The sequence below is a fragment of the Dromiciops gliroides genome, chromosome 6 (genome assembly GCF_019393635.1).
Source record: "Dromiciops gliroides isolate mDroGli1 chromosome 6, mDroGli1.pri, whole genome shotgun sequence".
NCBI classification, from domain to species: domain Eukaryota; kingdom Metazoa; phylum Chordata; class Mammalia; order Microbiotheria; family Microbiotheriidae; genus Dromiciops; species Dromiciops gliroides.
The window spans coordinates 105,461,454-105,605,632 of NC_057866.1; the positions used below are offsets into that span (position 1 = coordinate 105,461,454).

The following is a 144,179-nucleotide window of genomic DNA, read 5'->3' on the forward strand; positions in this document are numbered from 1 at the left end:
GGGACTTCACTGGCTAATCTGTTTGTTTGTTGTTGTTTTTTTTTTTTTGTGAGGCAATTGAGGTTAAGTGACTTGCCCAAGGTCACACAGCTAGTAAGTGTTAAGTGTCTGAGGCCGGATTTGAACTCAGGTCCTCCTGACTCCAGGGCCGGTGCTCTATCCACTGTGCCATCTATCTGCCCCGCTAATCTGTTATTAAATAAGTCAGGGTGTCTGTGCTCCAGGTTCATACAAGGATACTGATACAGTAAGTGGCAGGGCCAAAATTAGAACTCAGGCCTTTTTATTCATCATGGAATGATCTTTCTTCTACCAGAGGTATCAGATGTGGCCCATAATACTACTGAGGGCCCAAACCAGATTAAAATGTAATTGAGGGGACAGCTAGGTAGTGCAGTGAGTGGATAAAGCACCAGCCCTGGATTCAGGAGGACCTGAGATCAAATCCAGCCTCAGACACTTGACACTTATGAGCTGTGTGACCCTGGGCAAGTCACTTAACCCTCACTGCCCCGCAAAAAAGAAAATGTAATTGAGAAATATTTAACAAAATTAGTAAAAATGTGATAAAACATAGTCAATATTAATACATAAATTTCTAAGTTAATATTTGGCCCTTGGGTATCCTTTTGTTTAGTTTAGTGGCCCTACTCATATTTAATACCACTGGTCTAGACCACACATGCTACTTTCTTCCATCTTTGCACTGTGTCTTGCAGTTCTGCAAACTGGGAAACCTCTAAATGGTTGCCTGAAAAGTAGGGATAAGAACAATAGGTAACGACTTGCTAAACAAAGAATCTGCCCAAACCTGTTCCTTGTTCACCTTGGCACCTAGGAATCCTAGGGCAAAGATGCCACAATCTCCTGGATTGTGGAGGGATAGATGGGAAGCATAGACACCTTTATGTCGTGCAGGAGAAGTAATAAGAGCTAGCATTTACATAGCACCCATTTTCGAGATGAGGAAAATGAGCCTGAAAGATTAAAATGACTCCCTGAGTCACATGGCTAGTAAGTGTCTAATGGGGGATTCAAACTCAGGTCTTCTTGATGGCAGCTCTAGTGTGCTCACCTACTTCAGGTCACAGCTGCTGAGTCCTGGCTGTGGGATTAAAGGATCTGGGTTCAAACACAGCCACTTAATTATTTATCCTTGGGCTTCGCTTTCCTTATCTGTAAAATCTATGCTTGTCTAGTCAGGATTCTCTAATCTAACCTCTTGTGCTTCCTAGCACTTAATCAGCTTTATAAACCAAACTCTCCCCCTGGATCCTGATAATACAAGGCTCAAGCAGCTGCCCTTTGTGCCAATTTGTTTCCTGGACTTGGGTGGCCTCCAAGAGCACTTTAAACTTTTATCTCATTGACCAGTACTTTAAAAATCTACTAGGGACAGTCAGATGACAGGGGACTCAATTGGGCCCTAGCCATTGTTTCTGTATTATCTTATCCTTAACCAGCCTTCTCCCTAGAACCTCCCCTCTTCTCCTACCTACCCAAGAATCTCCAGGGCCTTCCTGGTAGCCCAGAGAGGGGAATTCCCAGGGAAAGGCTGTCAGGGCAGAAGAACCCAATCAGGGCAGCTACCCACAAAGTAGAGGCTCCTGTGTCTGTGCTCCAGGGCTGGGCTTTTCCTTCTGTTTATGCTACTCCCTCTCCTAACTCTTGGTTTTTTTCCACAACTCATCATCCTACCCACCCCTCATCCAGGGCTGGCAGCTCCGTTTTTACAGCCTCACTTTGCAGCTGGCCACACCTCCTGGCCCTTAAAGCTGAACAAACTGGGGACTGTTCCTACACTGAGTGTATTCCACTAGGAAAGCTCAGGTGATATTCCAAGGTCCCTCCTCAGTACCAAACCCACACTGGTTGTAATGTTTCACATTTACACACACACACACACACACACACATACATACACACACACATGCACACACACACACATGCACACACACACACACATGCACACACGCACACAGCCTGTGGTCTTCAGGCATTCAAAGGGGCTGTCTCTGTGACAACTGCTGACCAAAGGCTCCCAGCAGGGGCCTTGCTTTCAGTACAAGCTTAGGCCTTTTATCACTGAGTGCAGGAATGGCCCTTGATTTGTTGGGGCTAGTGCTTGAAAGCCTCAGAGATAGAGAGAGGTGCTTCTTGACTCACTGCTTGATGTAACTCCCTGGGGTGGGGGTGGGGGGGGTGGGGGGAAGAGAGAGAGAGAGAGAGAGAGAGAGAGAGAGAGAGAGAGAGAGAGAGAGAGAGAGAGAGAAGAGTGTCTACCATGCTGATCTCTCTTCTGAAACTTTTTAGCTGTCTTAATACCCCCTTCCACTCCATTCTAAAGGCATCCCCTTTGGCTTCAGGCCAGAGCCAGAGGGAATAGTATGAAGGCTTATGAGCTTTCTCTGTTGGGGAGGGTGGGTCGTGAGGGAGGGGGGCCAGTGGGTCTCTCAGGGCTCTAGAGCCTCAGGAGCAGACTCATCTAGGGAGCCAGCAAAGTTTTCACAGAGAGATTTAGCTAAAGGGAGAAAATACAGCCATGACTCATTGTGGACTTCAGTTCCTCCTACTCTGTTCTCTCTCTGCTAAACACATCTATGCTGACTTTTTGGGGGGGCGGGGCAATGAAGGTTAAGTTACTTGCCCAAGGTCACACAGCTAGTGTCAAGTGTCTGAGGTCGTATTTGAACTCAAGTCCTCCTGAATCCAGGGCCGGGGCTTTATCCACTGCGCCACCTAGCTACCCGGAAATGATGCATTTGTACAAATGCAAAACCAAATGAGGGGCAGCTAGGTGGCACAGTGGATAAAGCACCAGCCCTGTATTCAGGAGGACCTGAGTTCAAATCTAGGCTTCAGACAGGTGACACTTACTAGCTGTGTGACCCTGGGCAAGTCACTTAACCCTCACTGCCCTGCCAAAAAAAAAAAAAAAAGTAAATCCTAGCTAGTTTCCCCCAACATTGGGGGCAGAAAAAAGGCAACCACACATTAGATTTTAGATAACCCTCATTGCCCCACAAAACCAAACCAAACCAAATGACTTTGTATGAATGTCTTTGCATATGTAGATATGTATTAACATTGAGATGATTAACAAAATTTCTTGTACACTGCATAGAAGACTGAAAGAATATTGAATCTGGGATAAGAGAATTTGGGTTTGAATTCCAGTTCTGCTTATCTGTGTGATTTTGGACAAAGCTCTTAAATTCTCTGTCTTTTTCTGTCTTTATCTGGAAAACAAGTGAGTTGGTGTAGATGATCTCAATGGCCCTTTCTAGCTCTATACCCTGTGATTCTTTGATTAGATCACTTTCTTGCAATATAATATCTTTGGAATTTTGAATTAATGTATTAATGTCTTTGAAAATTTGAATTCTGTACTCCCCCTCCCCCTCCCCCTTCCAGTCTTGCATACAGCATTTAGCAGCCTGGCCAAAATTTAGGAGTATTGCTGGTTTCCTAAGGGGGCCAAGTTTCCTGACATGAGAACCTAGGAGTATAAATAAAAATGTCTTTTATAACTAATACAATACTGACATTGCTAATGAGGTCTTGCTGTCACCTTGTGTCAGAAGAAAACCACTCACAGCTAGGGCCTGCTCAAGTGGGTTCTGTACTACATCTGCAACCACTTACTGGCTTAATGATGCAGAAACTTAAAAGAATTCCATGAAATGTTAACAAGGAGTCTTTTTTTCCTCTCTTGATGTTCTGGACATAAGGAATGTACTGCAGACTGCTGTGACCATCTGGTAAGACTCCTATAACTGCCTCAAACAACTAGAAAAGAAAACATGACCCACTTCCACTTCCAGTCTTTTGCCTAGTGTCTCAGTGACCCAGCCCCTCAATTTCATTTGCATTTTACCGGAAGAAAAAATGAAGAACAAACAGTAGCATCTCTGGCACTAATGAGAGAGAAGCTGCCTCAGAACACACATCATTCCTCTATACCAAACTCTTGCATATTAATTATTAGTAGTCAGTTTATTTATTGTTCTGGATCGGCAGGGAACTTACAGAGTCTTCTAGGGAATTTCAAGTATGGAAATTCCCTTCATTGTTGCAGAACCTTGAGTATGCAGATGATGTTTTCATCAATACTGCGGAAGGACCTTAGAAGAGAACATAGGATATAACAAACCAACAACTGCCCAAGAAGATGGTGTTGGAGAATAGTATTTGTCTTTTGGGAACTATAGGGTGAGATACAGGAGTGAGGAGACCAGGGAGTCAATTCAGTTCAACAGGTGTTCATTTAGTGTCTATTATGGGATATAAAAAGAAAAACCAGAAATTCTCCAATATCAAGGGGCTGACATTCTAGCAAGGGGATCCAATACATATGAAGATAAATAATTATACAACATGCATAAAATGAATAGAGTAATTTTTAGGGGGAGTAGGATAAATTATGAGGACATCAGGAAAAGTATCGTGGAGCAGATGGTGCCTGAGTTGAGCCTGAAAGGGAACAGTAAGTAGTCTAGTTATATCAAGAGCATTTATTCAAGGGAATAATGTAAAATCATTGTTGAAAGATAAGTAGGAGCCAGATTGTGAAGTATTTTAAAGACCAAACAAAGGAGATGTATTATATAATAGCAATAGGGAACCATTCAAGATTCTTGAATATGGGAGCTACCATGGTTTATAAATGTCAGTTTAGCAGTTGTGTAGCAGATAGATGGGAAAATGAAGAGATTAGATTCAGGGAGATCAATTAGAGTGCTTTTGTTGTAGTCCAGCTAAGAGGTGATAAGGGTTTGAATTAAGGTAGTGAAGGAGATGAATGTGAGAGATAGTGTGGAGGTAGGATCTATAAGACTTGACAAATAAACACTGACTTGATGATTAGATATGGGGTTAGAGAGCGAAAGCTTGTGGACGATTCCAAGGATGTGAAGCTGAGGGGCTGGAAAGATTGACAGATTGGTAGATTTTGGGGGAAATATAAGTTCAATTTTGGATATGTTGAATTTAAGGTACCTATAGAACATGCAGGTGGAGATGTTGGGTAGGCAGTTGACATTTCTCGACTAATTTTCAAGAGAGATTCGAATGAATTACATAGAATATTCTCTCAATCATTTCCTCTTTTTCTTTCCTCTTCAATTTCTCTTTATTCATTGACTCCTTTTCCACCTCCTACAAACATGTCTAGGTCTCCCCTATGCTTAATATACTTCATCTTACTCTCAAGATGTTTGGACTATTTTACCTGTTTCACCAAATTCCCTTCTGTTACTAATATCTTTTTTGTTGGTTTCTTTCCTTATGCTCAAGATTTTTAAATGAGTTTTATTCCTCCTGGGGAGTTTGGTAATTTCAATATTTTTCTTTCTTATCCCCCCCTGTTGTTTACTTTCTGACTACTTCATCTTTGATGGTGGTTTCCCTGGGGGTGGACCTGAAAACCATTTTAGTCTCCTCCCATATTGAGCAAGGGGTGGGAGGTAGAGTTGAGTTTGTTTTGGCTTGGGGAGGCTTATTGCTGGAGCATGGTAGGCAGTGAGGGAGGAGGTGCTAAGTGATTAACTTAGAGGTGAAGGGTTATCAGCCTTCTCTATTGTTAGTTCATTAAATTATTACCTTGTTAGCATTCTTACTGCCTTATGCCATGGAGACAATTAAAATTGTTATCATGTGTATAATTCCTATTTTAGAGAGATTTTTGAGGTTGTGATCAGGGAAAATGCCTAGTCCTCCATCTTGTTGGTCATTGATTCTTATCACGGATCAAGAATTGCCCTGTACTATCATCCATGTACTATCACACTAGCCCACCAGCCAGAACCTTTCCATCCCTATGAAAGACACCAAATCTTTGTCCCATTAGATGTCTTTAAGGGATTATTCCCATTCTTCCATAGAGACTAAGTATACTCTCACATCCTCCTTGTTACCAGAAACCAAGAATGCCATCCTTTAGTCCTCTAAGACCTCCTTTGGAGAGGAGTTGTCCAGTGGCCACTAGGTATTTGTTTTGCTGGGCCTCACTCTGGCCAGTACTTTGGGAGTTTAGGTGCCATACTGGAACAAAACATTCAGAGACATTCAGAGGTCTTTCAACAGTCAACAAAAGATTTACTTAGCTATCACAGCATAAGTATAGGCACTGATAGACTTTTTTTTTTTTTGTGAGGCAATTGGGGTTAAGTGACTTGCCCAGGGTCACACAGCCAGCAAGTGTCAAGTGTCTGAGGCCGGACCTGAACTCAGGCACTCCTGAATCCAGGGCCGGCACTCTATCCACTGTGCCACCCAGCTGCCCCACTGATAGACTCTTGAGTTGATTCAGCTGAGGGAAATTCCCTTGTCTGAGCTGCCTACTGTAATCTACTAACCAAGTACCAGAGAGCATTTCTGGAGCTTTGTGTTTGCTTTGTATTCAGGGGACCAAGAAGTGATATCAACAGCCTGAGCCAACTAATACCCTTTAAGGGAAAATTAAGCTAAGGTGCATGGGGCAGCTAGCACTGGCTCATGTACTACAGCTGATGTGGGATGAAATTAGGGTCAAATTGATAGTGAGTTGTCCCAAAAGAATTACAACACTCAGTGACTCAGTTTCCCAAGTTTTATTGTAATTCCCAAGTTTTATTGTAATACTGTGAGTGAACACAGGGAGAGAACCAGAAAAGTGGAAAGGTATCTCTCGAATAGGGAAAGAAAAGATAGTTATATTTATAGTATGGATAAATTGATTATCAGTCTCATTATAATAGTCTCCATCTTAGGGAGGTACAGGGGAGGGTTTATCCTAATTTGGAGTTCCTGGGGTCCTAAGTCAACCCCTGAGGTGGGCATCTTTTTCTGTGGAGCTGTGTTTTTGGGGTTTACATGTCATAAGGTAGATCTGGGGACAAATTTGGCCTTTTCTGTGCATGTCTCTTTTTGATTCCCATGCTTAGTTTCAAAATATCTTCATTTATCATTTATTTCCAGTTTGAATTTCTATGCCTTGTCAGTGTATCATTGTTATAATTAAGGTCTCTATGCCCTGCCTCTGTATGTTCTTGTCACATCACATCACAGCTAGTACATGTCTGAGGCCAGATTCAAACACAATAGGCATTTAATAAATGTTTATTGATGGATGGATGGATGTAGCATTCTTTTTCTTAGCAAAGCAGCTAGGTTGCAATTGGCAATTTGTTTATATCAAAGATTTCTGAAAAATCTGTGGCCTCCTCGAAGACAATCAAGTATTTTCTTTTCAAGTGCTCCCACCAGTGTCAGTGACTAAACAATCACATTGTAGTGTAGTGATAGTGGTGAAATTCCCAATGGCTGATCAAATGCAATATTTAAAAAACACAAACCAAAAAAAAAAAGCCTCCAAATAAAGTTCCTTTAGCAGAGAGTTTAAACAATCCTAAAATTCCAAGGACCTGCTTTGGTTTGCATTCTTTTATCAGGGGGCCTCAGCAATTGGTTGGCAGAGTCTATACATAATTACTGGGCTTAATTCCATTACCATTTCTAAAAACTCATTCAAACCTAAACCGGTATAGGATGTAAACTCAGTTATTTCAAGCTAAGATCTTAAAGAGAAAAAAAATTCCCTTTCTACAACTGGAGTGTTCAATTTACATTATAAGAAACTCCCTTAAAGCTGTGAGCTTTCCATAAATTTGCTCCAGAAAATTACATAAAGAACATTAGCAAAATAAAGAGATTAAGTTCCTGGAAGGGTCAGGCACTACCCTTTCTTGGCACTCTTTTTCTACTAAGGAGAAAAATCACTTTCAATCGCCTCAATTCTATTCTTCTTGGCTAATTGAAAATGTGACCTGGAAATACCTAGGCCTCCAAGTGCTCTGGTGCCCTGTTTCCTCAGCATAGTCCCTTCCTCTTTCTCTATTATCCTTAATCCTTAATTGTCAAGCTGGTACCATACCAATCTCTCTCCCCAGACCTGTTTCACATCTCCCTAACTGCCTAGTAGATATTTTGAGCTGGATTTCCTGTAAGTCATCTTAAACTCAACATATCTAATACTGAACTCATTATCTTTTCCCACAAACCATCCTCTCTTCCTAACAAGAGGAAAACGACCCTGCTCAATAATTCTCTGGAACTCAGTGGCGGCAATGTGATGAAGGCTCGTTTATTTCTTCCTCTCGAGAGAGGGCACCCCAGTATGCAGCTGGTGGGGTGCAAAGAATGGGGGCTCAAAGGTCCCGTTTTAACTCCTAGTCCCTAATTTGAATGGATGCTCCCCTTTTTCATCACTGGTCGATTACTCAAGGATTACAAGCTACGTGCAAAAACTAGCTAACAGGAACTCAGTATTCTTAACCCTAATTTCTATAATTATTCTTTGGGTTCTTAGCCAATGGGGGAGATGATACAGGCACATTTCTTCAGTCTTCCCTTATATGAACACAGCTCTGAAGAGGATCTCCTGGAGACCAGCTCAGGGCTACTTGAACCATGTGATCTTGTTTGCTGGAGGGGAAGGAGGAGGACTGAGACCTTTGTCCTTAAAGATGTCCAGAGGAGTGTAATTTGAATGGTGACTGTTAAATCCTTATTGACAGACCATTACCCATTTCCTCACACTAACTACCCTACTACTGTGGTGGGTACCTCTAGTACCCCAGGCTGTGCATCACCCTCAACTCCTCTCACTCCTCTCTTACCCTATTCAGTTTTCAAATCCTATTGTCCAAGTGTTACAATTCCCAACGGCAATTCAAATGACCTTTGTAAAAAACATCTCTAGAATGTACTCCCTTCTGAAACTGCCACCACCCTGGTGTAGGTCCTCATCACCTCACACCTGTGTTGAAAATTAAATATAGTTTTTATCTGCCTGTCTCCTATAAAAATAATACATAGATGAGAGAAATTAAGTTTATAATATCTCCCACAAAAATTAATAATAAACAGAGACATGTCTCCCACAGAACAAAACCAGATCAGACAGGAAAACATAATACTAATTTATTTTGTCCCAAGAAGAAATATAACATGATCATGCTGGAGACCCCCTCCTAAGAAGGGAGCTCAGAGACTCCCTCTTTTTTTTTTTCTTTTTTTTGGTGAGGCAGTTGGGGTTAAGTGACTTGCCCAGAGTCACACAGCTAGCAAGTGTTAAGTGTCTGAGGCCGGATTTGAACTCAGGTACTCCTGACTCTAGGGCCACCACTCTAGGGCCGGTGCTCTATCCACTGCGTCACCTAGCTGCCCCGAGACTCCCTCTTTCTGAGGATATAGAAGGTTTTTTGTCCACTGGTTACAGAGTGTTATCAGTTTCAATAGTATGATACAAATTCAACCCAGAAGCAAAAGTAGTTTTTAACAATTTCAGTTATAACAAGTATGGAGGAAATGCAGAAGCATCATGATAAGATTACAGGATTCCAAAAAAGGGTTTGGCGAGGATGAGGATGCCCAGATTTCCCCATAAGATAGGGATTTACTATTCTGAGGGAAAAGAAATCACCAGGTAGGGACTAATTTGCTAGCTACCTGGGTTCAGTTTGGAGTTCAGTTGAAGGACATTTTGCTCCTATTAACCTAGGGTTCCATAAAAAATACTTTTGGATAATAAGGCACCTCCATCAAATTCAGGTGATCCATACATTCATATTAACACTTGGGACTGCCTGCAGTAGTCTGCTGGTGGATTTCTCTGCCTCTGGTCTCTTCCCATTTTAGTGCATCTTCCATTCTATCAAACTGATCTTCCCAAGATTGATATTGTGAGAAACAAATTGTGAGAAACCCCATTTAAAAATTTTCTGAGACTCAGTGTTAGAGAAGTATCAATAGCATTTATTTATACATTCGAGTGCAAATGGGCCAGCTCCCTAAAGGAAATGGCTGTGAGCCATTTTCTCTCTTAACAGGCTGGCTCCACCCGCCAAGACACTGGCTCCAAACACTAGCCAATTGGAATGCAGTATAGTCAGAGGGCCAGCCCTCTAAACTCCTCCCTTCTTCCGTAGTTACAATCATCGGGCCAATTGGAATGCAGTATAGCCAAAGGGGCAGCCCTCTAAACTCCTCCCCCATGTGACTAGTCCTGGGTCTCTCTCATCATGTGATCCTGATTGCTGGGGAGGGGGGAGGAAAGGAGCCATTAGTTAGCACCCTTCTCCCAGCTGAAATTCACCTCCCAGACGTTCTCCAGACAACTTCAAGCAGCTTTTGAGGGGGGCCTATATTTTTCTCACAGAGGTCTTATTATATCACTCCCTACCCTACCCTTGTTCCACCTTTTCAATCAACTCCAGTGGCTTATTATCTCCACAATCAAATAGAAAATCTTCTGTTTGGTTTTTAAGGCCCTTCCCACCCTTCCAATCTTCTTACACTTTACCAGTTCCTTCTACAAGATAATCCATTTCCCCCACTCCTAAGTGCCTTTCCAGTGACTGTCCCCCAAACCTGGAATGCTCTCCATTGTGGTTTCAGCCTCTTCACTTCATTCTTTCCCCCCAAGATTCAGCTAAAATCCCACCTATTAAGAAGCCTTTCCCAGTCCTCTTTAATCTTAGTTCCTTACCTCTGAAATTCTCTCCAATTTATCCTGTATATATTTTGTTTGTATATATTGTTCATTCGTTTGAGTCATGTCTGACTCTTCCTGACCCCATTTGTTTTTTGGTGTCTTTGGCAAAGACAGTGGAATGGTTTGCCATTTTCTTCTCCAGCTCATTTTTACAGGGGCAATGGATTTGCCGAGGATCACAACAGCTAGCAGACGTTTGAGGCTGGATTTGAACTCGACTTCAGGCCTGGTGCTCTATCCACTGGGCCACCCAGCTGCTCCTTATCCATATTTGTTTGCATGTTGTCTTCCCCAATAGACAGCTGGGGGTTTTGCCTTTGTATCCCCAGTACTTGGCACATAGCAGTAGGTACTTAAAAATGCCCACACTAAGTCTCAGGGCCTGAAGCTCCTTGTGGCTGTTTTTACTTAGGAAACTGTCAGTGACCTGAGCTTTTAGTGTCACGAACCAATCAAATATCTGGAATGGTTTCAATACCTTTTTTTTTTTTTTTTGGCAGGGCAATGAGGGTTAAGTGACTTGCCCAGGGTCACACAGCTAGTAAGTGTCACCTGTCTGAACTCAGGTCCTCCTGAATCCAGGGCCAATGCTTTATCCACTGCGCCACCTAGCTGCCCCCGGTTTCAATACCTTTTCTTTTTCTTTTTTTTTTGCGGGGCAATGAGGGTTAAGTGACTTGCCCAGGGTCACACAGCTAATAAGTGTCAAGTGTCAGAAGCCAGATTTGAATTCAGGTACTCCTGAATCCAGTGCTGGTGCTTTATCCACTGTGCTACCTAGCTGCCCTCCTTCAATACCTTTTTTTTTTTTTTACATATAAGGTATTTTATTTTTTCCGTTATATGTAAAGATAGTTCTCAACTTTTGTTTATACAAGCTTTACAATTTCAGATTTTTCTCCCTCCCTCCCCTCCCTCCCCCCTCCCCTAGACAGCAGGTAATCTGGTATAGGTTATATGTATATATCTATATACATATACATATATATATCTATACACACACACATATATATATCCATAATAACATTAATCCTATTTTTGCATTAATCCTGTTATAAGAGAAAAAATCAGGGCAGTAATGCAAAACCTCAAAATAGAAAAAAAAACCAACAGCACCCAAAACAAAAGAAATAGTATGGTTCAACAATCAGCATCTATACTCCACAGTTTTTTTTTTTTTCTTGGATTTGGAGATCCTCTTCTATCATGAGTTCCCTGGAACTCTTCTGTACCATTGCATTGATGAGAAGAATATAGTCCATCACAGTAGGTCAATACTCAAAGTTGATTGTGTACAATGTTCTTCTGGTTCTGCTCATCTCACTCATCATCAGCTCACTTAAAACCCTCCAGGTTTCTCTGAACTCCTCCTGCTCATCATTTCTTACAGCACAATAGTATTCCATTGTATTCATATACCACAACTTGTCCAGCCATTCCCCAATTGATGGGCACCCCCTCAACTTCCAATTCCTTGCTACCACGTAAAGAGCAGCTATAAATATTTTTGTACATGTGGGTCCCTTTCCCCTTTCCATGATTTCTTTGGGAAAAAGGCCTAAAAGTGGAATTGCTGGGTCAAAGGGTATGCACAGCTTTATCGCCCTTTGGGCATAATTCCAAATTGCTCTCCAGAATGGTTGGATCAGTTCACAGCTCCACCAACAATGAATTAGTGTTCCAATTTTCTCACAGCTTCTCCAATATTTATTATCTTCTTTTTTTGTCATTTTAGCCAATCTGATAGGTGTCAGGTGGTACCTCAGAGTTGTTTTAATTTGCATCTCTCTAATCATTAGAGATTTAGAGCATTTTTTCATATGGGAATAGATAGCTTTGGTTTCTTCATCAGAAAACTGCCTGTTCATATCCTTTGACCATTTCTCAATTGGGGAATGACTTGGATTCTTTTTTTTTTTTTCATTTTTAAAAAAATTTTATTTATTTTTTTTTTAGTTCTCAATGGTTTATACATGCTTTACAATTTCAGATTTTTCTCCCTCCCACCCCTCCCTCCCCCTTCCCCTAGACAGCAGGTAATCTGATATAGGTTATATCTATATATCTCTATACATATACATATAGATATATATATATATACACACACACATATATATACACATAATAACATTAATCCTATTTCTGCATTAATCCTGTTACAAGAGAAAGAATCAGAGCAGTGATGCAAAACCTCAAAATAGAAAGAAAAAAAAAACCAACAGCACCCAAAACAAAAGAAATAATATGGTTCAATCAGCATCTATACTCCACAGTTCTTTCTTTCTTTTTTTTTCTTGGATTTGGAGATCCTCTTCTATCATGAGTTCCCTGGAACTCTTCTGTACCATTGCATTGGTGAGAAGAATATAGTCCATCACAGTAGGTCAACACTCAATGTTGATGATACTGTGTACAATGTTCTTCTGGTTCTGCTCATCTCACTCATCATCAGCTCACGTAAGACCCTCCAGGTTTCTCTGAACTCTTCCTGCTCATCATTTCTTACAGCACAATAGTATTCCATTGTATTCATATACCACAACTTGTCCAGCCATTCCCCCATTGATGGGCACCCCCTCAACGTCCAATTTCTTGCTACCACGTAAAGAGCAGCTATAAATATTTTTGTACATGTGGGTCCCTTTCCCCCTTCCATGATTTCTTTGGGCAAAAGACCTAAAAGTGGGATTGCTGGGTCAAAGGGTATGCACAGCTTTATCGCCCTTTGGGCATAATTCCAAATTGCTCTCCAGAATGGTTGGATCAGCTCACAGTTCCACCAACAATGCATTAGTGTTCCAATTTTCCCACAGCCTCTCCAACATTTATTATCTTCCTTTTTTGTCATTTTAGCCAATCTGATAGGTGTCAGGTGGTATCTCAGAGTTGTTTTAATTTGCATCTCTCTAATCATTAGAGATTTAGAGCATTTTTTCATATGGGAATAGATAGCTTTGGTTTCTTCATCAGAAAACTGCCTGTTCATATCCTTTGACCATTTCTCAATTGGGGAATGACTTGGATTCTTATAAATTTGATTTAGTTCCCTATATATTTTAGAGATGAGGCCTTTATCAGAAGTACTGGCCTCAAAAATTGTTTCCCAGCTTTCTGCCTCCCTTCTAATTTTGGATGCATTGCTTCTGTTTGTACAGAATTTTTTAAATTTAATATAATCAAAATCATCCATTTTGCATTTTATAATATACTCTATCTCTTGTTTGGTCAAAAACTGTTTTCCTATTCCTTTCTCTCCTAATTTACCTATGGTGTCACCTCTTATGTCTAAATCGTGTATCCATTTTGACCTTATTTTAGTATAAGGTATAAGTTGTTGGTCTATGCCTAATTTCTGCCATACTATTTTCCAGTTTTCCCAGCAGTTTTTGTCAAATACTGAGTTCCTATCCCAGAAGCTGGAGTCTTTGGGTTTATCAAACACTACATTACTAATGTCATTTACTACTGCATTTCCTGAGCCTAGCCTATTCCATTGATCTACCATTCTATTTTTTAGCCAGTACCAGATAGTTTTGATGACTGCCGCTTTATAGTAAAGCTCCAGGTTTGGTACCGCTAATCCACCTTCCTGTGAATTGTTTTTCATTATTTCCCTGGATATTCTTGATTTTTTGTTTTTCCAGATGAATTTTGTTATTATTTTTTCTAGCTGTATAAAATAATTTTTAGGTAGTCTGATTGGTATGGCACTGAATAAGTAAATTAATTTAGGCAGTATTGTCATTTTTACTATATTTGCTCTGCCTATCCATGAGCAATTGATATCTTTCCAATTATTTAGATCTGATTTGATTTGTGTGAAGAGTGTTTAGTAGTTGTGTTCCTAGAGTTCCTGGGTTTGTCTTGGCAAGTAGACTCCCAAGTATTTTATATTATCTACCTTTACTTTAAATGGAATTTCTCTTTCTATCTCTTGCTGCTGGACTTTGTTGGTCATGTATAGAAATGCTGATGATTTATGTGGATTTATTTTATATCCTGCTACTTTGCTAATCCTTCAATACCTTTTAAAGAAAACCTAGCCTAACTTGCTTTGGGAGAGAGTGGGCAGAGTTGGGATGTTACTCTCACCACAGACCTTACAGTTAGGTAACAATAATAGACATCATTTATACAGCACTTTCAATTATTAGAGTTGTTTTCCTGGTACTTTGACTTAACTCCACAAGGACCCTGGTGAAGTAGGTGCTATTATTACCTGAGAGAAATAATTCTTAATAACCAAATATTAATATGGGGTGAGGGGGAGATCCAGGGTCTTTGTCCTCATTTGGATAACTAGGTCAAAACAGCCTCTGAAGGACAGGACTGATGAGACTGGATTAACATTCCCCTAATTTTTTTTTCTTTATTTTATCTTATTTTTGAGGCAGTTGGGGTTAAGTGACTTGCTCAGGGTCACACAGCTAGTTAAGTATTAAGTGTCTGAGGCCGGATTTGAACTCAGGTCCTCCTGAATCCAGGGTCGGTGCTCTATCCACTGTGCCACCTAGCTGCCCCTAACATTCCCCTAATCTTGAGGGAGAGAGACCCCACTCAACTGGGAAAGCTTAGTTCTGATTAAAGAGTAAAGAGAATCTACTCTAGGAAAATTCTGGGGCCCAATGTTCTACTCCATACGTGGCTCCGGTGGAGGTAGATCCCTTAGTCTAGACAGCCTGAGGCAGGGTGACCCTAGTTGAGAGGAGTTCTTGTCCAAGAGTAACATAACCAAAGTCATGTCCTCCAATCTCTCATTATGATATTCTCATTAATTGTTAACCAACGAGAGTTAATTTCTGCCTGTTGAGGACACCCACTCTTCCAAGGGTATTTACACTTTCATCTGGCCTCTGAGGTTCCTCTTTGTTTTCTGGGAGTGCCGTTGACATAGTTTTATTAATTATTTGCTAGCCATCTCTATAGAATCCCCTTCATTTGGCCTATGTGCAGGGCACCCTTTATGATGCTGGTAAAGGCTTTTGGTTAGCATACATCTACCCCCTTATTATATATGCTCTGCTCGATACTAATAATTAGGAGATTGTTAAATAGAATTCTCTGTGGAAGCATTGATCAGGAACTCTAATATGATCAGAATATAAATACAGAAGATACCATTTTGGAGGGGAAACTTTAAGACTGTTTTGTTTTGCTGAACTGAGAGTCAAGTGGGTTTTCCATCCCTCTCTTCCAGTATATTGTAGAAATTTCCTATTTCCTTCTGTTTTCAATAAGGATGTTCTTGACTTGTGTGTAGAAAATTCTCAAGAATTTTATAGAGGAAGTGGGTGGGTAGCTGTTCACATATTCTAAGTTGCCCCTTTTTGGGTGGTATCATTTCTGATTTTCCCCCCAGTTGTTTAGTATGTTCTCTGAGATATCTTGAAAACCAATCCCTCAATATTTTCAAAATTGTGTTGCTTTTGGCACCAATTTTTCCCTGGCATATTTGGTCTGTGTATGGTATAAAATTAAAATTATTTATTAAAGAACAAAAAATAGGAAATAAATACCAGAAATTATATTGACACTGATTCTAATGATTTAAGTTTAACCAATGTAAATTTTCATAAGATCAAAAGAAACCAGGAAGATACAAGTAAACATTTGACTTATTTGCCAAATAGAGGTGGCTGCCAAATGCAAAACCAGGTTAGAGTGTAACTTGTCTACTAAATCTTCTGAATAAGGCTGATGGCTTAGGAACAGTATCACGAGTAAAGAGAGACACAATAAAGCTTAAAATCAGTTTAAAGAAAGCTTGGCAAGACATCCAACAGGTAGGCAGATAAACCTTTATTAAGCACTAATTATTAGCCAGGCAATATGCTAAGCTGGAGATACAAATAAAAACAAAAAGAATGGCAGTCCTCAAGAAGCTTACATTCTAATGGAAGATGACAATACATAAATGGGAGCTAAAGTGTATGTGTGTGCGTAGGGGATAGTACAAAGGCAGAGGCATAGAGGCAAAATCTGGCCTGGGTCCAACCCTAAAATGGAGGCCCCAGAGGGAACTCACCGGTGGGAAAAAGAAGGCTGGGATGTTTCAGGTTAGAAGTACACAGATGATAAAGGAAGTTCCAGCATGAGAAGGCAGCTGAGTGATGTTGATGAAGTGCAGAGCCAGAAGCAGAGTTATCCCAAGGGTATAAAAAAAGAAGTACTATGAACTGAAAAAAAAAATGGAAAAGATTTGCCCAAGTCATTTCCCTTTTGTCCATCAAGGACAGTGAAACCACAACACTTGGTTCCTAACATTAAAGTCCCTTTGTCACTAAGAGAAAAAAGATGGAAAAAGCAGCCAGGATGTAACAACTATATGTAGAGGGTGGTAGACTGGATTATCTTTGGGAAACTGCAGAACTCTTTTACTGACCCTATTCTTCCCATGAAAACAGAGGCTCATCTTTTCAAAAGGGCAGCTAGGCGGCACAGTGGATAGAGTGCTAGGTCTGGAATCAGGAAGACTCATCTTCCTGAGTTCAAATCTAGCGTCAGACACTTACTAGCTGTGACACTGGGCAAATCATTTAACCCTATCCTCCTCATTTTCCTCATCTGTAAAATCAACTGAGAAGAAAATGGCAAACCACTTCAGTATCTTTGCCAAGAAAACCAAAAATGGGGTGACAAAGAGTTGGACACAACTAAAAAACAACTCAACAATCTTTTTGGTAATAACAATAACAAAAATTTTAGGGGCAGCTAGATGGCACAGTGGATAGAGCACTGGCCCTGGAGTCAGGAGTACCTGGGTTCAAATCCGGCCTCAGATACTTAACACTTACTAGCTGTGTGACCCTGGGCAAGTCACTTAACCCCAACTGCCTCACTAAAAAAAAAAAAAAAAAATTTTTGGTAGCATTTTTTTAGAGCTTCCAGCAGCTCTTTCTCAGTACATCCCAGGGAAGCTGGTATTGTCACAGAGGTATGGTAGTGGCAGACAGTTACAATTTTGTTTTTATACTTCAAGTGATTGTCAAATTGGAGCCACAGCCAATGTCCTGGGGGAAAAGAACCCAGTATAAGTGATTGACCTGCTCTTGAGGCAATCAGTTTGTCTAGATGGGGAGCAAATCTTGGAATCTGGAGCAAATAGAATCACACCTCCAATAAATTCTAGGTAACAAGGCAAGACAATAATTATTTATTAGGTACTTACTATGTTATAGGCACTCTGCTGAGTGATGGGTGAAGGAAGATGGAAGTATGGAGTTGAAGCCTGCAAAGTTGGAAGAGACTGACATTTAGACAGCTTGGGCCGCTCTCCAAAATGGAGGCCTCAGTAGGAACTCAACAATGGGAGAAATGGATAGACACAGTGGAGTGATGTTTCAGGGTGAAAAAGGCCCAGATGCTAAGGGAAGTTCCAGGATGAGACGGCAATTGGGGTACTGTGTTGAAATCCAGAGGTCAAAAGCTGACTGGGAGGGGAACAATTCTACTTCAATTTCTAAGTGCAATGTGATAATGCTCCACAAGCTCTTGAAGGTTATTCTAGTGAGACCCAAGCTTCAGCCAGTCAAGTTGGACAAATTTAAAATATGACCTCTGTGATGGATTGTCTATTTCCTGAGGACCAGATTATGGAAGACCAGAGAGCAAGGTTTATTACCACATTGGCTGCTGGTAATACTGAGAGAAACCATCTATTTGCTTACAAAGATATTGAGCTTTGAAGAGATTATCCCGAGATGAAATTACAGGTCTCTGAAATATTAAGGGTATTAATATTAACTTTTAAAGCTCGTAAAAGTTTGCAAAGAATTTTCCTCACAATAGGCTCACTGGTAAGGCATGTAGTTTAAGAAACATTACTTCCATTTTAGAATTAAAGAAAATAATGTAGAGATTTTAAGTGATCTGTCTAAGGTCAAACAGTTAAGTGTTAAGACCTAAACTCAGGTTTCCTGATAAGTCCTATAGTTTTTTTTTTTTTTTAGGCAATTGGGGTTAAGTGACTTGCCCGGGGTCACACAGTGTTTAGTGTCTGAGGCTGGATTTGAACTCAGGTCCTCCTGACTCCAGGGCCGGTGCTCTATTCACTGCTCCACCTAGGTGCCCCTATAGTCTTTTACCTACTGTACCATGCTACCTATCAGATTTTTAAAATGTAATTATTGTTTTTATATCTTTTTTGTGAGAATAATTTTGATACCCCTACTTAATCTGATCAATATTCACTCAGTTCATTGTCATTTAATGAGTATCAGTGAGAATTAAGTAGAATAGGATTAAGTTTGATAAGTTTTGATAATTAATGTTGCTAGGATAAGAATTATGATTAATTGACTGCATTGATGACAATTTCCATGTATTGATGATTATAACTTATACTATGTAGGTTTAGTTTGTAATTTGTGTTAGGGATAGGGATAGAGACTTGCTGCACCACCCCTCTAATGTTGCCCCCATCCCTGCCCCTTTGTACCCTGGAAGCTGCTGTGCAACAGAAAACCACATCTTCTCCATCCTTTTGCACCTGATAGTTATAACAAAGTCCTAGAATCCTGTTGCCTAGTCAATGACTTGACATGGGAAAGCTTGATGATTAAAATCTGGTGACTGATGGATATATCCCTTGACCAAATAGAAGTTCTTTACTTTAGCCGAACATGGAGTTTCATTTTTGACCAACCATGTGGATTTCCCCCTTCCGGAACTGACCAAATGAGTAATTGTACTACCTCCATCTATTTTTGGCACCCCCTCAATTGCTATAAAAAAGCCCAGCTCCCAGGTAAAGGGGTCCATGACTGCAGAGATGAGTCTTGTATCCATCTAATTTCTTTTTTTTTTTTTTGGTACCAAATTTGTTTTATTCTTTACACTTCCTCATTCATCTTGATTCAGTCATTAGTGATGCTTCCTTCTGAAGGAGCATCCTTCTGTAAGTCTTGCCTTTCCTCCTGTAGGCTGACAAAGTACAGTGGAGCATCCGACACAGAGAACCACCGTTTGTGCATGGCTAAAGACAGTGGTGATTTTATAGCAGCCCGGGCACTTTACATCCATGAAATACGAGTTTGGACTCTGCACCAGACGCTTCTTCTTGTGTTTCCACTTCTCCTCCTTGGGAGAGGGGTGCAGGAGATCTTTTGCGAGAGGCATGTTGGCACGGGGAGATCTTCACTGCCGGAAAAGCTCCATCTAATTTCTAAGGGACCTCTGGTTTCCCTAATAAATTGAAAATGGCTGGAGTGCTTGAGTGTCCTTTTGTTGAATACTGGATTAGAATTTTGGGGTCATATTTCTGAATATATCAGTCAATAAACATTATTAAGCAACCTTCTTGTCTATTCAGTAAACCCTATTTTGTAACAAAGAAAAGAGGAAAAAAACAGTTCAGCAAAACCAATGCATCAGCCCTGACAATGCACTATTTTCTAAACCTATTATAGTCTTCCATCTCTGCAATTAAGGGAATAAGGCACATTTTCTTAATACTTTTTCGGGGTCCAACATTGGACACAGCTTTAAGAATAGAATTTTATCTTCTTAGACTTGTTAGGGAACCTTTCAGGTTATTTAACCCGTACCCAAGTGTGATTACATGCTACAATTTCATAGACTAGCAGTCATCTTGTAGTTCCTTGAAACGTTCAAATGATGGAGAATTTACTATCTAGGCAATCCATATCCATTACGTCTGGACCATTTTGTGAGGTCGTGCTTCCCTATAATTTAACTATGATTTAAGAATTCAAGTGTGATGGATTGTCATTGATGGTGAAAAATTGTTATAAATATCTACACATCTTTTCCATTGTGTGTTGTTTTTCTTTTAGGTTCATACTTAAATGCCTTTGGGATGGTTTTGCTTATTTAGGTCTCTCACCTTCTTCCAAAATTCTTTTGAGTTTCCATGTGGCAATTAAAAACAAAAAACATCCCTCATTCCCCCCCCCCAAATGAACAATATAAAAAATGGGCACACGTATATTTCCATACAACTTCCTACAGTGACCATGCCCCCAAATGCCTATTTTAGATTTTAATTTCATTACCTCTTTGGCAGCAGATGGGTGGCATGATTCATCTTCAGTTTTCCAAACTTGGTTTATTTGAGTTAATCGGAATACTAAAGTCTTTTCAGTTTCTTGTTTTTGTAATATAAAATTTTCTCCTAGTTTGTATTAGATTCCAGAAGTATGAATCATTTCTTATGGTGGTGATAATATTCCTTTATATGAATATACCACCATTTATTTAGCCACTTCACTGAGGGACTGGACTTAGTTTACACTTTTTGGCTACTTGAAAAGAGCTCTGATATTTTTGTATATTTGGGTGTTTCCTCTTTCTTTGAGTTCTATAGGGGGTGAGTGGGGGGGTACTAGCTCTACTAGGTCTAGTAGTGTTATAATTGGGCCAAAGGGTAGGCACAGTCTAGTAACTTTTGGGCAGTTACAAATTGCTTTCCAGAATGGCTGGACAATCCACAACTCAATCAATCTTCACCACAGTCCCTCCGACAAGTCATTTGTCAATTTAATGATAGGAGACTGAATCTCAAAGTTGCTTTGATGTAAATTTCTCTAATTACTGATCTTTTTTCTTATGGTTATTGACAATTTAAGATTTCTTCCTTTACAAAGTACCCATCCTTCAACCAATCTTCTCATGACATGAAGCAGGTAGATGGTTTAGTGACTAATGTCAGATTTGGGAGTCCCTAAGACTTGAGTTTCCATCTGGCTGGCCTCACTTAATTCTTAGCTTTGTGACCCTGGACAAATTAGTCAACCCCTGTGCCTCAGTTTCCTCAGTTCTAAAAATGAGGGGATACTATTTGATGGCCTCTAACATTCCTTCCAGCTTTAAATCAGGATCTTGGGTTTTTGAGCCCGCTCATTTCTGGACATTGATTCTATGAATGCTAATCAATATTTTTTCTTAATTCTGGTGCCTAAAAATACATCAAACATCTTGGATGTGGTCTGACCGAGGCAAAGAATTTGCATAAAAATAGCATTAAATTCAGGTGTCTCAGGTGAGTCATTAATAGCATTAATACAGAGGGAACCTGGGGGGCAGCTAGGTGGCGCAGGGGATAAAGCATCAGCCCTGGATTCAGGAGTACTTGAGTTCAAATCTGGCCTCAGCCACTTGACACTTACTAGCTGTGTGACCCTGGGCAAGTCACTTAACCCCCATTGCCCCACCAAAAAAAAAAAAAAAAAAGAATGGAGAGGGAACCTGGCAGCTATGTGTAGCCAAAGCCTGTACTGAGGCCTTCCTTAGTCTTGAATAATTGCCCCCCACTAGTGCTTAGCTACTGGAAATAATCATCATCCCCATAAGGTGAGATACTAGGCTGTTTTTATTTATTTACACCCATTGAACACTGGGCATCCTGCAGCAAAAGTGATCTCCCTCCTCATAGGTTCTCAATGTGCCTTATACTCCACATGGGCCATACTTATACTGCAGACACACCTGCCTTCTTCATGAACCGCAAAGCTGTGTGGTAATGAGGTTTTGTGCAGATAGGAAGGACTTCAGCTGTATTTTACCAGATCCACACCGAATTTCCCAATTTAAAACCCTATCAGGGTTTTCAGTCTACTGGCGCATGTCCTGCAAGAGCCCAGTGTTCCCTTTACTCCTTGAGGAGGAATAAGACTCTTTAGAGTTAATTGGTGCCAGTTACCCTATTATATTCTAAGCTCAAGCACAGGGACTAGTTTATCCTTCCTAAGAAGGATAGGACCTTGCCCTGTGATATGATTCCAGAAGACTGATGAATAATAATACCTATCTCTTGACAGAGAAATGATGGAGAAAAAATTAATCTTCTGAACACAGCCTTAGAACTGATCCCATTTGTTCATGTCTCTCCCTATTCAAATCCACGCTCTTACACTAAAGCTAAAAGTCTGACTGTATCATCCCAGTGGCTCCCTAACCCTTCTATCAAATATAAGCCCCTATTTGGAATTCTCTTTACAGCCTGGATTCTTTTTACCATTAGTTTCCTTATTCAGCTTCTTGTGCCTTCTGGGAGGTTGCTCTGAATATATGTATATATGTCCGCACTGGCTGTTGCTAGAATTAAATTCACTGAAGCAAGGAATGTCTTGCCTTTGTCTATTAGCAGAATGCCCAGTGCATAAGAAGCTCCCAATAAATGCTTGTTTGATTCAATGTTGCTAATGTGAAATATACTGTGGTATACTGAATTATATATGTAAAATTAACATTTTGAAAAAAATTCTTGAAGGTGATCTATATTAAAATGAACTCAAAAGATGACATCAAGGAAAAGCATGTAAAAGACCCTTCAAGTTGGTGAAGGCAAAGTCCATTATCTAGGTGTGGTTTAATTCTACCAGCCCTTCACCCATGTAGACAAAACAATCTATCTCCATTCTTTTTGTTCCCTTGGGTTTGTGCCAGATAAGATTTGATAAAAGTTTCTCAAGGAGAACTTGACTTTCTGGAGTTGGGAGAAGGACTGAGAAAGTGATCTCTGGGTCCCCCCAAGAAATCAATTATTAATAATTATTTTCTTACAGGGTCACACAAAAGGGGAGGAGTGTTTCAATAAAAGTCAAATTACTGGCCTTGAACAAGAATGAACTAGAAAATACACCCCGACCATGTCTGATTCACATCCGCCTTCTTGCTTTCTTAGTTCCAGTATCTTTACATTCTCTACTTGTGTCCCCACGGGCAGGAAGGTCTGCAAATAATGAGCACTTGGCCCACCTCTCACATCCAGAAGCACCTGGTGACTGCCTTAGGGCCAGGGTCTGTTTTTCATTTTGTCTTTTGAGAAATGTCACCTATAGCACAAAGTCACTTATAGGAAGGTTAAGTCTTAGAATAAAAAGCAACCTCAGTCAGCCTGAGAGTAGTATGAAGGCAATCCTGGGTTTATGAAAAAGAGTTCTGAATCATCATTTGATGTTCTTGTGCCTGGTAATCAACAAAGGACTCTATTCTCTGGCAATGTAACTGCCTTGTTCAAAACGGGTGTACCTGGTCTCTGCTGGTGAGTGTCAATGGTCATATTCCAGAGGACTACAATTGATGGAGAAGGCTAAAAAGGGTTAACAGACAACCTAAGATCTGAGCTCTAAAAAGGGTTAACAGATAACCTAAGACTTGAGTTATCAATAGTACCTAAAAGGGTTAACAGAGAGACTAAGGTTTGTGTTCTTATCAATAGTACAGAAACCAAGAGGGTTCCAGTCCTTATCAACCCTTACTATCAACAGAGACAGTAACCAGGGACCATTTAACCATTAATATTCCTAGATGACAGGGCACCTAGAAACCAGTTCTTAAGTAAAGAGATATAAAAAACACAGAGACTCTCTGGCTCTGACAAGTTTAAGCATGTCGTTAGGAACATGCGCAGAAATGACCAAATGTGTCTTTAGGTTCACCTTATGACATGTAAACCCCAAAAACACACCCCCAAGGTAAAAGGCACCTGCCTTGGAGGTTGTCTTAGGACCCCAGGAAGTCCAAATTAGGATAAGAACTCCCATGTACCTTCTTTAAGGAGACTAAGATAATGAGGAGATAACCTTTTTCTCACTATAAATATAACCATTTTCACCCCCAATTTGAGACACGTCCCTGGTGCTCTCCCTGTGGTCATCAGTCTTTCAATAAAACTTGGGAAACTGGGTCACTGAGTCTTGTAATTCTTTGGGATGCCTCACGATCAATCTGATCAATTAAATCAACCCCCTACTACATCACAATGAGGCTTCTGAGTTAGGTACTCTGAATCTGACTGTGAAATTCAGGGATACCATTTGTTGAGATTTATGTACTTCAAAGAAAACTTCAATCCCACCAAGGTCTTAATAATAATTGCCCAATAGGAGTTTTTATGACCTTTCTCTACTTATTTCCCCTGTTCAAGTACTGAATATAGTTTTCACTTGTGCCCTGAATATGACATTGCAATGTGACATATGCTTCAAATGAAAAACCACGAGCAGCCCAACCCATGTGCACGACCAGATATGAACCACCAGACATAATGAAAACAAAAACAAAAACACAGAACATGGCAGTTAAACAGTATGTATAAAACGGGTTTACTTTTTTGTATCATTTTTAATACAAGACAGCTAAGTCTTAGATAAACAGTGAGTTGATCCTATTAGGAACAAAATATGGCACAGACTCCAGATACAATATCATATCTAACTTTTTTTTTTGCATTCAAACGCTTTCCACTCTATGCAATGATTATCGATTCGCCAAAAATAGTTTAACAGTCAGGTAGAGACTGGAGAAAAACAGACTTGAGAAACACTTTTTATTTCTCTTAAAGAGGTGAAAATAAGTAAATGATTCTTATAGTTCTCTTCACTTGTAAGATCTTTAAATTCTTAAAAAAGCAGTTGCCTCAAAGCACATGCCATCTTAACAAAATCTCAGCAGTGCCTATTTGCACTCAAACAAAAACATGCAGCTCCATTGTCTCTTGAAAAAATTTTGCATAAAAAATTCAAGACTTTCTGTAAAACTGTTCCCCTTGTGTCATTCCAGGACCCCAAACCACAAATAAGCGCTCAGTGCAATTCTATTGCTTCTCATTTCCGTAGGAAACACAGAGCAGAAGATGCCTCTGACCACAACTGTCTCCTGATGGTTAGAGCGACAGCTTCTCTCTGCTTTATTTAAAATACTCCTTTTTCAACCTGTTTCAGTAAAGTACAAACAGAATCCAGTAAAACGTGAGGATCCAGTGGAGGAGGAAAAAAAAAAAACCAACCCAACAACATTTAATTTCTACCCTGTGCCATATACTTAAACAAAAAAAAGGTTAGACAAAAAAATTTTTTTTTCAGATTTTATCAATTCACCCTTTTTAAAGTTACTTTTTATTTCTGAAAGCAGCTCTTAATGCAAATCAAAAGCAGTTCCTGAGTAACTGCAGTAAACAGTGTCTTTTTTAAAATATATATATTTTTTGCAATTCAGCTTGTTTTGGTTCTGCCTTAATTTACCTCCCAGTTTTCAAGTTTAACCACAGCTCCTTTCACTCCAGAATGTGCAAGTTCAATAGTGTCAGCTCCCAAGTCCAGTGACTGCAGACGTCCCTGCAGCATCCTCTGGGTGATACGTGAGCTGCTCAGGGTGTGTTCCCACAACTGCTGCAGAGAGCATCCCAGGGACCAAAGCCTCCAACACCCAGGGCTCCTTCACGTCTTTTTTAGCAGGCGCCGGGACTGCCATGTGTGGAGTTTATTGTAGGCCGTCTGCAGCATCTCTTCTATGTGACTTACCAACTGAAAAACAGCCAAAGACTTTGACAACCCCAAGGAAGGCTGCAATGTTTCTGTTTACATACCATGACCCAAACTTATCATTACCCTTTACTAGTGAATGACAATAGCTAAATGCTCTAAGAATGAAGCCACATAGAAGCGCAAGGGGTCACCATGCATCAGAGGCAGCATAGCCAAGAAAGATGATGGGCTCGATGCAGCAGAGCGGGTGCCCTAGTGCCCAGGTGGGGGCGATTGTGGAATTACACAAGGTAATTGTGGATCAGGATCTTGGAGTTCAGAGCTATTTAGTATGAAGGGGTGCTGTGACTGCTCCTGTTCTGGGCTGACCCCTGGTGGGCATATCCCTGAATTACTTGACCCAAGCATGTAAGAAAGAATTTTTGAGAAAGTGTCTTAAGAAACTCACTGACTTTGACCTCAAGGCCTGGTTTATTTATTTTTCCTGAGAGTTGTCAGTCAGCCACAAACTCACTTGTTCGTGTGTGTGTGTGTGTGTGTGTGTGTGTGTGTGTATGTATATGTATGTATGTATGTATAAAAGAGGTGATAGTCTTCTAATGTGTTGGTGACTAGCTCCACACCACATAATTTCAAAGGGACAGGCCTGACAAGAGAAATCACTTAGATATTTGGCTTGGGATGCCTACTACTCAGTGACAGGATTTGTTTCAGTCAAATCTGGAAGCCACTGGGTTTCCACTTTTAAAACACTTTAAAGAAAACTTTACCATCTATACTCCTCTCATTCCATTATGTTTATATATAAAGGGTGGGCCAAAAGTCATGAATATCTAATAATGCCTTAAAAATAAAGGCATTAAATTAATTTTTGTTTTTTGTTTTTAATTTACATTACCATGGCATCATATATAGTATATATAAGAAATGAATTTATATTATATCTGAAAATAAAGTATCATATATGACAAAAAATTAAAAATAATTTCCAAAAAGTTATTAAAACATCATACCCCTTCGTGACTTTTGGCCCACCCTGTAGAATGATAAATAATCTTGGCTAATGAAAAGGAAACCAGGATGTCTACTCATTAGTACAGAATCAAATACAGTCTAAGTATTTTACTGCATATAGAAAATGATGCTTAAAATCAGCTGTTTTCTTACATTTGTGCTTAAATACTGTCTCCGAATTTTTTCTTGGAATGGGCACAGCTTAGTAGCTTGGAATCGTTCCAAATTACTCTTCATCCTTACTACCTGAAAAATATGAGTAAACAGACAATGAGAGGCAGTGCTGCACAGAGGCTACAGAATTGGCCTTTGAATCAGAAAAGACCTGGTTCAAGCCTTACCTCTGACACATCCTAGCTACATGACTATAACAACATGCTCCTCCCCACAACTGAAAGGACCCTTCTATTTTGCCTTTATGTGTACATGTTGTTTCCCCCCAAGAGAATGTAATCTCCTCGCAGGCAGGGATTGTTTCCATTTTGACTTGTTTTCCCACCGCAATGTCTGGCGCAGAGTAGGCACCTAATGGTGAAATGCTTCCTGAATAAATGAAGAGCTTTGTTTTACCAAAAAATATAACCCATATAGACAATATGATAACTGACTGACCACAGGCAAAAGGAGTTAGCTTTTCAGTGCTCAAGATGACTCCAAGAGTATGTGCTACAGAAGATGCAGTTACCACACTGGAATTTTCTATACTGATAAAATGTCTCAGTTGAAACTATCCCCTAGCCAAAAATGAAACCCCAAACCAAACCAAAAACACAAACCACTACAAAATATTCTACAGCACAGTCACATGCTGAATTTTCTTTAGCTGGAAAATCTTCTGGTTTGCCTTCAGAGATTTGACCCCACATACTGTTTTTCCACCTTGAAGGGTCAATTCAAATACAAATCCCACTCCAAGAAGCCTTCTTCAATCTCCAAATTGGTACTGACTCCCCCAACCCCAAATATTATTATTAATAATAGCTAACATTTATATAGCACTTTGTACCTAGTACTGTGCTAAGCACTTCATACTTATTATCTCATTTAATCCTCAGAACAGTGCAGGGAAATAGTTGGTTATCCTCATTTTACAGATAAAGAAACTGAGACAAACACAGGTCAAGAGATTTGTCCAAAGTAACACAGCTAGGAAGTGAGACTACATTTGGACTCAGGTCTTCCTGATTCCAAGTCCACACTATCTCTATTGTGCTACCTCTATTATAGTAATTTGCACCCTGTCTAATGCACTTTTTTATTTTATTTTATTTTAATTTATTTTTTTGTTTTTTGGTTTTTTTGCGGGGCAATGGGGGTTAAGTGACTTGCCCAGGGTCACACAGCTAGTAAGTGTCTGAGGCCAGATTTGAACTCAGGTACTCCTGAATCCAGGGCCGGTGCTTTATCCATTGCGCCACCTAGCCACCCCCTGTCTAATGCACTTTTGAGGTACTATCATATATCAGGATTTTTTTTCATTGTGTCTGAATCTATGTTGGAAGGGACACTAGATGCTAGCTTGTTCACTTTATATCTGAAATGGAATTTTATCTAAAAAACTTGTAATAAGTGGTCATTTGATTTTTGCTCATAAACCATTATCTTTGGTCAATGGGCCCCTGTTCTCAGGCACCATCTTCAATCTGCTATTCATTTTCCTCTGTCTGTGGCTGGGCCTTCCTGAGGGGGATTTCACTCTCAGTTCTGTAATTCCTGCTCTACTCCTATGCTCTCCAGATCATTTATACTATGGACCATTCTGTATCACCACATTCGCCCCTAATAGGGCCTTCAGTTTCTTGAAGGACTCCAGAGGTCCCAGCAATATGCCCTCCAGGTTCCTTCTGACATTAGCATTTATCCCTGCAAGATTCCCAGGAGTAGATAACACCTGCCCCGATTGACAAATCTCAAGATTACTTTCAGGCACAACTTGGACACAGGCTACCAACTCCTCCAAAAGAGGAGACTCTCATTACTGCTGAACTTTGCAACTCTCTTCCCTTTCTGTTTTGTCACAGTTTTCCATCTTACAATCTCCTAACACTGATTAAGCTTCCCCTGTGTGTTATTATACCTCTTTTCTTAGACTCCTCCTCCAAACACTTACCCCATTTTTTCAAGGAACATTTCATTTTCCTGCTAAGTTGAATTCCTCTAGTGCTTCTACCATCCTATCTGGGAAGAACGGCAGACCACCCTGCACTTTGTGCAAATCTTTGTCACTCATTAGTGACACAAACATACCTAAAGTGCATTCTGTGCAGGTCACCTTAAATATCTTGTTGCTCTTCCTAAACCCCAGGAGTGAGATCCCTAGTCTTTTCTTTCCCATTTGGTACCTCCTAGCTAACTCATCACACAGGCTGTTTTTGTCTTCAATCCCCTGTGCACACATCTGCTGAGAGCTGACTGACACTCCTAAAGCACAAGCCTGGGGGAGCTCTTCCACTTCAGAAGGTACCATTGGATCCTTGTGTCCTTAGGTCACAACAAACCTATTTTGCATTAAAGCTCTTCACAGTTTGGTTCTAGCTTGTGACTTTCCCAGGCTTCACTGCACATTATGCTCCTTTGAACATTAAGTTACAAACCAGACACTGTTTGTGGTACCTGACATTCTACCTCCTGATGCCTGGAGCAGGTCCCCTCCACCCCGACCTGGTAGAATGACTAGCTCTGTCCAAGATGCCACCTATCCTCCATTGGGCCTCCCAGTTCCTCCTCCAGAAACGAGTGCCTTCCTATTATTTCCACATTTCTTTAAGGATAGCTATCTAGCTCCTTGAAGGCAGAGATGGCATCAATTTTGTTTCTGTATCTCCAGTCCTATCAATCACAATGCCTTCTCCTAGTAGGCACTGAACAGAGGTGTACAGAATGCAGGAATCATCCCCCTTTCTGGCTGGCCTCTTCCCTTTGACTAGCAATGAGCACACATTCCTGCCTAGTTTGAATGCCCACTGAAGCTGGCAGCACTTGTTTTTTGAGCCAAGGTCTCACAAATTATGATGACCTGCAAGGCTTCATCTAACCAATGCTCTCTTCCTAACTGCTGGGTCCTTTCCTCTTCTTGTTGAAACCTTGTGTTTTCTCTCCTCTTCTACTACCCCCAACCCCAATCAAGCTCCACAAGAGAGATGGGCAAGAGTCATCTATGCTTTGTACCCCGCCAGCAACTGGGGCATACTAACAGAGACTCAGTAAATGCTTGTTAACTTGAACTGTAGCAGCTGAGTTTTATGGGGGAGCTGCTTCCTGGTGTCCATCCCTCCTCTTCCTCTGGAGATTCATTTTCTCTTCCCCATAGCAGACTGAAGGGAACCTATTTAGTGAATCCAGTTGCTGCGTCTTTAATATCAAGTTACCTTACTGTTTTAATTGACTGATGTTTGTAGTTGCTGGTATCCCTCTGGATTTATATAACTGAACTGATGGGATTTGGGGTCCCTGACCAAGATGCCTTAAACAGAAAAGGGGCTTTGAATTGGCAAACCTGAATTACAGTAAAACTTAAAAAAACTTGTCCCATTAAGAATATATTTCTGATCCAGAGTCACCACTTCCTGAGCCATGTCCCATCAGCAATCAAAGTTGACCAGAATTCCTCTGTCCTCACCTTTTCCTCTAGGAATGGTGTGTTAACTGGAAAACAGGACCAGAAATGCCTCAGCAGCTCCCCCACGGCCACATACAAGTGTTTGAGTTCTGACTGAATGTCATTTGGCACCATCTCTGCAAGAAAAAGGAAGTACTTTTGAAATCCAAGTCCCTAGTCTGCTCCATATGCAGAATGCCCAAAACTGACCACTCGGTACCCTAATACCATGTGGAATCATTCCCCTGAGATCTTAACAGATCTTCAAAGCTTAAAATTCTCTCTGGGAGACCAGATAGCAATTCTGCATATTTACTTATAAATGAGTATAATAAGTAAGTGAATAAATGTAAGATTTTATGTTAACCTGACTTGTTTTCTTTCATCTTAATAAGTTTAATAAGCTTAGGCCAGGTTGAAAAAAAAAATCAATGTGACTGGTTAGAATATTACAATAGTTTATGAATGAATAAAGCCTTATTAGCTTTTATGAAGTAAATGTTTTTCCCCCTACACTTTTTTTACCCAATGGAAACCAGGTGAAGCTGTGACACACATACGGTTTATGGCTTGCTGTGGTCCTCCCTGCATAAGTGCTCCTCCAGGGGATAGGGCTGTGATGGTACTACTTGCAGCACCACTTGAAAGAACCTGCAGAACAAAAACCAAACTTCTCCTTTAGAATTTTTAGTTATTTCAGATTTAGTGAAATGTAAAAATAAAAGTTAAAATTTCAATTCAGAAGAACAGGAAAAAACAGCCAAGATTTATTCATCCATCTCAAGACTTGATAGGAGTTTTACAACCTAATATTTGGAAAAGGCACCATGATTCTCTTTCCAATGTTTGAGGATGAGCATCAAGTCAATTCCTTACCCTAGGACCAGATGGAGAATGCCTAAAGTACCACAGTAGTCCCTAGAGGTTTAAAGAGACCCAGGAGAACACTGCTATTCATTCATTCGTTTGGTCATTCATTTTTTTTTTTGGTGGGGACAATGAGGGTTAAGTGATTTGCCCAGGGTCATACAGCTAGTAAGTATCAAGTGTCTGAGGCCAGATTTGAACTCCGGTCCTTCTGAATCCAGGGCTGGTGCTTTATCCACTGCACCACCTAGCTGCTCCCCAAAAGAACACTGCTATTTAAACAGGGTCTTTCTTATGGATTAAGTGAAATTACTTTGCCCAATTACTTCACATGTTGCTTCTGGTAGAGTAGGATGAGCAATAGTGAATGAGAGAGACTAGTTTGGCAAAAAAGCTGTAATAATCTGTTCTCTTGATGGCAGCTAACAAGGGGAACTGATTCAATTTTAAGCTCTGAAAATCTGTTAAATTCTTTTTGTTTTTTTTGGGGGGTCAGGGCAATGAGAGTTAAGTGACCTGCCCAAGGTCACACAGCTAGTAAGTATCAAGTGTCTGAGGCCAAATTTGAACTCAGGTCCTCCTGAATCCAGGGCCAATGTTTTATCCACTGCACCATCTAGCTGCCCCCAGATCTGTTAAATTCAATCATTTATTTATTTAAAATTTCAAAACATGGCAAATGAAGACAACTAGTTAAAAGAAAAATCTTGAAAATATATTCTCTGTGCCAATATCTGGTGTATAACAATCTCTGTGAAATTTCCAGTCTAGGGCAGCTAGGTGGCAAAGTGGATAAAGCACTGGCTCTGGATTCAGGAGGACCTGAGTTCAAATCCAGACTCAGACACATGACACTGCTTAGTTGTGTTACCCTGGGCAAGTCACTTAACCCTCATTGCCACCCCCCCTCAAAAAAAGAGAGAAATTTCCAGTCTAATTTCCCCACTAAGATAATATGTATGTATGCACACACAACAGAAGTAGCCACAATACTGCTTCTTTCTTAGTATCTCTGTTAACAATCAATTCTCATATCTGTTTTAAAAAAAAAAAAGGTCTGGAGTAGGTGACCTTTAATGTCCCTTCCAGTTTTCACATTCTAGGATTCGACTCCTACAACCAAGAAATACAAATAGGAAAGGATGAATTTAGAAGAAATTACTATTTTAAGCACCTTTAAAACCCATCTATCCCAAGATGGATGTTTTTTGTAAGTTAAGATAGGAAAATACAGAGTTACCATCTGAAGTTACCTGAGTTAGTTTGGGTGTATAAGTTTCCATCTCTTGCTTAATGCTTTGAAAAGAATTGATAATATCCTGACTTGTTGCATATTGGAGGGATTGTATTGGAGTTGGGCCATGATAATACCTGAAGATTGAAGATGGAGAAAAAAGTTAATATAGGTCAATCTGAATGTTTTGCTTTTCAAACATCTCAGAAGTCACCATATGGTTTTCCTGATGTTACAAAAATATGAAGCATTTCAGTAAAATTATTCCATTCTCCACATTATATTCAAGAAGGCAACAAATTTATAGTGAATTTATTAATTGGACCTTCAGATCACAAATTGTAAACTATGGGTCTTGAATTGTAACCATTTCAGTTAAGATGTGAAATCTTGCAAGGGAATCTTTGCTAAAAACATACTGCATTTGAATAACAGTAACTGTCCAAAATATGGAAGCTGTTCTAGAAAGAATTCAGGGTAGAATCATTCTGTATACAACTTGTTTATAGAACATTCACACTTACATGTATTTTAACTTGAAAATGAACTTACCTATCTGACTTCTTCAGACTTAGTGCAATTGTTTTTATGCTATTATTTTTCCCCAAGTCTTCATATTCAATGGATTCTTGTAACTTCAACTGGAATTATTTATAAACATGTAATGAGATTATTTGCTAATAGATCCCTAAGATAACTGAAGTAAATAAGAGAAACCAAACCTCATACAATCTTTCTTCACATTTATCTTTAAATATACCCAATAAGTACCACCTGAAACATAAGATTCATGATAATACATTATATAGCATTAAATGTATTTCTGAAAAGACTTAAACAAGAGGCATTCTGAAAGCATTTTTTTCCTTTTTTTGGGGGGGGGGCCCCAGGGCAATGAGGGTTAAGTGACTTGCCCAGGGTCACATAGCTAGTAAGTGTGTCAAGTGTCTGAGGTTGGATTTGAACTCAGGTCCTCCTGAATCCAGGGCTGGTGCTTTATCCACTGTGCCACCTAGCTGCCCAATAAGAAAGCATTTTTTTCTTATTTCATATTGTTCAGTGATCACATTCCTCTCCTGCGCAAGGAGGACTACAATGATTCCCTAACAATTTTAGGACCACGTGTGAATGGCCCAGTATGACATCAAGACTCCCCAACAAGAGTAACTCAATAAGGTACTGATCCATCCAGTGGCCCTACCAGTTTGCCTAAATTAATTTCTGCCTGGGTATTGTGAAAGAAATTAGAATTCTACCCATAGTTCCCAAAGACCATTGTTCTTCTGTCTTTATGTTTCCTCCAGGATCTGTGACCCTGTAGAATCTTGCTGGGTTTTAGTTTCTTCTTCAGTAGAATGAGGCTGTAGGACTAGTCCCTTTCAGCTCCAAATTCTATGAGTGTCAAGGAGGGAGGGAGAGTGTGCTGAATAAAAGGAGTAGTAAAGGAAGCCTGAACCTGCTGCCAAGTAACAGTGCCACCACTTACCCTTTTGACTGGTGGCTGAAAGAAGTCTGAATCCCGAGAGTTCCCATCTGTGCTGCTGTTTTCACTGTTATGTTCATTTTGTGCTTCACTTAAAGGAGAAAAGAAGATCTATTTTTAAAAGGCACAGGGTGAGAGACAACATGGGAATAGCCTCAAGATTCCAAGTGCTTGCTACTCTTCTGCAAGCATGGATACTTAACTGTTTCCTGAGCCCTGCTGCCAGGACCATAGCACTGTGATGGTTAAATCTCTTGATGATCGCGGCATTGCTATTCTCCTTTATGGATTTGGAAGAGCTGGAAGTCGATGGTACAGGGGAAACCCCATAGCCCTGTTAAGAACAACATGAAGTTATAATATATAATAGGGTTTTTCTCTAAATTCCCAGATAAGCCACTTTCTAATCAACTATTATAGTTAATCTTTGGGAGAACACACACTTTATTTGAAAGAACACTGTTGAATACCTGACCCTTAAAAACTTCCCAAATAAAATTGGAATACTAATGCATTGTTGGTGGAGCTGTGAACTGATCCAACCATTCTGGAGAGCAATCTGGAATTATGCCCAAAGGGCTATAAAGCTTTGCATACCCTTTGACCCAGCAATACCACTTTTGGGTCTTTTCCCTAAGGAGATCATAAAAAAGGGAAAAGGACCCACATGTACAAAAATATTTATAGCTGCTCTCTTTGTGGTGGCAAAGAATTGGAAATTGAGGGGTTGTCCATCAACTGGGGAATGGCTAAACAAGTTGTGTTATATGAATGTAATGGAATACTATTGTGCTATAAGAAACGATGAGCAGGCGGATTTCAGAAAAACCTGGAAAGACTTACATGAACTGATGCTGAGTGAAATGAGCAGAACCAGAAGAACATATACATAGTATCAACAACATTGTGTGATGATCAACTGTGATAGACTTGGCTCTTCTCAGTAGTGCAAGGATCCAAGACAATTCCAAAGAACTCATTATAGAAAAAAGAACTATGGATTCTGAATGCAGATTGAACCATACTGTTTCTACTTTTTTTATTTTCTGAGGTTTTCCCCTTTAGTTCTTTCACAACATGACCAATGCAGAAATATATTTAATGTGATTGTACACATATAACCTATATCAGATTGCTTGCTGTCTTAGGGAGGGAGAAAAATTTGGAACTAGAAATCTTGTAAAAACAAATGTTGAAAACTATCTCTACATGTAAATAGAAAATAATAAAATAATTTCATGATTTAAAAAAAGTCAACTTAGATTGCTTCAAAACTATGTATGTGGGAGTCTGTTTTTCCCTAATAAAAGCCTTCCACCATTTCCTCTTACCTCATCTAATGATTTATCCTCCAGTGTGGTCAAATCTAGTAGTGGGTTTTTCACTCCTAGTGATACCATTGTTTTTAAACCTAGAAAATCAAACAAAACTCAAAGGTGAGTCAATTCACATCATTTTAGAAACAAACAACCCCATATCTAAATCAGAATGTTGACAGTGATAACAAAGATCACTTACCCTTTTCGTCTATTTTGGCACATTCTGCAAAGAGATCTTTTGACCCTGTGTTAAGCCGATCCCTATGAAAATAATGGGATTGAAAAAATCGTGTCCAGAACTCTTTTTCTGTCATGTTATGTGGAACGTTTTCTGCATATTTCATTTTTACTGTGGAGAAACACAGAACAGATAAAGCTGCATAATGAAAAAGCTATAGAGAATCTAGATACTACCAAAAAGCAAAACAAATCAAAATAAATTTCTATTAGTAAGCTCTCAAAGGAGACTCAAAACAAGGTAATCAGCCTGAAGAATAACAGATTTATGCTGGATATGATGGTTCTTGAAATATATAAAGGGCCATGACATGGAAGAGTGACTAGACTTATTTGTTGTGGTTTCAAAGAGGAGAATTAGGACTAATGGATTACAGTTACAGGGAGGCAACTCATACCTCTGTGAGAGCGAGCTTACTAATAATAATTGTCCAAAAATGGAATGGGATGCTTTATGAGGTAAGTACCCCCATCAGTGGAGGTATTAAAGATTGTATGATCAATGATCTTAAGACACTGTACAAGGGAATTGTGCATAAGGTAATTTAATTAAACAAGCATATACTAAGTAGCAATCTATGCTGGGCTAAGCTGTACTAAGTACTGATGATATGAAAACAAAAATAAATTATTTTTACTCTTATGAAACTTGGGGGGGGGGAAGGAAGTGTGGAGAGGGTAGTTGTTAGTAACCTAGACGTAAATAAATACAAAGTAATCTGTAATCTTTTTGGGAGGGAGGGAGAATCACTAACTAGGAGAATCAGGAAGTGATCTTGAAGGGAGCTAGAAGATCCAGAAGGCTGAGGAACAGGAGAGCAATCCAGGTATGAGACATGGCCTATACATGGAAATAGGACAGGGAAAATCCTGTAGGGCACACAGTGAGAAGGTGAGTTTGACTACAGTAAAGACTATGTGAGAAATCAGTTTGAAAAGGCAAGATGTCAAGGGTATGCATGGCTGGATTTGTGCCACAGGAATATTAGTCTGAGAAGTGAGGAGAAAGGGAGGGATATCCATCAGGAGATCACTGCAATAACCCTGAAAGGTCAGGAGGTGGGTGAACTTGGGTGGCTGCAGAGCTTGTAGAGAGAAGGGAACATTCCTGAAAAATTTTGTAGAGGCAGAAATGACCAGATTTGGCAACTGATGACTGGTCATTGTTAAGAGTATAAAGAATGCTTCCTAGAGCCTGGGGCTGTGGTGACCTTGACAGAAACAAAGTTGAGGGATGAGTTTGGGGGAAGATGATAAGCTGTTTGTATATGATGAGTTTCAATGGGATACCCATGTAAGTTAAGTCTAGGAGGCAGATGAAACACAGGCGTGGCATGCAGGAGATCGAGACGAGGTATATAAATTCAGGTGTCATTTAATTAGAAAGGACAGTTGAACACATGGGACTTGAAGTCACCAAAAAAGAAAATTAATAGAGAAAGATGATTCAGGATAGATCCTGGTACAGTTCCACAGAGGTGGCCGGATGTGGATTATGATCCTATAAAGGAAACTGAGTACAACTAGTAAGGCAGGTAGTGGTATCTCAAAGTCCCTAAAATCTTATTTAACTCTGAGACTCTGAATGAAATGACAGAGAATCTAGCCACAAGTAGTAGATATTGAAACAGTACAAAATTAATGTGAATATATAATTCTAAATGTAACAAAATGCTTTGGATTTGGATTATGTGGTTTGCTTCGTGAATCTAAAAATAAAAATTACCCTTTTAATCTTTCAGAGAAATCTAATCTGGTCAAAGTAAGTAAACTCTGAAAAGGATGACAAGAAATATACAACCAAGTACAATTGTTGAACCACTGAAGTAAAAACAGCAAGAATCTGGTGCTGTCTTTCAAGGATGCATTTTGCATAAGTAAAACACATGCACATGCATGGTATGATGGGACAGTAATTTCTTACCTGCTGGGTAGGTCCTAAATATGGACTCAATGATATCGGAAGTTAAATTATATCTTAGGCCATTACAGCCATCTGTTTGGGGGCGGACATCAGCCTAAGAGAGAGAACACAAGCAGAAGCCAAATGGAATGATACTAGAAGGATAACACTTGAGGGCTAACCATAGACTGGGTGCAGGGAACAAACGTGTTAGGCTTTTTCAACCATTTGGGTTGCTGTCTATTTCCTCCCAGGCCTTTTTCTCTGTTACTAAGTCAAGGCCCAAAGGTCTGGTTCCATATGTCCAACAGCCAACTTCTGAAAAATTTTATTTCTAGAAAATTTTACAACATAGCAAAATGAGTAAGTACAAGGGGAGCAAAGGCTGACAACTTGCTGAGTATCCCGTCCTGGGAACCTCATATACTTTCAAAATGACAAACAATTACTGCTTAACTTTATGGTAGAGGGAACTCCCAGGTGAAGGATTTCTCTCTACCAATGAGGAAGACCAGTCACCTACAATCTAAAACAGTTGCCCTGGCATTGAGAGATAAGTGACTTTCTCAGGATCATAAATCCAGGATGTGTCAGAAGTGAGCCTTGAACCCAGTAAGGTCTTGATGAATACGAGTTTAATCTCTATCTACTATACTATACTCCTCAATTTTATAATGCATTTTAACTTAATTACAAAAATGCACTAGAAGGCAGAACTCTAAGGACAGGTAAAGCCATGAATTAAAACAAATGGGAAATAATGACTAGTTAGTAGGCCAGTATTGAATATAGGCTGCTTTGCTTAAAGCTTAGATAGCCTCAGAACTAGAATAATCAACAAGTTGGGTACCATCTAATTATTCAGTTAAACTCAACTCAATATAACATTTTATTCTTGTGAAAAAACACCAAAGCTCTGGTGGAAGATGTGGTATAAAACATTATAAACTTCTATCTACTATCAGGCATATAATGTCCAATTTTTTTCTTTGGAAGTCTGAGGATAAGCCAGGTTACGTACCAGAAATGCTGCAGAAATACCCACATCCTGCTTGTGATTGGATGCTGCAGGGCTATCCACATTATTCATGCTTAAACGATTGGCCCAGAATTCCTCAGCACTGATCACCTGACTCACAACCAGGTCTTTATAAAGCTGAAACAAAACAGGATCTTCTTGCAGCATTCTGGTGATAGAATGTATTAAATAAAAATTGAACTTCCTAGAATAATGTACCATTTAGCTTCAAGTTTCAAAAACAAGTAACATCAAAACACACAATCCTGAACTGACCTTTTCATTTCTTCTTTGATAATTAAAGTAGAAAGCATTTTAGAGGGGCATATTTGGGCCAGAGGCTAATAATGGAACAATACCTCCTTGGATAGTGGAAGGGGGAGAAATTTTCAGATACGATTTTTTCCAGTGACTGTCTTGCCCAGGAAAATTTTGGCCACTGATGAAACACTAAGTAGCCATGCATATTGACAGCCTGAAGAATTATAGTAATTTTTAATTAAATTCAAATCCTGAGGCATTCTCTCCCAAGCCCCACTCTCATTTCTGTGGTTTACATAGCAGGCAAAACACTCCCTGGAAGATTAGACACGCTGACATTTTCTCCTGATATCTAAAGTGGACACTCATCCTCTCCTTTTTTCCTTCAATGATTCCTCTTCAGTTCCTTAAATAGAGTCTGGTAGCCTCAGAGAAAAGACTATGATCATAGGAATCAGGAGATATGAACTCCAATTTCAGCCCTGCCAGTAACAGGCTGTGGAACTTTAGGCAAACAACTTTTCTTAGTGTCACTTTCATAATTTGTTTTTGCTGGGCAATGAGGGTCAAGTGACTCTCCCAGGGTCACAAAGCTAGTAAGTGTCAAGCATCTGAGGCCAAATTTGAACTCAGGACCCTCCTGAATTCAGGGCCAGTGCTTTATCCACTGTGCCACCTAGCTGCCCCACACTTTCATCATTTGTAAAATGGGAGTAATAATCCCTACTTCACAGTTATTGTTAGGATTAAATGGGAGGACACATGAAAGTAATTTGAAAAATTAGAAGCTTTTTTTTTTTTTAACTGGTAAAAGGCATTTGTACTACAGTACAAATCTGCAGTACAAGTGGGAATATCAAGGGCAAAGCTGGAGAGACTAAAAGGCAGCTGGGTGTTTGAAGACCATGCCCCTGCTTCTTCTCCCTGCCCTTCACCTGTTTTTCTCTTCTAGTTCTTTATTGGCTTTCCTCTTGAATTTGGGTAGCAACTGCTGAAGAAGGTCTTTCACAGCATCTCGTTCCTTTACAGCCGTGCTTTCATTGGAAAAATGGAAGTTGGTTGTGTCTCCTGCATGTAGGACCAGCTGAAGCTGGATTTTTGCTTTTCCTTCTGGACTGATTTTCTGGCCTAAAAACAAATAGGAGTCTCATTAGCATGTGCTCATTAAATGGCTATGCTGTAGGACCTCAGACAGTAGACTATGCCTTATTTCTTGCCAAGTTCAGTCACGTTGAAGGGTTCAGTCACCCTGCTCCCTATGTGACAAAGGAAGATGGTCTTCAGAAATACCAGAGAAAGCAAGCTCACAAGCTGAAAGAATTTGAGTAGCTACGGCTTCAACTTGTGGCAATATGCATGATCCCAAGCTTCTTCCTTTTAAAATTTTTTTGGGTGGGGCAATGAGGGTTAAGTGACTTGCCCAGGGTCACACAGCTAGTAAGTGTCAAGTGTCTGAGGCCGGATTTGAACTCAGGTCCTCCTGAATCCAGGACCTGTGCTTTATCCACTGTGCTACCTAGCTGCCGCCCTTCTTTTTCTTGAGAGACAAAACTGCTGTGTAATAGGCACTTAATAATAATAATAAATGCGCTCACTATGTGACTGATGCTCTGTAGCTGACATGCAGAAAAGCAGTCTAAGATAAGAGCGTGTCCTATAACATCAACAGTACAACCGATACCAAAAGTGTTGACTAGGCTAGGTCTTCTTGCTGCAGAAATGCTAATAAAAGAAGCTCCAAAACTTTTGTCAATTGTAACAATTTCCTAAGGAAATGGTGGCTAATTTCCCAGAACAGCTTATAAAAGCCCTTTTAATCCACAGCGTGGCCCAAGCATAGTGCTATCATGAGTTTTATAGAAGCCATTTATAAAACTGTTTCTCTGTGAAAATACATTCCATGCAGCTCCAGTAGAGACAAGGGGCAGGGCTCCTCAGAAATCCTAATAACCTAATAAGTCCGACATATTCAGGTACCACCCTGATTTCATTTAGGCTGGCGAGGGCCCTTCTTCCTCTCTCCAGCCTAGTTCTCCAGACTCCATGGGAGTGGGATGGGTAGCCAGGTGAAACAGCAATAACATGGCTGCCCCCACCACTTGGATGAGGTAGGCCTCTTTGGAAGCTGTCCAACCCTGGAAACTGTGCTTTACAATATACCATTACCTCTACTCTTCTTGTTTTTCTCCCTATCCCTGTATTCATCAATTATAAGTCATCTAGGAGCAAACTTCCACTTCACATTCTCTTATCTCTTGCCTTCTCAGTCCTATTCAACCTGTCTCTCTCCCCCTCAGTCACTGCCCATACCTTTTTCTGCACTCACTGTCATCTCCATTTCGCTGTGAACAAAATGGTCCTTTTGTGCTGGGCCTCTTTGGCCTTCACTGACTCCTCTCTCCTTGGAATCCATGGCATTCTCAGACACCCTATTTAACACTGCCAGGGGCTCCCCCCACCCCTGTCACTTTCACAGTTGGAGGAAGTCACTCCCATGCTGACTGGGTACACCACATACTCATTTTATCCAACCTCAATGGGGCTCTCAGTGTATCCAAGCCATCCTTCCTGATTGTCTCACCCATTCAGCACAGATGTGACTTCCTCAACCTTTCACCTAATGACCAGCTTCTTGCTGTATTGAGCTACGCTCCTTAAATATAGTCTACACTCACTTCTCAATCTTTGAGTGACTTCATCATACAAATGAAACTGTTCTCTGTGATGTTACCATGGATTTAATGGCTAGATCTGATGGTTATTTCTCAAGTCCTACTCCTCAATCTAGCTGTGGCATTTGATGATGTTGACTACTCATTCAATGGGTTGTCGTGATACCCCTTTGTCTTAATTTTTCTTTTACCTAATAACTCCCAAGTCTCCTCTGTTGGCTCTTTAACAATATCACACCCCCTAACTGTGGGTATCCCCCAACCTCTGTCCTAGGCCTTCCTCTTTTCTCCCTCTAGTCCTTATCAGCTTCCTCAGCTTCAGGGGGTTATCATATCTATGTAGATGGCTCAGAGATCAAGTCCAAGCCTTTCCCTAAGTTTTCGTGACATATTACCAACTCCCTACTGGACAGTTCAAACCTCTCTCTAGTGCTTGGCACACATGAAATCAACAAATATTTATTGAGTGTGTACCATGTGCTAGGCACTGTCCTAAACTTTAAACATTCACAAGTTGTGGGACAGTTTGGCTGTATTTGGAATTGTGTTCCTTGGATCTTGAACTGTAATAGGACTTTACCTACAGCAATTGTTTTACACTTTTGCAAGTGTTCCCTGTATCCTACACTTCCTATTTTGATGTATTAACTCATTAATACAGTATTCTGGTATACATGTCACAGCAATTTGAGGTGAGTATAGTTGCTACCAGACTGGCTCTAAGTTGCAATACTGTTAAGGGGTTACTTGTCTATCCAATCATAGGTCTCTCACAAGTTGAGACAAGTAGAGGGCTATTTTCTGCATAAAAGGTTCAAATTCCATTTAGAACCAAAGTGGAAGAATGATATGGTAAATGCTATCACAAGTTCCATATTTACCCTAATTTTTAAGTATTCAAAAATAAGTGTAAATATTTTTGCCACCCTCAAGTTTGCATGAATAAACTAAATAAAACATGAAAATATCTTATGCTCTACTTGCCCCCCTCCCCCCACAAAAACCTATGCAAAGCATCTAATGATTCCCTAAAGCTGGTGGCCAATTATCAAGACAGATCACATAAACAGACCAGAAAGATAGGGATAATGACCAAACCAGTGATTTACTTGGTATAGGGAAGACTTAGATGAGGAAAGGCCACCTACCAACTTGGCTTGGCATTTTTTTTTTTTTTTTTACAACTACGTAAAGAGGTTAAGTGACTTGCCTAGGGTCACAAAGCTAGTATATTAAGAGGTCTGAACTGAACCCACATCTTCTGGGCTCTTTCTACTACACTATGCTGCCTCTCAAATATATCATAGTTATTTGAAGTGTGCTTGCAAATATAACACAATAGCTCATATAATCTTTAAAACTTGTGTTACGGGTCACGTTTGGCAGTCTGGTTATGGCTCTCTTCTCAGGATGGTTTTAAACACATAAAATAAAGTACATAGAACTACAAAGAAGACAAATTTTATTGAAATACAGTTATCAAAATGTTAAAAAAACTAAATTTCTACATTAGATGAATGACTTACATTTAATGTCCGCATACATATGGCTGATTGTAAACCTGTCTTTGCCTTCAGGTGCCCAAGCTATCCTTTCTGCCATGAGGTACAGGGCCCCATCTTGCTTCTTCTGACGCACCTTCTTTACAATCAGTAAAACTTCTTCTGATGAAGTTGCCATGCTGGCTGGAAGGTGCTATTGGAGAAAAATGAAGGCAAAGTCACCCTCTTAAGTCTGATGTTAACATGGCACAAAAATCTTGCTCAAGTAGAAACAACATTTAAGACAGAAGAGTATTCTAGCATTCTAAGCCAAACTTGTAGATCTTTGGTTTCTGTAAACAGTTTTTAATTTTAAAAAAGCAAACATCTATTCACCTTGTACATATCAACCAACACGGCATACAGTATGACTCTTAGGCTGTAATATGAACAGCATGCTTTTTGTTGTTTTTGTGTGTGTGTTTCTTTTGGCGGGCCAATGACGGTTAAGTGACTTGCCCAGGGTCACACAGATAGTAAGTGTCAAGTGTCTGAGGCTGGATCTGAACTCAGGTCCTCCTGAATCCAGGGCCAGTGCTTTATCCACTATACCACCTAGCAGATTTTTAATCATAAAATTGAACACAGGTATCACTGACAGTTGTCATTAATTCACTCCATATAAAACCCATTCTGATCTTTAAGATTATACATTCATACAATTTAAAAAATAGTGCAGTCCACTGAGCTCTGCTTTTTTTCCCATCTGTATTATTTCTATAAATAGTTTCCTATTTCTGTATATTCTCTTCAGGCCATTATTTATTATGGTACCGGAGATCTACATAGCCACTCCTCAAACAATGGGCATTTAGGTGGTTTCCTAGTTTCCCCTTTTTGTTATTATGTATAATATTAATAAAGGCACTTTTGTGCAGTTTTAAGAAACAATTTTTATTTATTTCCTATTAATTCATGAGGCAATGGCTTGTTCATAAAGTTTGCTATAAGAGCTAGAAGAGGGGATACATTTAGTCAAACTCTCCATTTTACTGATTAGGAAAATGTATTCAGAAAAATAAAAAAAACAAAACAACTTGTCCAATGTTGGTTTGTTAGTGGCAAAGGTAAGACCGTAATTCAGGATTCCTAAATTCAGTCCCCAATTGTATTTCCCCCCTACTGTTTCAATCGCACACTGTTCATATAGAGTTCCATGCTGTCTTTCCAAGCAAAACTCTGATACAAGGCCTCAAACCTTCAACTTCAAGAACTGATTATCTACTTTAGGCTTCAGTTACTTTCTCTTCTTTTAATGATCAAATCTCCATACCTATCCTGTATTTGTTGACTGCATTTAAAGTTTCTTAACAAGCTCTGTATATTTCAAGTCGGCTTCTTTCTCAGTAAGAGACTGCCCAGTCAGTCTAGGTGCCAGGATCCCAGATCCAGCAGTCATGGTATTTACATACCTTGGGGGTGGTGGGGAGATAGCTGTCTTTTTATCTCTTAGCATCTAGTACAGTTTTCTGAACACAGCAGGACCTTCATATTTGGCAAACTAAATTCAATTGCACCAGTTTTCAAAAGCTAATATATCTAGTTGCTTTACTGAGTGATACTACTCTCCATCAATCATCAACTCTTCAAGGCTGGAGTGGCTTTTTTTGCAAGTGAAATTCTAGATAGCTTCTTTTTCTTTTCTTTTTTTTTTTTGCGGGGCAATTGGGGTTAAGTGACTTGCCCAGGGTCACACAGCTAGTGAGTGTTAAGTGTCTGAGGCCAGATTTGAACTCAGGTACTCCTGAATCCAGGGCTGGTGCTCTATCCACTGCGCCACCTAGCTGCCCCTCTATAGATAGCGTCTTGATGTTTCTTTAGAATGTTTCTGGAACTCTGGCTCAACAGTTATTTTTAATGTTTTTTCTCCCTTTCTTCTCTTCTCATGCTTGGCTCTTATTACTGAAACATACTAACTTCTCAGGGACAAGATCAGGAGTTTGTCACTGGAGCCCTTCCAGAACACTCTCTGGAGATATGCTTTCTTTTAGGGAGTATATGTATCCTGCCTTTCCCTATTCTCACCTGTGAACAAAGCCTTTCTTTAAATGCTCCCATGGACCAGAATTCCAGGAATATCCTAAGATTCATTGTAACTAGTATAACCTGTAACACGTGAGAAAGGGGTTCTTACCTGTTAACACAGAACCCTTTAGTTACATGAGACTGCCAATAGGCCAATGGTCATATATGCAGATTGAGTACTAAGTCACACTGCTCCCCCCTCCCCGAAGCAAATGAAAAATGAAACATTTAAACCACTATTCAACTCACAGTTGACTATTTGCTCTGTGCTGGATGGGCAACGGGGAAGAAGTAATGACCAGCTATAATGCTTATCTATTCTCATGGACTTCACAGTCTAGTAGAGAATAAAACATGTAAGCAACAACATGGGCTAAGCGAATGTTAAAGTACAGTAAAGGGAAATACAAAGTGCCTTATTTCAGAAAAGAGATTACTACTGTTTGGACCTTGAATCATTGGGAGGTGTGCTGGGACTTCAGAGAAAGGCACTGCAGGCTCATCTAAGAGGTATGGGGGAAGAATTCAGGGATTGTTATGCAGTCTAGTTTGCTGGGGTAACAGAATCACAGCTCAGATGAGGACAAGAAGATGGGACCAGACTTTTTTTGTCATAGAAACTTAAAAAAAAAAAAAATTTATGAGGTAGGCACAGGGTTAAAATCTATGCCAGTGGAGAGTAAATATCTCAATGGAATCACAGCTGTACAAACTTGGAAATATCGGGAGAAGCCACTGAAATCTTTGAAGTGATGACAGTTTAATTCTAGTACTACCATTAACTAGCTGTCACTCATCACTTCACTTCTAAGGCTTCAGAATCTGGGAAATAATGGGGTTGGATCAGATGACTTCTGTGGTCCATTACTATAATTCTAAAAGTTCAGTCGTCATCTTAAGATCACAACCGTTCGTCAGGAAGATTAATCCGAAAGCATTGTGAAGGGGTGGAAGTAGTACAGGCCAGAGACAGGAAGTCTAATTAGGGGGCTGTTGTGGTATTAGTCTATGAGAGAGACAACGAGGTCCTAAACTAGAATAGTAATGGGGAAAAAAATATGAGGGTAGACATGAGAAATCATTCAGAAAGAAATGAGAGAACTCAGTGGATATGGGAGTGAAGGAAGAATCAAAGAAGATTTGTACTTTGAACCTGGACAACTGGGAAGGTTGTGGCAGCCTTCTATTACAATGAGGAAATTATAAAAAGGAAAGATTCAATTTGAGACAAGAGAAGTTTGAAGTCTGACCCGGTTACCTAGGTGATTGGAAATATTAGTCTGGAACAGTTTGCAAACAATTACCAGGGCTTATAACGATTCTAGAATTTTAGCCCCTTACAGGCTAGTGATATTGATACCATCTAGATATTTAATAGCTGAGACTATAGGAATAGATGAGACCAGTAGGTGAGAGAATACATAGAAGACAGTAGATAACAACCTTGAGGTTAGGAAGGTAAAGAAAAGCTAGTGTACAAGTGGTCAGATCAAAACCAAAAGGTATTTATCATACATCTATATGCAAGTTACTGTCTTTCTCTGTACTGCTCAGAAATCAAGAAAAAGTTTCATTAAGGGTGGGTGATTGATACAGTTAAAAAGCAGTCACATCTAGGAGGGTGAAAAAAGGTCACTGGAATTGGTCATTAAAAGCACTGAGGGGGGCAGCTAGGTGTTGAAATGGATAAAGCACTGGCCCTGAATTTAGGAGGACTTGAGTTCAAATCCAGTCTCAGACACTTGACACTTTCTAACTGTGTGACCCCGGGCAAGTCACTTAACCCTCATTGCCCTGCAGCACCCCCGCCCAAAAAAAGAAAGGTGACCCTTTCAAAAATAAAAAAATGTTTAATTAAACAAAAAAATCAATTCTCCTATACACCCTTCCCTCCCCATTGAAAAGGAAAAACAAAATCCTTATAACAAGCATGCACAGTCAAGCAAAATAAACTTGAGCATGGGCTATGTACATTTATGTATGTATGTATATAAAAATAAGGCTACCTTTTTGAGAAGTTTGGCAGTTAAGACAAAAAAGAATATGATGGTAGCCTGTGTAGCAGATTTGAAATTTTGTGTGTGTGTGTGTGTGTGTGTGTGTGTTTTTTTAAGTGAGGCAATTGGGATTAAGTGACTTGCGCAGGGTCACACAGCTAGTAAGTGTTAAGTGTCTGAGGCCACATTTGAACTCAGGTCCTCCTGACTCCAGGGTCAGTGCTCTATCCACTGCGCCACCTAGCTGCCAAAAGTTAAAAAAAAAAAAAAAGAAGGGAGATCTGGGTATGTTTCTAGGCTGAAGAGAAAGAATGAGCAGAAGAAGGAATAACTGCTGAAGCACAAGGTTTTGGAAGAAGCAGGAAAAGAGGGGGATGACAATAAGTGGAAGGGTTAGATATGGAATGTGGGTGTGATACACAAAGATGCAGAGAAATTCTGAGGGTAAGAGGAGAAAAGGTGAAGTTCAAACATGAGCACCTTTCAGGCGGTGAAGTCATCTTCAGAAAGGAAAGGGTAAATGTATAAAGGTTGGAGATTAGAGAAGTAAAAGTTTGGCACCATGGATGTGATAAGGAATCTACTTGTGACTAAATAATAAGCAACAAGGTGTTGAATAGTGGATTGAGAGTCTGAGCCAGGAAGACCAGAATTCAAATCTTCCCCTGATCTGTACTGGCTGTGTGAATCTGGGCAAATTCTTTCAGCTCTCAGGGCTCTAAGCACCTCAGATACACAGCTAATTACTCCAGTTTGGCTAGAAATTAAGAGTGTTATGAGGGCAGCTAGGTGGCGCAGTGGATAGAGCACCGGCCCTGAAGTCAGGAGTACCTGAGTTCAAATCCGGCCTCAAACATTTGACACTTACTTAGCTGTGTGACCCTGGGCAAGTCACTTAACCCCAATTGCCTCACTAAAACAAAACAAAACAAAAAAACACAACCAAAAAAAAAAGAGTGTTATGAAAGGGAGGAATTTGAGATAAGCCTGGATAGGCAGGTTAAAGCAGACTGTGGAAGACCTGGTAAGGTAAGAAATTTTCAATTTTATCCTAGAGATAGCCATCAGAAGCATGAGAAACATGGATAAATGTGCTTTGGAGAGAAACTGGAAACAGGGAAAATGATTAGGAAGCAGTAATCCATGTTTCTGGTAATGAGGTTTTGAAACATGGTTATGAATCTGGGTGTCCAGGAATACAGCAGCACCATTAAGTACTGAGGTGGCACAGTGGCCAGAGTACTGGTCCTGGAGCCAGAAGACCTAAATTCAAGTTCAATGTCAGACACAGACTGTGTGACTGTCACTAATCTTGTTTGCTCTAGTCTCCTCAACTGTAAAGTGGGGATCATAACAGTAGCTACCTCACAGGGTTGTTGTGAAGATCAAACGAGATAAATGTGTACAGTGCTTTAGCATATTGTCCGGCATGTAAATAGACTTTTAATAATTAATTTTTTTGGATATGTTGAATTACAGGTAAAGGAAGGATGTATCTAGGCAGAAGTAGCCCAGGAGTGAGATTAACACTGATATATAGCGTTGGGAGTCATTCATTTGAAGAGATGTATGGATGTAGTACAAGTCAGCTATGTGGGGCAGCCTCCATTGAAGGAAGGAGAACAGGAAGGCCAGATTAGCAAGTAGCTAGAGGTCCAGTTGGACTGTGGAATAGGACACACATACAGGTATCTAAAGAAATAAAAGGTGATTAGCAATGCCCTTCAATAGCAGGTTAAGAAGTTTATATTCTCTTATAGGTAATGGTGAGATACAGGAGGGTTTTGAATGTAGAAGAAACACAGGAAGACCCAAAGGAGTTAACAAAACCAGTGAGGCTCTCCCAAAGGAACTGCAGGCATTCCCTGGATTGTTTCTGGGCAGGGTTGCTTAGGTAGCAGTTAGCTCTATGTTCAAGACCCAACCAGGGTTTAAGGCAGATTTCCAAAAGCAGAAATTTACCTACATTAATCCATTATTTATGATCCTATTAAGTTTAAGTTATTATTAATTTGTTATATTAATCTATCTATAAATCATAAGTAATATAAATCATATATTAATTTATTGTTATATTAAAAGCTTACTTTATATACATTAATAGGTTACCATAACATAAGTAAATATTTTTAGAAAACCAGAGTTTTTAGAACATGTATCTAGATCACACAAAGACATTGGAGATGGTATGTACGGCTATTGTAATAATCTAGCTAAAAGGTGATATGGCCCAGAACCAGGGTGGTGGCAGTGTGTGAAAGGGAAAAGTACTACAGATGCCAGACTACAGAGTTAGACAAAATCTTGTGTGTGTGTGTGTGTGTGTGTGTGTGTGTGTGTGTGTGTGTGTGTGGTGTTAGGGCAATCTATTTAAGCTGGGCAGTAAATGAGCCTTACACTCATCAGAATTGGCTCAAGGAGGGAATAACATACACACTCAATTGGGTGGAGTAATCTATCTAACCCAGCAGGAAAATAGGAGGGTTAGGGGATAAAGAGAGAGGGGCAAAAGGGAGGGCCAAATTGGGGGAGGGGACAGTCAGAAGCAAATCCCTTTTGAAGAGGGTTAAGGTGAAAGAATATAGATAATAGAGTAAATATCATGGGGAAGGAAATAGGGTAGAGGGAAATAGTTAACTATAGTAATCATGAAAGAGAAAAGATGGAAAAACTGTACAAAAAATATTTATAGCCACTCTTTGTGGTGGCTAAGAATTGGAAATCAAGGGAATGTCCATCAATTGAGGAATGACTGAAGAAGCTGTGGTATATGATTGTAGTGGAATGGTATTTTGCCATAGGAAATGGCAAGCAGGATGATCCCAGAAAAACCTGGAAAGACTCATATGAACTGATGTATAGTGGAGTGGGCAGAACTGGGAGGACATTGTGCATAGTGACAGCGGTATTGTTCTATGAGCAATTGTGAATGACAACTACTCTCAGCAATACAATGATCAAAGACAATCCTAAGAGACTAATGATGAAGCATACTGTCCACTCCCATAGAAAGAAGTGATAAAAAGAGCACTTACTTGTGGATTGTACATATGTAACCTACATGAGATTGGTTGCTGTCTTGTGGAGGGGGGAGGAAGAAAAATTTGGAACTCTGAATCTTATGAAAATGAATGTTGAAAACTACCCTTGGGGCAGCTAGGTGACGCAGTGGATAGGGCACCGGCCCTGGATTCAGGAGGACCTGAGTTCAAATCCGGCCTCAAACATTTGACCATTCCACTACAATCATATACCACAGCTTCTTCAGTCATTCCTCAATTGATGGACATTCCCTTGATTTCCAATTCTTAGCCACCACAAAGAGTGGCTATAAATATTTTATGTACAGTTTTTCCATCTTTTCTCTTTCATGATTACTATAGTTAACTATTTCCCTCTACCCTATTTCCTTCCCCATGATATTTACTCTATTATCTATATTCTTTCACCTTAACACTTACTTAGCTGTGTGACCCTGGGCAAGTCACTTAACCCCAAATGCCTCACACAAAAAAATAATTAAAAAAAGAAAAAGAAAAATAAAACTACCCTTACATGTAACAGGAAAAAATAAAATGTTTGTTGCATTGAAAAAAAAAAGTTTACTGAATGAGATTGCATTAACTCTCCTCACCTTGATCAGACCCCACCCAACCTTGTAAGGAATTTAATCTAAAGTGGGGAGGCCCCTTGTGTTCTATTCAAGCTTGGTAGAGATAGATCCTGTTGTTTAGATAGGGAAGGCTGAGGGTGGTCTGAGTAGAGATAATTTCTCTGTCCAGGGGTCACTCACCCCCCCCCCTTAAAAGGGTATATATTTTTTGAATTGATAAACTGAAGCCATGGGTGGTCTCTCTATTGAGATACTCAACACCTCATTTTAATACACCCCACCTCCAATTTTATTAACCAATTAGATTTGATTGCTGTTTGTTGAACCACCTATAGTTTTGAAGGGTATATGAACTGAATCTGCCGCCATGACTCTTTGGTCTGAGAGAGCCAGTCAAATGACCATCCTTTTATTAATAACCTGCTGGTCTTTTTTTTTTGTTTTGTTTTTTTGGTGAGGCAATTGGGGTTAAGTGACTTGCCCAGGATCACACAGCTAGTTAAGTATTAAATGTCTGAGGCCGGATTTGAACTTAGGTCCTCCTGACTCCAGGACCGGTGCTCTATCCACTGCACCATCTAGCTGCCCCCCAGCTGGTCTTATTAATAAAATGATTAAAAAACTACAGGGACAGAATCAAGAGGATTTTGCAACTAACTAGAAATGGGGGTGAGGAACAGAGAAGAATCAAAGATATCCAAGTACTGCCCTTGGGTGACTGAAAGGATGGTAGTACTATAAAGAGAAATAGGAAGTTTAGAGCAAGATTAAGGGAAAATATTAATTTAATTTTTTTAAAAGATTTTTTTAAAGTGAGGCAATTGGGGTTAAGTGACTTGCCCAGGGTCACACAGCTAATAAGTGTTAAGTGTCTGAGGCCGAATTTGAACCCAGGTACTCCTGACTCCAGGGCTGGTGCTCTATCCATTGCACCACCTAGCTGCCCCCAATTTAATTTTAAACATGTTGAATTTGAGGTGCTGATGTAATGGAATCCAGGAGGCAAGTGGAATGGGCTAACAGAAATGGTGAATGGTTATCACCAAGGAAGAAAGTTCAGAGAAAAAGAAGGGATAGTCTTAAGAGACACCCACTTAGGGGAGGCAAACAGAAGATAAACCATTTTAGGAGATGAGGAACAATCCAAGAGTCTAGAGTAGAATTGGGCAACAAATAAAGAGGTTGCTAGTAGTGCTGAATGTAGTAATAGGAGTGAAGAGGAAGAGATTATAGATTAATGTGAAAGTGAAAATGACTGATGAACTATAAGGTCCTGTAGGACAGAAGGGGAAAGAATTGAGGGCACAAATGAAAGGGTTAAATATGAAAAGGAAGGCTACTTTATCTTTTGAAATCAGAGAAAAGTAGAGGATTAGTGAAGATACTGGGTCAATTCCCTAAAGAGAAAAGGTCCAAATATCTAGTGACTTGATCCTGGGATGAGGAAATGAATGTACCATTAACTGTTGTATAAGGAATGTTGCTTAGCCACAATTGATCCGTGGCATGTTGGCTTCCTAGGTGGTACAGTGGATGGAGTACAGGCCCTGAAGTTGAGAGGACCCAAGTTCAAATCTGACCTCAGATACTTACTAAATGTGTGATCCTGGGTAAGTCACTTAACCCCAGTTGCCTTAAATATCTGGGGCCATCTCTAGTTGACCTGATGTATATCTTGTCACTGGACCTAGATAGCTTTTGAGGAAAGAGTGAGGTTGGTGACCTTGTAAGGCCCTCCCTCACTTAAATCCAAATCACTGAAAACCATGACATAACCTCGATGTCATGGTTCTCTAAAAACGAAGGACAAACAACAACGGAGTGAATGGGTCCACCTGTAAATGGAGGTACAGGATGAGAGAGCAAATAAGTTTGGAATGTGCAGAGTAAAGACAGGAAGAGAAAGGCCACAGAAGGGACTGATTTGCCCTGTCCAAAGATATGTAGAGTATAGATTCAGGATGAATCTTTCCCCCCCATAAATGGCCAAATCAGTAACAGCCAAATATGATTCGGAGGACCAGTCAGAATAAGTAGTAAGTGAATACCTTCATGTGGTGCCAAAGTATATAGACCTCCAAGGAAGGGTGATAAGTAAAAATGCCTGAATTTCAAGAGTGGTAACTTTGGGGCAAAGATAGAGAAGAATCCTTTCCCAATGGGAGATGTGGGTGGGACAGAGTGGATTTCACAAAAACTTAACCACTAGGTTGAGGGTAAGAAAATATACAAAGCCTCAACAATGAGGCAATAGAAATTCCTGCTTAGTTGAGGTACTTTTACTGTACACAACAGAGTAATAAGGAGAACTGGGGAAGCAGATTCCCAGAAAGATGCACAAAACTTCTTTGGCCAGATGATTTCACAGCTATGGAACTAAAACTGAATATAAAAGGTTCAAAGATGACCTAAGGAAAATGACAAATATGCTTTGATTGGTAGAGGACTAGGTTTAAACTCTAAATTGTGGGCAATTAATCTTACGATTATACTCTATTATATACTTCTCTCCTAGACTGTATACTGCTGATAATATACCACACTGTATATTTCCCTGCTATGTATCCAAGAAAATAACCCTTTAAACATCGAGTTGATGTACTATTATCAAGGAGAGGAGGAATCATTGAGATGAAGAAAACATTCTCTTTGCAAGGCATCTAGTTTGAGAACTCCTAGTAAGAAGCAGCAGTCACAGCAATATGAAACCTGAAAGGGCAGAGATAAGCCTTGCTAATGGAAAGCACAGCTGGATTGTGAGGTGTATACCTCAGTACCGTAGCAGAACAAAAAAGGTAGTGATGAAGCTAGAATCAAATCTTGCTTTGGGATTATCTAGTTTCCAGATTATTTAGGGCTACAATTCTACTCTTTAGTTCTTGTAGCCCATTAGCATTTTCATACTTTGATAGAGTAAGAAAAGTATTGTGAACTTCACACATTAACCATTTCCAATGTAGAGAATTACTCCTGGTTAATAGACTTAGGAACAACATGTGGGAAATAACCAAATGTAAAATCATCAAAGCCAATAGTCATATAAAGACCACTCATCTTAGAATCATGATTTCTGGCTTTTTGAATGGTAGACATTATGTTATAATTGTCAAAAGTTAACAGAGGGGGGCGGCTAGGTGGCGCAGTGGATAAAGCACCAGCCCTGGAGTCAGGAGTACCTGAGTTCAAATCCGGCCTCAGACACTTGACACGTACTAGCTGTGTGACCCTGGGCAAGTCACTTAACCCCAATTGCCTCACTAAAAAAAAAAAAAAGTTAACAGAGCTAAAAGACCCATCCCAGATCATTTCTTGACAGGGTTACTTGGGTAACACTTAACTGTATGCTCAAGATCCCAAGCCTTCAGAGTTTAAGGTAGACTTCCAAAAACGCCACTGAAAATTCCATATATGTTGATATAAGCAAAACTTATGCTCTGAAACATGACTTTACATAACATAACAAAAAAGGTTTATTATAGGACTCGGCCTCTCCCACCATAACTACCAATATCTGATCTACAAATAAGCATTAAGAACACCTGTTTTAGGATTAATGCAGAAATAGGATTAATGTTATTATGTGTATATATATGTGTGTGTATATATCTATCTATATGTATATGTATAGAGATATATAGATATAACCTGTATCAGATTGCCTGCTGTCTGGGGGAGGGAGGGAGAAAAATCTGAAATTGTAAAGCATGTATAAACAAAAGTTGAAAACTATCTTTACATGTAACGGAAAAAATAAAATATCTCATTAAAAAAAAAAAAAGAACACCTGTTTTATAAAATGAGGTATGTCTCTATCCATTGAAGATTTAGTATGGGAAGGATACTAAACTGTCAATATAAAATCCTTGGATATTGTATCTGCAGATTTCTTTTGTTCATATCACTTTTAGTAACAGAAAAGGGAAAACTAGCTACATTTTTTCTTAAGGAAAGCTGATTATTGGCACAGAGGACTATTATTTCTTCCAGTACAAAAGCTTAGTATCTAGAGTTTGACTTGCTGGTAGAAAAAATATTGGGATCACTATGAAAAAAAATCAGTAAACCAACTAGACATTCTTTAATGAGACATGAAAGAGAATAAAATATTAGGTATGAATGTAGTAACCAAAACCACCTGCTGCAACTACATAGAAAAGCAAAACAGTTATGCTAACTAACAAAGATGGTAACTGCAGGACCAGGCAGCCTTATTCAACCATTTTCATTCTGCAGCAGAGGAGGTGGGGGAGGGGGTGAGTCTGGCAAAGGGGAAGAAAGGGACACAAACACTAACACAGAGTCTAAAGAGGTGGCTGGTGCAGAAGCTAGACAGTTTGCAGTACCACCTTAAAAGAGAATAATAAATGGTGAAAATAGCCACTTAGGACGCCTAGGCAGAAAGGGCTAGAAAGTCAAAGCCCAACTCATACTTGGAGCGGGTCTTATTTGGTAAGGACAGGCGTATTTTATTGTAAAGGGGAAAGTTTGTAGATTAGGTCCCGTGGAACTACTGGGAGAAAAAGGTTTGCCAAACAACATTACGAGACTTTATAATGGGAAAGCAACTTGACCCAGGGGTTGGCATTGGGTTTGAGAAGCAGACATAAAGCTCTGACCTGGATGAGGACATCTGTGCAGTTCTTTAACAGCCAATATATATGGAATGACTTTTTATTTATACTGTTATGTTCCCCAAAACATACTTTTAACTCGTTCTAAAACGTGTTTCCAATTCAACACTTTGCTGAGCTCACATGCTTTCCTTAGATGGATCATTCTGGCTGGATTTCTGCAGTTTCTTATGCAGGATTCAGCGAGGAAAAGTTGCCACCATGCCCTCCATTTTGCAGATGGAAAGACAGGGAGAAAGCGCCAGACTCACTGACTACTCGGTTACAGACACTCTCCCTCCATTCCCTCCCCCTGCCCCCGGGCTAATCTGGCTTGGGCTGCCCTGAGAACGTTACACAAAGATCTCTCGCTTCTGTGGCCTCCCCTTCCAGTCTGACAACCAGCTTGGGACAAAACCCAAGACCGGGAGCGTCGCTGAGTGTTAACCGGTGCATTCGCATGTTTGAAGGGCCTAAGATGAACACAGGCAGCAGCAAAAGGACTCCTTTCCTTGGAGCACGGGGGACCCTTTTCGGTGTCACGGACCCAGTTTGGTGAAACCTTTGGACTCCTCAGAATGTTTTTAAACGGACAAAAGATTATAAAGCAAGCCGGTTATATCCAAAGTCACCTGTATGTATGAAATGTGTTTTTAAACCAAGTTTCCGGACCCCGAGGAAAGAACCCCTGACTTCGAGGGCGGCGGGGCCCGAGGGCCTCTCACCTGGGGCCCTCAGGGGCAACCCCGGCACTTCTCTGCTTCGAGCTCCTTACTCAAGTCCCGGGAGCAGCGGTGGCTCCTTCCCCAGGGGCGGGCAAGCTGAGCCGCGGCCCCCGGGCTCGGGGCCCGGAGCAGCGCCGGCTCGGGGCGCTCCCTGCCTGGGGCCGCGTGTCTGGGAGCCCCCGGGATAGGCGCCCCGTTCCGGCGGCTAGGTTCGGCAGCTCGGGCGTCCTCTGCCCCTCCCTGGCTCCCCGCAGACGTACCGTGCAGGAGCCCCGGCCCGGGCCCGGAGGGAGGGTCTGTGGGGCGAGTTTCTTTCCGCTTTTCTCTTCACTGGCGCTGCCTGGCTGAGCCCAGGCTCCCGCTGCCGCCGCCGCCGCCGCCGCTGCTGGGGGCTCTCGCCTCCTCCATTGCTGGCTGGGAGGACACGGGAGGCACGTGACCGGAAGCAACGGGGCGGAGCCTGGAGGCCACGTGACAGGAGACCACGGCCGCCATGACACTTTCGATTCCCCCGCCCTCCCACCTTCACTCTCTCCTTCACTGGCACCTCTCTCCGACTGTAGACAGTAGTGAGACTCACGGCTGCCTGTGTTGCTCCAGACGACCCCACTCCACCACGCCCCTCAGTCTAAGCTCGCGTCAGGCCCGTCCCGGGTCCCCGGCGGCTTCAGGCCGTGGGGGAGCGTTAGCGTGGCCTTGGCCTGAGGGGGAGGGACGGGGCGGGAGGGACCTTTTCCGTCAGGTGACGGGGAAGCCCCGGTGACGTCTATGGCTATGCGCCAGACGTTCCCAAATGACGTCAGCGGGGTGGCAGTTGGAGCCCAGAGTCCCCCAGCTGGCCGGCTGTTAGGTTCCTAACGCGCGGTGAGTGTTCCAAAGACCCCACGACTGTGCACGGCCCGGCCTCGGGGAGGGAGGGAGGGGTGCGCGACCCGGGAGGCTCGAGGCCGAGACGTTTGCTCTCCCCTCATTCTTCTCTTTCCCTCCCTCCCCTCCCTTTCCTCTCATTTCCCCTTTTCCTATTCCTCGCTCTCCTTCTAACCTGACAAAGCTTGAAGCCTGGGGAGAGTGGGCTGCTTAATGCGCCCTTGTGCCAAGGTGCTCCTCATTCTAGGAAGGAAGTCCCTGCTTCTGGCTCGGTCTCCCCCCCCCCCCCCCCCCCCCCCCGCTCCCCCAGTCCTGAAAATGGGATTTAGGCTAAGCCACAGTTTGGGAACTTAACAGTTGGTAGTATCACAAGAGAATTTTAGTATTGGCGTTCTCCATTTCCTTAGGACAGCAAGTCACATAGCTTGCTAGTGTTTGCAGAATTTAACTGACTTTAGCTGTAGTGATTAACCGGATAGTGATAACTTTTGGTTCAGCTGTATTGCCTCTATTTAATTGAGGTGAGCATGTCAAGTAGACTAGGTATAGCCCATTGTTAACGGTTAGTCTGTAAATTTCAGCTTTATCCTTAGTGTCTATTTTGACTAGTTGATAATCTCACCCGATGCAGAGCTTCTCCTTCTGATATTTGTACTTTGATGTGTAAATCTTTACTTTCCCCTTCTGCTCTATGTAAAATTCCATTGTGTTCATCCTGCCCATGTAACCAAGACCTATAATGTTTCAGAAACCGCTGCTGCAGGTATGCCATTAGTCTGTTATTAAATACAGTCAGTTATTACAGTGTCCTACTCTTGATAATTACGATTGGCAACAGTACCATCAACAAATCCATGAACAATTTTTATGTCACTAAGGCTTTGGGAAAGCCATCTACTACAACGTCCACCAGAGAGAAGAATCACGTCTACTGCATCTTGTAATTGGGATCATGCTGCCTTTGTTTGAAGCCCATTTAGTAAGAGGACAGAACCAATTGCATTCTGGGGCAGTTCACTCTACATTTGAATAGCCTGGATTATTGGGATGTTTTGCCTTAAATTAAGGCAACTTTTAACCTTGTTCCCATTTCTGCCCTCTGTGACCAAGTAGTACAAATCTAACCCATTTCGTACCATATTTGTCACAAATTCTTTCCTATAGCCTCCCTTTCTCTCGGCCTCTATCAAGTCCTAGCTAAAATCCCATCTTCAAGAAACCTTTCCCATTCCTCCTTAATATTACTCTTTTCCCTCTGAGATTATCACATATCTTTACATCTTGTTTGAATAGAGTTCTTAACATGGTTTTTCTCCTTAGTCTGTGAATTCTTTGAGGAGGACTGTGTTTTGCCTTTCTGTCACTTAGTGCTTGCCATGTAGTAGGAACCTAACAAATGCTTGTTGACTTGACCTGATAGAACTTCAGATATATGAAGATAATTATCCTTTGGTTCAACATCCTCAGCGTGGCATGAATTCAGGACCCCTTCAGCACTCTAGTTACCCTCTACTTCTGGTAGTGTGATCATACAGCTAGCTTTGATAAAGCACTTTAAGGTTTGGAAAATATTTTAGGGTTTGCAGAGCTCTTTACAAACATCTCATTTTATTCTTGCAACAACCCTAAGAGGTAAGTGCCGTTATACCCATTTTTACATATGAGTACACTGAAGCTGACAGAAATTAAGTGGCTTGTTTAGGGTCACAGAAGTAGTAAATGAGTTAGTATGTGGATTCAAGTTCAGTTTTCTATCCACTGAGGCAGCTAGATCAATGGTCAGTACTTTAAGGGTGTAGGGGCCAAATTTAATATATGAAGAGTTAATTGGGTGGCTCCCCTAAATATCAGGGTTCCAGAGATAATGAGGGACCTCTAGGTTTAAAGCTCCCTCCCCTCTGAAACTGCCTTTTTAGATATTTCTCCCAGGCCAATAAGAAAGGAGCCTTACAGCCTCTACTGCACAGATGAACCAGGTTTTATTAAGGAGAATAAGTAAACAGCAAAGGTGAAATTAATAAAATCAAAGACAAGGAAATAGGGAAGAAGAAATACGGATAATCCTCCTACCTCTAACCTAAGTCTATACAATCCCCAACTTGCTTCCAGTTAAGCGAATTCAAAAGAAAGCAGGGCTTTTGTGTTAACTCACCACCTGGGACTTCTGCTCTAGCTGCTCAAAATCACCAGAAGGGAAGAAGAGAGAGCTCTGGAAGAGACTCAGACTCCCCTCAGAAAACGTCTAATTTTCCTCCCACAAAAGGGGAGGTCCCGGGGGCAGCTAGGTGGCACAGTGGATAAAGCACGGGCCCTGGATTCAGGAGGACCAGAGTTCAAATCTGGCCTCAGACACTTGATACTTACTAGTGGTGTGACCCTGGGCAAGTCACTTAACCCTCATTGCCCTGCAAAAAAAAAAAGGGAGGTCCTTCAAAAACTGCCTATGCTGCTGTCTAGGGGAGGGGGGAGGGAGGGGAGGGAGGGAGAAAAATCTGAAATTGTTGTAAAGCATGTATAAACAAAAGTTGAGAAGTATCTTTACATGTAATGGAAAAAATAAAATACCTCATACATTAAAAACTGCCTATGGAGAGAGGTTTCTCCTTCCGACCTCAATAGCATACTTCAGGGCGGGCCAGGTGTGGCCCCTCCCAAATGAGTCAGTGAAATTCTAATAATTTTACCACAAGGGGACACCCTAAATTTCCTTAAGTGTTGTTAAGGAATACAAAAGGAGCTAAAGTCTCCCATGTTCTTCTGTTGAGAAGTTTGGCCTTTTAAAAATGCCCTTTTAATTTTTATTTCTTCTAAAAAGGAAGAGACCTGTTTATTCTTATAAATGCTTCATTAAAGTTGGTAGCACTTTTGCTATTGAAGCTTTGTGGTGGTTTGTAGTAGTTTTTTTTTGGGGGGAGGGGGCAACTTTCTTAAAACTCTGGCTAACCTGTTTTTTTTGAACACTTTAAACACATTTGAGAACTGCAAATGTTTTATGACCTTCCTTAGAAAATACTAATTTTTTTTTGGGAAAATTTTTTTTTAATACTAATGTTTTAAGCCACATATTGTGATGACTAAATATTGTCACGTTTAAAGTTTAATGTGTGGTCACCTTTTTTCCCTGTCCTCAGTGTAGGGAAAACTAGCTAGGGTTTACTTATAAATTAGAAGCTGTAGCACCAAGATTGGCATTGCATTTATTAGAGAGTAGAGAACACGTGGAATTCAGGAAGTTAAGAAACCTATCTACCCTGGAGGAGAGATAAGAGTTCTGCCTTTTCTGCTTCTTCTCACAAGTCTTCTGCCACCACCATGAGGTTCCAGCAACAAAGAGGAAGATCCTGTGCCTGTCAGAGCAGAAGCTCCCTGGGGCCCAGAAAAGCAGTCCCCACACACTGCTCCAAGCTAATTGGCTGGTTGCATTCAAGTCCATTGATCGACATGACTTGAAGGCAGTCTTAAGTTAGTTAACTTCCTTTAATTAGTTAGGAGTTCATGTGTGTGGAGGGGGATGGGGGTGGTTCTGAGTCTACAGCTTCCCTCTTGAGGGAGGGGCAGGTGTGGCTTCAATTAAGTTAACTTTAAGTAGGTTAATCAGTGAAGTCAATCACTCTCAATTAATTCAATCAATCCAAATCAATCTCCTCCAGGTGGGCCTTTGGGCATTGGCAAATCCCATTATTTTCTCACAATATCATTCGTTAGAACTTTACAGAATGGGGAAGCAAATTTAAGTATCCATAAGGTTCCATCTTCATTGTTTGCATTTAACATCACTTATGTCCAAGCCAGCAGGCCTTTTGTCTCCACTCACTGCCTGGGGTAGAGTTGATAGTAGATTGGCCACTTGGATTTCACTCCATATCAAGAGAATTATCAATATTCTTTCTAAACTTGATCTACTTCCTTGTTAAAATCCATTTGTGCTGCCTTAGTCTATAAGTCTTATATACAAGAATTCATTGGATTCATGATTTCATGAATTCATGAACAAGTATTTGTTAAATGCCAGTGACAGGCACTGTGCTAGGTGTTAAGAATGCAAAGCCCCCCCCCCCCCCCCAACGCAAAAAAAAGGAAAGGAAAGAAAAGAAAAAAGACCAAAAAAACCCCCAAAACAAACCCAAAACAAAACTCCAGTCCCTGTTCTGAAGAGTCTTACATTTTTAAAAATTAAATTTAATTTTTTAAATGGACAAACATTTACTTTCTTTCTTCCACTTCCCTCTCCCACTGGGGAAAAAAAAAGGAGAACCTTGTTAAAAATATATGTAGTCAAGCAAAACAAATCTATGTCTATGTCTAAAAATTTGTCTCATTTAGCATAACTCTTCATCTCCTCTCTATCAAGAAACAAATTCCTTATTATAAAAGAACCTTACATATTATTGGTCAAACATTTCAACTTCCTATTTGATTCTGGTCTATATCTTTTGTAAACCTTTTATAGATGATTTACCTAATGTGCTTGGCACCTTGAAATGCCATATTTTCAAACTTAATATGTACAAAATGCAATTTGTTATATTTCTCTGAATCCATCCCTTCATCATACTTTCCTGTTTCTTTTTTTTTTTTGGTGGGGCAGTGAGGGTTAAGTGACTCTCCCAGGTTCACACAGCTAGTAAATGTCAAGTGTCTGAACTGTGGGATTAAAATTGGATATTAGATCATAAATCTCCCCTACGTAACCTTTCCCTTAATTTATCTCCCAGACTAGTAAATGGAAGAAGCTTCTGGTTTTCTAGTTAGAGCTTTTATTGTATGGTAGTCACAAGGTGATGTTGATTAGAAGGATAGGAAAGTAGAAATACAATACAAATCGTCTTAAGTCTAGGCTTAGTCTATATTCTGTATAAAACTCACCAAAACCCAAGGCCACCTTTGGGGAGAGAGACTGAGTCAAGCGCGTGCTGTTAACCGAGAGCCGGACTGAGTCAAACTTCAGTCAGCGTCTGTCTGTGCAGCGCAGCCAGGAGACCAGCGGAGCAGGAAAAAAGGCCCCACTTCCGTTCTCTCCTTGCCTTTTAAGCTTGCACCCCAGAAGTCGAGTGCTCAGCAGGCAATCTGGTGTGCATCCCAGGTGGACTGGTGTGCGTAGCTCATGCTGTTGGTCTCCTCCCCAAAAGGGTGGTCCTAAAAAAAAACTGGCGTCTCTCCATTATCTAACCAACTGTTAAAACTTTTTACCACATTCCCCCCTTTTGTTCCTCAAGAAACAAAATATTTCCTTGACGGAACAGTAAAAATAATATAATAACTATTGCTAACTAATAATATGTGAACAACAATATAGAAAAGGAACAGAGGAAAGTTTTGTCCAGAGGGGCGATTTTTTTTTTGTCCTCATGAACCGACGCTTTGACATTAGTCTTGCAAAGGGAGAGCCTCTGCAGAGAGTACATGTTACATTCAGGTCCTCCTGAATCCAGGGCCAGTGCTTTATCCACTGTGCCACCTAGCTGCCTCCTTCCTGTTTCTTTTGATAGCCAATCATCCCCCCTTTCATCCAAGTTCAAACCTTATAATTTTCTGTGGCTTCTTCCTCCTTTTTTTTTTTTCTCTTTCTTATTTTTAATATCCAATCAGTTGCCAAATCTTGGTGAACCTACCTTTAGAGGATCTCCTTCATTCATCTCCTATGTACTTATAGCCTCTTTCACAGATCAGGCCCTAATCACCTTTTCCCTGGACTAAAGGTTTCAAGAAAACACAGCAGGAAATAATTCTAGATTAAAATGCAAGTGGGAAATATTTAACAAAATAAAAATGCAAAAGAACATAGATAATATTAATATGTAGTTTTGTAAGTCAGTATGCAACCACAGGGATCCTTATATAGGTTTAGAGGCCCCATGCCCTGGACTATTGGAATAGCATCTCATTGATTTTGAAGTTAACAGCTCTCATCATAGCACACACATTCTCCTTCTGAGTTTTCATTTAGATTAAGGTGCTCCCTATATTGCCCCTAGGATAACATACCAAATTTTCAGCCTAGCATTTAAGGTCCTCTTGCTCTGAACTGCCTCCTAATATTTTATATCATGATCTTTCCAGCATTCTGCATCTCATTCAACTTATGTTCTGCAGTTTGCCATTGCCAGCATAGAAGTAGAACAAGGCCACATGGGTTTCAGGGTTATTTTTTTTTTCTTGGTTTCATTGGCTAAATATTATGTTGTTGTTCAGTTGTGTCCTACTCTTTGTGACCCCATGGACCATAGCATGCCAGGCCCTTCTGTCCTCCACTATCTCTCAAAGTCAGTCCAAGTTCACGTTCATTGTTTACATGACACTATCTATCCAGCTCATTCTATGCTGTGCCCTTCTCCTTTTTTTGTTTTTTTGGTGAGGCAATTGGGGTTAAGTGACTTGCCCAGGGTCACACAGCTAGCAAGTGTCTGAGGTCAAACTTGAACTCAGGTCCTTCTGAATCCAGTGCTGGTGCTTTATCCACTGCACCACCTAACTGCCCCTGTACTTCTTTTTCAATCTTTGATTTAGTACTTCGTTTTCCCCCAATTACATATAAAAACAATTTTTAACATTGGTTTTTAAAACTTTTGAGTTCCAAATTATGTCCCTTCCTGTAATTTGATTTAGTTTATACATGTGCATCCTTTTTCAATCTTAAACCAGTTAGTAGTTTCATGTTCAGTTCTGTTGCTTCTTGACTTGCATATAGATTTCTCAGGAGACATCTCTTTGAGAACTTGCCACAATTTATTGTGATCCACACAGACTTTAGTCAATGAAGCAGATGTAGATTTTTTTTCCCCTGGAACTCCCTTTCTCCATAATCCAGCCAATGTTGGCAATTTGGTTGCTAGTTTTTCTTCCTCTTCAAAAACCAGGCTGTTCTTCTGGTAATTCTCAGTTCACATATTGCTGAAGCCTAGCTTTCAGAATCTTAAGCAATAATCTTGTTGGTATGTGAAATGAGTGCAGTTGGTAATTTGAACGTTCCTTGGCATTGCCCTTCTTTAGGGTTTTTTTTTTTTTAAGTGAGGCAAGTGGGGTTAAGTGACTTGCCCAGGGTCACACAGCTAGTGAGTGTTAAGTGTCTGAGGCCAGATTTGAACTCAGGTACTCCTGACTCCAGGGCTGGTGCTCTATCCACTGCGCCACCTAGCTGCCCCCCTTCTTTAGGTTTTGATGTAAACTGCTCTTTTCCAATCCAGTGGCCACCATTGAGGGTTTAAAAAATTTTTTTTTAGTGAGGCAATTGGGGTTAAGTGACTTGCCCAGGGTCACACAGCTAGTAAGTGTTTAGTGTCTGAGACTGGATTTGTTTTTTTTTTTTTTTTTTTTTAGTGAGGCAATTGGGGTTAAGTGACTTGCCCAGGGTCACACAGCTAGTAAGTGTTAAGTGTCTGAGGCCGGATTTGAACTCAGGTACTCCTGACTCCAGGGCCAGTGCTCTATCCACTGCACCACCTAGCTGCCCCCACCATTGAGTTTTCCAAATTTCCTGGCATATTGAGTACTGCACTTTAACAGCATCATCTTTTAGGATTTTAAATAGTTCAGCTGGAATTCCATCACCTCCATTAACTGTATTGTTAACAATGCTTCCTAAAGCCCACTTATTCTCTAGGATGTCTGGCTCTAGATCACTAACCACACCATTGTTATTGGTGATGTTAAGATCTTGTATAATTCTTTTGTATATTCTTGCCACTTCTTAATTTCTTCTGCTTTTGTTAAGTCCCTACCATTTTTGTCTTTTTTCATTCCCATTTTTGCATGAAACATTCCCTTGACATCTCTAATTTTCTTCAGTAGATCTTGTTTTCTCCATTCTATTGTTTTCTTCTATTTCTTTGCATTACTCATTTAAAAAAACTTTCTCTCTCCTTTCTATTCTCTGGAATACTGAACTTAGTTGGGTATATTTTCCCTTTTCTCCTTTCTCTTTTGCTTTCCTTCTTTTTTTTTTTGGGGGGGGGGTGAGGCAGTTGGGGTTAAGTTACTTGCCCAGGGTCACACAGCTAGTTTGCTTTCCTTCTTAATATTATAATGATGAACACACAATTCATATTGACCAGCCTCCTGGTGATAAGTCTCTTTCGACTTAGCAAGACTCTTCTTTAGAAACAGAGATTGTTGTACTTAAAGGGGCTGTACTTAAAGCTTTTCCAGCAGTAGAACCTGCCATGGCTTGTGCTTTACTGGTACAATGCTCAAGATCCTTGGATCACCTCCATTCCTCAGTGAGACAAAAATATTGGAAAGCAATAATGAAGAAGTACAGATTTTGAGGACAAATCAGGGAGAAGAAATCTTAGACTCATTTGACTTCCTTGAAAATCAAGAGAGAATTGTTAGGTCTTTATTTTTCAGGAAGTTATTCAAGAACATTTTCCTGAAATACTGAAAACAGACAAATTTATGGTAAGTAGAATTCACAGGATGACAGTGCAGAAAAATGAAAAACTCAACCTTAACTTAGGTAATGTCAAGCTACAAGACTATAACAAAGCAATTATATATTCTCTAGGCATCAGGGAACACTAGTATTTCCAAGATTTTCCAAAAAAGCAGAAATGGCAGGAGAAGATAAAATGAGATGCAGGGAATTAGACATAGCACTTAATTCCCAAATCAGTAGTTAGAGGCAGTTAGAGGGTTGGAAGAAGTTAGACAGTTAGAGGTAGAAAGTGGTATCAGTGATAGAACAATGAAAACCAGAGAAACAATTTACAAGAGCAGAAAAAAGGGGTTTTGGGCTACAGCTAGATAAATAGTACAGATGGACTGGTCCCTCTTCCCTCATTCACTTCCTGTAAATTGTGTAACTGCTTGTGACTTTGCTACCTTCTGTGGTCCCAGGCTAACTTACCTAAGTTGGAGTGTTCTCTGTGCTAGTCTGAGCAACCTTGATAGAACTCAAAGGGTGGTAGACAATAAGAAGTATATGCGGATGATATGGGTAGAAAGCTAAGTAAGTTAAAAAATTAAAAAAATAACTTTAGTAAGACAGTGGAAGAAAGTGTGGAATAGTGAATAGAATGCTGAACTTAGATCAGGAAAACTTGAACTTCAGTCTAGCAATTAACAGTCAATGAAGGAATGATGAAGTATTATGCATTTATGCATTTGTACTAGGCTTTGCTAGGGATACAAATACTAAGCTAACTCCCTTCCCTAAAGGAGCTTACACAGCATACAATTAGGGAAGACAAGCACCTAAAGGAGAGTGAAATCTCCCCTTGATTTGAACAAGAAACACACCCCTCAGAACTCAGCATCAGGGAGCTATAGTTCAATATGCTAAGGAGAAAGGCCCATAGTGCAGGTAGCATTGTATGGAAATGACTTTGTGGGGGCCTAGTTCCAGGTGTTAGGCTAAAGCTCACCTATGGGAATTCAGCATGTTAAGACTAGAGACCTAGGATGCTTGTATATCCTATGTGCTAGGGTTACAAAACAAAGAACAAAAGTATTCTTGTATTCTAACGGGGGAGATGACAAGTGCATATATACATCTATATAGAATAAGTGTTGAAATAATACAGAGGCTTGTCTTGGTATATACGAAGTAGTTAAATACAAGGTAGTTTGGATGGGAAGGTACTGTTGAAAATAAAAATATAGTTTTTATCTTCCTGTCTCCTACAAACAGAATTAATAAACAGATCAGAGAAATTAATCTTATAATATCTCCTACAATTTGTTTCCATACCTGTCCTCCTACAAAAATAATAGATCAGAGAACATGGCTAAAAACCAGATCAGAGAACATAATGTCTCCTTCAAGGTAAACCAGATCGGAGACAGACAGAAAAAAACATAATACCATATAACATAATAGGGACTGTCTGGTTTCAGTTTGAAGTCTTCGAGCAAAGGGCATTTTGCTCCTATTAATCCAGGGTCTGATAAAATCCATTTGGATAATAAGGCAGCTTCATTAAATCTAGGTGAGCTATACATTCACATTAACAGTATCAGTGGTTGGGATCAGGAAAAGTTTCATGTAGAGAGCAATGCTCGAATCCCACCTTTGACAATATCTGTGTTACCATGGGTAAGTTATTTAACCTGCCTGAAATTCAGGTTCTTCACCTTTGCCAACCTCACAGGATTATTGTGAGGCTCAAATGAAATAATATATGTCAAGTGTTTGCAAACTTGAAAGTCCTTTATAAATATCAACTATTAAATCCTTTCAAATGATCAGTATTTCCATATTTCACTTAAAAACCAGGCAAATTGATAGTGAAATACAATTTACAGCGACCGAATATATCAAGTACTTGGACTTTAATCTACCAAAATATGTACTAAGCTGACATAATGATAACTATAAAACAATTTTAATAAAAATAAAGAAATAGACATTCAAACTATATGGGCAAATTGAGCTAATATAGTTTTTTTTCTCTATAGAATTTTATTTTCCAAACTATATGTAAAAACAAAATTTGACATCAAAACCTTGTCTTTGATAATACTTTGTGTTCCAACTTCCTTTTCTCCCTCCCTTCCCATCCCCCATTCCCAAGAACTCAAGCAATTCGATATAAGTTATGCATGAATAGTCATGGAAAACATCTCCACGTTGAGCTCATATAGTTTTAAAAAGGGCAATACAGCTCAACTTATGAATGTAATGCAATACCAATTAGGAAAACTGGGCTATTTCATAGAATCACATAAAATGATAACATTTATATAGGTGAATGAGAGGGCAAGAATATTTAGGGAACTTGGACTCTTAGCTATGAGAGAAATTATTTCTCATATTAAAAACCAATTATTGAGTTAGGACTAAGGTTTTTTTCCTCTTTTCTATTTCCTCATTCGGAAATCAGTCCCTGTTGGTTATTCTGTTAGCTTTTGAAGTACAGGGCTGATTATGAGAGGTAAAGAAATTTTAGTTTGGGCAAATTGATGGATAATGTCCCATTGTGTTTTACTCAGGTCTGGGAAAAGGTGGTTTCTAACCCCTTTGTCTAGATTACCCTAGACGGAGTGATATGGGTATAGGTAAGCATCTTAGACCAAGACTAAATGATCAGAGTCATGTCCCCTTAGACCCTCATTAGAATAAGCTCACCTCTCATTATAAAAGTTACTCATTATTTGTTTGTTTTTTTGGGGGGGTGAGGCAATTGGGGTTAAGTGACTTGCCCAGGGTCACACAGCTAGTAAGTGTTAAGTGTCTGAGGCTGGATTTGAACTCAGGTCCTCCTGAATCCAGGGCCAGTGCTCTATCCACTGCACCACCTAGCTGCCCCGTTACTCATCATTTGTTAACCAGTCAGAACTCTCAGGAATACCCACTCTTCCTGGGATATATAAGTATCTGGTTGGTTCCATGAAAGGGGTGTGGCATTTGAGAGTGTCACTGACCCCTTTTATTAATTATTTCTAGCATGATTAATAAAATGATTAATTACTCAGAAATTGTCTCTTGAACTTTTTATATATCATAGCTATAAGGGGCAGCTAGGTGGCGCAATGGATAGAGCACTGGCCCTGGATTCAGGAGGACCTGAGTTCAAATCCAGCCTCAGACACTTAACACTAGCTGTGTGACCCTGGGCCAGTCACTTAACCCCAATTGCCTCACCAAAAAAAAAATTGTCAATATATCATAGCTATAAAGTTTTTCTAAAAAGTAGTAATTGTCAAAATCATCTGGCACTTGATCAAAAATAGAAAAATGGATCAATGAAACAGATTAATCCTAAATTAGAAGCAAAGGCTTATACCTGGCCTGTGTTGTATAAATTCAGTATTACAAATGATCAGGGGAAGGAATCATTCAATAAAAATGGGGAGAAATATAAATATATGTATATACACATACAGTTATCCCCCTTTTACGTTGTGACTTTCTGCATTGTGGTTTCCATATATCATGGGTTAGCAAAAGAAATTAAATGGGATTTTTTTGGGTGTTTTGTGGAAGCTGCAGATGGCATGTAAAGACCAGCAAACAACACAGAGTCTGACCAAACACTTACCCAAATTTGACAATAAGGTACTGTCAGCACCTCATAAAAGATAAAGAAAAAATTCAGACTTCTTCTCTGGTATGAAGGGAGGGCCAAAACATTTTATGTAGATTTTTTCAGATCATGGGGGTACCCTGTGATGTGGAAGGGATAACTGTACATATATATGTATGTGTGTGTGTATGCACACATATACATATGTGTATGTGTGTTAGTATGGCAAAGAATAGAATTAAATCCATAACTCCACAACATATAGTACAATAAATTCTAAGTGGATCAGTGATTTAACTAGTATAGCATAATTGAAATTGAAAATAAAGATTATTTAAATAAATAAATAAAAATAAAATAAAATAAAGATTATTAAAGACAGATTGTAAAGGGGTTAAAAAGCCAAGTAGAGCAGTTTATAGACAGCAGGGACCACTGGAATTTATAGAGTCTTGAAGAGTGACATGATTAGATGTACACTTTAGGTAAATCAATCACTTGAGTGGAGGGTAGCTTGCAGAGGGGAAGAGACCTGTGACAGGAAGACAAAAAGTTATTGCAATAGTCCAGGCTAGAGATGATGAAGGCCAGAACTAGGATTCTAGTTCTAGTTCACCTTGCAGACTCTAGCAACATATTTCAGTTTCCTTTCCCCTCTGTCCGTGCTGGGCCTATTTCCTATTGATGAGTTTCTGGAACCTTCATTTTGAGGAAGGGCCCAGATCAGGTACCATACCCTCCCTACCCCTGTTTCATTGCCATTGCTGTCATGCTGGTGTAGACCCTTATTAGCCAGAACCTAAAGAAGCATAGAATTTTTATTAGATAGCGTTCTGGAGCGTCCACACTGTAAAATCACAGATATATTGATGACAACTCCTTTTGTCTCCTATTTATTTCCTTTCTACTGGCCAGATTCCTCCCCGTCCCTAACACCACCCACATATACTCATTTAAACAGGTCATAATATAACTTCTTGTCTTTTGTGCTCATATGTGTTTCCTCTAATTGAAATTCCCTTCTCTCCTTCTTATGGTTCAGACTTACATAAATTTTCTTCTGTAAAGTTAGGGCTAGATGCTATATGATTTCTAGTTTTAAACTTTGGTGTGATGTCAGAGCCTTTCTTTTGGGGCCAACTCAAGTTCTTCCTTCTCTACCTCTTCTGTTAACACAAGCAACTCCAACTTTTGATGATCACTTTTATCTTAATTCTTATACTCATGTATCACCTAGAATTTGCTTATGTATCTGTTAATCTCTGTGGTTCTGTCTCCCTAGTTAAGGAATTTAATAGATATGTGAAGTATATACCTAGAACATAAAGGACATAGTAAGTCATCAGAAATATTGATCACATAGCATATTCTTTTTCATTGCTGTTAGTTTAAGACATTAACCAATAAAAGTTTAAATACCCCTCAAGAGAACATGGATTTCAGTGGTATACTCTTTTTTTTTAGTGGGACAATGAGGGTTAAGTGACTTGCCCAGGGTCACACAGCTAGTAAGTGTTAAGTGTCTAAGGCTGTATTTGAACTCAGATCCTCCTGAATCCAAGGCCTGTGCTTTATTCACTGTGCCACCTAGCTGCCCCCAAGTGGGACACTCTTTTAATTTTTTTTTTTTTAAGTGAGGCAATTGGGGTTAAGTGACTTGCCCAGAGTCACACAGCTAGTAGGTGTTAAGTGTCTGAGGCCGGATTTGAACTCAGGTACTCCTGACTCCAGGGCTGGTGCTGTAGCCACTTTGCCACCTAGCTGCCCCGGTACACTCTTTTTTTTTTTTTTTTATGAGATATTTTATTTTTTCCGTTACATGTAAAGATAGTTCTCAACTTTTGTTTATACATGCTTTACAATTTCAGATTTTTCTCCCTCCCTCCCCTCCCTCCCCCCTCCCCTAGACAGCAGGTAATCTGATATAGGTTATATCTATATATCTCTATACATATACATATATATATATATATACACACACACACACACACACACACACATATATATATACACATAATAACATTAATCCTATTTCTGCATTAATACTGTTACAAGAGAAAGAATCACAGCAGTGATGCAAAACCTCAAAATAGAAAAAAAAAACAGCACCCAAAACAAAAGAAATAATATGGTTCAATCAGCATCTATATTCCACAGTTCTTTCTTTCTTTTTTTTCTTGGATTTGGAGATCCTCTTCTATCATGAGTTCCCTGGAACTCTTCTGTACCATTGCATTGGTGAGAAGAATATAGTCCATCACAGTAGGTCAACACTCAATGTTGATGATACTGTGTACAATGTTCTTCTGGTTCTGCTCATCTCACTCATCATCAGCTCACGTAAGACCCTCCAGGTTTCTCTGAACTCTTCCTGCTCATCATTTCTTACAGCACAATAGTATTCCATTGTATTCATATACCACAACTTGTCCAGCCATTCCCCAATTGATGGGCACCCCCTCAACTTCCAATTCCTTGTTACCACGTAAAGAGCAGCTATAAATATTTTTGTACATGTGGGTCCCTTTCCCCCTTCCATGATTTCTTTGGGCAAAAGACCTAAAAGTGGGATTGCTGGGTCAAAGGGTATGCACAGCTTTATCGCCCTTTGGGCATAATTCCAAATTGCTCTCCAGAATGGTTGGATCAGCTCACAGTTCCACCAACAATGCATTAGTGTTCCAATTTTCCCACAGCCTCTCCAACATTTATTATCTTCCTTTTTTGTCATTTTAGCCAATCTGATAGGTGTCAGGTGGTACCTCAGAGTTGTTTTAATTTGCATCTCTCTAATCATTAGAGATTTAGAGCATTTTTTCATATGGGAATAGATAGCTTTGGTTTCTTCATCAGAAAACTGCCTGTTCATATCCTTTGACCATTTCTCAATTGGGGAATGACTTGGATTCTTATAAATTTGATTTAGTTCCCTATATATTTTAGAGATGAGGCCTTTATCAGAAGCACTGGCCTCAAAAATTGTTTCCCAGCTTTCTGCCTCCCTTCCAATTTTGGATGCATTGCTTCTGTTTGTACAAAAATTTTTTAATTTAATATAATCAAAATCATCCACTTTGCATTTTATAATATACTCTATCTCATGTTTGGTCAAAAACTGTTCTCCTTTCCAAAGATCTGATAGGTACACTATTCCTTTCTCTCCTAATTTACCTATGGTATCACCTCTTATGTCTAAATCATGTATCCATTTTGACCTTATTTTAGTATAAGGTGTAAGATGTTGGTCTAAGCCTAATTTCTGCCATACTATCTTCCAGTTTTCCCAGAAGTTTTTGTCAAATACTGAGTTCCTATCCCAGAAGCTGGAGTCTTTGGGTTTATCAAACACTACATTACTAGTGTCATTTACTACTGCCTTTCCTGAGCCTAGCCTATTCCATTGATCTACCACTCTATTTTTTAGCCAGTACCAGATAGTTTTGATGACTGCCGCTTTATAGTAAAGCTCCAGGTTTGGTACCGCTAACCCACCTTCCTGTGAATTTTTTTTCATTATTTCCCTGGATATTCTTGATTTTTTGTTTTTCCAGATGAATTTTGTTATTATTTTTTCTAGCTGTATAAAATAATTTTTAGGTAGCCTGATTGGTATGGCACTGAATAAGTAAATTAATTTAGGCAGTATTGTCATTTTTACTATATTAGCTCTGCCTATCCATGAGCAATTGGTATCTTTCCAATTATTTAGATCTGATTTGATTTGTGTGAAGAGTGTTTGGTAGTTGTGTTCATAGAGTTCCTGGGTTTGTCTTGGCAAGTAGACTCCCAAGTATTTTATATTACCTACCGTTACTTTAAATGGAATTTCTCTTTCTATCTCTTGCTGCTGGACTTTGTTGGTCATGTATAGAAATGCTGATGATTTATGTGGATTTATTTTATATCCTGCTACTTTGCTAAAGTTGTTAATTGTTTCAAGTAATTTTTGACTTGATTCTCGAGGATTCCTTAAGTATACCATCATATCATCTGCAAAGAGTGATAGTTTTGTTTCCTCCTTGCCTATTCTAATTCCTTTAATTCCTTTCTCTTCTCTGATTGCTAAAGCTAACATTTCTAGGACAATATTAAATAATAGGGGTGATAATGGACATCCCTGTTTCACCCCTGATCTTATTGGGAAGGCCTCTAACTTATCTCCATTGCATATAATACTTGCTGATGGCTTTAGGTAGATACTGTTTATTATTCTAAGGAAAGCTCCCCCTATTCCTAAACTCTCTAGTGTTTTTATTAGGAATGGGTGCTGTACTTTGTCAAAAGCTTTCTCTGCATCTATTGAGATAATCATATGATTTTGGTTGGTTTTCTTATTGATGTGGTTGATTATGTTAATAGTTTTCCTAATGTTGAACCAGCCCTGCATTCCTGGTATAAATCCCACCTGGTCATAGTGTATTATCCTGGTGATCACTTGCTGTAATCTCCTTGCTAATATCTTATTTAGGATTTTAGCATCAATATTCATTAGGGAAATTGGTCTATAATTTTCTTTCTCTGTTTTTGCTTTGCCTGGTTTTGGTATCACCACCATATTTGTGTCATAAAACGAATTTGGTAGAACTCCTTCTTCACCTATTTTTCCAAATAGTTTGTATAATATTGGAATTAATTGTTCTTTAAATGTTTGGTAAAATTCACCCGTAAACCCATCTGGCCCTGGGGATTTTTTCTTAGGGAGTTCATTAATAGCTTGTTCAATTTCTTTTTCTAATATGGGTTTATTTAAGGATTTTATTTCCTCTTCAGTTAACCTGGGCAGTTTGTATTTTTGTAAATATTCATCCATTTCATTTAGATTGTCAAATTTATTGGCATACAGTTGGGCAAAATATTTCCTAATTATTGCTTTAATTTCCACTTCATTGGTGGTAACATCACCCTTTTCATTTTTGATACTGGTAATTTGGTTTTCTTCTTTCTTTTTTTTAATCAAATTAACCAATATTTTATCTATTTTATTGGTTTTTTCATAAAACCAGCTCTTAGTTTTATTGATTAATTCTATAGTTTTTTTGCTTTCAATCTTATTGATTTCTCCTTTAATTTTTAGGATCTCTAATTTAGTGTCTAATTGGGGATTTCTAATTTGTTCTTTTTCTAGCTTTTTAAGTTGCATGCCCAATTCATTAATCTCCTCTTTCTCTTTCTTATTCATGTAAGCATTTAGAGCTATAAATTTTCCCCTAAGCACTGCTTTGACTGCATCCCATAGATTTTGGTATGTTGTCTCATTATTGTCATTCTCTTGGATAAAGTTATTGATTGTTTCTATGATTTCTTGTTTGGCCCATTCATTCTTTAGAATGAAATTATTTAGTTTCCAATTGATTTTCATTCTACTTTTCCCTGGCTCTTTCTTACATGTAATTTTTATTGCATCATGATCTGAGAAGGATGCATTTACTATTTCTGCCTTTCTACATTTGACTATGATGTTTTTGTGCCCTAATACATGGTCAATTTTTGAAAATGTGCCATGTACTGCTGAGAAAAAGGTATATTCCTTTCTATCCCCATTCAGTTTTCTCCAGACATCTATCATGCCTAACTTTTCTAGTAATCTATTCACCTCTTTCACTTCTTTCTTATTTATTTTTTGGCTAGATTTATCTAATTCTGAGAGGGGGAGATTCAGATCCCCCACTAGTATAGTATTACTATCTAATTCCTCTTGTAACTCATTTAACTTCTCCTCTAAGAACTTGGATGCTATACCACTTGGCGCATACATATTCAATCTTGATATTACTTCATTATCTATAGTACCTTTAAGTAAGATGTAATTTCCTTCCTTATCTCTTTTAATGAGATCTATTTTTGCCTGCACTTTGTCTGAGATAAGGATTGCTACCCCTGCCTTTTTTACTTTCGCTGAGGCGTAATATATTCTGCTCCAGCCTTTTACTTTTACTCTGTGTGTATCTCTCTGCTTCAAATGTGTTTCTTGTAAACAGCATATTGTAGGGTTCTGGTTTTTAATCCACTCTGCAATTCGCTTCCGTTTTATAGCAGAGTTTATCCCATTCACATTCACAGTTATTATTACTGACTGTCTATTCCCCTCCATTCTATTTACCCCCTTTGTACTTTTCCCCCCTTCTTTCACCCTTTTCCTCCTCACCGACGTTTTACTTCTTACCCCTGCCTCCCCCGATCTGCCCTCCCTTTTTATCACCCCCCTCTCTTTTCTTTAACCTTTTCTCCCTTGCTTTTGTCCTCCCTTCTATCAGTCCCCCCCTTTCCCTTCCCCTTTTGTTTCCCTAAAGAATGAGTTAAGTTTCTTTATCCCAATGAACATATATGTTATTCCCTCTTTGAGTCAAATCTAATGAGAATAGGGTTGAAACCATGTTCCCCCCTCCTTTCTTTCCCTCTATTATAATAGGTTTTTTTCCACCTCTTCATATGATATAATTCATCCCATTCCACCTCCCCTTTCCTCTCCTCCCCATAGACTCCCTTTTTATCCCCTTAATTCTTTTGTATCATCACATCAAAGACAATTTATATTTATACCCTCTACATAAAGTCCTTCTCTCTGCCCAAATACATTTACAGTTCTTAAGAGTTATGAGTATTATCTTCCTGTGTAGGGATATAAACAGTTTAACCTAATAGGGTAACTTTTTTTTTTCCCCTCTGTTTACCTTTTTAAACTTCTCTTGAGTCTTGTATGTTGAGATCAAATTTTCTATTCAGTTCTGGTCTTTTCACCAGGAAAGATTGAAAGTCCCCAATGTCATTAAATGTCCATCTTTTCCCCTGAAAGAAAATGCACATTTTTGCTGGGTAATAGATTCTCGGCTGCAATCCAATCTCCTTTGCCTTCCGGAATATCATATTCCAAGCCTTGCGGTCCTTTAATGTTGAAGCTGCCAGGTCCTGAGCAATCCTGACTGTGGCTCCATGATATTTAAATTGCTTCTTTCTGGCTGCTTGGAGTATTTTCTCCTTCCCCTGATAATTCTGGAATTTGGCTACAATATTCCTTGGAGTTTTCCTTTTGGGGTCTCTTTCAGGAGGTGATCGATGGATTCTTTCAATGATGATTTTATCCTCTGATTCTATGATATCAGGGCAGTTCTCCTTAATAATTTCCTAGAATATGGTATCTAGATTCTTTTTCTGGTCATGGCTTTCAGGCAGTCCAATGATTCTCAAATTGTCTCTCCTCGATCTGTTTTCCAGATCAGTTGTCTTTCCAATGAGGTATTTCACATTTTCTTCTATTTTTTCATTTTTTTTATTCTGCTTGACTGATTCTTGGTGTCTCATGGATTCCTTATCTTCCAACTGTCCCACTTTAATTTTTAAGGCATTGTTTTCTTCAGTGAGATTATGCACCTTTTTTTCCATTTGGCTAAGTGAATTTTTTAAGGTACTGTTTTCTTCAGTGAGATTATGCACCTTTTTTTCCATTTGGCTAAGTGAATTTTTTAAGGTATTGTTTTCTTCAGTGAGATTATGCAGCTTTTTTTCCATTTGGCCAAATGAGTTTTTTAAGGCTTTGTTTTCTTCAGCTTCTTTTTCCAAGCTGCTGATTCTTTTTTCATAGTTTTTTTGTTTTGCTTTCATTTCTCTCCCCATTTTTTCTTCTACCTCTTGCAATTGATTTTTAAAATCCTTTTTGAGCTCTTCCAGGAAGGCTTTTTGTTCTTGCGACCAATTCACCTTCCCTTGTGAGGCTTCAGATGTAGACAATTTGAGGCTATTGTCCTCATCTGAGTTTGTGTTGGCTTCTTCCCTATTGATACAGAAGCTCTCAATGGAGAGGGCTCTTTTTTGCTTCTTACTCATTATTGCAGCTTATTTATTTATTCTTTAAGTTGAGGTCTGCTCTGGGGGCACCAGGGTCCCTGTTTTGGGCTTCTTGTGTATAGGTGCTGTGTCCCCGGTACACTCTTAAAGATGGAAAACCTTTCCAGTGCTTAAAAGCAGTGAAGCTAGGATAATCGTTGGAGCTGTGTCAGCACCCTTTCAATATCATACTGTATAGTACTGCCTCTGATGTGACCAGTTGATACATAAGTAGGGTGGGATTAGATTATAAATGACCTTGAAAATCCATTTGAGGAGTTTGGAATTTAGTTTTGGGTCACTGAGGAGGCATGAAGGTTTTGCATCAAGGGAACAGTATGACAGAAGTGGATGGTTTCATCCACCAAAGTCCTCCTTTGTTTCTTTATGAATAGAGGTGTCTCCGGGTTCTGGAAGTCTGTGCCAATGAAGGGAGTACATGATGTAGTAGGTTTTGTTAGTCTCAAAAGGCTTTTGAGTATAAGCTTGATGAAGGAATTTCTGTTGAAGAACTGACTTAGCTAGGAGACTTTTCATCGGGTAGGCTACAAGGTTGTAGAGTAGTTGTGATCTACATTGGTGGAGGATGTGCCCATACCAATTAAATTATATATCCTTGATCTATTCAAGTATGTTATTTCCTCAACTAAATTGTATACATTTTTTAAAATAGTTTTTTTTTCTTTTTTTCTTTTGTGTGTGAGGCAATTGGGGTTAAGTGACTTGCCCAGGGTCACACAGCTAGTAATTGTTAAGTGTCTGAGGCCAGAATTGTATACATTTTTAAAGATAGTGACTTTCTTTTTTTCCCTTTGTATTTACCTAACTCTTTATAGTAGATGCTCGATAAATATATTTCACATAATTTGGAGACAGCACCGGGGTTTGGTGGCACAGTGAATAGAGTGTCAGGCCTGGAGTCAGGAAGACTCATCTTCCTGAGCTCAAATCTGGTCTCAGGCATTAACAGTGTGACCCTGGACAAATCATTTAGCTTAATTTGCCTCAGTTTCCTCATCTGTAAAATGAGCTGGGGAAGGATATGGCAAACCATTCCAGTATCTTTGCCAAGAAAATCCCAAGTGGGGTCATGAAGAGCCAGAAATGACTGAAAAAACAACTTAACACTAGGGTTTAGGTTCTGGTTCTGCTATGGTATGTTCAGGTTCTGCTATCTTGTATAGGACCATGTGCAAATCATCTAACTTTTCTAGGCCTTAAATTCTTCCTTTCTTAATTGAGGCATTAGATTGAATGATTTCTGAGCAAATATGCCTCATATCTTATATCTTTTCAGGTAGAGCTCCAGAGTGAGGAATACTATATTATATACTCCCAGTTTACCTTACTAGCTGGATGACTTTGGTGCCAGGAATAGCAGAGTCCTCTAGCCATGTCTTGGCAGAGTTTGAGTCTTTGGATCCATTGCTATCTGCTCTCAGGTTGGATTCCAGCCGACTGAAGGTGAGTTTCTTTATCATTATTTTATATTTGAGTATTTTCAATGACCTGGGTGCACCGTGGAACAAATATATTATTTGTCTTTCAGTTGTTTATGTTTAAGCAATGATTCTCACCTGTCTTAGAAATGCTGCATATCCTTTTGAACACTGAGGATGTTTTTGTTGTTGTTGTTCTTTTTTTTTGGTGGGGCACTGAGGGTTAAGTGACTTGCTCAGGGTCACACAGCCAGTAAGTGACAAGTGTCTGGGGCCGGATTTGAACTCGGGTCCTCCTGAATCCAGGGCTGGTGCTTTATCCACTGAGCCACCTAGCTGCCCCCTGATGTTTTTGTTCTTAAGAGTTCTCATTTGATGTTGTAACAATTGGAATGACACCACCTGGAGACTTACTGTAGGAAAGCTCTGCTATGAGGAGAAGGCGCCTGAGGGCAAGACATGTGGCTTTTCTTTGGTGTCAGGAAGTGACTTTGGCTTGTGGGAGGTAGAGGGGATGAGGCTGGCTCTCTCGCCCTTTTCGTGAGGACTCTGGTGGAGAGTGGAGCTAAAAATGCGCTCTCCCTTTGATATATAGATAGATGAATCTAGGCCTTTCTCTCTCTCTTCACCAAATTCTTATTCTCCTTAATAAATGCTTAAAAGTCTAAACTATTGCTAAAGCTTATAATTTATTGGCGACCACTCATTTTAGACAGACTAGCTAGAATTTTAGCCCCTTACAATATAGATAGCTTTTCCTTTCAGAGGTTCAATTCAACAAGCATTTAGTAAAAATCTATTTATAAGACCTTCTGTAAGGTTCTGGGAATCCAAAGACAGAATGAAAAAAAGCTGTTACCCTCATAGAGCTTATGTTTTACCAAGGTTGCTGTAGGGGAAGGTGTTACAACATTTACATAGACAAATAAGTGGAAGATATTTTAAAGGTGGGTGGAATTTTAACAACTAGAGTAATCAGGAAAGGCTTCATGGAAGAGGTGGCAGCTCCGTTGGGCTTTGAAGGTAAGTTGAGGATATTAAGAGACAAAGGGGAAGATGGAATATATGCTAAGCATGGGAGACAACCTGTGTGAATGAAGGGAGAAAGGGAATGCTGGTTTTAGGGAATAGCGAGTAGGCCAATTTGATGGTAATGGAAAGTATACAAAATGAGATAACTCTGGACATGTAGACTGTAGCTAGACTGAAAAGTTTTAAGGATCAGGTTGAGAAATTTCCATTTTGTCTTACAGGCAATAGGGGAAGGACTGAGAATTTCTGAATAGGTGAATGACATGGTCACGTGTGTTTTAGGCAGGTTATTTTGGCAGTTGTGGAGGAGGGACTGGGGAATAGAGAGGTTGGGAACATAGAGTATACTTGTAAGGGTTTTGTGGTAACCCAGCTGAGGGCTGACAAGAACTTCAAATAGCGCGGTGGCTGTGAGTGGAGAGAAGGGGATGGAGATGTTGTGTTGGGAGTATTGGTAAGTGAGGGAGAATGAAGAGCTGAGAATGTCTCTAAGGTTGTGAATTTGGTGCTGGCAGGTTGGTGAGGCCCTTCACAGTGAGGGTAATGGATTCTAATTTGGACATATTAGGTGCTGTGATTTTGAATTTGAATGCATCATGGTTATTTCAGTTTAAATTTCCATTGCCAATGGGGTAAAATGAAACTCCTTAACCCAACATTTAAGGCCTGCCTTTTTACCTTTATTCCACTGTACTGCCAGCCTTCTGGGCACTTTGATCCACCTAGACTGGATTGCTTGCTGTTTTCCCAGTTCAGCCACTTTTTCTCATCCCGAATTTTCAGGGACCTCCTCATAGGCTTGGCATGTACTCCTACCTTGTCTGTTCCTATTACAATTCTGCCCTTCTTGAGCCTAGAGGCTCAGTTGTAGTGTCATTTCCCCTCTTTCCCCTCACACTTCACTATATCTGTGTACATGACTCACCTCATGTGTACGTGATCCACCTGGTCCCGTGGATGCTGGCTCTCATCTTGAGGAGAGGAAGGTGCTTAAACATTTCTTTGAGCCAAATTTAATAACTCACTGTACTGTTTCAGAAAACAGGAAACATGATTGATTATAAAATAGGACAAAATAGAATTTATTATAGATACTAATAAAATGTTACTTAAGTGGTCTTCTTTCAGAATAAGAAATTAGAAGGGTAATAGATAGCAAAAACAATTGTATTGACCACATTTCTGATAGTGTAGTTTGTTTTGGTGACTGTAGTTATACTAATTTTGATTCCAGGAGACCATAAGATTCCTGAGGTCGGGGACTGTCTCACTTTAGTATTTGAATCCTATAGCACCTACCACAGCATATAATAGGTGGCTCAAATGCTATATTTTACAGGAGTTCTCCCCCCCCCCCCCAGCTATGAATACTTTTTCCTCTATGGCTGCCTTTCATCTACTCAGTGTGTATCTTGTGTATAACTAGCTCGTGACATGTTGTCTACATATTTAGAATGTGATCGCTTTGAAATCAAGGACTATTTTTAGTTTTTTTGTACCCTCAGCCCTTGGCACAGTGTCTGGCACGTAATTAAGAGTTTGTTTAAGAAATTCTTATTGGTTGATTGATTGATTTTATTTTTTCAGTGCACAAGTATAGCTGTGTCTCGAAAATGGCTGGCCCTGGGCAGCTCAGGAGGAGGACTTCACCTCATTCAAAAAGAAGGCTGGGAACAGAGACTTTTTCTTTCCCACAGGGTAAGATGAGAGAAATTCTGCCACACCCCCGACTCAGGAAAGCACCCGAGAGAATTCAGTTTTGTCTGTGAATTACTCAGCTTGGAAGCACTAGGAACCACTTAATCAATGTGTCAGTTCTATAGTGCTTTCCTGTCTGGATAAGGAATTATATCCCACTGACTGTGGTTATAACTGAGCTTTGAGAAGATATTTTAGTCTTGGTTTCTTAGTATGCTAAATCAAACCAACAGTATTTATTGAGTATTTAGGGGTACAAGGAATGAATCTAGGTGCTATGGAGATATAATAAGGTCTGAGGTACATGTCTTGCAGGAACTTAACATACAGTATGTGGTTTTAAATCACTAGACAAAGTGACTGGTTTTGAGAGAGAGGGAGGGAGGGAAGGAGGGGGAAAGAGAGAGAGAGAGAGAGAGAGAGAGAGAGAGAGAGAGAGAGAGAGAGAATTTAGAATATTTCACACTTTTGAGGAGGGATAGGGCGAAAGAAGATAGAAAATAGAGTAAATATCAAGGGGAAGGGAATAGGGTAGAGGGAAATATAGTTAGCAATAGTAACTGAAAAAAATTTGAAGCAAGTTTGTCTGATAGGCCTCAGTTCTCAAACATATAGAGAACTCAGTCAAATTTGTTAAAATGGGAGCCATTCCCCAATTGATAGATGCTCAAAAGACATGAGGTTTTCAGATGAAATAATCAAGGCCACCTATAGCCATATGAAAAAAAAATGCTCTACCTCACTATTTTTTTGTGTGTGTACTTTTTTTTGTGTGTGTGTGTGAGGCAATTGGGGTTAAGTGACTTGCCCAGAGTCACACAGCTAGTAAATGTTAAGTGTCTGAGGCCAGATTTGAACTCAGGTCCCCCTGAATCTAGGGCCGGTGCTCTATCCACTGTGCCACCTAGCTGCCCTCTACCTCACTATTGATTGGAAGGATGCACGTCAAAATAATTCTGGGTACTGCTTCATACCTACTGGATTGGATAGTGGTACAGCAGAGGAAAATGACAAATGTTGTTGGGGATGTGGGGAAAATGAGACATTAATACACTCTTGGTAAACTGATTCAAACATTCTGCAGAACAATTTGGAGCTGCGGCTTAAGGGCTATAAAACCATGCATACTCTTTGACCTAGTAATACTACTACTAGGTTAATATCCTAAAAGAGATAAAAAAAAATGTTGAATTTGAAATTTGGGTGATGCCCATCAATTGGGGAATACTGAACAAATTCTGGGATGAAATTGTGATGGAACACTTATTGTGCTGTAAGAAATGATAAGCAGGATGCTATCAGAAAAACCTGGAAAGACATACATAGCTGGTGCACTGTGAAATGTTCTGTATACTTAAAATAACAGCAATATTGTAAGATAATCTGCTGCAAATGACTTAGTTATTTTCAGCAATGCAATGATCCAAGACAGCTCTGAAGGATTTATGAAAAATGCAGTCCATCTACAGAGAAAGAACTGATGGTATCTGAATACAGATTGAAGCATAATTTTTTTGTTAGTTCTTTAGTTAGTTTTTTTAAAGTTTTTTTTTGTCTGTTTAATGAGGAGATGTTTATAACTTATATTTAATTGCTTGATTTCTTAAGGGGGGTGGGGAGGGAGGGAGGAAAAGAACATGGAGCACAAAGTTTTAAAAATTGCTGTTAAAATTTATTTTTACATGTAATTTGGGAAAATAAAATTCTAAATAAAAAATAAAAAAAAGAATATCTCACTTCTGACATTTATTTGTCTATGATAATGATGCTCTTTAGTTTATTATCTGTGTCATCACTTCTTATTTTTATTTATTCATCTCCCATTCCCTAACTATGGGCTTTGGGTGCTTTTAATTTAGTTTTTTTCCCCCACCATAGTTCCGTGCAGATATTCTCTGTAGTATCAGACCATTTTTTTGTCTTAGCAAGGAAGTCAGAAATTCAGTGGTGATAGAAACTGAGCTGTACATGTGCTTAGTAGGCATGTTATTTACTTTTGAGAGTTAAATGTGAATCATGTTTGGAGGGGAAAGAGTGAGAGAACTCATTCTTTAGCCCAAACTCTTTTAATCTTTTGATAAATTAGACATTTTAGACTTCAATTTGGCTAGTGTGTTTCATATAATAACAACAAGTATTCATGTAACACTTTAAGGTTTGCAAAGTGCTTTATATAGATTATCCCATTTGAATCACATTAAAAATAATTTCTACCATTGGGGAAAAATGTACAGTAAATGGAAGAGAAATATGATCTTATCCCTAAATTGAGAGCTAACAGCAATATTCTTTAATCTTATATATAAACTCTACATTTCATAAAGACATTTCTTGTTTTGTTTTTGGTTTTTTTGGTTTTAGGAAGGTGCTGTTTCTCAGGTTGCCTGTTGTTTACATGATGATGACTATGTTGCTGTAGCCACCAGGTAAGATTTTTTTTTAATAGTACTTTATTTTTTCCAATTATATATAAAAATAACTTTAGCATTCTTTTTTTTTTTTTTGGTGAGGCAATTGGGGTTAAGTGACTTACCCAGGGTCACACTTAGCATTCTTTTTTTTTAAAATAAGATTTTGACTTCCAGGGGGCAGCTAGATGGTGCAGTGGATAAAACACCAGCTCTGGATTCAGGAGGACCTGAGTTCAAATCCGACCTCAGACACTTGACACTTACTAACTAGCTGTGTGACCCTGGGCAAGTCACTTAACCCTCATTGCCCCGCAAAAGTAAAATAAAATAATTTAAAAAAAAAGATTTTGACTTCCAAATATTTCTCCCTCTTGTCCTCTCTTCCTAAAATGGTAAGCAATTTGATATAGGTTATATATATATGCAATCATGTAAAATGTATTTCCATATTAGTCACAGTTATGGAAGAAGAAACAGGCCAAAGGGAAAAAAACATGAAAAAAATAAAGTAAATGAAAATAGTATGCTTTGATTTGCATTCATAGTCCATCAGTTCTTTATCTGGATGTTGGATAGCATTTTCTATCATGAGTCCTTTGTAATTATCTTGGATCTTTATGTTTGTGTATTGTGGGGGCTAGCCTGTTTTTGTCTAAGTTATTGGGGAACTAGGCTGGGGTTTTCTAAAATATTGCTACTTAGAAATTAATGGCTATTGCACCAGTTTTGACAGTAAGCATTTATTATTAATTAAGATCACATATTACTAAAGTATTGACTATGTGTCTGACTGACTTTCCCACTAGTTACAGGCCTAAGTAGTTACATATCTAGCATGGAGTAAGAGTTCCAGGAGAGGAGAGGGCGGGTAACTAGTTCAGGCTGGCCCCTCGCACAAGAAAGTAAGCTTCCTGCCTCCCAGTCCCTTCTTCCTTCAATAGAGGCAGCTCTTACACATTGCTCAAAGCTAATTGACTAGACTTATTCAATTCCATTGGTGGTGGTCCATATTAAAATTCGCTGTACTGTGCTGACTTTAGGACCTAGGGCAAAGATGAACACCCTGAGGGCAAAGGTGCTTTCAAATAGGTGTGGCTTCTATTGGAGTTAGTCTGATCTCTGTGGTACCTTTGGGCTGTCTCTGAAAGAGACCAGCTAAAGTTCCTTCAAGTGGGGGTAAAGAGAAAGCTGACTAAGACTGGGTCCCTGGGTCCCCCAAGAAATCCATTATTAATAATTATTTTCTCACATATTGCTGAGAATGAAGTCGTTTATAGTTGGTCATTATACAATGTTGCTGTTACTACGTACAATATTTTCCTGGTTCTCCTTATTTCACTTTGCATCAGTCTTTCCAGGTTTTTCTGAAATCTGCCTGCTTATCATTTCTTATTGTGCAATAGTATTCCATGACATTCATATACCACAACTTGTTCAGTCATTCCAAAACTGATGGGAATCCCTTCAGTTTCCAGTATTTTGCCACCACAAAAAGAGCTGTTATAAATATTTTTGCACATGTAGGTCTTTTTTCCTTTTTTTAATAAGAAGATGTTTTAAAAGTTTTATATTTTTCCAAATACATAAAACAGCCTTTAAAAAAAAATCAAGAGATATAACTGTCAGTTTTTGGACTTGAAAGGGTGAAGTCAGATCTGATCTCTACTTTAGGACTTCTTCAATGGAGGATCTCGCCCTATCCTTTTAAAATATGAGTTTGTTGATGAGCTCCCACATTAGTCACATCAGTCTTTTAAATAATTTCCCTCACTTAATCCTTTCTTCTTCTTTTCTTTTTTTTTTTTTTTTTAAGTAAGGCAATTGGGGTTAAGTGACTTGCCCAGGGTCACACAGCTAATAAGTGTTAAGTGTCTGAGGCCAGATTTGAACTCAGGTACTCCTGAATCCAGGGCCGGTGCTCTATCCACTGCGCCATCTAGCTGCCCCCTTCTTTTTAAATAATAAACATTTTTATTTAAAGTTTTGAGTTTCAAATTCTATTCTTCCTTCCCTCCCTCATCTTTCCCCTCCTTGAGGTGGTAAGCAATCAGGTATATGTTATACATGTGCAATTATGTAAAACATTACCGTATTATAGAAGAAAACTTGAATAAAAGAAAAAATGAAAGTGAAAAATAGCATGCTGCAGTCTGTTCAATCAATATCAGTTCTTTTTTTGGAGGTGGATAGTATGCTTTATCATTACTCCTTTGGGATTGTCTTAGATCATTTTATTGCTAAGAATAGTTAAGTCATTCACAGTTCTTCATCAAACAATATTGCTGTCACTGTGTACAGCATTCTCATGGTTCTTCTCACTTCAGTATACATCAGTTCATGTAAGTCTTTCTGGGCCTTTCTGAAGTCATCCTGTTTGTCATTTCTTATAGCACAATAATTTTCAATCACAATTATATATCACAGTTTGTTTAGTCATTCTCTAATTGATTGGCATTCCTTTGATTTCCAATTCTTAGCCACCACAAAAAGAGCTAGTATAAATATTTTTGTACAAATAGGTCTTTTTCTATTTTTGGGGATGTCTTGGGATATAAACCTAGCAGTGGTATAATCCCTTTCTTATTTATCAAAATCAGTTGTTTTTGTGTCATTGACATTTCACTTTGGCAGCCTCCCATCCTTGTTGGTTTATCTCCTTTTCATAAGTTCATGCCATGGGATCTTGTTGATTTAATATCTGAAATTTGCTTTCCCAAAGTTTAGGACATAAAGTTTGATTTTCCCCATCTTGTCTATCCATAACATGGTGGGTGGGGTTGTGGGCATGCTTTTTTAATTTTCAGAAACTCTTATTTTTAGATAAGTTGATATTCATTGTCATTCTGTATGGCTAATATATAAATTTTGTCTTTTTGGTTCTTTATTCTCATAGTCAAGGTTTTGTAGTAGTTTGGGAATTAAATCAGGAGCGTCGCGGGAAACCAGAGCGAATTTATGTATCTTCAGAACACAAAGGCCGGAAAGTTACATCTCTGTGTTGGGACACAGCTATTCTTAGAGTTTTTGTAGGAGATCATTTGGGAAGAGTTTCTGCCATCAAACTAAACACATCCAAACAAGGAAAGGTGAGAAACAGTTCTTTTCTTTTTCCATAGAGCAAAGGAATTTGGAATGCCTTTATAGCTCTCTGAAATAATGGAAGAACATGATAGCCACCGTACAACTTGATGAAGTGGTAAGAGCCAAGTTTAACTTTTTGTATAGAAAATATGTAGGAGATAATACATAGTTTTAAAATTTTTCTATATAAAGTTAATTATTTGGTGTGAAACTTTTGATTAGGAACTGAAATCTTCACAGGTTATGTGACTTTAAAAAAGCCACATTTTGGTTTGTTTTATTTTCTTTATTTTGATATCTAAAATTTTGAAATTGGGGATAAAAAGGCAACAATATTTTAATTATAATATTTCATCATTTTGTGATGAAATAAATTTTTATTTTCTATACTTCTAACCTTCCCTTCCCTTCCCCCCAACTATTTAGGTAACTGCTACCTTTGTGATGTTTCCAGTTCAGACAATAACAACAGTTGACTCTCGAATAGTACAGTTAGATTATTTGGATGGGAGATTGCTTGTATCGTCACTCACTCGATCCTTTTTGTGTGATACTGAGAGGTAAATTTGGTTGTGTCATATGTTGTAATTTTTGTTAGTTAAATAGTGGCTTAAATGAATCAACAAATACTTGCCCTTATTTTTATTTTCCAGTCTTTATATTTTTCATGAGGAAAAGGTAGATGTTTGTTTTTCAGATAAATTTTTCTCATGTATGCTTTTGATACAATGGCAGTTTTAGAGTTCTCCACACTCACTAACAAAGTAGGCTAAATGCAGTATGTTCTCATTTATCTACACTAATGAAAGGTAACATGGAACTATGGAATCCTATATGTGGAAGAGACCTTAGAGGTTAACTAGTAACTCCTTCTATAAAATCCAGGTAAATGGTCCTGTAGCCTTGATCTCTTCCAGAAGATCTGGAATGATGTGAAACTCATTTCCTAAGGCAGCCCATTCTCCTTTGGAACTACTTGGACAGAATAGAAAGCTTAGATATAAAGGCGAAAAACCTTACCCTAGTAGTGGACATGCTGAAAAACAGGATTGAGCAAATAGAACTAAAAACCATGAAACAGAAAATAATAGAACAAAGTGAAAAAATATTATATGGGATCTACCATCAAAAACAATTGACTTCAAAAGCATGATGAAGTGAGATAATTTAAGAATAATTGGATTCCCTCCAAACCATGACCAAACAAAAATCTTGGATTTCATATTTCAAGAAGACATAAAAGAAAACTTCCCAGAACTAGTAAAACCTAAGGGCAAAATGAAAATAGGGGGCAGCTAGGTGGCACAGTGGATAAAGCGCCGGCCCTGGATTCAGGAGGACCTGAGTTCAAATCCGGCCTCAGACACTTAACACTTACTAGCTGTGTGACCCTTCGCAAGTCACTTAATTCCAATTGCCTCACCAAAAAAAAAAAAAAAGAAAATAGAATCCATAAGTCAACCGAAAGAGATCCCAAATCTGATTTTTTTTTTGGGTGGGGCAATGAGGGTTAAGTGACTTGCCCAGGGTCACACAGCTAGTGTCAAGTGTCTGAGGCCGAATTTGAACTCAGGTCCTCCTGAATCCAAAGCCTGTGCTTTATCCACTGCGCCACCTAGCTGCCCCCAAGAGATCCCAAATCTAATACATTTGGAAATGGGAGAGCTAAATCCCAGCACTTCTAGTTCAAAAGAAAACATATATATATATATATATATATATATTTTTTTTTTCCTTGGGGGGGGGTTGCAATGAGGGTTAAGTGACTTGCCCAGGGTCACACAGCTAGTAAGTATCAAGTGTCTGAGACCGGATTTGAACTCAAGTCCTCCTGAATCCAGGGCCGGTGTTTTATCCACTGCGCTACCTAGCTGCCCCCTAGAAAACATATTTAAAGCAGCCAGAGAGAAAGGGAGAGAGTACCAAGGAACCATAGTCATGATTATAAATTATGTAGTAATTATTAAAAGTAAAGGAAAACTTGGAATGTGGTATAGTAAAATACAAAAGAAAAAGACTTTCAAACAATTGCAACTTATCCTACAAAATTTGCTACAATCAATCTTAACAGAGTAAAAATGGAATGTAGAGTATGTAAAAGGGAATAATTGAAACAAGTGTGGAGGAGTGGGTTAAAGCTTTGTTGTGGAGAGCCTTAAAAACTGGACTGAGAAGTTCTTTATATTATGTACTTTAGGCAATAAGGAACCACTGCTTTTTTTGAGCAGGAGAATAAATGGTCAGACATGTCCCCTGGGGCAATTATTTTGGCTGCTTTATGGAAGATGCAATAGAGAGGGGAAGGACTGGAAACAGGAAGACCATTTAAGAGGATTTTACAAGGGTGTAGGCTATATAGAGACAGGATTGATAAGAAATGCTGTAGATGTAGAATCAATAGAATTTGACAACTAACCAATTAGTTTATAAGAGGGGCAGAAAAGAGAAAGAAAAGTCAAAGTGGACTCAGATACAGTGAAATTTACTTTGTATTCTTCTCTGTGTACATACTGTATGTTCCTAGGAGAACAGTACACATATAGACGATAATTATGGGAAATATTGACAACACAATATTTAAAATTATTATTCTAATTTTTAATTAGCAATAGGTTTTAGTTTTCTCCCCACCATTTACCCCCGATAACCTTTTACTGAATCATTCAGTTTATTTCAGTAAGCATTTATTAAGCATCTATTAAGCACTGGGGATACAGAGACAAAAAAGAAAGGTACTTAAAAAATAACTCAAATAAATACAAAATATGTGGAGACATTTTTAAGGGACCATTGAGGGAGATCAGAAAAGTCTCATCTAGGAGTTTGCACTTGAGAGAGAGAGAGAGAGAGAGAGAATATCTTCCACATATGGGTTACAGCTGGTGATGAGTGAGGTGCAGGAGTATGCGGGATGTTGTCTATGAGGAACAGCATTAGGCTGCTACAAAGAGGGAAGTACCTAAGGGGAAGTAATGTGAAATTACCTTAGAAAGAATTGGCAATCAAATAAAATTATTTGAGTTTTCCTGTTCTTGCCATTGTCCGCGTTTGAAATCCTAATAAATAGGAGAGAAGAGGGCTCTGAGTGGGAGAAAGAGAAGTTTAAACTCTTCTCACTAGGCTTTATCTCATAAAACTCAACCCACAGCAGTCATTTAATACAGGAAGTCTAATTAGAGAACTCATGTATCTATATGTATCTCTGTATAGCTCTATCTCATATAATAAAACATACAATAGTATTCATGTTTGATTGATGAGAACCATGGGAACTATACAAGTTATGATTTTTTAAATGTCACAGAAATTTAGTGTCAGTCATTACTAGCTTTTTCTAGTGCTTGTTTCTCTAAACTATGTTCTGCCTTTATGAAGCAACTAGTAAACATTTATAAGATGACCTGAAAATAACCTAAACATAAAAGAATGTTAGAAATGCTAAGCTTTGTCAGGCTGTTGGTGTAAGTACAGTTTTGTGGTAACAGTTTATTCAAGTATTAGGGAAATGAAAAAAGGAAGATAGTACTGTGGGCTGGGGCTGTCAAGCCTCATATTGAATTGCTGCTTATTACTTTTGATCTTGTTATAAACATATATAACTCCACCTCCCTCCCTTTTTTTTTTGTTTTTTGTTTTTTTTGGGTTATTAGGGAAAAGTTTTGGAAAATTGGTACTAAGGAAAGAGATGGAGAATATGGAGCTTGTTTTTTCCCAGGAAGAAGCTCTGGGACTCAGCAGCCCTTGATATATTGTGCCCGTCCTGGCTCTAGAATGTGGGAGGTGAGCTTTGAAGGGGAAGTTCTGAGTACTCACCAGTTCAAGAAGCTTCTCTCCTCATCACCTCTTCCTGTGATTAATTTAAGGTAGGCATTGTAGGGCTGTTCTATGATCATTTTATGCCCTTCATGGGAATGGCTTTGCTTGATATTTCTTCAAAGCAAAATATATTTCCCATTTAGTCATTCAAGGATCATTTATTGAGTACCCTCTCTGGATGAGAGACTGTGCACCTATAATGCAGTTGTTGTCACTGAAAGGCTGTTTGATAGTAATCATAAAAGACTTTAATGATATTCTAATTAGAGTGCGTTGAATAAGAACATACTTGATTTTAAATTGTTTTTTTTGGTCCAGAAATTGTTTTCTTTAAACAGTGAAGTAAAAACATGATAGATGTTCTAAGTCATTAAAAAGGATGTTATTTACTTCCTAGATCAGAACCTGAATTTAATAGTACAGTTGGTTCATCCCAGTCTATGAGCTTTCCCAAACTCTTATATCTAAGGTAAGCCTCTGTTATTACTTTTCTCTTTAAAAAAGAAAATGCTAAACCTTTGTTCACATTTCATTGATTATCTTTTTTTTTTTTTTTTTGGTGGAGCAGTGAGGATTAAGTGACTTGTCCAGGGTCACACAGCTAGTAAGTGTTAAGTGTTAAAGGCGAGAATTGAACTCAGGTCCTCCTGAATCCAGGGCCAGTGCTTTATCCAAGATTGTCTTTTTTTTTTTTTTTTTTTTGAGAGGCAATGGGGATTAAGTGACTTGCCCAGGGTCACACAGCTCGTAAGTGTTAAGTGTCTGAGGCCAGCTTTGAACTCCTGAATCCAGGGCCAATGCTTTATCCACTGCGCCACTTAGCTGCCCCAAGATTGTCTTTTAAAGTTATTTTAATGCCTCATTTTTTTAGAGTAGCCAGCGACAGAAAGGAAATGATTTATCCTTTAAATTGGGACCATTATGTTAAAAGACTTTGTATGTCAGTGGAGCCAAGTGGCCCTAGAACTATGTTCTACTTTTGCAGTGCCCCATTTCAGCTTTCAAAATAACTCTAGATACACATTTTTTTCCATCCCTTAATTAAAAGAATCTCTCATAAAAAGTCATATTGTAGGCTTATTCTTTATTTTCTTTTTTATCCCCTTTTCTCTTTTTCACAATTACTATTGTTAACTATTTCCCTCCATCCTATTCCCTTCCCCATGATATTTACTCTATTATCTACTTTTACCCTCTCCCTTTTCAAAAGGAATTTGCTTCTGACTATCCCCTTCCCCTCCTATTTTCCTGCTGGGTTAGATAGATTACTCCACCCAATTGAGTTTGTATATTACTCCCTCCTTGAGTCAGTTCTGATGAGATTAAGGCCTTCAAGCCAATTCTGATGAGTGTTAGATTTACTTACTTCCTAGTTTAAATAAATTACTCCACCCAATTGTGTGTGTGTGAATCCTTCCTTGAGCCAACTCTGATGAGATTAAGGTCTTTGAGGCTGTTCTGATGAGTATAAAGTTCATTTACTGCCCTGCTCCTCTCCCATCTCTTCCCCCACTCTATAAACCGTTTCCTGTTACTTTCATGTGGGATTTCACCCCATGCTACCTCTTGCCTTCCCCCTCTCCCAGTGCATTCCTCTCACCCCTCAGTTTTACTCTAAAGATGTCATCATGGGGTAACTAGGTGACACAGTGGACAAAGCATCCACCCTGGACCCAGGAGGACCTCAGCCCCAATCTGGCCTCAGACACAAGACACCTACCCACTTCACCACCCCAACTTTTTATGGTTCTCTAGAGTCTTGTATTTGAAAGTCAAATTTTCCATTCAGTTCAGGTCTTTTCATCACAAATACTTAAATGTCCTCTTTTTCTTTGAAGTCCCATTTTTTTCCTCTGAAAGATTATACCCAGTTTTGCTGGATATGTGATTCTTGGTTGTAATCCCAATTCCTTTGCCCTCTGGAATATCATATTCCATGCCCTCTGATCTTTTAATGTAGAAGCTGCTAGATCTTGTGCTATCCTGACTGGAGCTCCACAGTACTTGAATTCTTTCTTTTTGCAGCTTGCAATATTTTCTCCTTGACCTGGAAGCTCTGGAATTTGGCTATAATATTCCTGAGAGTTTTCCTTTTGGGATTTCTTTCAGGAGGTGGTGGGTAGATTCTTTCAATTTCTATTTGACCTTCTGCTTCTAGAATATCAGGGCAATTTTCCCCGACAATTTCTTAGAAGATGATGTCTAAGCTCTTTCCTTGATCATGGTTTTCAGGTAGACCAATAATTTTCAAATTATTCCTCCTGGATCTATTTTCCAGGTCAGCAGTTTTTCCCAGAAGATATTTCACATTGCCCTCTATTTTTTTATTAATTTGGATTTGCCCCAAGAAGAGTTGGCTTGGACCTTCCCTCCTTTTTTTTTTTGTTTTGTTTATTTTGTGGGGCAATGAGGGTTATGTGACTTGCCCAGGGTAACACAGCTAGTAAGTGTCAGGTGTCTGAGGTTGTATTTGAACTCAGGTCCTCCTGAACTTTATCCACTGTGCCACCTAGCTGACCCTTTGATCATTGTATTTGAACAATTTTGTTGCCTCTTCATGTTAACTTCATCTGTGTTGTTGTCATTGTGTATATTGTTCTTTTTGTCCTGCTTTCTGATATATCCAATCTATCAACCTCTGAAAAAATCTGTTCCTCTACCCTGCTGTGACCAGCAGTTTCTAACTGTCCCCAGAAAGATCCCTGAATACCTCAGCAATTTTTAACTGCCCCTGTTCCTGGACAGAGATAGTTCCAAGGACATATTTCTGTGACCTTTTTGTGGCCTCACCACCTTCAATTCTCCCTGCCTGCATTTGGGCTATTCTGTGTATCCAGATTATATGCCCTCCCACTGCCTGAGCATCCTTGTCTGAATAAGGCAGTGTGTGGTCCCAAATTGCAAATCTGAGGGTTTTTTTTTTCATATTGACAAGTCGAATAAGCATTTTTAAGTACTCATTATGAGAAAGGCACTCTTCTAGGTCATAGGAATACAAGGGGAAAATGAAAAAACAAACAAACCACACACCCCTCTTCTAAGGAGTTTATGGCTTATGTCCTACTGTCTGGGGGAGATTCAGCACATAAACAGTATATATGTGATAATTTGGGGAGGAATGGGAAAACACAGACAATTTAGGTGGATTAGGATTTCTCTTAGGAGATGAGCCCCCTTAGTGAGTCTGGAAGGAACCTTTGGAGTCTGGGAGGCAAAGGGGGAAAGAGTACATTTCAGGGGTGAGGATCAGCTGAAGTGGTGGTTAGAATCCTGAGAAACAGCAAGTATGCCAGTTTGGCTAGAAAAGAGTGCTGTTTTCATTTATGTTGTGATCATTGTTAATAATCAACAAGCACTTATTAATGGCCAGGCATTGTCCAAAGTGCTGAATTTTGTGGGGTTTTTTGGTTTTGCTTTCTTCATTCTTCAAACTTTATACGAGTCATCTCATGTTTCTCTGGATTTTTCATATTCGTTATTTCTTATTATGCATTAAGATTTGATTCTATTTATATACCATGATTTGTTCCATTATTTCCCAGTTGATGGGCACTCACTTTGTTTCCATTTTTTTCTTTACCACAAAAAGTACTTCTGTAAATATTTTGGTGTATACAAGACAATTTTTTGTGTCTTTTGATCTCCTTGGAGTAAATGCCCAGGAGTGGAGGGTTACTGGCTTAAAGGATATGAACAGGGTTAATACTTTTTTCACATAATTCCAAATTATTTTCCAGCATGGTTGGACCACTTTATAGCTGTGCCAACAATATTTTAGTTGTTAGTCTGCCCATGGCTTCTCCAACATTGATTATTATCATCCTGTGTCATGTTTGGTAGTTAGAGGGATATGAAGTGCTTGTTATTTTAATTTGCATTTATTTGTGATTTGGAACATTTTTTTCATAAGGTTTTTGCATTTCTTTTGAAAACTGAACATCCTTTGGCAATGTGTTTATTAGAGAATGGTTCTTGGTCTTTATATTTATGTCATTTCTTTTGTATATCTTAGAGCGCAGACTTATAACAGAGATATTTGAGTGCATGAATGTTTTCCCCTACTGAAAGCTACTCTTTAGTCTAGTTGCATTGATTTTGTTCATGAAAAAGCTTTTTAACTTTATGGAAATGAAATTATCTGTTTTGATTTTTATTTCCTGAGGCTTTTCTAAATGACTTTTTTTTTCTTTTGAAAAAGATTTCTTGGGTTGACATCTTTTTCTTCATAATTTAGAATTTTCATTGTGTTTGGCTATGTTGCAACAAATCACTAGTTTTAGTAGGTGACATGTTAGGTATATCACTAATTGTCTGCCGCACCTGCAGATTTTGCTTTGCTTTCTCATTCTTGGGAATTATAGGGTAGACCTTTATATCCTAATGCCCAGGAAATGGATGTACACATAAACATAAAGCCTTTAGCTCCTTTGATGCCTTTGTTTTTTCTTGTAGTGAACACTATGTCTTGACTTGGAATGAAAGAGGCATTTATATTTTCATTCCCCAGAATATTCAAGTTCTTCTTTGGAGTGAAGTCAAAGGTAACTATTATTTCTGTGCCATTATGTACTTTTAACATTATTCATTCAGTATGGATTTTTAAAATCACCTTCATGTAGAAGCCTGTGTTTGGTATTGGGAGAGATCCAGAAATAAACAAGATTGAGTTTCTGCCCTATCTTCAGTTTAGTAATCTTGTATTGGTGTGAAAGGTTTAGTACTATAAATAGATTTACCTTGAATGGATGAAAAATTACTTATTAAGCACATATTATGTGCAGATCACTTTGCTAAGCTTTAGGGTTACAAATAGAACAGCACAGTGTCTGCCCTCTAGGAGCTCACATTCTAATGTGGGAGACAACACATCTAGATAAAAGGTTTCAGCTGCGAGATTGGATAAAAAGTCCCCTGGTCTTTCAGGGACAGCTGTAGAACAGATGCTCATAAAATCACATCAGTTTCTTTTCCTTTTTTGGGGGGGGGGGTGAGGCAATGGGGGTTAAGTGACTTGCCCAGGGTCACACAGCTAGTGTCAAGTGTCTGAGGTTGGATTTGAACTCAGGTCCTCCTGACTCCAGGGCTGGTGCTCTATCCACTGCGCCACCTAGCTGCCCCATATCAGTTTCTGATGCTGAACCACTTGTCAGTGCCAAGGAGTTGGATGACAAGACCTTTCTTTTTTGGGCCTTGAGTAGCTTTGGTTGTAGCCTCTTTGGGAGCTGCTGCCAGGATGCATCTCCATAAGGGCAACTTCCCAGCAAGCATGGATCCAGCGCTTTGGGCTCAAAGCCCTGGAAGGTTGCCATCAGGGTCTAAGAGATGGTGTTCAGGGTGGTGGGGGTGTTTAGTCTGGCTCCTGCTATCTTCCTCCAGTCTCCCTAGAGACTGCCCCAGCAGGACTTCAGTGATGATGGCCTGCTCTTCTTACCCTTGCCCATAGCCCTTCATAGATGAAAATAATATTTGTCATCTGCTCTTTGAAGTTCCATATAGTTATTCATTTATTACATTCATTCAGTCATTTTCTTCATATTACTTGTAGAAAGGAACTTCTGAAATGTCTTTTTTTTTGACATAAGGCTGATACTTAGTAGATTATTTCTTTCTTTTTTTTTTTATGGTGAGGCAATTGGGGTTAAGTGACTTGTCCAGGGTCACACATCTAGTAAATGTCAAGGGTCTGAGACCAGATTTGAATTCAGGTCTTCCTGAATCCAGGGCTGGTTCTCTATCCACTGTGCCACCTAGCAGCCCCCTAGTAGATTGTTTTTTGACACATTTCATAGTAATCCATAACTGTCTTCAATCAGATTTCAATGTTATATTATTTTCCTGTTAGTTATGAGTATAATTAACTCACTTTGACTTTCCCTGAATCTTTGTACCTTTAATTAAAAAACCTGAGTTCCAGAGTGGGGCTTCAGGGAAACTTGGGGGTCAGGCAGTGGCTTCTTTTCAGATGTGATTGGCTAGTCTATTGAATCTGCCTAGGCTATTGAGGAAAGAGAGGCAGACAGAGGATAAGTAACTTGTCCATGTTTACATAGACTAGATTTGAACTCAGGTTAGGCATCTAACTGCCTCAGACGTCTTCTAGTCTAGCTTCAGGTCAAGAAATTAAGACCCAGGGGAAGTTATGTGACTTTTCCAACATCAGTCATATAGTAAATGTCAGAAGTGAGATTTGAACCCAGCTTTGCTGGCTCCAGTTAGCTCCCAACAATACTGCTTTTTATTTAAGGTCAGTTAAGCCATCCTTTGACCTTCTCCCATTGTATTTTATTGGGGGGGAGGATTTCTCAGTGTTTATTACAAAGAAACCTTCATTCCTTAAGTTTATCCTGAAATACATTGATTAAACTTTGCCTGGAGTGACAAGAAAACATGAATTCTCTCTCTCTCTTTTTAAAAGATATTCAGGATGTGGCTGTTTGCAGGAATGAGCTGTTCTGTCTACACATGAATGGGAAAGTCTCGCATTTGTCCCTATTGTCTGTGGAGCGCTGTGTGGATCGCCTGCTTAGGAGAGGCTTGTGGGCTTTGGCTACCCGCACTTGCCTTCTTTTCCAAAACTCGATCATCCTTGGCCGAGTGAGTTAGAGAACTATTGAGTTGTTGTCACTATTCTTGCCTTATACGTTGTATATGAAATATTTACTCTTAGCCCTTTCTACACATGCCTGTGTCCTAATGATTGAAACCCAGGATTGACAGTTAACAAACATTTATTAGCACTTACTATTGCCAAACAGCTATGCTAAGTGCCAGAGATCAAAAGGAGAGGCAAAAATGAAGGCCCTCCATTTAGGGAGTTCACATCCTACTGGGAGAGACAACCTGGAAATAATTGTGTGCACATAAAATATAGAGTAAGGGGAAATTATCTCAGAGGGAAGGCACTAATGAGGGACATAGGGGAGAGCAGATGCGGAAGGCCCTGATCTGATTTTGGAAGGAAATTGGGAAAGCTAAAAGGAGGCAATGAGGAGAGAGAGCCAGGAACAGTAGTAAGGCACAGGCTGCTGGATCTTAGAGTGCACAGAGCAAGAATCAAAGGGAAGAAGATTAGAGAGGTAGGAGGGGGCCAGGTTATGGAAGACTTTAAATGCCAAAGCATTTTATATTTGATAATGGAGGTAATAGGCAGCCACTGAGTAGGGGGTATGACAAACACAACCCTGTGCTTTAGGAAAATCAGTTTGGCAGCATTGTATAGGATGGGTTGGAGTGAGAAAGACACGAGAAAGGGAGAGGAATTAGAAAGCTCTTATAATAATCCAGGTGTGAGAATTTATACTAGGGCACTGTTGAGTGAGTGGTGAGAAGGAGGTCATATATGACAGATGCTGGGATCAGGTTTTAAAAGCTAAAGAGGGGAATAAATACTTTGTCCTAGAGGCAACAGGGAGCCACTGGAGTTTATTGAGTAGAAGAGTAACATCTTTCTTTCTCTGCTGAAGGAAAATCACTTTGGCAGCATCATGGATGATGGCTTGGCATGTGTGGGGAGAGACTTTAGGCAGAAAGACCAATTAGTAGGGTGTTGTCATGATCTAAATAAGAGGTAATGGGGCTGAATAGTAAGAACTTCTGGGCAGGACCATTTCTGGTGATGATTGACTCTTTAAGTTTTGTTTAAAAGCAAAATTTAGCCAAAGTTCAATCCAAATTTAACTTTTCAGTCTTCCTTTCTCTTGCAAGAAATGATTTAAAGGTAGAGATGATGATTTTTGTGTCTATCATAACTGATTAAATCCTTGATTCCTAAGATAGTTGTCTTCAATGTGCTCAAAGGCATTTTTCTCCTTGTTGGGCATTATTAGGAGATACTTGTGTTAGACTTAACCTTCTGTTAAGGGCTAAAATTCTAGCTAAACAGTCTAAAATATCTAATGAGTGGTCGCCAATAAATTATAAGCTTTAGCAAGAGTTAGACTTTTAAGCATTTATTAAGGAGAATAAGAATTTGGTAAAGAGAGAGAAAGGCCTAGATTCCTTTCTATTAAAGGGAGAGCACATTTCTAGCTCTGCTCTCCACTAGAGTCCAAATGAAAGAGCCCCAGACAGAGCGCCAGTCTCTTCCTCCTTCCTCCCACTACCCAACGTCACTTCCTGACGCCAAAGAAAAGACTCTTGGTCTTGCCCTCAAATACCTTCGCTTCATGGGCAGAACTCTTCTACAGTAAGTCTCCAGCAGGTGGCATCATTCCAATCATTACACTACCATGTTATTTATTTAAATACACATCCTAGATTAAACACAGGGATACCCAAACCAGCCTGCTGTAGCAGCATTGCAAGGACATTAATGGATACTTTCTTATAATTTTCTTAGGCAAGGAAAACTTTACCTGTTGATAAATTGGAGCACTTGAAATCACAACTGGACATCACAACCCAAAGTGGTCTCATTGCTCAACTGGAAGAATTGATTTCAAAATTGGAACCTTTAGATTCTGCCTGCAGCAGTAGAAGAAGCTCCATTTCCTCACATGTAGGTTTGCTTAGCACTCACAAACTTATTGACTGTAGAGTATAGTCTTCCTACTTTATGTTGAGCACCATCAGAGTCACATTCCAGAGATGTCCTTCTTTCTTTCCACATAATAACTTTCTTCAGATGCTTCCTTTGACTGAAGGCCAGCTAAATGAGATTGTCATTTGGTAGTCTTATGCTATGTTTCTGTTCTGTTAGTTGATTTCCATTCACAAATGCACCTGCTTTTTGTTTCCTTTGAGGCTCTCCCGATCCTCCAGTGAACTTAAGTCATCAGTTCAGTTGATCCCAGTTGTTTTCAGTGCAACTCATATTCTTTAAGGTCATTATCTTGTTTTGTATGCACCGTCACTACTAGACCTTTTTGAGAATAAAGAATATTTGTCCATGTTGCTTATGGAAAAACCAGGTTGAATGGGGTTAAGTGATTCCATCAGATGTTCAAAGTAATTTTCCCAACAGCTAGAAATGAAATGGAAATCTTAACCTTTCTTCATTGTTTTGCTGCTTCAACTGTGGCTTCTATTGGACACAAAAGAAATAAGCCAAAGGTCATTGACATTGAATGCTAGAAGTCGAGATCTTCTTCCTTTTTAAGCCTTTCAAAACAAATAAACCCAAAACATGTAATTAAGCCAAGGGTGATTTGGTTTTATGTAATTGTTTTATTTTTAGGAAAGTTTCAGTATCTTAGACTCTGGCATTTATCGTGTCATTAGTCGAAGAGGCAGCCAGTCGGATGAAGACTCTTCTTCCCTTCAGAGCCAAACACTTTCAGAAGATGAGAGACTTAAGGAATTCACTGTACAGCATGAAGAAGACCGCCCAGATCAGGGTAATGGCTCCCAAAGCAGTGAAGCTTCCTGTTGCCTATTGATGGAAGTACTTTGGAATTCTGGTGTCTGTATATGGTACCCATAATTTTCCACCATGGGTTTCATTTTAAAAAAATTTATTTGTGTTTTTTTGCTCATTTCTTGTTGATTGTTTTAAAGTTTTATTGATGATGCTTTAAAAAAATGACCATCATTTTTAGACATATTGTCTCCATCCACCCCTAGACCTTCCCTTGTCCAGGAAACAGAAACATTTAAGCAAAACCAAATTATACAGTGTCCATGTCTGATGGTGTGTACATCATTCTGCATCCCATAGTCTTCCACTGTGTGCTCATTATTGCTTTGACTGACAGATGACAGCTAAGCCCTTATAGTTTTAGGAAGAGTGGATTTAATATGTAAGTAGATTCTCTTTACTACCTTTAGCCTAAGCCAGCTGCCTAATTCTGACCCAACCAGATGCTGGGAAGATATAGGAGCACAAAGATCTTGATTACTCAGTGGCCTTGGGGTTTTTTCCTCGTTTTTCCTCTTTAAGGATTGAAACATAATTACTGTAGGGGCTATTTTCTTTACTGTGTTGTGCTCAAAAATTTTAAAGTTAAAGTCAAATGAACTGTTGAAATAGAGCTTAATTGAGATTCTAAGCTCTTTTTGGACTTATGGTGATAGAGGGGCACAGTTCATTTGGGTTTTCAAAGGGTTTCCTGTCTGAACAGCGGGCTGTGCTATGTGCTAGGCAGATAAAAAATTTAGTTCTATCACAGTCTTCCCTTTATGGACTCTGCCATTGAGTAGGGAGATATGACACAATTGCCCATAATTACTTTATCATAGAGGGCAACTAAATGATGATGAGGAAGACCCTGAATTGTTAGGAAAATAAGGGGGCATCTCTCAGTACTCACTGCCTTACTTTTTTGTGGGTGGGCAATCTGGGTCCATTCCACAAACCTTGTTCTGTCTTTTCCTATTTGGGTCTCTTGATTTGGGTTTTTGTTTTCATTTCATTTGGTCATTCATTTCAGATTTTTTTGTTTTTGTTTTTTAAAGACAGGAAGCCCTAGTGTGATCAAATTTTATTTTTCACACTGCTCCTTCCTCCCCCAATTCTGTTTATCAGACACTGTATCTCATGCTTCAGTGACAGATGAGTCAGATCGGAATGAAGCTTTTCTTCCATTTGGCATTCCATTATCATTTCGTTCTTCATCTCCTCTCGCCTCTCTTCAGGCTGTCAAGGAAAGGTATATTGTTCCTCAATCACTGTTTAAAAACATTTTCCCTCAATCATCACATTGACATTTTAATATGTTTAGAAAAAAATTATTAAATGAAGAAAGTTTAAAGCTCTAGCTTTCCTAGTCAGGAAGATGCTACTTTCACTTAGTCTTGAGGAAGTGTGTGAGCAGATGGATATGTGGTTTGTTGCATATTTAGGATGCATATGTAGGGCCCTTTCTCTCTCTTGCAGACAAGTATAAGCTTTTATTGTATTCAGTAGTAGGCAAGAACAATTCTCAATCTATTGCTGGCCTTTTCTTGATCTTGTCTTATTGAGTTGAAAATTGAGAAATTTTTCTTAATTCTTACTTCTTGCTGAACTATAGGTCAGCATTTGTATTTGGGCTTTGGAAAACAAATTGTGGAAGGGCATTCACAGGTTGTCTTAAGCCTTTATGCTATTGCTTAAATGACTATCTAGATCTAACGAGATACAAATTTTGATTGTTGAGATGACTGTAATAGTGGTTGCTTGAATAACCATTGAAAGTCTACTGAAGCAATTCTGTGTTCTGATCTGGCTTGAAGAGGACAGGTGGCCACATAGCCCACTTTAATTGATTTGAAACAAATATTGAAGCATATATGGAATATAATAATTTTAAAAAGATATCCACAATGTTTTCTCTGGATCTTTTAATAAATTCAGTTCAATTCACCAAACATCTAGTAAGCACCTACTATGTGCATGGCACTGGGAGAGGTGAAAAGATGACTGAAACATGGTTCAGCCCTCATGGACCTCATAGTCTATTAAGAAAGGAAGTAAAACGTTGCAACAGGGGTCTTATGTGGGTCAGAGATGAAGTATGTGGTTGATGGGGAAATTATACCAAGTACATTTATTTTCATTTATAAACAAAGTCCAACTTGAGTTATAGAAGCTGCTGTGGTACAAGCCTCAAACACAGAATCCTTTATTCTTCTCACCATAGAAATTCTTTCACGTGAACTCTCTGACATTTGATTTCCAGTGTTTCTAGTTTTGTTCGGAAAACGACTGAAAAGATTGGCACGCTTCATTCAAGTCCTGATTTAAAAATGCGACCTGAACCCAGAGGTGGTGAGCAGCCTCGTGAGGAGGACGCCAACATAATGACCTGTCCACAGGAAGATGAAAATGAGTAAGTCTTACCTATAGTTAGCCTATGGCTGAGGATGCAAAACTGGCTTGCTGAAATGGGACAAAACAGAGTGTGGCTGTGCGCTCATTGACAGAGAGAGGGCTGAACTTTGACATGAAAGGCCTGTCTCCTACACTTAATAACCAGGTAACCATGGGATAGTTTTCTAATCTCTCTGAGCCTCAGTTTCCTTATCTATAAAATATTTTCTGTAGAATCTACCTCATGGTACTTAGAGCTTGAGGGGGGTTTTACTTGTTGGTATACAGTATTGCCTATTAGTGGTACAGAAATGCTGTCTGGCTTTTTATTGTGGTCAGCTACCTTTTTTGAGCCACTCTTTAATCATCTTTGGATCAGTTTGATTAGGCTAGGAAATTTATCAGATATTATTGACATGGCCCCAGAGGTCCTTATTTTGGAGCCATCAGTAAACAAGCCTTTATTAAGTGCCCACCAGGCGTCAGGGACTGTGCTAAGCCAAGCCCAATCTAAAGGGGAAGACAACATGCAAACAACTATGTTGAGACAAGCTATGTACAGGAAATGATCAACAGAGGGAAGGGATTACCATGAAGGGATGTCAGGAAAGTCTTACTGCAGAAGGTAGGGTTTAGCTGGGACTTGAAGGAAGCCAGGGAAGCCAGGAGGAGAGATGAGGAGGGAGAGAATGCCAGGGAATGGAGGACAGGTGAAAAGTGAGGTGGGAGATGGAGCGTGGAGTGTGAGGACAGGGGAAGGCCAGTGTCCCTGAAGCGGAGTAAGGTGAAGAGTGAGAAGGCTGGGAAGGTGGAAGGGGCCAGGCTTTGGAGAGCCTGAAAAGCTGCATTGAAGTCTAGGGAGGTTGGGCCCCATGCTGAAGGTCACCCAGATGACGGGATCACCAATTAAATGGGGAAGAGACCCTCCATGGCTTTGAGTCTGACCCTTCATTTTACAGATGAGGAAATGGATGCCCAGGGTTTCACAGAGAGCAGACAGTAGAGACAGTGTGAACCAGGTCCTTTGGATTCCGGGGCCTAGCCCTCTACAGTGGGGGCACCTCACTCTTAATAATTTCCGAACAGAAAGGGTTCTGCTCACTTGCTGGTGAGACGTGATTGTGCTACAGAGGAGCTTTGCAGCGGGAAGCATGTGTGCTTCCCTTTTGTAGGCCCCTCAGACAGGGAGATAGATAGGCACTGTGAGATTCTGAAAGGCAGAAGGAATTTTCTGTTCTCAGAATCTGTTTTTAAAGCTCCAGCCCTGATCAGTACATTGACTTCTACTTGCTTCCCACCCAGAGCTTTCAACTGTGGCCTTGTGAGAATATTATTACCAGAGGGCCCCTGCTGTGAGAGCATGGGTTGACCTTTCTAAGGTTTAGTGTCCTGAAGTTACCTCACATCAACATGAGACCACTCTCAACCAATCAGCTTGAAGCAGCGTATGAGGCAGTTGGTTTTATCAGTGGGTGGTTGGAACCTCGTGGGGTTGGCAACTGAACTAGGAGTGGTTGAGGTAGTTAGGATTTTCTTATTCTTTCAGAGACACTTGTTCTCTCTCTAATTTAATGAATGTTTAATACCTAAACTGTTAAACTGTTGTCCTAGTTAGCTTTCCCCACAAGGGGACGGATAGGGTAACCACACACATTTTACCTGTCACAGCCTTTTGGGCAAGGCACTAAATGATTTGAGTGTCAGTGTCTTCATCTCTAACGTGGAGGTAATAATACAGTCTTCTGCCTTACTGTATTGTTGAAAGTTCGTTGTTAACCTGAAAGTGCTGAATAAATACGAATTCATATGCATTATGTTAAACAAGGGGAGTCAGTTCAACAAGCATTTATTGAGCACCTACTACGTGCCAGGGACTATGCTAAGCACTGGCAATACAAATGAGGGCAAAACCATTAGGAATAAAAACAAAACTACCTGGAAAATACATCCTGGACCATGAAATACCTGCTTGTAGGAGGTTCCTTCTTCTCTCTTGATTGACAGGAGAGCGTATTCTGGTTGCTTTTTTCTTTATTCTCATTTTACCTGCTGTGAAAAATATTTGAATGTTAATTTTTATGTTGGCCCCTTACCTTCTGGCTGTTGACTTCTGAAGGAACCCTTAGTAAAATACACCTCTAAGTGGGGGCCCAGTGCTTGGTTGTAATTCACAGGCAGCTTAGTAGGAAAAAGACCAGAGGGGTTGTGGTGGGCTGGACATCTACTGTCCAGGGACTCTGCTTGGGGAGGATTAAGGCAACATGTCTGGAACTTTCTTCCTTTAAGAAGTTGACTCCTGATCTGACAGCGTACATTTGTTCCTGACACATCATTTGACTGGCTCAGGAGGCTGAGAGAATGCTATCCTAGGAGCTCTGGTTTGTGTTTGGGTCTGTGTTCAATATTCCTTGTCTGTGAGACTGGAGCAGGGTCTTGCACTAGGCACTGGGGAAAGCTTTGTGAAAAATCTTGAGAGGGCAAGCTACCAAGGTACTTCCCTTCATTGAGCTCAGAGAGTCTGTGTAGGTATTACTTGGAAAGGACTGGTAGAGGTATATGAGCCTTTTTTTTAATCATAAAAGTATTTTATTATTTTGTAGTTACATGTAGAGATAGTTTTCAACATTTGTTTTTTATAAGATTTCTAGGTCCAAATTTTTCTCCCTCCCTTCCCTCCCCTCTCCCTAAGACAGCAAGCAATCTGATATATGTACAGTCATATTAAGCATATTTCTGCATTAGTTATGTTGTAAAAGAAGAATTATAACAAAAGGGTAAAACCTCAAAAAAGAAAAAAGAAAAACAAAAAAAGTAGAAACAATATGATTCAATCTGCATCCAGATTAACAGTGCTTTTTTCTGAATGTGGACAGCATTTTCCATCATGAGTCCTTTGGAATTATATTGAATCATTGTATTGCTGAGAAGAACTAAGTCTATCACAGTTGATCCTGTTGTTGTGTTGTTGATACTGTGTACAATGTTCTCCTGATTCTGCTTATTTCACTCAGTATCAGTTCATGTAAGTCTTTCCAGGTTTTTCTGAAATCCACCTGTTCATCTTTTCTTACAGCACAGTAGTATTCCATTACATTCATATACCACAACTTGTTTAGCCATTCCCCAATTGATGGGCATCTCCTCAATTTCCAATTCTTTGCCACCACAAAATTATTTTTTATATTTCTTTTCAGGAGAGATGTGAAAAGTCAGCCTTCAGAAGAGGATAAGCTACAAGAGCTCAACGTAGCCACTACAGAGACAGTGTAAGAAAGGACTTTAATAACTTCACTGAACTGAGTTTATAGCCATCAGGAAAGAAACACTTTGTAAGACCAGAAGCAGCCACTGCACCGAGGATCTGAAATGGGATTATCTAAAGGGCAATGGAGTGACACAACTCCATATCATGCTTTTAAGTGAATATTCTGTGGGACAGAGTGGCCATCTTCTTGCTGGGAGAATAGTCAAGAATTAAAAACTAAAAGTAGTCCTTATTTATTGGGGGGTAATTATGTAGTTTTTGTTTATTTGCTTTAAAATTTTTCTGAAGTCTTCCGGAAAATTGTTTTGAAAATAATTGTTTTAAAAAATAAGTCAGGGCAGCTAGGTGGTGCAGTGGGTAGAGCACTGGCCCTGGAGTCAGGAGTGCCTGAGTTCAAATCTGGCCTCAGAAAAATTAACATTTACTACTTGTGTGACCCTGGGCAAGTCACATAACCCCAATTGCCTCACTAATAAAAATTAAAAAAAAAATAAGTCTTGGGGCAGCTAGGTGGCACAGTGGATAGAGCACCGACCCTGGATTCAGGAGGACCTGAGTTCAAATATGGCCTCAGACACTTGACACTTACTAGCTGTGTGACCCTGGGCAAGCCACTTAACCCCAATTGTCTCACGAAAAATAGAAAAAAATAAGAAAAAAATAAGTCTTTATTAATATCGCCTTTTTAAAAAATGCCATCATAGTTATCCTTCCTGTAGTATAGTGTTTCCTAGAGCCATTCTATATAACAAATAGTATTTTTTAGTCTCAAAAAAAGAAAAAAAAAGGGAAAACAAATCAGTACAACTGATCAATAAATTGAAAAAGTGGGGAAACATGTGCAATGTAATATTGGACCTTTTACCTCCACAGAGGGGTTGGTTGGCACTGTCTTTTCATATCTCTTGTTTGAATACTGTTTGATCTTTGTAATTTTTTTTACATTCACTTTTGGGTTTATTTGAGTATTCTTCCTTCTCATGCAGATTGAAGCTTCAAGATCCTCAGGTTCTATTTCAACCTACGTCTCTGAGACTAGTTTTACAGGAGTGGCTTTTGCACTTAGAAAAAACATTTGCAATGAAGGATCTTTCCAGCGATTCAGAGACTGTCTGCTCACATGCGAAGACAGACCAGGATATTCCTCTGCTTGATGAATCTAAAAAAGAAATTTTAGAAGCAGATGTTGTACAAGAACAAAATAGTTGTTCAGATAGTGAAAATTCTGTCGTCAAAATAATACCGGAACCAGTAAACTTTTTGAGGGAAACATCAGATGACCTTTTTCAAGTACATGCTCCATGTTTCATAGAAAATAGTCTTCAGAAGCACTTGACTGAACTGACAACTCTGTGTTTGGAGTTAAGTGTATTTAGTTCTAATGTCACATGTGTAAACATAGATCAAGATGTACAGCAGATCATTCCCTGGATTCCTGCTTGTCAGTTTATAAAGAAGTACTTTTTTCTTTTGGACTTGGAAAGAGTCAAGCAGTGTGCCAAGAGTAGGTACTCTGACAGTCCCAGGGTTTGGGATACTTATGTTGAAGGGCTGAAAGGTAATTGTTTATTTATTTTTACTTTGGAAAGTGAGAGATTGAGGGAAGGGGATATATAGTATCTTGGATTGTAGAATTTCAAAAAATAATTGAGAAGAAAGTTTGTGGTGCTTCTTAACCTAGCCAACGACCTTCCTTTTATTCTTAATTTGCTTTTTAAAAAAGTTTTATACATTTTTATTTATTTACCTTATTTTTAGTTAAACATTTTATTTTTCAAATGAAGATCCACCTTCCTCCTTCTCTCCCATATTTGAGAAAAGAAAAATAATAAAACTGCTATAAACATGTATAGTCAAGCAAAACAAATTTCTGTGTTGGCCATACCTGCCCCCAAAAAGTAAACTGCACTCTGAATCCATGACCTCTTTTAGAGGTAATGTTTCATTATGAGTCCTCTGGAATCATGGTTGGTCATTGTGATTATTTAAATTTTTCAGAGTTGATTGCCTTTACAGTATTGATGCTATTGTAGAAATTATTTTCTTGATTTTGCTTAGCCTTGGATGAGTCCATTCAATCTTCCCAGCTTTCTCTGAAACCATCACCTTCATCCTTTTTTATAGCACAGTAGTATTCCATCATGTTCATATACTGTAACTTCTTTAGCCATTCTCTAGGTGTTGGGCACTCCCTCAGTTTCCAGTTCATTGCTACCGCAAACAGAGTTGCTATAAATATTTTTGTGCATATGGGTCTTTTTCCTCTTTAATCTTTTTGGGCATAGACCTAATAGTGGTATTGCTCTGGGTCAAAAGCTATGCCCAGTTTAATAGCGTTTAAGGCATGGTTCCAAATTGTTTTCCAAACTGTCTGGACCACAGCACAGTTCCACCAAGAGGGCATTTTAATTGAGTGTTATTTTTTAAAAAGAAACTTTCCAACTTTTGTTTAAAAGAAGCTAAGGGGGGAAGCTAGGTGGTGCAGTGGATAAAACACTGGCCCTGGAGTCAGGAGGACCTGAGTTCAAATCTGGCCTCAGACGCTTGACACTTACTTACTAGCTCTGTGACCCTGGGCAAATCACTTAACCCCAATTGCCTCACCAAAAAAAAAAAAAAGTAGCTAAGGTATGTTTTAAGGAATGGTAGGTGAGGTTTACTTGCTGTGTGGCCTTCTCTATAAAATGGGCATAGTGATACTGTTTACTGTACAGAGTTTTATGCATACCAATGAGGATGCATAGTGAGCACTTTGTAAAATGTGAAGTGCTATACAAATATAAGCTATAACAGAAGATATAATTCTGATTGTATCCAGGTATTATATTGTCATGTTAATATCTTTGTTAGTATTGAATAATCAGCATTCTGTATGTACATCAGGACTTTATACTTAGGACAATCCTGCCATTATTCAAAACATTTTTGGAATATCCCAGAACTGCTTTTAAAACTATTTTCGCATCTACATACTTACTTGGTTTATTTTTCATCCAAAATAGTATCATCCAGTTTCATCACCTCCTTTCTTTCTATTCCCTTCCCCTTGTCAAATGACTTAATTGTTTCAAAATCAAATCTCTCAGAGGAAGAAGGATGGCCAACAGTGAAATTAATCAAACACTGGTCTCTGATAGCAATTTCCAAGATGCTTTGACATTGAATTGGGGGAGGGGCGGGGCAATGAGGGTTAAGTGACTTGCCCAGGGTCACACAGCTAGTAAGTGTCAAGTGACTGAGGCTAGATTTGAATTCAGGTACTCCTGAATGCAGGGCTGGTGCTTTCTCCACTGTGCCACCTAGCTGTCCCCTTCCAAGATGCTTTGAGCACTGTCAGTTCTCTTTGGAATGAGAGTCTGGCTTCCTGATGGAGCTGCTTGGTAGGGGTCAGTGCTTCTTTCTAGGTTTGTTTAAAAAATGTCATATTCCCATATAATTTTATTTTGCACAATCTCTTAGATTTAAAAAATTTTCTATGTGCATGCCTTTTCTTCTTAGCTAGTTTGTAAATTCCTTGAGAAAAGGGAGAGTGTGATATTTGGTCCTCTACACAGTGCCTAACACAGGGCTATATCTATAATAGGAGCTTAGTGTTTTTTTTTGTATCAATGTATTAGTAGTGCCTACTACTAAATGATGGAAGACAAGAAGAGACTGTTTTGTTTTTCAGAAATGGCATGTTCCAGTCCTGTGCCTCTAGAGATGGAAGATGGAGATATGCTGACAGTGTTAAAGTTCTTAGATGACTTAGCCCCTTCAGGCAGCCCTCTATTTATGGCCCATGTCATCAGGCAGGTTGTCTTTCATGGTTCTTTCTGGGATGCTACAGTACATAAATTTTCTAGGCTTTCTTCAGGCACTAAAGTCCTATATATGGTTATATAGTTGAAAACTTTTAAATCATTAGTGGGTAATACTCTTCCAAAAAATCCCCTTTTTGTAGTATAGTAGCTGTGGCACTAAGCTTAAATTGTGGTCCCTTTGCTTCTGTACTTTAGAGAGAAGATGAATCTGGCTCTTGTCCAGATGTAAATCAAAGATCTAGCTTGTTTTCAAGGCAGGGGTTTGTGTTGGGTGAAGAACTCAGATAGCCAAGGGATGATGTATGGAGAACACAACCCTAGTGTTGGCATAGGGAGTGAGGTATTGGAATGAGAATAGAAATTGGGGAGAGGAATGGACTTTTTGTTTGTTGTGTACATCAAACCAAGAAAACATGAAATTAATTCTTCTCCGTAGAGAGTAGAACTAGATGCAAGTTAGCTATATTACAGCTCATTAACAAAGAAGAACTCAGAATAGACCTGTTGGAAAATGAAATAGGCTGTTTTACCAAGTACTGATCTACCTAGCGGTGGAGGTATTCAAGTGAAGGTTTAATCACCACTTATCCAGGAGGTAGAGGGGATTCATGCTCTTTGGATTGGACCTATGACCTCTGGGCTCCTTAACATCTCTGAGAGTCTGTGTTTCTTTGTAGGCTTTATGAAAAGTTTGGGGAAAAAGCCCTTAGGTGCTTCATCAAGTTCTTCCCATCCATTATGCCGTCAGACATTATGCAGCTTTGTCATAATCATCCAGCCCACTTTTTAGTCTATTTGGACAGTCTTGTGAAATCAAAGCCTGAAGATCAGAGGTGAGTGACAAAATGGTTTTCCTTTTTATGGAGGAGCTATTTTTCTTAAATTATTTCCTTTAAGACTATAGCAGAACTGAGGAAGAAACCTGGACACTTGGCTGAATTTAATCTTGGTCTGTGAGCTGAGATGTGTAGTCCCAACTTAAACTTGTGTTAGCAAAAATGCAAGTTATTTTGTAAAGTCCTATTTTCTGCATCAAACTGAACAGGGAAGTTTAGAGACTGACAACTCCTAAGTGCTACTTAGGCAGCTAGGAGCCCAAATGTAACCTAGTACTGAAGACTGCAGAACTATTTTCATAAACCCTACACTCTGCTCCTGTCCTGCCTATTTTCTAGGTGATTGTTGTTGCCTGGTGATCAGAATCTGTTGGCCAGAAGGGCTAATCTAGTTTTCCCATATTCCTAAGGAGAGGGGTTAGGTTGTGGCTCCATGTTGACACACTTGGTGTCTCCACTTCCCCTTGATAAAGCCTTCTCCCTTATCATATAGTGCTGCAGGCCAACCCACTGTGGAAGGAGGCCATTCCCTCTCAATAGCTTCTTGCACATAGTAGGCATTTGGTAAATGCTTGTTGGATTTATATACCCATGCATGGACAGTATGCATTTAATAAGTATTGGATTTATAGGTTCCATGCATGAGTAGTAGGACAGAGCCAATGGTATCCTAAAAGGGGAAAGGATATGGATGTTAATTCTGTCTCTTGAGCACATAAATTTATGTGTCTTTTCAGCATATATCCTATAGAGAATTTATGTATAGAGGATACATAATTCTACTTTGCTTACTAATTTTTTTGGGGGGGGGCAATTGGGGTTAAGTGACTTGCCCAAGGTCACACAGCTAGTAAGTGTTAAGTGTCTGAGGCCGGATTTGAACTCAGGTCCTCCTGACTCCAGGGCCAGTTCTCTATCCACTGCGCCACCTAGCCTGCCCCGCTTACTATTTTTAAATTGATTTTTATTAATATTTTTTGTTTTTATATCACCTAAATTTTTTCCTGTATTCCTTTGTTTTCTCACTGAGAGCCATTCCTAACAACACAGAATTTTTTTTGAGAAAAAGAGTAAGAAGAGGGAAAGAATCAATAAAACCAATCAAACGCATTGAAAAAAATACAAATTTATGTGCAGTATTTCATATTTGTGGACTCACCCTTCTGCAAATGATCAAGAAAAGTGTCTTCTCCTATCTCTTCTTTAGGGACAAGCTTGTTCTTTATAATTTTGCAACATTTAGTTTTATGGATGTTCTTTCTGTTTATATTGTGGCACATGTATATATATATATATTTTTAATAGCATTTGATTTTGTAGAGTAAAGCACTTCTTTAAAGGTTCTCTTTGGAAAAGATATTTCCCCTTATTGAAATCATTTAGTATTCCTTGAAATATTAAACAACGTAAATAATCCTGTGCAGTGACCCTCTGATTATAAACATCATGTAAGGCATAAAACAGGGAGGTATATGCTCCCCAAAAGTAAACATCAGTGTTGTGGAGGGGAGCCAGCATAGGGGGCTTTCCTATGAAATGAGGTACTTCAGTTGCCCTGCTTTCGGGTAACATTATGCTTATTGTATTTAGCCTTGCAACATTACAGAGTTTTCCAAAGGATATCTGTGACCACTCAAAGGATTTTGGCCATACCATTCAAACAAAAAAGACTTAAGTGGGTGAAGAATGTCTGTATGGCATTTTTTAGATGGATAGCCTATTTGTGTTGGAGGTAGACAGTGTAGATGAATAGTGAGTTTTTGAGTTTGTTCTAGAATTGAACAGGAAGAGGAGGAAAAGGAGAACATTTTGGATTGCTTTTGAGAAATTAAAATGCATCTTTAATGACCCTAACCTTTCCCTAGAAAACAAAAGCCCATCCTTTAAAATTAATGTTCTACCATACTATTTCTTTTGTTTTTGATGCTGTTGTTTTTTTTTCTATTTTGAGGTTTTCCATCATTGCTCTGATTTTTTTCTCTTATAACATGACTAATGCAGAAATAGGATTAATGTTATTATGTGTATATATATACATATAACCTATATCAGATTACCTGCTGTCTAGGGGAGGGGGGAGGGAGGGGGAGGGAGGGAGAAAAATCTGAAATTGTAAAGCTTGTATAAACAAAGGTTGAGAACTATCTTTACATGTAACGGGAAAAAAAATAAAATACTTTATTAATTAAAAAAAAATTAGTGTTCTACCAGTGTTGCTGTATGGCATGGAGACATGGAATGTTATTGAAAATAAATATTATACAGTGGTCAATGGAGAGGCTCATGGTGGGTTTGAATAGGCTGCAGCATATGACCAGTGAATAACTTTAAAGAACAGGAGTGGTAAGGGAAAGGATGACAGATGGGCAGCAGGACTGTTCTACTTGTTTCAGGAAAAAGTGAGGAAGGCCTCTGGCATGTTGAGTGGACTCCTTGTAAACTTATGGCAGAGTATAGACAAAGGTAGCCTGGAAGAGGCAGCCATGATTGATTGAGATCTGTACCAATGGAGGGATGAGCAAGTATATAATTATGGTCACAGACCCATGTGAGTTTTTGAGTATGGATTTTCAATTATTCATCAGTTGATTGGCATGAGTCCATTTTGTTGATGAATCTGAGGTCTTATCTTCTGTATTCTACAACCATACTTACTTCAGGTTCTAAACTGCCTGTCTGAGGTGCAGCTAGGTGGTGCAGTGGATAAAACACTGGTTCTGGATTCAGAAGGATCTGAGTTCAAATCCCACCTCAGACACTTGAGACTTACTAGCTGTGTGACCCTGGGCAAGTCACTTAACCCTCATTGCCCCCCAAAACCCCCCCCAAAACCCCCAAAATAAATAAACTGCCTGTCTGGGACAACATAGATGCCCTTAGAGTTGAGATTTTTCTGAGTCAGGGTTAAGGAATTATAGGATATTTTGCCTTTTTTTGTTTTAAGTCTAGACCGAACTTAGGATCACATGATATAGAGCTGGAAAAGAATCCTTTTTTTTTTAAATGTTGGTAGTATTTTACTTTCCAATAATATGGAGAGACTGTTTTCAACATTCATTTTTGCAAGATTTTGAGTGCCAAAATTTTCTCCTTTCCTCTCTTCCCTCCCTTCTCCCCAAGATGACAAACAGATATATGTTATATAAATACAATCATGTTATACATATTTCTATATTAGTCATGTTGTAAAAGAAGAATCAGAACAAAAGGTAAAAACCACAAGAAAAAAATAACAACAAATAAAGTAAAAATAGTATAATACCTTGATCAGCATTCAGACTCCATAGTTCTTTTCCTGGATGTGGAAAGCATTTTTCTTTTTTTTTTTCTTCTTTTTTTTGGGGGGGGGGGGAGGCAGTGAGGGTTAAGTGACTTGCCCAGGGTCACACAGCTAGTAAGTGTCAAGTGTCTGAGGCTGGATTTGAACTTAAGTCCTCCTGGATTCACGGCTGGTGCTTTATCAGTAGAGCCACCTAGCTGCCTCCAAGGAAAGCATTTCTTCATCATAAATCTTTTGGAATTGTCATGGATCATTGTATTTCTGAGAAGAGCTAAGTCTTTCACAGTTCATCATCACTCTTGTTACTGTATACAATGTTCTCCTGGTTCTGCTTACTTCACTCAGTATAAGTTTATGTCAGTTTTTCCAGATTTTTCCAAAACTGGAAAAGAATCCTAAAGATCATGTAGTTAATTTTCTTTTTGAAGGAATGAGGACATTGAGCCCCATAGAAGGAAAGGCATTTGCCAAGGAATATCACTTGTCCTGAAGAAAGGAGAGGGATTGAGGTGATGTGGCCATGATTTGCGTTTTAGTCCAAAGAAATTTTGGATTAGGCAGTACTTGAGTTTCCACCAAATATTCACATTATGTTATTCCTTTGACAGCAGTGTGATGGGTGACATTTGCTTTGAATTTCTTCTAGATTGTGCTTCCTTGAGTCTCTTCTTCAGCCTGAATCTTTAAAATTGGATTGGCTGCTCTTGGCAGTGACCCATGATGCCCCAGAAAAGACATGCACTATGGATGATAAAGGACATCCTAGGTAAGAAGGAGTTTCTGTCATCCTCCCAATGTAGGTGGGTTAGCTAGATGGCACAGTGGATAGAGCACTGGCCCTGAAGTTGGGAGGAGCTGTGTGACACTGGGCAAGTCATTTAACCCCAGTTGCCTTATACATCTGGGTCCATCTCCAGTTGTCCTGATCTGTATCTTGCCACTGGACCCAGATGACTCTGGAGGAGAGAGAGTGAGGTTGGTGACCTTGTACAGCCCTCTCTCACTTAAATCCAATTCAGTGCAAGTCATGACATCACCCCAATGTAATCATGGTTCTCTTTGAGAATGAACAACAGCAAAGGTGAACTTCAGCTTTTGATAGTTTCCTATCATAAATGAGGCATGGCATTTGTCAACCTCTTATCTTCTCTGAGGGGAGGGACAGCTTCTGTGGAGTCCATCGAGCTATTCACTGGAGTACTTGGTTTCACTTACTGCTTTCACTTGCTTCTTCACTCGGTGAGGCCTGCCTAGGACCAAATGTGCTCTCACTGATTAATGTTGAGCTTAGGTTTTTATACTTTCTTTAATCCCACATAGAAAGTTTCAGTTGGAGGAAACTTGTAGAGGTCATATCGTCTAACTAAATTTCCTAACTAAATACTGATGGATAAAAATTCTAAATTTTGTGCTGCGGTCTGTTCTTATGTCTGGATCCTCATTGTGGCCTCAACGGGCTTAGATGGGGCAAGAGGGGAGAATTATGGTGCTAGAGACCTCTTGGCCTAAGAATATTTTCAACTTGGCATCAAACAGGAAGTATATAACAGTTTGCATTTTGAGTACTTCTAAGAATTTCCATTGTTTTAAAAAAGTTAAGCTTTCAAAATCCTGATTTTAACACATTCATTGATATCTCTTTGCTTTTTACAGGTCCCATTCACACTTCTTCACCTGGGGTTACAGTTACCTGAGTCAACTTCTGATTAAGCTTCCAGCTAGTTTTATAATCAAAGAAAAAATGATTGATATTTGTAAATCTCATGGGTAAGTGAACATTTCAGTAGAATTTAAGTCCAAGGATAGTGTCATAACAGCTAGTGACCTTATCTTGTAACAGATAATGTAGTGTTTAGTCCCTCAGGAAAGTGAGAATTTCACCAGAATTTCTGATCTTTGTTATTACTTCCCTTGGTTATCTCTCATTTATTCTGTAGGGTCGCTAGGTGGCGCCATAGTACATTGAGTGCAGGTGTCAGGAAGACTCATCTTTCGGAGTTAAAATCTGGCTTCAGACACTCAATAGCTGTGTGACCCTGGACAAGTCTCTTAATCCTGTTTGCCTCAATTAGGTCTTGTATAAAATGAGCCAGAGAAGGAAATGGCAAACCCTTCCAGTCTCTTTGCCAGGAAAACTCCAAATGGTGTCACAGAGAGTCCGATGTGACTAAAAAACAATTGAACACACCACAGTTTATCCTGTATATGGGGTATCCCAAAAATCACAGTACAGTTTTATGGTTTAACTTAAAACTGCACTAAGACTTTTGGGGCACGTTTTATATTTTGTTTGTATGTAGTTTGTGTGTTGTCTTCTCTGATACAGGGTGATCTTGACAGCAGGGAGACTGTTTTTTGTTTTTCCTTATATCCTGAGTACATACTTGTCAACTGTTAATGTAGAAGGGGGCATTAGAATTGTTCTGCTTGACCTCAGCAGGCAGAAGCTTAAGAGCATGAAGGAAGGGCTCAGAAGGAGGATTTTGGTTCATCATAAAGAAAGACTTGTTAAGAATTAGAGCCATCCAAAAGTAGAGTGGGTAGCTTCAGGAGAGACTGAGTTCTTCACTGGAGATATTAAAATAAAGGTTGGATAATCACTTTTCAGGGAGGAGCATGTTTGACTAGATGGTTTCTGAGCATCTTCAAGAGAAGGCAAGAGGAGTCTAAATCTCCCTCTTTACAACACACATTGCAGTTCCACACATTGCTCCTAGTTCTGTCCTCTGGGACCAAGGGATCATTTTAATTCTTCTTCAAGGCAAACCTTAGCTATTGGGAGGCAGTTAAATCTCCCCCTGTGTCTTTTCTTCTTTAGGAAAGATATCTACAATTCCCTCAGCCATTTCCCATAGGGTGTAATCTTGAAACCTTTACTATCTTGGTTATACTTCTCTGGATATTATTCATCTTGTCATTGTCCTTTGACAGTGGGGACCCAGGACTGAGCAGAGTACCCTGGTCTTAGCATGCCACTGTATGATGGGATTGTTAGACCTTCCTCGGACTGCACATTATTCCTCTCAGTGTAGCCACAGATCATTTTTTTAGCTACACATTACATTATTGATTCATTGAACATGTATTTCATTAAAAGTATAGATTTATTTCAGATGAGCTACTGTCAGGCATTTCTTGCAGCCATGTTGGTTTTTTTTTTTTTTTTTTTTTTTTAGGCAATGGGGGTTAAGTGACTTGCCCACAGTCACACAGCTAGTAAGTGTGAAGTGTCTGAGGCCGGATTTGAACTCAGGTACTCCTGAATCTAGGGCCGGTGCTTTAACCACTGCGCCATCTAGCTGCCCCCATGTTGGTTTTTTTAACCCAAGTGTAAAAATTTACATTTATTGCTAACAAATTTCATCTTCTTAGATTTAGTTCTGTTAACTAGCCTGTCACGATCTTTTGCATCCTGTTTTAATCTTGTTTGATATTCCTCTTTGCTTCATGTCATCTTTAGTATGGAAAGCGTCCCACCTGTAACCTTTTCCAGTCATTTATAGAAATGTTAGGCAGTACAAAGCTGAAGATATATTCCCCTAGGAAACTTCACTAAATACCTCTTTTCAAATGGACATCCAACCATTAGTGGCCAGTCTTTGGATTTGGCCGTTCAACTATTGTTTAGGCTATAGGTATCAAAACATGACTCAACATTTCTGAGTGTAGCCCAAACCAGGTTAAAATGTAATTATGAAATATTTAATAAAATAAATAAAAATCCAATAAAGCATAACATTATGGTTTTTTTTTGTTTGTTTGTTTTTTGGAGGCAGCTGGGATTGAGTGACTTACCCAGGGTCGAACAGCTTTTAAGTGTCTGAGGCCATATTTGAACTCAGGTCCTTCTGACTCCAGGGCCTATGTTCTCTATCCATTGCATCACCTAGCGGCCCCCTGATAATACTACTTTTTTTTTTTTGGTGGGGCAGTGAGGGTTAAGTGACTTGCTCAGGGTCACACAACTAGTAAGTGTCAAGTGTCTGAAGCCAGATTTGAACGCAGGTCCTCTTGAATCCAGGGCCAGTGCTTTATCCTCTGTGCCACCTAGCAGCCCCGATAATATTACATTTAAAAACTAAGTCTCTGTACAGCCTGCAGGGATTCTTATGTACGAATTAGTGGTCCCCCATATCTATTTGAGTTTAACACTGCCACTTGAGGCTATACTTCCCTATTTTGTCCAAAAGGGAAGCACTTTTAAAGAGCCTTTCTAAAATTCATGTAGAGCAAATTTCAAAGTACTGTGTTAATGAACATTATTAGTATTCTTCTCTTCCTTCCTCAAATTGCTTTGTATTTTATTTTATCACACCAGTAGACCATAAACAGTTTGATTATTAGGGACTGTTTTGTTTTTGTATTTGTAGGCCCAGTGGCTTGGGCAATAATAAATACCAATGAAATATTTGTTAAATTATTGCAGTTAAAATCATCTGTCAGGAGGTACTAAATAAGCTCAGAGAGGAAAGAGAAAATCTGAGATATATTTCAAAGAAAGAATCAATAAGATTTGGTGACACTGGGTACAGCAATTGAAGGAGAGGCAGTAGCTCAGGGTTTACTTATTTGGGGAGCTGATCTTCAGTATTCATGATGAAAGGTCTCAAAGCTGTTTATGTCATACTTCTTTGCAAGAGACACTGTATGAAAATAGACAGGTAAGCTTCAATCAGTCAGTAAAACATTTATGAAGCTCCTACTATGTGCTGGACACTTTGCTAAGCACTTCATATGTCAGTGGCTTTAGAGATGCTTTAAAAAAACTGTCTAGGTAAAATCATTATTATTATTCCTAAACTTGCTTCTCTGTTTTCAGCTTCTGGCCTGGCTACCTTACTCTCTGTTTTGAGCTAGATAGAAGAAAAGAAGCCTTTACTACTATGGCATATCTGAATGATATGAGAATTGTACGTGCAGAAAATGGTAAGTAACCCTTAGTTTGCCAGCATTTACCTAATGTTTCTGGAGAGGTCAGAGGGAATGAGGCAGAGGGGCAGATTTATTTATTTTTATTATTATTATTATTATTTTTAAGTGAGGCAATTGGGGTTAAGTGACTTGCCCAGGGTCACACAGCTAGTTAAGTGTTAAGTGTCTGAGGCTGGATTTGAACTCAGGTACTCCTGACTCCAGGGCTGGTGCTCTATCTACTGCGCCACCTAGCTGCCCCAGATTTATTTTTTAAAATACTAAAATTACTGATATAAAGGTGTCAGATACCCAATCCACAAAACTCCAAAGTGAGATTGGAATCAGATTAAAATGTAGATGGGAAATGTTTAAAAAATAAAACATAATGGAAAACGGATAATGTTTATTTGTAGTTTTCAAAATCATTATGCAGCCTCCAATGATACATTTCTATTTGAGTTTGGCACCACTGGTATAAAGTTACAAATTCTGGCAGTTGAAGTAATTGTAGAGATTTTTTTATATGATCCATTATTTTTTTTTAAAACGTTTTCTATCTTTTACTAGAATTGAAGTAAGAAAATTCCTACCTCTTAAGACAACCCATTCCTCTTTGTGAAAGCTTTAATTGTTAGGAAGTTTATCCTTATATCCAGCTAAAATCTACAGCTATTAGTTCTGTTCTTTGGCACTAAGCAAAACAAATCTCTTTCAAATAACATGAAGACATTGATCATACATGTACATCCTAAATCTTCACTTCTCTAGGATAAAAATGTACAATGCATTCATCTCATTGTCACTTGTTATGTTTTGAGTCCCCTTGCTATCCTATTTGCCCACTTCTTAATGAGCTCCAGTTTGACACTGTTAAGGGTAAAATTCTAGCTATACTGTCTAAAATATCTAATGAGTGGTCACCAATAAATTATAAGCTTTAGCAAGAGTTAGGCTTTTAAGCATTTATTAAGGAGAATAAGAATTTGGTAAAGAGAGAGAGAAAGGCCTACATTCATCTATCTATTAAAGGGAGAGCACATTTCCAGCTCCGCTCTCCACCAGAGTCCAAAGGAAAAAGCGAGCGAGACAGAGCGCCTGGCTCCCCCTTCCTCCTCCCACCAGCCAACCTCACTTCCTGACGCCAAAGAAAAGCCGCGTGGCCTTGCCCTCAAAGACCTTCCTTTCATGGCAGAGCTTTTCTACAGTAAGTCTCCAGCAGGTGGCGTCATTCCAATTGTTACAACACTGTACTTCCTAATAATGTTTTTTTTCTCATGGTAGTCTGCAGTTAACCTCCTGATGATATAAGGAAGTGCATAACCCTCTGAAGGGTGCGAACATATACAATGAACCTCACTGAAAGGATCAAGGGCATCTTAGAGATTTAACAATTTTTTTTTTAGCTAATTAACACCAGTGACCAAAATTCATTTCTCTGTTTTGGAGAGTCCAATATTAAATGACTGGTGGTCTGTAGAATTTCTAGGGAAGAAGATATGACTTACCTAGACATGAAATTTATTCTGATATACCTGGACAAAACTGAATAAGTGTACAATGAGTCAAAATCATGACTGTAGGTGCTGCTTCCAAGATTGAAATAGGTCTAAGTAAGGAGCAGATATTTTAACAAAGATGAATCACCATCTGGCATTAATTTATGTATCCTCTGAGTGTACTGGGGTTTAAAAAAAAAGATACAGAGAAGAAAATTAGAGAATCCTAGAACCCTGGAATGGAGTAGTGTCCAGACTACCTAAACCCTGTTCTTCAGGTGATTTAGGTCATATCCTGTCACAGAGCCATTAGGTGGAAGGTTATTAGACAGAAAAAGGTCTGGTTTGAATTAGTTTGGGATTCCAGTGCTTAGGCATTGGTGCTGTACTTTTAGAACAGCTGATATGAGCAATGTAGATTGTCTGTCTTCTGTCTTTCATTCTCATGTTTAGAAAATGACTGATCACCTTTTCTGTGGGTCCTGGGAATTATTACTTCCACATGAGATAAACATTTTAAAAGCTAATTGTGTTGCATTTGTTTAATACATTGAAACTGTTCATTCACAAAACACTTGAGCTCTTGCTTTATGAGAGGCCTTTGGTTTGACACAGTCATGACCAGAGTTGGTTGGTTGGATTTAGGTTGGATCCCAGAGACGGTGGACGAATGGAAGCTTCTGTTGAATCTTGCATCCAGCCATGGTAATGACTCAGCCCCTCAGGACACCCCAGACAGAAACATCAGTGGTGACAGTTCCTCCGGTCCTCTCCTCTTCACTATAGAGAATGTGGCTCTCCTGTTAGCCAAGGTCATGGGTCCAGATCGGGCCTGTGTGTTGCTTCAGGAGTGTGGCTTGACACTAGAATTGACTGAGAGATTTACCAGAACCTGTAACATCCTGAGGATTGCGGAAAAAAGGCAGAGGTAAAAGCTGTCAGGCTTTAGTGATGTGCTTGGAATAAGGATATTTCATTCATCGTCCACTTCAGGCAACCCTGTTTGCTAACATTTGATTCGCATGTGATTGACACACGCTTCTGGATTTGGTTGGATAAAGCTCTGACTTGACAGTTTTTATGATAGCTCTATTCTCGAATATTACTTTAATTTGTTTGCAGGGATGACCTGAAATAGTGGATGGTTCCATAATCATATCAGTGTGAGAGATTTCAGAGCTTCCTTGCCACCTTATCCTGTGCAATTATTTTCTTTCAGCATTATTAATATTCTGCAGCTTAACTGTGCCCAGTGAACCATGATCACTAATTTTGATTCTTTCTTTTCTTTGGAATTTCAGAGCATTGATCCAAAGCATGCTTGAAAAGTGTGACCGTTTTCTGTGGTCCCAGCAGGCCTAGTGGGGGAGGACCGGGGAATACAATCATGAAGTTTTGTGGAAAAAAACCCAACCAAGTGCCTTTGGAATCTTGATACACCATCCCATGTCCCCTTGGTGGAAGAAAGGTGAAGATGATCTGGTGGCCTTTGCACTTGCTATGGAAATCATAGTGTTTAATTAAATATGCTCAAATGGAATTCTGCAGTAACGTACTTAGAACAGAGTCTACATTATTGTGAGCCTGAGAGCTGCTTACTCAGCTGCCTCTCCAGTCACATGAGGAGAGATTTCTGCTTCTGATCAGAGTGAAGGCAAAGGCTGTCTGTTTTTAAACAAGGCAACTGTTGTGTGAAATATTTCAGCTGTAACAATTAGTATTCAGAACAAATTAAGCAAAATACAAATTATGTATTTAAATTAGAGGACTGAATTTTAAAATTAGATTACATATTTCAATATGTATTCTCCAATATTTATTTGACATCTTACTATATATAATATATATATATATATGTATGTATGTCTGTGTATATATACACTTAGATATTTCCTGCTGTTTCTCTATTCAAAATGCCTTATCACTTCACTTGCACTTGAATGATTCCAGACAATTATGCCCTTAAATAAAAGGCTCTTTTCAAAAAAAAAAAATTATTTATTTATTTATTTTTAAAATTTTAGTGAGGCAATTGAAATATCTTAAAAAAGCTTGCTTCCAGGACATCCCCCACCTTAACATGGATAAGACTATGAACTATACCCCTTTCTCAGAGATCAATATAATAAAATCAACATTACCTTTACTATTGTGAAAATGATGCGTTATGACCACTCAGAATCCTTGTAATTCGTAATTATAGACTGCCTTGGCCAAAACCCATTTCCCTGACCATCACTACCTATTTCCTCATACCCATTCATGTCAGTCCCCTTTCTCCACTGTCTATATCCCACTTTGCCCTTCAGTTATGCCCTCTGAAATTCCATTCTGTTGTTAACAAACTACACTTCATATAAGATCTGTGCCTTCCCACTGGAGATTGTGTATTTTCTGCATACCAATAGGTGTACATATTTCCCCTTGATAGAATGTACTCTTCTTGAAGGCAGGGCCTGTTTCATTTGGTCTTTATATTCCCAATGCCTATTACACTGCTTAGGATATTGTAGCTGCTTACTAAATGAATGCTTGTTGTATTAGAGTTCTTCACAAGTGGAATGGGTTGCTTCAGATGTGGTAGGTTGTCCCTCACTATAAGTCTTCAAGCAAAGGCTGGGTGATTAGTTTTTGGCAGTGTTGTAAAGGGGATTCTTGATTGGTTCTGGGTTGCATGAAGTGGCTTCTGTGGCTTCTTTCAACTTTGGGTTTAGGTCCTAACTTCTTATTTACTAGCTATTTGACCCTAGATAAGTCCAACCTTCAATTTGCATTCTCTACCTCACAGTGTTGTTACAATGTTATGTAAAAGTACCACATTACCCTAAGCTTCTATGTAGAATTAGATTGTTCCATAGGGAATCCTACATGGCAGAATTCCTTTCTGTTCAGATTGGGGAGTAAATCTGAATTTAAAAAATTTTTATTTTTATTTGTTTTTTAATATGGGTTGTAGACATGCACTCCAAAATAGCCTTTTATTGGTGTAGATTCTCAAAATGTGGTCCAGGAATCCCTGGGGATCCCTGAGAACCTTTCAGGGGGTACATGAGGTCAAAACTATTTTCATAATAATACTAAGATATTTTAACGTTTTTTTCCCCTCAGGGTAATGAGGGCTAAATGACTTGCCCAAGGTCACAGAGCTAGTAAGTGTCAAGTGTCTGAGGCTGGATTTGAACTCGGGTCCTCTTAAATCCAGGGCTGGTGCTTTATCTACCTAGCTGCCCTGGGGCAGGGTAGGGGGGTAGGGCGGTGGGGAAGGGGATTTTCAAGAGTGTAAAGGGGTCCTGTGACCTAGAATTTGAGAACTACTGTAGTAGATGACTGAGCCCTGATTGAACTTTGTTTTTTCTGGGCCTTATTCCTTCTCTAAAATGGGCCCATTGGTATTTTCAGTTATTGAAGGTTGAGTACTTGAATGTCATAAGCTAGAAGATTGTCATATTATACTTTGAGCTCCATTTATTATAGTTCTAATTTTTTTTAATCTTTTTTTTTTCTTGCAGGGCAATGGGGGTTAGTGACTTGCCCAGGGCCACACAGCTAGTAAGTGTCAAGCATCTGAGGCTGGATTTGAACTCAGGTCCTCCTGAATCCAGGGCCAGTGCTCTATCCATTGTACCACCTAGATGCCCCTAGTTCTAATTTTATTATTTTCTAGTTACATGTAAGGATAGTTTTCAACATTTGTTTTCATAGGATTTTTAGTTCCAAATTCCTCCCTACCCCTTCCTTCCCTCCCTCCTCCCCAAGACAGAAAGCAATCTGATATAGGTTATATGTGTACAATCACATTAAATATGTCTGCATTAGTCATATTGTGAAAGAAGAACAGAGCACAAGGGAAAAACCTCAAAAAAGAAGGAAAAAAACCCATACAGCCCAAAAACAGTATGGTTCAATTTGCATTCATAATCCACAGTTATTTTTTCCATCATGAGTCCTTTGAAATTGCTTTGGATCATTGCATTGCAGAGAAGAGCCAAGTCTATCATCATTGTTCATCTCACAATGTTGCTGTTTGTAGTTTTAATTCTAATATTGACTTATTTACTGATAGGTGACGACTCAGTAAACTATGGACTTTCTAACAGAACTTTCTAGTAGAGACCCTTGAAGCATTCAGTTCTTGTCACAAGTACAAAAAAAAAAAAAACCCTGAGAAAAAACCCAATACGACCTATTTGTTTAATTTTTGAAAATATTAATAAATTGGTCAATTTAATTCAGGAAGTATTTATTAACCATCTACTATATGCAAAACCCACTGTACTGTTGATAGGAAGACAACATGAAGAAATTCCTGCCCTCAAGGAACTTACACTTTACTCAGGGCATACAACATATATAGAGAGGTAAATACGAAGTTTATACAAAATAATTTATATAAAAGGCCTCAGGTTGGATGTGATACCTTAGTTGAGCCTTGAAGGGAGGAAGGAATTCTACCAGAAGAGGTGAGGAGACAGTACCTTTCTAGTCTAACATTGACCTGGGGGTTCCTTCATAGTCTGGGCTTACACAGACTAGGTCTGTGTTCTACTTGCAGTTACTATAAGAAAATTTCTAAGTATAGCATGGACTTTGCTTTGGTCTTGATTCCCCAAATGTTGGAGTATAGGTCCCTAGTTCCTGTACACTCAAAATAGCAATGCATATGGATATAAAAGTCTTTATTTCACCCCACAGAAAATACAGAGAAAATACACCAAGCACTCACAGACTCCAAAACAGATGCAGAAACACATAACTTCAACAGCCCATCAGTTGCACTTGGGTACTAAACATTGTGACGAGTAAAACTAAATGTGTGGAAGCCTATTTCTGTCCCAAGTGTAGGGAAAACTAGCTAGGGTTTCCTTATAAATTAGAAGCTTTAGCACCAAGTTTGGCATTAAGAATTTGTTAGTGAAAAAAGAGAACACCTGGGTCAGAAAACCAGGAAAAGAGCTATCTAACCTAGAGTCTTCAACTTCACCCACCAACCACAAGTTCAGCACCCAACTAAGAGAGGAAGCAGCACTTCCTGCCTCCCCCAGAAGAGGCAATCCTTACACACTGCTTCAAGCTGATTGGTTAGCGTCACCCAAATCCATTGGTTCACTGGACTTGAGGGTGGTCTCGTGTTGAGTTCAAAGTCCTCAGCTTCTGAGAACAATACCCTCTTGAGGGCTGGCCAGGTGTTGCTTTAATTGAATTAACTTTAAGTGGGTTAATCAGCAGAAGCCAATCACTCTCAGTCAATCTAATCAGTCTGAATGAATCTGGGGCCTTTGAGCACTTTGCAAATCCCATTATTTTCTTACAACATTTAGGTTGCCATTGGGGCAATGCTTTGGTATTCTGTTACATCCTGTGGAGTTCTCCTGGGTGGCTTCCAATAAATCCCCTGATCTCTTGAGCTTGGGAATTCTTGATCCCCAACCAAATAATCCATACTCAAGCTCTCCTTTGGGACCATATGAAAGCAAATATCTGCTCCAAGATGGTGAATCCAAATTCCTGGTAGGGACAGAAGATTGTATACTCCCAAATTAAAGCACTTCCAGATTGACTATTCTGCCCAAGAGTCTATCAAAGTAAGTTGACAGATCAGTTCAATCATTTTAGACTTATCTTTTGCCTTCTCTTATTAAGAAACAAACTGCTTTGATTTGGGGGCAGTCACATTATCTTCCCTCTTGCATCCTAGTTTGTCAATCCTTGGAGGAACCCCTGGTTATTAGAGAAAAATCAACAAATGAGCATTTATTTGTACTTGTTAATATGCTTCTTTTTATGGGGCAGCTAGGTGGCTCAGTGGATAAAGCACTGACCCTAGATTCAGGAGGACCTGAATTCAAATTCGGCCTCAGAAACTTGACACTAACTGTGTGACTCTGGGCAAGTCAGTTAACTCTCATTGCCCCAGAAAAAACCAAACAAACCAAAACAAAACAAAATGCTTCCTTTGGAAAAAAAAATAAACATTTTTATTTGTAGTTTTGAGTTCCAATCTTTATCTCCCCCCCCCCACATCCCTGAGGTGGAAAGCAATCAGATATGGGTTATGCATGCGTGATTATGCAAAACATTACCATGTTAGTCATTTTGTACAAAAAAAACCAAAAACTTGAATGAAAGGGAAAAAAGAACGAAAAGGAAAAATAGCATGCTTCAGTCTCTGTTCCATCAATATCAGTTCTTTCTTTGAAGGTGGATAGTATGTTACATCAATAGCCCTTTGGGATTGTCCTGGATCATTGTATTGCTGAGAATAGTAAAGTCATTCACAGTTCTTCATCAAACAATATTGCTATCTCTGTGCACAGTGTTCTCTTGGTTCTGCTCACTTTACTATCTGTCAGTTCATATAAGTCTTTCCAGGCCTTTTTGAAATCATCCTGCTTGTCATTTCTTATAGCACAATAATATTCCATCACCATCATATACCACAACTTGTTTAGCCATTACCTAATTGATGGGCATTCATTTGACTTCCATAAAATTGTCATTTTTATTATATTGGCATGAACAATTAATATTTCTCTAATTATTTAAATCTGATTTGATTTGCATAAAAAGTTTTTTAAAATATAATTTTGTTAATATAGTTCTTGGGTTTGTTTTGGCAGATATTTTATATTATCTAGAGTTATTTTAAATGGGGTATCTTTTACTATCTCTTCTAGCAAAGGTTTGTTTGTGACAGGCTTATTCTTTAACCCTTCTTCTGACATTTGAATTTCAATTTTGATTTTTTTTTCCATTAGCAGTCTCTTCCATTTACTAACACTGATTCAAAGCAGAAGTGGTATTCTTGATGTACAAAGTTCTCACATTTTGTCAGTTTTTCTTTAGCAGAGATATTAGGGAATTGACAGTCAGATGGATATTATGGACTAGCTTGTCATCTGTCATTTTCATGTGGCCAAACACAATTGCTGGACACAGCACCTTTTTCATGTTGAATGTAATAGTAAATTTAACCTCATTGACCTTGTCCACAATACTCTCATTATGAGTCAGCATAGATGGAAACTTTTCAGCTTTGTTCAGACCATGGTCTAGTATTTGGGAGATTTGCTTGATCAAGGACTCAGAGGTCAAAAAAGCATCATTTTTTTAACAGAACAGATTTGGGGGGGGGCAGGGCAATGAAGGTTAAGTGACTTGCCCAGGGTCACACAGTGTCAAGTGTCTGAGGCAGGATTTAAACTCAGGTCCTCTTGAATACAGAGCCAGTGCTTTATCCACTGTGCCTCCTAGCTGCCCCCAGAGCATCATTTTTTAAAAAGTCAGTTTCTTCTTCTTACTTGGTTTGTTCAGGGCCTTGATAGTCACATAAAGAGTCTCTGTAGCTTTGGCCTTGTCACAGTGTGGCTGCTCTCTGAGGACACACATATGTGAGGAGCTGGTCTAACTTCTCAAACTAGTAAAAGAAATGATTATTCTTCTCTCATAGTAATAACCAAGTATTAATTAAGATTAAGATTTTTCTATTTCCTAATTCAGATAAAATCCCCTGTAAATTAATACAGCCAGTCTTCGAAGGACATTATTCACCTTACCCAAAAATCTATCCTACCTAGACCATTTTATTGAGGTGGAAAAATGAGGTGGACTCTAGACAACTAGAAAAACCTTACAAGGAGAATCTAATCTAAGTGAATTCAAGCCCATTGTATTCTACTCAGACTTGGATAGAGGATAGATACTTTGTTTAGACTGCAAAGCAAGGGTGGTCTTGGGAATAAGAGTGACATAATCAAAGTCACATTCTCCAGTCCATATTAGAATAGGCTTACCTCTCATTAATATTCATTTTCTCATTAATTGTTAACCAGTCAGAGTCAGTTGCCTTCTGTCAGGAATACCCACTTTTCCAGGGTGTATAAGAATCAAGAGGCCTCCAGGAGGGGTCTTTGGTTTATGAGAGACTGCCAAATGACCATCCTTTTATTAATTATGCACTAGCCATAACGAATAAACTTATTAATTACCCCAAAATTATGTCTCTTGAACTTTTCATATGTCACACTAAGGAGGGGGCTTGGCCAAAGCCTCCCCATATCTCCCCTCATGCTTTAAGATACAGGATAGAGGTCTGTCCAACCTTACCTGCCAAGAGCAGAGAGTCTGAACTGCTCAGTGCTTCACTTGACTCCTCTCCCTCTGCAATCGCTTGAGAGGCTAGAGAGAGAGAGACAGAGATAAACTCAGAGCTGTGTACAGTAAAAAATGGTGCTGACCTGTCAGTGCCAGAGAAATATTTATCCTTTTGGAGAACATAGTTCTTCAGACTGCTTTACAGTTTCACACTTTCCAAAAACTAAGCACCTCTCTCACAAGAGGTATACACAAGAGATTTTGCTTCTCATGGCTGCTTATAGGTCATAAGCTTCAAGGAGAATGTTTTTTTTTTTTTAAATTTTATTTATTTATTTTTTTTAGTTCTCAACTTTTGTTTATACATGCTTTACAATTTCATATTTTTCTCCCTCCCACCCCCTCCCTCCCCCCCTCCCCTAGACAGCAGGTAATCTGATATAGGTTATATCTATATATCTCTATACATATACATATAGATAGATATATATATATACACACACATATATATACACATAATAACATTAATCCTATTTCTGCATTAATCCTGTTACAAGAGAAAGAATCAGAGCAGTGATGCAAAACCTCAAAATAGAAAGAAAAAAAAAAAACCAACAGCACCCAAAACAAAAGAAATAATATGGTTCAATCAGCATCTATACTCCACAGTTCTTTCTTTCTTTTTTTTTTTCTTGGATTTGGAGATCCTCTTCTATCATGAGTTCCCCTGGAACTCTTCTGTACCATTGCATTGGTGAGAAGAATATAGTCCATCACAGTAGGTCAACACTCAATGTTGATGATACTGTGTACAATGTTCTTCTGGTTCTGCTCATCTCACTCATCATCAGCTCACGTAAGACCCTCCAGGTTTCTCTGAACTCTTCCTGCTCATCATTTCTTACAGCACAATAGTATTCCATTGTATTCATATACCACAACTTGTCCAGCCATTCCCCAATTGATGGGCACCCCCTCAACTTCCAATTCCTTGCTACCACGTAAAGAGCAGCTATAAATATTTTTGTACATGTGGGTCCCTTTCCCCCTTCCATGATTTCTTTGGGCAAAAGACCTAAAAGTGGGATTGCTGGGTCAAAGGGTAAGGAGAATGTTTTAATCATATCAGAGAAGTATTTTTCAATTAATGTACGGCTTAATTTTTTCAAAATAATTAAAGATACTCTTTTAATTAAAGGCCTTTTTTGGTGCCAAATTTTGGGTACACTTTGGGGTGGGATTTGAATTTCTCTGGTTGATTGCCCCAGTGTAGACAGTCTAAACTTCATTATCTGAGAGCAGCTAGGGTCCCCTTGCCAACATCTGTTGCAAGGGTCTGGGTCGCAAGGCTTGGGGAATGAATGGATTTATTTACAAGGCAATGGAAGCAAACAGAAAGCATAGAATCATTTATAGGATTTTCTAGATAATATGATTTATTATGTTGATTTTTCCCCCCGTAATATTAAACTGACCTTGTATTCTAGATATAAACCCAACTTAGTTTAAATGGATGATTTTGGATAGATTCTTGTGTTCTTTTTGCCACTTTATTACTATTTTGAATCAAGATACATTAATAATATTGGGCTATAATTTATGTTTTCTGTCTGACAATGTCAGGAGAGGATGTCCTTGGATCTCAGTCTAGTATTCTCATGTGTTCTTTTATTGGTGTCCATTATTGAGACCCAGTCTACCTTATTTTTTCTTGACCATGTCCCTTTCTTGAAATAAGATTGTTAGGGTTCATGGTAACTATAGCCTGAGCCAATATACATGCATGTGGAGAACTGGAAGAATGCCCTAGTTAAATGAGTTTCGTGTCTTACAGGATGAAGCTAAGTATTTGCTTATTTTCCTTTAGCAAGCAGGACCACAGAGCAACCAGGATCCTCTGACAGAACTTTTCAGGGGTAAGCAACTAGCGAGCAACCCTAGCAAAATTTAGATGTTTTTAGAGGTATGGAGGGAATTTTGAAGTGGAAAATTCTATTTCTCTACCTTGAACTGTCTGAGAAACAACAATAGCAACAATAAAAGAGAATCCAAATCCCATAATTTAAGTTTAAAATGTTAAGTAAAGGGGCAGCTAGGTGGTGCAGTGGATAAAGCACTGGCCTTGGATTAAAAAAGACCTGAGTTCAAATCTGACCTCAGACACTTGACACTAGCTGTGTGACCCTGGACAAGTCACTTAACCATCATTACCCTGCCCCCCCCCCCAACAAAAAAAGAAAGAAAAAGAATGAGAAAAAAAAATTAAATGTTAAGTAAGAGACAGAGTGATGTTTTATTCTAATATAAGCTGTGAACCAGGATAGATGACAAGGGAATTGCTGAAACGGGTCAGAGATACCACCTCTTACCTATCAGATGGCAAATATAACAAAAAAAGAAAATGTTGGATGTTGGAAGGGATGTGGGAAAACTGGGAAGCTAATACACTGTGGAGTTGGTGGAGTTGTGAACAGATCCAACCACTCTGGAGAGCAATTTGGAACTATGCCCAAAGGGCTATAAAGCTGTGCATACCTTTTTTTAAAAAAAATTTTTGAATTTTGTTGAGGCAATTGGGGTTAAGTGACTTGCCCAAGGTCACACAGCTAGTAAATACTAAGTGTCTGAGGCTGGATTTGAACTCAGGTCCTCCTGAACCCAGGGCCAGTGCTCTATCCACTGCGCCACCTAGCTGCCCCTGTGCATACCTTTTGATCCAGCAATAGCACTCCTAGGTTTATATCCCAAAGACATCCCTCCAAAGAGAAAAAGACCTATTTGTATAAAAATATTTATAGCAACTTTTTTTGTGGTGGCTAAGAATTGGAAATTAAAAGAATGCCCATCAATTGGGGAATGGCTAAACAAACTGTGGTATATGATGGTGATGGAATATTATTGTGCTATAAGAAATGACAAGCAGGATGATTTCAGAAAGGCCTGGAAAGACTTATATGAACTGATGTATAGTGAAGTGAGCAGAATCAGGACAATTATGTGCACAGTGACAGCAATATTGTTTGATGAAGAACTGTGAATGACTTAACTATTCTCAGTGATACAGTGATCCAAGACAATCTTAAAGGACTAATGATGAAGCATGCTATCCACCTCTAAAGAAAGAACTAAAACTGAACATGCACTGATGTATGCTATTTTAGGTTTTCTTTCTTTCATTTTTTTCTTATTCAAATTTTCTTGTACAAAATAACTAATATTGGCAATATTTTACAAAATTGCACATGTATAACCAATATCTGATTGCTTACTGCCTCAGGGAGGGAGCAGAGGAAGGAAGAAAGGAGGGATAGCATTTTTTTTTTTAATTAATAAAGTATTTTATTTTTTTCCTGTTACATGTAAAGACAGTTCTCAACTTTTGTTTATACAAGCTTTCCAATTTCAGATTTTTCTCCCTCCCTCCCCTCCCTTCCCCCTCCCCTAGACAGCAGGTAACATTAATCCTATTTCTGCATTAGTCATGTTATGAAAGAAAAATCAGAGCAATGATGAAAAACCTCAAAATAGAAAAAACAAGAGCACCAAAAACAAAAGAAATAGTATGGTTCATTCAGCATCTATACTCCACAGTTCTTTTTTTTTACCCTGGATTTGGAGATCCTCTTCTATCATGAGTTCCCTGGAACTCTTCTGTACCATTGCATTGGTGAGAAGAATATAGTCCATCACAGTAGATCAACACTCAGTGTTGATGATACTGTGTACAATGTTCTTCTGGTTCTGCTTATTTCACTCATCATCAGCCCACGCAAGACCCTCCAGGTTTCTCTGAACTCCTCCTGCTCATCATTTCTTACAGCACAATAGTATTCCATTGTATTCATATACCACAACTTGTCCAGCCATTCCCCAATTGATGAGCACTCCCTCAACTTCCAATTCCTTGCCACCACATAAAGAGCAGCTATAAATATTTTTTATTTTTTTTATTTTTTTTTTTTCAGTGAGGCAACTGGGGCCAAGCGACCTGCCCAGGGTCACACAGCCAGTAAGTGTGTGTTAAGTGTCTGAGGCCGGACCTGAACTCAGGCACTCCTGACTCCAGGGCCGGCGCTCTATCCACTGCGCCACCCAGCTGCCCCTATAAATATTTTTGTACATGTGGGTCCCTTTCCCCTTTCCATGATTTCTTTGGGAAAAAGACCCAAAAGTGGTATTGCTGGGTCAAAGGGTATGGACAGCTTTATTACCCTTTGGGCATAATTCCAAATTGCTCTCCAGAATGGTTGGATCAGTTCACAGCTCCACCAACAATGCATTAGTGTTCCAGTTTTCCCACAGCTTCTCCAACATTTATTATTTTCCTTTTTTGTCATTTTAGCCAATCTGATAGGTGTCAGGTGGTACCTCAGAGTTGTTTTAATTTGCAGAGGGATAGCATTTGTAACTCAAAACCTTAAATAAAAATGTTTATTATAAAAAAAGTGTTGTTTGGTGAACCTGGAATGACAACTAAGGGCTTTATCTCTTCATCACATAGGACAAGTAGGAGTTTTACAATGTTAATACAAGTGTCCACACAACTATAGGCATTTCCTTAACATAATCCAATAAATCCAGAAGGAAGTCTTTCTTCTGAGAACAAAAAAAAGGGATGGGGGGGCAGCTAGATGGTGCAGTGGGTAGAGCACCAGCCCTGGAGTCAGGAGTACCTGAGTTCAAATCCGGCCTCAGACACTTAACACTTACTAGCTGTGTGACCCTGGGCAAGTCACTTAACTCCAACTGCCTCACTAAAAAAAAAAAAAAAAAAGGATGGGATCTTGGCTTGGGATGGCTATGAAAAGGAGAAATGGTAACTAACAGTAGAAACCTTTAATCTTGCCATCACCCACAAATATACAAGTTCCATGTTCATGAACTTTGAAATTCCTTTATCTGACCACAAACTATAAACTTTTTACTTCTCCCACAGAATTAAAAACTCTGCTCTTCACTTACATTGTGACTTCCCAGCCTTTGGTCCTTCAGTTGGTATTTTTTCCAATTCTCTTACCTCTGTCCTAGCTACACTCTCCTCCTCTACCCATTTTGACCCACTAGTCGACCAACTGAACTCTACACTCTCCTCTTCCCTTGAGTCCTTGTCCCCTTATCATATCTCTGAATATACCCTTCCAAATCTCAGCCTTGGATTTCTCTATCTTCTGTCTTCCCGGCTACAAAGATGCTATTGAAAGAAGGTGGAAAAAAAATCATGCAACCATTCTGATTGGATCAAGTACAAATTTATGTAACATAACCTCAACCAGACCCTCACTGCAGCTAGATAAACTTTTTACATCTTCCTAATTAGTTTACCATGACACACCACCATGGCCCTTCTAAACCTTTTCTTTTCTTCTCTTATGGCTTCCTCTCCCAACACACTCTTAGCTGAGGAATCCTTGCCTCATGTTTTCCTGAAAATTGAGACCATTCATGGAGAGCTCCCTTTTCTCTCCTCTTCTTCATCTCGTATTACTCTGATACCTTCTGCTGCTATCTCTTCCTTGTAGAGGTCAAATTTTAATTGGGGAGTGTTAATTAGGTGGCTTGCCATAATACTGGGGTAAGAAAGGAGATTAACAGCCTCTTTAAAAAAACAATACAGGGTTTATTAATGGGAACAAATTTAAAATACACATAAGATTAGTAGAAATAGGGATAAAGAAAAAGGGAATAGGGGAAGGAAAAAGATACAATCCACAACTCACCACCACCCAGAAATCAGCAATTTTCAAAGAGAACCCGCTGTATAGCACTCTAGTGTCTCACTCCCTCCACTGCTCACACCAGAGTGAATCCTCCCTTCTCTCACAGGAAACAGGGCAGCCACACACACACACAGCCCCAAGCTAATTGACTGGCAGCCCTGATTGACAGAACTAACAGGTGGCAGCAGAACTGCCAGCCTCCCAGCTTCCTCACTCTGAAGGTCACCTGACTACCCTCACCGAGCTTCTAGTTATGGTAATTTTGCCAGGCCCATGTAGGCATCAGCGCATGGTGATGATGTGAGCTGTAGCAACATGGTGACAGCCATAGGAGGGGGTGGAGCCTGAGGCTGGCTGGGGCGAGTGCTGAGGCTTCTAATTTTAGCCAAAGATGGGGTCATAGAAACCTCAAATTACAATTGATTCTTTACATCTTCCATCTCTGTCTCACATGAAGAGGCGGCCCTTCTCTTGTCAAGGCAAACCCCCTTTCCTGCACAATTCAGCACATTTCATCCTTCCCCTCTTTTAGATTGCCCCCTCTCTCATCTCCACTTTCTCTCTTATCTTCCAATCTCTCCCTTTCTACTGGCTGCTTTTATATTGCTTACCAACATGCCTAAGTCTCCCCTATTCTCAAAAAAACTAATCTGATCCATCCATACCTACTATTGTCCTATATCTTTATTCCTTTTTGTGGTGAAATTTCTTGAGTGTCCAATTCTCTTCCTCCTCTCTTCTTAACTTTCTACAATCTGGCTTCCAACTTCATTATTCAACTGGAAATGACTGTTTTCTTAGTTACCAGTGATTTCAACTGCCAAATCCAAGAGCCTTTTCTCAATCTTCATCTTTCTTGATCTCTCCACAGCCTCTGACAATTCCAGTCACCCTCTTCTCCTTGTTATTCTCTTCTCTCTAGGTTTTCAGAACACTATTAATTCTCTATCAATTTTCTGAATTTTCCATCTCAGTCTCTTTTGTTCAATATTCATCCAGATCACATCATCTAGCCATGGATATCCCACATGATTATGTCCTGGGCCTTCTCTCTATAAAGGTCCAATTTAATAAATTTAAGAGATATCAGTTTTATACTCAGATTTAATACAGCAACTTCACAAATACAAAAAAGGAATCATTTATTTTAAAAAGTTTGGGGTTTGGCTCCAGTGGACTGGAAGTTCAGTATGAACAATAGAGTGAGATATCAATGAAAGATCATACACTCTTAGGCTACATTAAGTGAATCAGAGTGTACTATGTAAAATCCTAATCTAATATCTCATCGTGGCACGGAGATCAGTCTGGGCTTTCAAAGAAAAATCCTGTGGAATCTCACCTCTGACAAGTTCTATCATTCAATAAAGGATTAAAGTATGGCTCTCAAGACAGATAAATACAGTTTTCCAAAGGTTCATCACAAGTAGGATGGCGACTCGAGGATGACTTCTTTGACCATGCCAACCCATAAAACAAAGAAGAATTCAAAATGACTGTTCATTTTCTACAGCTTCTTTGCAGTGATTGATGGTGGCAGAATGGCAGACAAGGAAGTAGGGGGTGCTAAAAAGTCCCACAATTTTGAAACTCCTTATGCACTTTAACTTCCCTAGGGGTACTCTAAATATGATACCCTTGCCAGTCATCAATGAGGGGGCCCTACTGTTGGAGGATGTGGGTCATGTCAACCTTGATATTCTCTCTACAAAAGAAACCAGAAGAAGGAAGTTGCAAATAAAATGAAGGAGGGCTTCCAGGTACTCTTGGGGAGAAAAAGGAAGGAATTAGAATTGATTTAGTTGTATGTCCCAGGGCAAAATGAATCATTGTGTTAAGGACCTTATTATTATCTCTTCTTGACATCAATTATAATGGATTAAGAAGTAAAGAAATTCTATGAAAACCTCAAAAAGGCCCTTCAAGTGAAAGTATCACTTTGATAGTAACATCATTACAAAGGTTGGAATATTTGACTATGTTGAGAAATGTATTGGAAAACTTGGATCAAGAAATGGTAATGAGAGAGGTCAAAGACTTGCGAATTACATAGAAATCTTTTGCCATTTCATCATGACTACTTTCTTTGAGAAAATAAAAAAATAGGCACTGTATATTGTGAGCACTGACAAATGTCCCAAAAATGAAATTGTTTATATTTTAACAAAAAGGAAAAGACTCTTACTGATGTGGGAATCACCATATATCAACTGCCTTTGTATAGTTAAATGACAAACTTTTTAGTGCAGAAATAAATTTTAGTCAAAGCTAGAAGAAAGAAAATTAAGGGAAGATATGAGAGGCAATTGAAACAACTGAATCCCTAACTATTTACACAACCAGTCGTGAAAAATGGGAAAAGGCATAGCAAAAGTTACATCAGTGTCAGTTATGATGATTGACCCTACAATGAAATTGAAAGTTCCAAAAAAGGGCTTAAGTGCACAAATACTGAATGTTTTTGTAGTCTTACAGAGACAGCTGATGCTTATTATGAATAATACCATCTCATAAAACAGAGATAACCAATGGTGGGTAAAATCTATTTGAAGAAAATTGGCAAGAGATTCAGCTAAGCAAATTGATCTTGATGGCATTTAAACATGAAAATTGAAGAACAATCAACAAAAGCAAAATAGAGGTGATCTATAAAGCTTTTTATGATAAACTGTGGTTGCCATCAAGGACAGTAGAGCTGTCACAATTGAAATCTAACATCACTGTTTCAGATAATTCCTTGTGATTGGTTAGAAATGGCAAATGTTCTTATTTGCAGATGCCATGCTAGTTCCATCAAGCAGTATAATATTGAATAGCTTCATGGAAGAGAGATGTAACCAAATGAAGTAGTTTAACCTTGCCAATATCTGAAGATCAATAAGGAAATTTGAAGTGGGAGTAAAAGATATCATTAAGGAATCATCTGAAAAGAAGGTAGACTACTCGTGTCAAGGATGAAGGATCACATCTGGACAGCCTGATTTCTTTAGTGGTATCTTTGCAAAGTCAAGAGGAAGTGAAGAAAGTCTCTAGCACATTAGGTGGATCCTCTGAGGTGAAGTTGGGAAAGATATGGATAGGATTCCCACAGGGTCAGCAGACACGAATGAGTTGTGATATGTATTGTGGGAAGAAATAGCAAAATTGATGAGATCCATTTGAGATTTTGAGTGTCCCATTCTGGGGATGTCATAATTCCAAGGCATTCAGGCCTGATCAGATAACTGATAACATAAAGCATTCAGTTCTGGATGCCACTTTTAGGAAGGACACTGATAAATGAGAATGTCCATAGAACAGTGATACTTATGGTGAGGATAGAAGTTTATATATTATGAGAATTTGTTGAAGAAACCAGAAATGTTTATTTTAGAGAAGGGAAGTCTTCTGGGGAGAGATATGATTGCCATCATTAAGAACTAAGGATTATCGGGATTAGCTAGGCGGCACAGTAGATAAAGCACCGGCCCTGGATTCAGGAGTACCTGAGTTCAAATCCGGCCTCAGACACTTAACACTTACTAGCTGTGTGACCGTGGGCAAGTCACTTAACCCCCATTGCCTTACCAAAAAAAAAAAAAAAAAAAAAAGAACTAAGGATTATCATCTGGAAGAGGGAATAGACATTTTTCTTGGCTTTTTGCAGTATGGTTACAGAAAGTTCCCTTGACCACCAAATCTGGAAGTTACTTTCTGTGAGGTCAGACCTTCTACTCTCTCATCCACACCTGTTTTCTGTAGCTATGATCAACAACTCCTTTCCCCCAGAGAGCTAAATCATTAGTCCCTAGAAACTAATGTGAGGGGCTACACCATACTTTAAATCATCGATGTCACTGGTGTAAGACATGGTTTCCTGTCAGTCATATATTAACTTCTAAAACCACAAATTAACATTATCTATGTTATATTGTATTTTTATTTTGTGAAACATTTTCCTATTATGTTTTTGTTTTTTTTAAAAAGTTTTTCTTGATCTCTTCTGTTTCTTATATTATTATATTTATCCCAAGTAACCCTCCTGCTTGCCCTCTAAGAGAGCCATCCCTATAACAAATAGTACTTTTTTTCAGAGAGGAAAAAACCTCCAAGCACAGCTAATCAATACATTTAAAAAGTCTGAAAACATATGAGATGTGTAATACTTGTGGACCTCCCACCTCCACAAAGGGCTGGATTGTTGGTGGTGGGGTGTTCCCTCTTATCTCCCAACTCTTTCAGAAGTACTCTGGAGTTTTTCAGGTCATGTGTTAGACACATCTGCTTTAAGCCATAGTTCTTAGGTCAAGGATGAGCTTTTAAGGTCCTTTCTAACTCAGATATTCCACGTATTTCTATTCAGTTTCTTCATATATTCTCAGGAATGTGATAGGTGCTGTGGGATATGATAGAAATATAAGACACGGTTCATGTCTTCACTGAACTGAGAAGTGGTGATAATGAACAAAGCTTTACTGCTAGACTATCTTCCCTGACTATGGGAGACTGAGCTCCATTGGTGAGTGTCAGATATGTTGCATTCAGACCTCACTCCTTAGAATGTGGCATCACTGTTTAGATCCCATCTTAGAAGTATTCTGTTTAATGGATCTGCTATAGTCCAGGGGCTAAACCTAATCCATGAAAAATATGGGTGGAGGGGGTAGCTGGATAGCGCAGTGGTAAAGCACCGGCCCTGGATTCAGGAGTACCTGAGTTCAAATCCGGCCTCGGCCTCAGACACTTGACACTTATTAGCTGTGTGACCCTGGGCAACTCACTTAACCCTCATTGCCCTGCAAAAAACAAAAAACCAAACAAATTAATTCATACCCAAGATAGTGAATTTTAGGGAGCAGCTCGGTGGTGCAGTGGATAGAGCACTGGCCCTGGAGTCAGGAATACCTGAGTTCAAATTCGGCCTCAGACCCTTAACACTTACTAGCTGTGTGACCCGGGGCAAGTCACTTAACCCCAATTGCCTCACTAAAAAAAATATGGATGGAAATAAATAGGAAACATGAGACACAGCAATCACTCAATATATTGTAGCCTAGACCCTATACCATCCCAAGGGACATGGAAAAGGGATGACTTGTAAGTTTATTGGATCCCTATTTACTATTTATTTCCCCTCTCCCACACACTGTGACATGATTCTCACATAGAATTCATTCATTAGGCCAGTGCACAACATCATTGAAACAGCTTAAGTGCAAAGAAGCTGAAATGTATGTTTCTTCCCTCAACTATATATGGAGGGAGTCCTTGACACATCTCTGACATATACACCCAACCATATTGCTGTACCCCAATGCAGGTTAAGAATAATACTTAAGAATAGGGAAGGCACCTGTAGTCTGGGGTAAGCAGAGAAGGCCTTACTGAGGAGTAGACATTTTATTTGTGACTTGAAGGATATATATATATTTTTCTTTGGTTTGATTTTTTTGATATTTTATTTTTTAAAGTAATAAACATTTTTACTTATAGTTTTGGGTTCCAATTTTTATCTCTCCTTTCCTCCCACCCCTCCCACCTCTGTGAGGTTGTAAGCAATCAGATATACATGTACAATTATGTAAAACATTATCATATCAGTCATTTTGTATAAGAAAACTTGAATAAAAGAAAGAAAGAAAGAAAGTGAAAAATAGCATGCTTCATTCTGTTTTCCATCAATATCAGTTCTTTCTTTGGAAATGGATAGTATGTTTCATCAATAGTCCTTTGGGATTATTTTGGATTATTGTATTGTTGAGAATAATTAAACCTTTCACAGTTCTTCATCAAATGATATTTCTGTCTCTTGGTTCTGCTCTCTTCACTATACATCAGTTCAAACAAGTCTTTCCAGGACTTTCTAAAATCATCCTGCTTATCTTTTTTTTTTAAGATTATTTATTTTATTTTATTTTTTATCTTTTCTTATAGCACAATTATATTCCATCACCATCATATACCACAGCTTGTTTAGCCATTCCCCAATTGATGAACATTCCTTTGGTTTCCAATTCTTAGCCACCAAAAAAGAGCTGCTATAAATATTTTTCTACAAATAGGTCTTTTTCTCTTTTTAGGGGTGTTTGAAGGATATTTTTTTTACATAGGTAGAAGAGAGGAAGCTTTTCATACAAGAGGAATGGCATGAACAAAGGCTCAGGCAGAATGAAAACTGGGAAATAAAGTTTAACTCAATAAGCTTTGTCTGTTCCTTGTAACTTTCCTTAGCTTTAACCATGGTCTAGTCACTTAACCTTTCCAGCCCTCAGTTTCCTCATCTCTAAATAGAACCAACCTCTTGTGGTTGTTATGAAGCTCAGAAAGAAGATATGCACAATGTTTTATAAGCCTATCAAAATATTGGTTATTTTTATATTCACAACTAAATTGGGCTCAGACCCAAAAGGTTAGAAATAATGTTCTATAGAGACCGTAATATATCTGCAACATTCAAAGTTTGTAATAATGATTCAATGTGAGAAATTGACCCCACGGGGCTCTTCCCTTTGTTCCAAGACAATGAAAGTATGAGAAAGCATTCAAATAGGAAAACCTGCCAAGGAACCAGAGTTGAGTGTTTTGCAATATAAGAAAATGATACATTCTCTGTTCTTTGGCATTTATTTCAATAATCACCCAGGAAGAATTTTCAAGGGGAAATTCCCAACTTACCTCAAGTAGGATTGGCTTGCAGATTCAATCCTTGTTTTTCCTATTGGTGAAAAGTTTGTATAAGTATCAGCTTCACTTCTATTGCCCAGCAGCACTCACAACTGAGCCTCCCCAGTGAACTGAGAAAGGAGAAGGAACCCCAGGTGAACTTGCTTTTCTTTGAGGGCTTTCCCTCCTTTTTGTTATAGAGAGTCTTTGTCATATCTAGTTGACAATATTCTGGTGCACAGGGCCTTTTGTCTTCTGTTTCCTTTCTGTGACCTCAGGTCTAACATATTAAGCTCTAAATAAGACTTGCCTTAATGGAATGTTTGTTTCTTTAGAGCAGGGAATACCTTAATTTTGTTTTGTATCTTCAGGACATAGCAAACTGTGACATATAATAGGCACATAATCAAAATTTTGAGTTGATTTGATTAATTGAATAATATGCTTAACCGACCTATGTTGGTGAGTATCAAAATTGGGAGCAAAACCTAGAAAACTTTAGTGGTGTCTATGATATCCCTGCTAAGGATATTATCCTGCATGGTACCTATGCTAAGTGAACCCTGTTGGGCTTTTTTGAAGACTTGGTATAATCTAGGGAGAATTGAAAATGGAAAATTCTTTGTATAATAATTTTCTGGGGGGCAGCTAGGTGGCACAGTGGATAAAGCACCAGCCCTGGATTCAGGAGGACCTGAGTTCAAATCTGGCCTCAGACACTTGACACTTACTAGCTGTGTGACCCTGGGCAAGTCACTTAACCCCCATAGCCTGGCGAAAAAAAAATTTTTGGCTTTCACATGTTAGTAAAGGTTGTAACAAAATCAAATGTAGATATGCAACCAGGAATATTAAAATAGTGAAACAAAAAGGCATTTGTGAGTCTTGGTCTGATTTCTTGAGCTTTTCTTTCCTGCATTTCAGTTTACTCTTTACAATGAAGCTCATCACAAGCCTCTTCCTTCTTTCCTTTGTCCTGTGTGTCAACAGTCAATTTTTTGGTGGTAAGGTGATTGGTAAAGGTAAGGACATGTTAACTGCTTGGATAAACATCAGCTATGTTTCTTTGCAAAAACATGTGAATGGTGAGAAGAGGAAGATTGTTTTCTCTAGAATGGAATGTACCCCTAAGGGAGAAGGATCCAAAATGGGGTAGTGGTAGTATGGAATCCTGGCTCTTAAGTCTTTGGAGACTGATGGAAATAAATAGTATTTATCTGTGGTGTTGGGCCAATCAGGATGTGAAATAGGATAGACTGTTGGGTTAGGGAAGAATTTTTTTTTGTCCTTAGTCCTTTCTGACAGACATGGAGTATTAGCAAGGGGATAAAACAACAATACAGATTGTTATTGGAAAATCCAGCATTTAACAGTTGTACAGGGAAGGAAGTCCTTTTTATAAGGTTCATCTTGACATGACACTTCCATTCAAAGCCAGTGATCTGGGGAATGTTTCTATGCCATCCATAAGGAAAAATCTTGAACCCAGGGCAGAAGTTTCATTTCTTGAAAGAGCAAACTAAATGTTGTTGGAGCTCTGCTTATGACTCAGTATTCATCTGTCATATCTCTTTTCTTTCTAGGTCTTAAGACCATATGTACTGCTGTCTGTGATGAGGAACAAAAATTGGATATATTCAACTCTGATGATGCGAACACAATTGATGAAGTGTATGTAATTAAGTATGAATTTGGGCATGTTTCTGACAGAGAAGCAGATATGGGATATCTTGGGACCATTACAGATTGAGAAAAGTGTCCATTGCTAACTCCTGTATAGTGTCTTCTGTCTGTTAATATAACAAAGACAACAGCAGGATTTGGTGTGTTGTTGGTACTGACATTGTGTCCATTCCCTAAATGATGAGAATGCCCAAGGGAGGTTTTCTTGTTTTCATTTTTTTGTTATCCTGAGCTTGGCAGGCAATAACAAACAGGAATGTTTCCATACAGAAATAATAACAAAAATAGGGTTATACATAAATTTATTGCATGCAATTTAAAAAGATATGATGAATTCAATATGTTAGTTCCAAAGCTGAGCTGATTATTAATGACTGGTTTTTAAAAAATCTTTCACTGATGCTTTTCCCTTCCCTTCCCTTCCCTTCCATTTACTTGGCTTCCCTTCTTTTCACTAGGTTTCTCTTCCCTTTCCTTGGTTTCCCTTCCATTGGCTTCTCTTCTTTTCTCTTCCTTTCCATTCTTTTGCCTTACCTTGCCTTCTCTTTCCTTGTATCACAATCACTAGTTCCTTTCTTCCCAATTCTCCCCACCTAAAGCCTTTTTTTAAAAAATGGGGCAATGAGGGTTAAGTGACTTGCCCAGGGTCACACAGCTAATAAGTTCAAGTGTCTGAGGCTGCATTTGAACTCAGGTCCTCCTGAATCCAGGGCTGGTGCTTTATCCACTGCGCCACCTAGCTACTCCCCCTAAAGTTTTTCTTAAACCCTTTTTTTTAAAAAAATATGTCTAGGTTCATCAGTCAAGCATATTCACACATTGGCCATGTTGAGATTATATGTTTTATTCTGTACCACTAGTCCAATACCAATCAAGAAAGATGTGAGAAATAAACTCCATCAAATATATTTTGGAGTTATGGCTGGTCGTTACATTGATCCAAGTTCTTAAGTCTCACCAAATTATTTTTCTTTGCAATGTTACAGCCATTTTACAAGTTGTCTTCATGTTTCTGCTAATTTCAGTGGGCATCATTCATATAAATCTTTCCATGTATCTCTGAATCTATGCCTTTCATCATTCTTATAGCACAGAAATATTTAATTACCTTCCTAAATCATAATTTGTTTAGCTGTTGCCCAATTAATGAGCAACCCCTTAAGTTTACAAATCTTTTCCACAAGAAAAAGTTCTGCTGTGGATGCTTTTGTATATATGGGTCCTTTCCCTCTTTCTTTCTTTTAAAAATCACTTTGGGGTATCTGTGTAGTAGTGGTGTTGCTGGGCCAAATGGTATACCCACTTTAGAGACTTTTTGGGTATAAGTTCTAAGCCTTCCAGAACGATGATAGCTCCATCAATCATAGTTCCATCAACAGTGCACTAGTATGGCTTTTCTCTTATTGTACCTTGAACAAGTGACATTTTTTTTTTCATCTTTGCCATTCTGATGAAGGTGAGGTGGAACCTCAGAATTGTTTTAATGTACATATTTCTTATCATCGTTGATTTGGAATATTTAAAAATATGATATTTTTAGTTTTCCTTTCTTGTTTTGAGAAGTTCTGGTTCATATCTTTTGAAAATTTATCTATTAAGAAAGTCCTTTGTTTCTATGTACTCGAATGAGTTCTAGACATAGGTTGGTTAACAGACCTTTATCAGAGAAACTTAGTTAACTTTCAGTTAACTGTTTCTCTGCTTATTTTAATTGCATTGCTTTTGCTTTTTGTTTTTATTTTAAAATTTTTAAAAAATTGCATTGATATTGGTTGTTCTATAGCTTTTCAATTTTCTGTAATCAAAATAGCCTATCTGTTTTCCTGTGATCTTCTCTATAAGTTTGTTAAATAACTCATCCCCTATTAATTGGTATGAAATGCATTCCCTTCTCTGCTATTTTTATTTATTGTGTGACCCTTTTGTAGCTTGGTCACATCCATTTGGAGCTTATATGGTGTGAGATGTTTATCTAAACCTAATTTTGTGCCAGACTACTTTTCATCTTTCCAAGCATGTTTTTTCTTTTCTTTCTTTCTTCCTTCCTATTGAACAAGAGCGGAGAAAATCATGCAATCATTCAAACTGGACCCACTACAAATTTATGTTATATAACCTCAACTGGGCCCTCACTGCTACGCAGCAATCCTACTATACCTTCTTCATCAGCTCTAAATGCAAATCTCCACAGTAGCTCTTCCAAACCTTTTCATCCCTTCTCAAAGCTCCCATGAGTCTCCCTCCCCTACTCTCTCAGCAGAGAATAGTGCCTCATATTTTCAGAGAAAATTGGGGCCATTCACCTTGAGCTCTCTTTTCTTCACTTTTCCTTACTTCCTGTCACTCAGATGCCTTCTCTCGTCCTTCAGCCCTATTTCACATGATGAAGTGGTCTTATTCCTTGCTAAGGCCTGCCCTTCTACTTGTTCATGTGATTCCATTCCATCCTGTCTCTTTGAACATATTATCTCCTTCTGTCATCCTCACTTTTTAAAAACATTTTTTCAATCTCTTCTGGCTTATTTTTTAAACTTGAACTTCTCTTTCCTCTAGTTGACCACTCCTCTGTTTCCTTTGCTGGATCCTCCTCCAGATCCAGATCTCGACTCTAACTGCAAGTACCCCTCAAGATTCTGTCCAGGTCCTCTTCTCTTTTACTTCTGTACTACATTGATGATCTCATCAGTTCCTGTGGGTTTAATCACCATCTCTAAGCTG

The 144,179-nt window shown here is 39.1% G+C and overlaps 3 protein-coding genes and 1 pseudogene across 5 annotated transcripts; 1 reads left to right on the forward strand and 3 right to left on the reverse strand.

The window, feature by feature from the left end:
- Positions 1-19,325: 19,325 nt before the first annotated feature.
- On the reverse strand, positions 19,326-19,651 carry LOC122731683 (40S ribosomal protein S27-like). Its single transcript, XM_043971941.1, has one exon. It carries the CDS (start codon positions 19,649-19,651, stop codon positions 19,397-19,399), a length of 255 nt encoding a protein of 84 aa, XP_043827876.1. The 3' UTR covers positions 19,326-19,396.
- A 4,933-nt stretch (positions 19,652-24,584) lies between these two features.
- Positions 24,585-56,419, reverse strand: GTF2H1 (general transcription factor IIH subunit 1). 2 transcript variants are annotated; one of them, XR_006353574.1, is made up of 16 exons: positions 56,139-56,419; positions 42,894-43,062; positions 39,631-39,823; positions 38,438-38,603; positions 37,438-37,531; positions 35,476-35,625; positions 35,289-35,368; positions 34,161-34,291; positions 33,961-34,048; positions 33,027-33,115; positions 32,494-32,611; positions 30,934-31,024; positions 30,395-30,510; positions 26,929-27,021; positions 25,519-25,800; positions 24,585-25,209 (listed from the first exon to the last, which is right to left on the reverse strand). XR_006353574.1 is itself a non-coding variant. In XM_043970796.1 (15 exons), exons 2-15 carry the CDS (start codon positions 43,045-43,047, stop codon positions 25,714-25,716), a joined length of 1,650 nt encoding a protein of 549 aa, XP_043826731.1. In that variant the 5' UTR covers positions 43,048-43,062; positions 56,139-56,419; the 3' UTR covers positions 24,585-25,713. The 2 variants fall into 2 exon arrangements, 1 of the variants encoding a protein (XP_043826731.1); XM_043970796.1 differs by having other exon boundaries at positions 24,585-25,800.
- A 199-nt stretch (positions 56,420-56,618) lies between these two features.
- Positions 56,619-121,297, forward strand: HPS5 (HPS5 biogenesis of lysosomal organelles complex 2 subunit 2). Of its 2 annotated transcripts, none has more exons than XM_043970794.1 (23): positions 56,619-56,742; positions 77,827-77,993; positions 80,588-80,698; positions 83,060-83,124; positions 86,003-86,195; positions 86,617-86,750; positions 89,841-90,053; positions 90,404-90,475; positions 94,459-94,547; positions 96,422-96,600; positions 98,345-98,503; positions 99,182-99,341; positions 100,469-100,592; positions 101,604-101,753; positions 104,929-105,000; positions 105,986-106,557; positions 108,670-108,790; positions 109,480-109,635; positions 113,565-113,684; positions 114,572-114,685; positions 117,738-117,844; positions 119,974-120,256; positions 120,630-121,297. In XM_043970794.1, exons 2-23 carry the CDS (start codon positions 77,886-77,888, stop codon positions 120,688-120,690), a joined length of 3,363 nt encoding a protein of 1,120 aa, XP_043826729.1. In that variant the 5' UTR covers positions 56,619-56,742; positions 77,827-77,885; the 3' UTR covers positions 120,691-121,297. The 2 variants fall into 2 exon arrangements, with proteins under 2 accessions (XP_043826729.1, XP_043826730.1); XM_043970795.1 differs by having other exon boundaries at positions 100,490-100,592.
- Positions 121,298-126,099: 4,802 nt separating this feature from the next.
- LOC122732054 lies at positions 126,100-133,753 on the reverse strand (annotated as a pseudogene).
- Between the last annotated feature and the right edge of the window lie 10,426 nt (positions 133,754-144,179).

Coding starts and splice junctions, on each gene's coding strand:
- HPS5 (XM_043970794.1), top strand. CDS start 77,886: ATGACTTTGGTGCCAGGAATAGCAGAGTCCTCTAGCCATGTCTTGGCA. Junction 106,558..108,669: donor TTATGTTGAAGGGCTGAAAG/GTAATTGTTTAT, acceptor TTTGTTTTTCAG/AAATGGCATGTTCCAGTCCT. Junction 120,257..120,629: donor ATTGCGGAAAAAAGGCAGAG/GTAAAAGCTGTC, acceptor TTGGAATTTCAG/AGCATTGATCCAAAGCATGC.
- GTF2H1 (XM_043970796.1), bottom strand. CDS start 43,047: ATGGCAACTTCATCAGAAGAAGTTTTACTGATTGTAAAGAAGGTGCGT. Junction 39,824..42,893: donor TATGTATGCGGACATTAAAT/GTAAGTCATTCA, acceptor ATTTGTTTTTAG/GCCAGAAAATCAGTCCAGAA. Junction 34,292..35,288: donor AGGATAAATCATTAGATGAG/GTAAGAGGAAAT, acceptor TGTTCTTAACAG/GGCTATGGGGTTTCCCCTGT.
- LOC122731683 (XM_043971941.1), bottom strand. CDS start 19,651: ATGCCTCTCGCAAAAGATCTCCTGCACCCCTCTCCCAAGGAGGAGAAG.